Source organism: Budorcas taxicolor, chromosome 2, assembly GCF_023091745.1.
Source record: "Budorcas taxicolor isolate Tak-1 chromosome 2, Takin1.1, whole genome shotgun sequence".
Classification (NCBI taxonomy): domain Eukaryota; kingdom Metazoa; phylum Chordata; class Mammalia; order Artiodactyla; family Bovidae; genus Budorcas; species Budorcas taxicolor.
Genome location: NC_068911.1, coordinates 68762685 through 68880596, shown reverse-complemented (window position 1 = coordinate 68880596; position 117912 = coordinate 68762685). Strand labels below are relative to the sequence as shown.

Here is a 117912-nt window from a genome sequence, read left to right as displayed (position 1 = left end):
ATCCCATATGAATGGACCTTTAGGCCGTTTCTTATCTTCTGCTCTCATAGGCAGTGTTGCAGTGAATGTTCTTGTGTGTACTTCATTTTGTACATGTGGTGGGGGTATATATGCAACATAGTGATGGAATTGCTGAGTGGAAAGGCATGGACATTTTATATATGGAAGATTTTGCATACATTTGAGACAATAGAGAAATCTGAGTATGGACTCTATATTAGATGATACGAGATTTTGTTAATTTTATTAGTTGTGATCGTGGTATTGTGATGAGGTAGGCAAATGTCTTAATTCCTAGAAGTCACATGCAAAACTGTTCAGGACATCTGTAACTGACATTCAAATGGTTCAGAAAAAAAGTACGTGTAAATGGCATACACACACACACAGATATTTGTACATAAATATGACAAAAGTCTTAAATTGAATCTAGGTGGGAGGGATATACAGGTGTTCACCACTGTGATTCTTTCAACCTGTATGTTTTCAAGTTTTGAAAATAAGACTTGGGAAAGATATTGCATATATGAAATAAAAACAATACTATAAAGTAGGAACAATCAGTGAATAAGGAAGAGCTCAGAAATTTAACATGAGTGTGTTACATAATTAAGGCAATGGAAACTTGGGATATAAAGTTGAAGAAATTTCGCAGAACATCAAAAAGAGAAAACAGGAGAGAAAAGAGAAATCAATGTAGGAAATCTGATGGCTGGCTTATTTTCAGAGAGGAAAAGCAAACAAGGACATTATCAAAGAAAGGGGAGATACTTCCTCAGAGTTGCAGACGTGAATCTTCAAATTAGAAGACTTTACTGAAGGCTGAGCAGAATAATCACTAATGTTTATGGAAAGTTGACTATTTGCCAACCACCTGCAACAGTGGAGATCTCAGTTCTCACAATCCTCAGAGGTACACATGGTATGTATCCTCCTTGAGTGAGGACTAGGGAGATTATTTCGCCCAAAGTTACACAGCTGGGAGGTGGCAGACAGGATTTGGGTCCAGGCAGTATAATTCACTTTTGTTTTTAACCACTTATACCACGTACCTAAAAGGATATACATGACACTAAATTATTAAATTTCAAAACATTGAGCATAAAAGTTCTAGATTCCTTCAGAGGGAAAAACACAGGAAACTTGGGAGAGAAGTCAGAATTGAAATAGCACCAGCCTATCAGTTATACTTCATGCTGAAAGACAGTGGAATGATGAATTCAAAGTTCTGACGGAAAGTTATTTTCCATCTAGAATCCTATACCCAAGTGTGAAAGCAAAAGAAAGGGGGTTTTAGAAATCTATGAAACCCGAAAACTTGGTTCATAAACTTTATAATGAAGTTACCAGTTGATCTACTTCAGCGCCACGAAGGTGAAATCAAAGAGCACGTAAGATGGGGAGGACAAGAAACAGTAAGACAAATCTGAGGATGGCAACGGAATCGCGTGCCTACGAAAGTAATTGATCCAAAGTAGGAAGTTATGAACTCCAGAAAAAAGAAATGTAAAGAAAATGAGAGTCTAAATATAATAAAGTATAATTGGCATGGGTCTGAACAGTAACTAGAAAGAAAAACAGTCAAATTGGTTGAGCCGGGTCAGATTGGGAGACAGCAGGATGGGAGACTATTGCTTTTTGTCGTAAACTTTATTATAATTGCATGTTTTTAAAAACCATGTGTTACTCTGATATAACATTTTGTTTAATATTACTATATTGTTCAAATAAAATAGAACTGTAAAGAAATTTTAAAAAATAAGTTTATCTGAAGCAGATAAGTAGCACCTTTAAATAGACTGTGTTCAGGACTTTCACAAAGCAGAAATTGCCAAAAGACAGTGAGGAGGTTTCTTTAAAAAAAAAAATAACTAAATTCTTTTTTTGGAAACTGATGCTAAAAGGAAGCATAGTTTACCACGTACTTTATTTGGCTATTTCAAAAGCAAACCGTCCCCACCTCTGACACACCAGCCCTGTGAATCAACACACACTAAATGTAAAAGCAAAGCTTTGAAATTTTTCATGTCATAATTTGGGGGGGCTTTTCATTACCCTGTGGAGAGATTTAATGCCATAAAAGTATATCACATGAATATCTGAAGAGCTGTTGTGTGTAAAATAGTATAAGAAATACCTTATAAATTTCTTACTAAAAAAAATTTTTTTTAAGACCTCCATTCAGATGTACCCAGGCTGGAGAAGGGACGAATCTTCTTCGACTGAAAGGGCCCCACTAACCTCACCTTAAAACTAGAAGAGGCAGAGTTGGGTTAGGTGATCTGTGAAGCCCTTTCCAGTTCTTCAACTGTATTCTTCCTCTTCCAGCTTCATAAAAGACCAGTTGGAAAATGTGCTTTGGTTAGTCTCTGTTCACCTGGACAGTTCTTTGTAGATTGTTCATGAATTATACTGGCAGGTGAATCTGCACGGAAGTCTCGCGCTGTGCAGTGTGCTTGCCTGGCTCCCTGAATCCCCCTTTGTGAAGGCTGTGGGGCCACCACAGTGAGGCCTGTTTGCTGTCTGCAACCAGAGCAGCTGCCGCCTTTCTTCCTTTATCCTTGCTCCAGCAAAGGAAAACGCGGTGATGTTTGTGTGTGCTTCAGATGAGGAGAATGCTCTCCAGACAGGTTATTCTCTGGCTTAAAGTGGATGGGGGAGCGCAGCTCAGTGGGAAGAGAGGTCGAGGCAGCATCTGCCCCCTTGTTTGTTTCAACAGCTTCCGTCTTGAATACAGAATTTGTTGAGTGAGAGGCGAGCAGAAGTTGAGAAATGCAGTTCAAGCGGTGGTACGTTTCTGCTTAGTTTGTCAGCCGGTGTGGGGGATGGAGGTGGAGGGTGGGAGACAAGAAAGGGACACACAGCTAGTTGTTTCTGTGATTAAATTCCTTGTTATTTCATAATCTCCACTTCGAAGGTTCTTAATGTAGGGTATTCAGTGTGACTGTTGACTAACCAAGGTGTACTGTTTCATGCTTCTAGACAGGAAATACCAAAACTAAATATTTCCAACCTCTGATCTCAGTGGTCCAACTGCTTTCTGTAAGAACTGGTCTCACAAAATCCTACAGGACCATATTTTACCGAAACACACTACAGCAAACAGAATGAGAAAACCAGCAGAAGAATAAGATGAAAAAATATGAGCAGGTAACCAGGAATGTACCATTATTTCAGGAAGGAAAAGGAAAACCAGTAAAAGGAGTAATCATATAGAAGGGTGTAGATATTGGGAGGAGAGAAACAAGGGCAGAGTGAAGGCCAAAGGGAAAAAAGAATGTACAGTAGACAGCAACAAAGACAGGTAATAAATCCTGTGTATTCCTGTCCTCTTGAGTATGGCTTGCCTAGGCTGCTGCCTTTTATTGTATATAGATGTGTGACTGCTGCTGCTAAGTCACTTCAGTCGTGTCTGACTCTGTGCGACCCCATAGACGGCTCCCACCAGGCTCCTCTGTCCCTGGGATTCTCCAGGCAAGAACACTGGAGTGGGTTGCCTAGTCACAGTAAAAATAGATACCTTCCCTTAGAAAGTTCAGCAAATGGTATATGCACAGAAGGCAATCTGGACAAATAGGTGTTTTGCTAAGTTGCTTTCCGTCATGTCCAATTTTTGGTGACCTGATGGGCTATAGCCCACCAGGCTTCTCTGTCCATGGGATCCTCTAGGCAAGAATATTGGAGTGGGTTGCCATGCCCTTCCAGGGGATCTTCCCAACCCAGGGATTGAACTTGCATCTCTTATGTCTCCTGCACTGGCAGACAAGTTCTTTACCAATAGTGCCACCTGGGAAGCCCTCTGGATGAATATACATCAACTCAGTAACAATGGTTACCCAGAGAGAGCTTTTCTGGGGGACTTCTACTTTCTGTATTTTCCATTTCTGTGTTTTTAAAATGTTTTTTAAAGAGCACATGTTACATACATGTGTAAACAAACAAAAAAAAACAGACTTTAAAAAATTCTAACAATGAGATCGAGAGCATTTCCTTTCTCTTCTTTTATAAATGTGGATTCGAGATGCCAAAGGAAGCAGTATTTCGCTTTTACCCTCATCTCTGCAGGAAGGATTTTAAACAGGTGCAAGTTTCCTGAGAATTTATTAGCGTTCAGCATTTTTCTCAGTTCTTGGCAGCCAGGGATAGTGAAAATCTGACTCCTCGCACCTGGTGTTGCTCCTGTAAGGCTTATAGTCTCAAGGTTACTTGCTCTTTCTTTACGGACAATTTTGTGAGCATGTTAGTCTCAGCTTTCCAATTAATTTCCTAAGAACCAAAATAACATCATAATCTCCTTGGAGTTGAGTATGCACTTAAGTATTTATTGATTGGCTGACTGACTGATCACTAAATTCTCTTGGAAACTTTTTGCCTTTCTGCCTTAATCTGCATGGATTCTTCATTCTCCAGAAGCCTGTAAGCAGGTGCAACTTTTCAGAGCTTACTAACTGAGAATAGATAATAGTTGATAATGGTACATGTTTCTATTTAGATAAAACAACTTTCCTTAGAGCCAGTGCCAAGAAATGAGGTCAGGGAAGCCCTGTCAGTTAAGATAGAACTCAGCAGCCACTGTGAAATACATTTTGGAGGCTCCTCAAAAAACTAAGACTACCATGCTGCTGCTGCTGCTGCTAAGTTGCTTCAGTCGTGTCCGACTCTGTGCGACCCCAGAGACACCAGGCTCCCCGGTCCCTGGGATTCTCCAGGCAGCAACACTGGAGTGGGTTGCCATTTCCTTCTCCAATGCATGAAAGTGAAAAGTGAAAGTGAAGTTGCTCAGTCATGTCTGATTCCTAGTGACCCCATGGACTGCAGCCTACCAGGCTCCTCTGTCCATGAGATTTTCCAGGCAAGAGTACTGGAGTGGGGTGCCATTGCCTTCTCCTAGGACTACCATATGACCCAGCAATTCCACTTCCTGGGTTTATATCCAAAGAAAACTCTAACTTGAAAAGATACATGTGCCTCAGTGTTAATACCAGCATTATTTACAATAGCCAATAACTAAGTGTCCATGAACAGGTGAATGAATAAAAAAGATGGCAGTATATATTCATTGGGGCTTCCATGGTAGCTCAGCAGGTAAAGAAGCCACCTGCAAAAGCAGGAGACCCCGGTTTCATCCCTGGGTCAGGCAGATCCCCTGAAGAAGGGACAGGCTACTCACTCCAATATTCCTGGGCTTCCCTGGTGGCTCAGATGGTAAAGGATCTGCCTGCAATGTGGGAGACCTGGGTTCGATCCCTGGGTTGGGAAGATGCCTTGGAGGAGGGCATGGCAGCCCACCCCAGTATCCTTGCCTCGAGAATCCCCATGGACAGAGGAGCCTGGTAGGCTACAGTCCATGGGATTGCCAAGAGTAAGACACAACTGAGCGACTAAGCACATATGTACAGTGGAATACTACTCAGTCATAAAAAATAATGAAATTTTCAACATGTGAAAACAACGAAATGTTGCAACAACATGGGTTGACCTGGAGGGTAGTATGCTTATTGAAATAAGTCAGACAGAGAAAGACACATACGTTATCACTTGTATGTGGATTCTATAAGATAAACTAGTGAGTATAACACAAACTCAGATACAGAGAACAAACTAGTAGTTATTGGTGGGGAGCAGCAAGGGGAGAAGGGCACGAAAGGGGTGGGGGATTAAGAAGGACACAGTGCTATGCATAAAGTAAATAAGCTACAAGGATATATTGTACAATGCAGGGAATTCAGCCAACATTTTATAAAGCTATAAATGGAACACGTGTGGTTGCGTGCGTGCTAAGTTGCTTCAGTCGTGTCCGACTCTTTGTGACGCTATGGACTGTAGCTGCCCCAGGCTCCTCTGTCCATGGGATTCTCCAGGCAAGAATACTGGAGTGGGGTGCCATGCCTCTGCCAGGGGATCTTCCTGACCCAGGGATCGAAACCAAGTTTCTTGCATCTGCTGTACTGGCAGGTGTACCGTTTAGCACTAGCACCACCTGGGAAGCCTGTAAATGGAATATAATCTATAAAATGTTTGAATCATTTTGCAAGTAATGTAATATTGTAAATCAACTATAACTCATTTTAAAAAAAAAGGTAAAACTCAAATGCATCAGTGAGTGAGGTCTGGGACCACCCTCATCCTCATCCTTACAGTCTTCCCATCCCTTCCCTCTCTTGGCCCCTGCCACCATTCCAGGTAGGCTGCTGCCCCAACAATGGATAGGCTGTTATGCTGAAGCACTATTTCTGCTTACAAATCTCTCATATCTTTCAAGCCAAGAGGCTGGACCAGCTTGAAATGAATGCAGGCCAGACTGTGCCTGAGAGCAACTCCCTGGGGACAAAGTTTGGTCTTACCCTGCAGCTAAGTTAGCCCTCTCTGGTCCTATTCTCTGCTTAATCACACTGACAGGCTGCTCAGGAGGGAGCAACATGCTCTTCTCTGAGCCCACTTGGAGGATGCCTATAAATGGCCATATATTCACAAAATCTTCAGAATTTCTATGTAGGAGGGTCACAGGCAATCTTGTTGGAAAGGGGTGGAACATAAAGTTTCACTGGCCCAGGAATTATATGATCCAGAAAATGTCATTATACAAATCAAAAAACAGGAGGGGCAGGAGGGCCACAAACGATTAGAGCGCCCTCCCTGCCTCCTGGTTTTCTCTAGGCATTGCCAGAGACGAGGGAAGCAGGCCACAGCAGCAAGGAGAAACCCCCTTAATTTCCTATAACTGTCTTCCATATAACATTACTTGTCCTCAAAAAAACATGGAGCATTTATACATTTTTCTCTAAGTGTGCCCCTAGATTGGGTGCTAAGTTGCTTCAGTTGTGTCCAGTTCTTTGTGAGCCTGTGGACCACAGCCCATCAGGCTCCTCTGTCCATGGGATTCTCCAGGCAAGAATACTGGAGTCGGTTGCCATATCCTCCTCCAGGGGATCTTCCCGACCCAGGGCTCAAACCCACATCTCTTAGGTCTCCTGTATCGACAGGCAGGTTCTTTACCACTAGCGCCTCCTGGGAAGCCCCAGAGATTACCCAGTAACATGTCTACCATTGTCTCAAGTGGTTCAGGAAACAATATTCTGCCAACAAGTTGGCTAAGAGAGCGCCCTAGCAACTTTCTGCCTGAACATATATAATCATGTGAAGCTGGACCTTAACTTTAGGGGGTCCAGTCAGCTACGGAGACAGGTCCCTGTTAAATATGCAACTTATGCTTATGCAGGACTCCAAGTTCTTGAAAAGAATGTTTATTTGCCTTTTTAAGAAATGTAAATAAATAAAAGCATTTCCTCACACTAAAACTGAACACACTGGAGGGCAGGATGGGAAATATTCTTCCCAAGGCATAGAGTTTCTTAGCCAAATGCTAAGAAACGATCCTGATATAAAACCAAAAGGCTAATTTTTCTGGTTCAGATGGCAAACTGAGAAGTAAGTTCAGGCAGAATGAAGGCTCCTGGGGTTGACAGCCCCACTGAAGCTAGGCAGGTCCCAGGACACCAGTTTCCCCCAGCAGGCCGCTGTAGTGCCCGGTAGAAAACACCACACTGTCTCAGTTAGTCTTATGTGTTTGTATGTAACAAGCTTCTTCTACAGATATATACCTTAGTGTAAGGGCTAAGGGCTTCTACATCTTAGTCTATGTTGCATTATAGGTAATCCTCATAAGTATTTGAAAACCTAGTGAGACAAGTTACAGGATGCTGCCACTGCTAAGTCACTTCAGTCGTGTCTGACTCTGTGCGACCCCATAGACGGCAGCCCACCAGGCTCCCCTGTCCTTGGGATTCTCCAGGCAAAAACACTAGAGTGTGTTGCCATTTCCTTCTCCAATGCATGAGTGAAAAGTGAAAGTGAAGTCACTCAGTCATGTCCGACTCCTAGTGACTCCATGGACTGCAGCCTACCAGGCTCCTCCATCCATGGGATTTTCCAGGCAAGAGTAGCGGAGTGGGGTGCCGTTGCTTTCTCAGGTTACAGGATGATGTCTTTATAAAGCAAAAGTTATTTTTAAAGGGATTTACTTCAGGTAGCAAAATCTCTAGAGCTTTTAAATTGCGAATTTGAATCACAAATTCAGGATCTTCATTATGGAAACCAAAATAATTTCAATTTTACTACAAACTATATACAGTATTTGAAAAAGTTATGTAGTATGTCTGTAATAAAATATTAAGTAGAAGAAGGAGGAAGGAAAAAATGACTTAAAAAAATGAGAATATCAGAATTTATTTCTGATGTATCTCTTTAATAAAAGAAGATTAAAAGATATAAAAAGATGCTAATAGAAAACCTATTAAAAACTGAGGAATGGGACTTGCCTGGTAGTCCAGTGGTTAAAAATCCATCTGCCTTGCAGTGCAAGGGATGTGGGTTCAATCCCTAGTAGGGAAAGGAACTAAGATCCCACATGTCTTGGAGCAACTAAGCCTCTGAGACACAATGAAAAGTCCTGCACGATGCAATGAGGGGCTGGCCTGTGGCAACTAAGACTGGATGCAGCCAAATAAGTAATTAAAAATAACAAGGTAAAAGCCCTACAAAACAATAATTAATCACAATAAAGATATTTTAACATCGCAGAATGAACTTCTGGATGTAGAAACTGAAGGTATTAAGAAGTTACCCTTTATTTCTTGAACTCTGGTTTTGAAAAATTATTCAATATTTTTTTTTCAAGAAAGACAAAATCCGAAAATGGTGGAAGTTCCAATCAGTGAAGTGCCACAACATAACCTTCATTTCATAGGAAAGATGGGCAGAAACAGAGAAGAGAAGTGAGTCAGTAGTAGTTACTCACCTAAATGAAAGCAATCTAATGCCCTTATACCCAGGATCACAGATGTTAGAATTACTAGGGATCTTTTAAAGGTCTTCCCTGATGGCTCAGAGAGTAAAGAATCCACCTACCATGCAGGAGACCTGGGTTCAAATCTCTGAGCTGGGAAGATTCCTCTGGAGAAGGTACTGGCTACCCACTCCAGTATTCTCTCCTAGAGAATTCCATGGACACACGAATGGTCACAAAGAGTTGAACACGACTGTACGACTAACACTTTTACTTAGACGCCCGGAGTCTAGCCCTTTATATGGTCGATCAGTATGCATATATCTTATATAAGTTGATGATTTTGGAGGACACACGCTGGCAGTTCTTAATCTTTCCAATGTCAGAAGCATGCTATGAAAGAAGCTAAATCAAGAATCAGTGGGCAAGTTATTACCTGTGCAAGTTCATATCTGCTTCACTTCTAGCCCGTCCTGGATGTCCACATGCCACACTGAATTTACTGGCGACTTCCTCACTGGATTACAGTATAGTGGTGCCACCTGATTCTCATGTTCCCTTTTCTTTCTAGTTGAAGGGGGATAAACTGTGCATTTGTTTATCAAGGATTGGTGGTTGTTTAGTCGCTCAGTCATGTCTGACTCTGTATTACCCCAAGGACTGTAGAACACCAGGCTCTTCCATCCATGGGATTCTCCAGGCAAGAATACTGGAGTGGGTTGCCATGTCCTTCCCCAGGGGATCTTCCTGACGGGGATATAACCTGAGTCTCCTGCACTGCAGGCAGATTCTTTACTGACGGAACCACCAGGGAAGCCCAAGGTCTGGCTGAGCTGAATCACATAAACATGTGCTCCATTTCAGCTGTGTTTGAAATTGGGCTTAATGCCCTCTGGCATTTCTCTAGGGACTTCTAGGTTTCTTTTTCTGCATACTTCTTGAGACCGGTGCTCTGCTAACTTTCAGGTTCCTTTCCTGCACTCAGGTTGCTGGGTTCAGTTACACCGAGGACAGATTACCACATTAAAAAACTCTCTCCTTGGAACTGATCTGCATTTGAAAAAGTTGGGGCTTGAAGTCACCTGAAAGAGTATTTTTCATTCTCATCCTTGTGCATCTTATCTACCTCAATGGAAAACATTTTTTTCCCCTGTATCTTTCAAGGTGACCCAAAAGCATACAAAACTGGGTCTCCAAGAATTATAGGTGTGTCCTCTAATGAACTACCCAAATTCACTCTCCTTAAAATTATCAGGACTATGGAGGCATTAAAAAGAATGAGCTCTAACTAAGTATTCTAAGGTTTGATGTTTCTGATGAGTGGAAAAGCAATTTTGTAACAGTAAGTATGTGATTCTATTTAAAATATTTACATATATCTGCCTGTAAAAGGCATGGGATGACTGCACACAGTGGCTGACTGAAGAGTGGAATTGTGGTGTGTAGACAGGGTGAGGAAGGGGATTTACACTTTAAAAAAATCATTTCTGAATTGTCTGGGTTTTTCACTGTGTAGTTAAGTTAGATTCTTAAACGTTAATTAGGTGACATCACACACGTTCACCAAGAATCCTTATTAGTCTTCACTGCATTTGGAAACTGTTACATTGTTGGTTTGACTGTTTGATTGCAGAGTTCAATTTCTTCACCAGACATTCCTTCATTCCTTGAATATCAGGTTCTTCGCTGGGTACCAAGATGAATAATACCTGCTCTGCGACAGGAAGGAAATGTGCCCCAGAATGCAGATAAGAGGAATAGTGAATTTGGTAAAAATGGGCACCGTCATCACTAGGGATCCGTCAGCTCCCTCACTTGGTTCATAATTGGCCTTCCGAAGGCTTCATCTTTTGGCAGCACAATTAGCAGACATCATCCTCTCATTCTTAAAAGTCACATTTAGGATTAAGACTCCAGTTAACACCACTGAGCTGGAGGTGTCCTCGGGGAAAGAGAAGTCCCCTGAATATACCCACTGTGGAACCCAGAATAGATTTTGCAGCTGCACATAGATCCTGTCTTGTCTGTTGTCTCTGCTGAGTAATGTAGATTCTGGGACAGCCAAGGGGGCAGGCAGCTGGTGACTTTGAGCCAGATTTTACCTTTCAGCTGAATCCAGGGAAAAATAGGCAACAAAGTGGCAGACGATGCAAAGTGCTATGTTGAACGCTAGATTGTGCTTTATTTTTTTCCTCCCAACTTCACGTTTCCATGCACCAAAATGTTGATGCTACAAATATTGGATACCACGCTTACCTGACAGGCTTCTTCCATCCCACCTGGGCGCGGGGGCTCAGAGAGAGTGCGCGAAACGCTGCTGCAGCCCGCCTCTCGTGGCTGGAGCGGGCTCGGCCGGCCGCGGGATCCCCTACTGGCCCGGGTGCCCGAGCCGCTCCGCCGCCAGGGCTCCCGCAGTCAGCCCCCGGCGCGCACGCGCGCTCCCCGCCGGCGGCCTCGGCGCCTCTGGTTTTTGGCAGGGCGGCGAGTGGAAGGCTCCGAGGGGCGGGGCGGGGCGGGGCGAGGTGCGAGAGTTTGGGGCCACGTGACCGACGCCAACATGGCGGCGCCCAGCGGCTTGCACCTGTTCGTCCGAAGAGGTAAGTTCCTAGAGGTGCGCGAGGGTTCTCATCGTTGCTCACTTGCTACGCAGTCGGGTTCAAAGGGATACACGTCCGCGATCAGACCTCTCGGCGTATCAGATTGTGCTTTCAGTCCTGCGGACATATGCAGGCACACGTTACCACTTGTAACAGAAACAGATCCGCGTGTGTTCGTCACTTGCTTAGATCACGTCACTGCGTGGCATCTATTTGCAGTCCTTCATTGAGATTTATGGGACATTATCTGAAGTTTTCTTCGCCCACGTCAGCTGTGTGATTGGTGCAGCAAACTTATTTATTCCGGCTGCAGAGCGATGAACCTACAGTAACGGAAATGCTCCTCGACACCTAGTTGCCGCAGAGAAAGCAACTTGTATCTATTGGCATTGTCCAACACGTCTTTGGGGCAACTTGAAAAATGTGGTTATTCTCTTCCACTGTCTTAAGAAGAGGAGAAATTATGTCTGGTTAGCTTTAAATAGGTGTCATTCTATTATTCTTGTGTGGTGCTTTAGTCGCTCAGTCATGTCCGACTCTGTGCGACCCCATTGACTTCAGCGCGCCAGGCTCTTCTGTTCAGGGATTCTCCGGGCAAGGACACTGGATTGCGTTGCCATGCCCTTCTCCAGGGGATCTTTCCGATTCAGGGATCGAACCTGGGTCTCCTGCACTGCGGGCGGATACTTTACCGAGTGAGCCCCCAGGGAAGCCCTTGTGTAAGTGGTGAAATTTTAGTGAATGTGCAAATAGTTTTGCAAATGAATCTTTGTTGGATTTGAACTGGTTTCTGAATTTTTGTTGGAAAGAATTGGAAAGTTTTTTCAAAACTGGGGGAGGAAGGGAATTAAAATATTTTGAAGAACACTTTAGGTGTCAGGTATGTAGGGACAACAGTCTTGTGAGGCAAATATTACTTTCATGGCAAATAGCTACCATTTTTAAGTGCCTTTTATGTATTAATACCTGATACCGTGTTAAGCATCTTACATGTGCTAACTACTTTTCTGGGGGGAGGGGGGCGGGGTGCTGCATGTGGTATATTAGTTTCTGGACCTGCGGAGAGGAGGGGAACTCCAGTCCCTGGCATTGGGAGTCTTAACTACTGAACCACCAGGGAAGTCATGCTAATTGCCTTTTAAAACTCAATGAGTTAGGTGTTATTATGTTTGCTGATGAGAAGAGTGAGACAAAGAGGTTAAGTAATAGACCATGATTGCAGACTGTAAGAGGCAAAATGGGCATTTGAATATGACTCTGATTTTTTTTTTAAGGGTTCATTCCTCTGCCCTGCATGGCATGGTTTCTTCACAGAAATTAGTGTGCAAAGTAGAAAATCAGAGACAGGACAAACATGATGAGTGTATGTGAAAAGTAAAGAGAAAGATGTTTTTAGAGAAGAAGGAGGTTGGTAGGAGGATATACCTGTCTTTTTTGTGTGTTAGTGAAGTGAGGAACCGAGGGGAGATTTGAGGTGAGAGATGTGTAAAGGGACGGTGATGTAGGTAGTGGTTTGGACTGGTTGGATGGGAGAGTGGAAACCTATGTGAAAGAACAGCCTTGTGAAAAGAGCACCAATTTATACCTCTTAAGATCTGGGCTCCAATACAAACTCTATTTACTAATCAAGTTACTTTTTGTTTCCTCTTTTGACAAGAACTAATGGTGTCTAGACCTATTTTAGGAACTGCAGGTAATGGTGAAGAGGATCTGGGCAGATAGTCAAGGTAGAGGAAGAGCCAGGACACACACATGCACACGCATGTATTATATCCACACATATATGTATGCATGTGTATAGAATCTTTGCGGATTATAGAAATAAGATATTCATCGTTTTTCTCACTTATGATTTTGACAAATGATGGTTCAGACAATCTTGGAAAAATCTCTTACAGAAAAAGCTGTAGTAATGCTTCCCACTACACCCTAAGAGGGTTATCTTCTGACTCGAAGTGGGGGATCTCCTGATTAGAAGAGGGAGGGAAAATGTGTCATCAGGAAGAAGTCTGGTGATGGGGAAAGGCCCCTTTATGGACTATTCATAACTAGTTTTATATTGCAGACAGGTTGTCCTGTATCATCTACTTTCCACCCCTCAGGGTTGAAAATGAAGGATAAATTTATTGAGTCCTCTCTCCTCTTTCTCCTTTTCACCCCTTTAGATTGATGTAAATTAATCCACTCTAAGTCTTTGTGCCAGAATTTATCATCAGCATCTGTGTGCACATTTCCCTCCTGGAAAATGGGAAGAAAAGACTTTTTAACTGCTGAAGACGGTCATAAGGGCCTCAAGCCCCGAGGCACGGCCATACTTGTTCTCTTCTGTCATGAGCTAAGGGATGGATTAAAACTATGAGTAGTGACATTGGAAAGGGGAAAGGACATATTAGTCTCTTGAAATAGAGAGAGAAGGTAACAAGCCCTTTAGAGATGGAACTTTTCTTAGTATTAACACTGTCAATAAATCCCAGATCACAGTGCAGAATCCCTAACTGGGTCCCAGGAACTTTCTGTTTAATCTCACTCCCACCTCCCACTTATTAGAATCTTTGTTCCAGCTCCCAAAGCTTCGTAAGATTCTTACGTTGCACAGTGAGTATGGGAAGGAAAGTGTGGGGCAGGCAAAGAAGGAGGCATATTCTCTTTTACAGTCATGTTCCTTTTATGAGCCAGTCTCTCCTGGCTTGCCCCTGTTTCTCTGATTTTCCTGGACTTTCACTAGGCTTTTCTTCTACTTCTAGGTTTATAAATAATAGTGTTCTCTAAGATTCTGTTCTAAGCCCTCATCCGTGTTTCCTCTCTTGGTTGTCAGCAATCATGATTACCCACCTCAAATGACTGCCAAATCTATACAATTTTTTTTAAAAAAAAAATCAATGGAATATCCCTAGAACCGAACACCAGGCCTTAATGCCCACTCTGTTAGGCATCTTTTCCTGATGTCTCACAGATCCCTTAAGTTCAACAGGTTCAACATGGAAGTGAGTATTTTTCCCCACGTCTTCTGCTCCTCCATATATATACTCTATCTCCATTAATGGCATCACCATCCAGGCACTACCTAAGTATAAGCATTTAAGTTCTTTTGGTCCTTGCCACCGCCTTCAGCATCTGTGTTCAGTGAGTCAGTAAATCCCATTATTTGGATGCCTCCAGCTTTTTGCATGGTCTGGGTACAAGTCTTTACCATCCCTTGTAATTAGTTTCCACCTTAGTCTGTCTTCTTCCCTACAACTGTCTTTCTAGAATTCAGGTCTGATTATGATGCTTCCCTACTTAAAAAAACAAAAACAAACAGACCCTGAGAGCTCTTCATTGCTAAAGTCTGAATCTCTTAGGATCAAAGGATAACTCCATCTCAGCCTGGCCTCAATTTATCTCTTCAGCCTCATCTCCTGCCAGTTTCCCAAAATCATATCTGCTAAGGTTTGCCATGGTGTACCTCCTTAATTGCTTTGCCTGCAGTGTCCTTTATTCACCCAGCAAATCATTCATCCTTCAAGGCCACACTTAAATGTCATCTCTCCTTTGAAGCTGTCTTTGCTTCTACCCAGGCTGAACTAATCCAGTCTGCTTTAATAGCACTCAGGGCATGCCTTTATCACAACACTTATTACCCTGAATCAGAGTATATACACTTATCTGAAAAGTATTTTATACCTCCATCTCTCCTGCTAGAATGGGAGCTTCTTAGAGACAAGAATCTTATCTTCTTCATCTCTGTCTTCCCAAAATGTGGCATACAATATATGTACATAGTAAGTACTCACTTTCATAACTGAACGAAAGACCTTTCAGAATGCAACCTCCTATAGAAATATTTGTGCACAAAAGTTATTTAGTAGGCCTAAAGAATAATTTATCTCAAAATGTCAGTTTTTGTCATATGACTGGCGTAGATAGTGACTTTGTTCCCTGCCCACCCCTTTTATGTTCCATCTCCCTCCAAGATTATTTTAAGGCAGTTTTACTTTTGTATATCTTTTTGGGCAACTGTGAGAATTTTGTTCCATGGAATTTGAGTTGTGATTCAGACTTATTAGAGATAATTAGAAAAAAGAGGTTGGGAAAGGGGAAGGGAAAACATCTGAAAGAGAAGTGCTTGAGGTGTAAGCAGTGTAGTCAGAGGAGAGATGAAGAAAGCTTATGGAAGTAAACCTGTAGAGCGAACTGAAGCCAGCGAGAGGAGCGGGGACAGACTGTGAGTAAGTCCAGCAGAAAGTCTGAGAAAGGCACAGTTGGTGGGTATGTGAAATAGTTTGGCCTTTCCAGAGGGCTGTGTGGCAATGTGTATCAAGGTGTAAGGTATACATACTTTTTAGCTGACAATTCTGCTTTTAGGAATTTATCTTGAGAGAACAGTAGGATGAGTGTACCAAGATGGATGAATAAGAATGTAACTTTACAATAATAGTGATTGGGAAATATTCGCCGGAATCTGAATCTGAAATGGCTTGGTAAGAGAATGACCACATAAATTATGGTTCATCCATGCAATGGGGTGCTTATGCAGTCATTAAAAAGGATGATGTAGATGTACTGTAGACTGAAGTATTCATGGGTATATATGGAGCAGAAAAACCTGGGTATAGAACAGTAAATCCTACTTACATCACGTTTGTATTTTTGCTTCCTTATGTGTATACATGCCCAAAGAGATACCTAGGATGATGTTCACCCAAGTGTTCATAGCAGGTATTTCCAAATGGTGACATTGGACTGATTTTTACTTTATGCTTGATGTGTTTGAATTTTATACATTGAAAAGATAACATTTTTATTTTCCAAAGCTTTTGTTTAAACTATATAAAAACTGTATAAAAGAAAAAACAAACAAACAAATACAGAAGATAGCAAATGTTTGAATGGGACCAGATTCAAGGGGAAAGTATCTTTTACTGTGCATATTCTCTGTAACAAAGCAAAGTGTCTGTGTAAATTATAATATAGAAAAGGAACACCTTTACAATTTCCATGATCAAAGAATGGTAACTGGAAATTACTTATATATAGTATAGTTTAAGATACATTTAAAGCTATTAGTATTTTATCATTCTTTTTTAAACAACTATGCAAAATAGTTACAAGTGCCTTTGTTTATTTGTGACTCTAAGGCCATAGATTTCTTTCATTGAGAATTTTCTTATGATAGTGGTTTTTCAAAAATTTAGCCTCCAGATAGCAGAGGGGTATTTTACCTCAGAAATTAGGTGCTTTAAACTTTTGTCGACGACCTGAGATCCTTGGGAAACAGTGGAAACAGTGGCTGACTTTATTTTTCTGGGCTCCAAAATCACTGCAGATGGTGATTGCAGCAATGAAATTAAAAGACATTTACTCCTTGGAAGGAAAGTTATGACCAACCTAGACAGCATATTCAAAAGCAGAGACATTACTTTGCCATCAAAGGTCCGTCTAGTCAAGGCTATGGTTTTTCCAGTGGTCATGTATGGATGTGGGAGTTGGACTATAAAGAAAGCTGAGCACCGAAGAATTGATGCTTTTGAACTGTGGTATTGGAGAAGACTCTTGAGAGTTCTTTGGACTGCAAGGAGATCCAACCAGTCCATTCTGAAGGAGATCAGCCCTGAGTGTTCTTTGGAAGGAATGATGCTAAAGCTGAAACTCCAGTACTTTGGCCACCTGATACGAAGAGCTGAGTCATTTGAAAAGACTCTGATGCTGGGAAAGATTGAGGGCAGAAGGAGAAGGGGACAACCGAGGATGAGATGGTTGGATGGCATCACCAACTCAATGGACATGGGTTTGAGTGAACTCCGGGAGTTGGTGATGGACAGGGAGGCCTGGCATGCTGCGGTTCATGGGGCCGTAAAGGGTAGGACACGACTGAGCAACTGAACTGAACTGGATGCAGCCCGTGGGTGATTTGGAAAATACTGTTAATAAGGAGCTTCCTGTGACTTAAACTCTATGTGGATAACTGGAGAATGGAGATGGATTTTTGCCATATGATGTTTTTTAACAAATAGCTTTCAACTCTGTTATGGCTTGTTACTATATAAATTAAAGCATGCTTAATTAACAATCAAATCATGGCCCCAAAGTCCCTAAGGTCAGACTTGTCCCTCAAGTCATATATGCTCTTATGTCTTCCCTCTGCCTGAGATAGCTTTCTTTCACAAAGTTCCTGTCTCCTGTTGAAACTACGAATTAAAATGCACAGTACAGAACATGTCGACTCTCAATGATACTGTGAAGTCATTAACCGGAAAAAAGATGTTGGCCTGTATTGTAGACAATAATGATATTCATAACATATGTTATTTGGAAAATACAAGTTATAGAGTATTTTAATGCAATCTCATTTTGTGAAATCAAATACTGATATTCCCGTGTGTCAAAGTGTGTAACAGAGAGAGAGAGAGGTGGGGTGAGGGAAATGGAATTCACCTAAATAAATATTCACAGTTTTATGAAATGTTCACTTTCCCCAAGCATTGGGAGTCTTTGAAAATGCAGAGTGGATGCTATATACCTCCAGGAATTTGGCAAAGATGGGAGAAGAGTAATATATATGCAGAGTTTCATTTGAACATCATCTTTTCTGCAGTTAAAACAGTTTTTTCTTGTAAAGATTGGTTTTCTTTTTTAGCTTTTGAATGTGCAGAATTTTAAACATACAGAAAAGTAGAAAAAGCCGTACATACCCGTCACCTAGTTACAATAGTCATCAGTTTATAGCAGCTTGTTTCATCTTTTTCCCCAACCACTTCTCTTCCCCAAGCTGGGTTATTTTGAAGCGCATTTCAGATATAAAATTTCATCTGTAGATTCTTCATTATGTAAGTCTAAAAGCCAGGAGCCTTTAAAATTTTCTTTGTATATTGTGCTTAACAGTTCTAGAATTTGCATTTGGTTCTTTGCGTATACATTTCTCTGTTGAGGTTTCCCAGCTGTTTACTCATGTCTATCTTTTCCTTTAAGTACTTGTACATGCATATTTATAATGGCTGTTTTAAAGTCCTTATCTGTCAGTCTGTCATCTGGACAAAATCAGGATCTGTTCTGTTATATTGACTGCTTTTTTTCCTTGGCTGTGGGTCACATTTTTCTATTCTTTGTGTGTTATCTAGTATATAATTATATATATGACATAATGAATAATAACCTTGTGGAGATTATGTTGCTCTTCCAGGCTTGGTTTTCTTCTTTGGTTGAGTGGATCTGTTTTGTTTTCCTCCAAGTTCTAGAGTGTGGCCCTTACTCTAGGACTTTGCAGAGTTCCACAGAGTTTTTCTATAAAGGGCCAGGTAGTAAATATCTTAGACTTTTGTGGACCCTGTGGTCTCTTTTTGCAACAACTCAAGTCTGCTAATATAGTACAAAGGCAGCCTAGACAGTGTGTAAACAAATGAGCATAGCTTATGTTCCATTAAAATTTACTTACAAAAAAAGACAGTGAATTGGGTTGGCTCACAGGTCTTAATTCACTCACATTTGCTCTGCTTCTGCGTGGTTCTTACTCCCGAGGTCTCAGCTGATCTTTCTGGTTCCAGTTGAATGCCTGTGGGCCTTAGTGAGGTCTTCTACTCTGGTTGGACTAAGACTTCAACTTCTTCCAGCCCTGCAACCTCTGGAACCTCTATTCGGCTCTCAGCCTTGCAGCAGCCTTACTGTCTGGTAGACCCTTAGTCTCTCTGTTTTCCAGAACCCTCAGTACCCTGCCTCGCAAATCCCAGCGGCTTCACAACCAACCCTCTGCTCTCTAATGAAACAGCAAGGTGCTGTGCTTGGCTTGGGCTCCATCTCCCAATGAAAAATTTGGGATGGTTTCCCCAGGCAGAACACTGCAACCCAGCTGGACTCACCTTGTGCATTTGCTTACCCTCAAGTTTCTCTGTCTTACATTGATCAACAGCCAGTGCCAAAAAAATAGCTCCTTCACATGTTGTCTAGTTGTTTAAGGCAGGAAGGAATTCTAGCGCCAGTTATGCCACATGGCTTGAAGAGGATGTCAATTTGTTTTATTCAGTAAGTTTATTTTCCCTTGTTTTTTTCAGGAAATTTATTTGTTGAAGCAGCTGGTTCATCTGTGTGCCCTAATGGGGCTTTCCACAGTCTGTATTTTGCTGATTGTAGGAATATATCCAGTAGGGATGTTTAAAATGTTCCTCTAGGGACTTCCCTGGTGGTCCAGTGGCTAAGACTCCACACTCGCAATGCAGAGGGCATTGGTTCAACTCCTGGTCAGGGAACTAAGATCCTGCATGCCTTGCTGTGCAGCCAAAACCAGACTGTTTCACTCAGAGTAAAAGCCACAGTCCTTATAATGTCCTGTAAGGCCCTACTCATACTGCTTAACACTTTCTAACACACTGTATGACTTACTTATTTCTCATGTTATTTTTTGCCTACCTCCTCAACTAGAACATAAGTTCAGTCAAGAGTTTTTGTTTTGAAAAAAAAAAAAAAAAAAAGAGTTTTTGTTTTGTTCTTGGTGTAGCCCAAGTACCTAGAACAATGCCTGGCACATAATAAGCATTCAGGAAAGATTTATTGAATGAATCAGAGAAAAGTGGCTGATTAATAATGATACAATAAAATTATTAATCATGAATCTTTGAGTCAAATAACATGTTAAAATACATAAAGCAAGAGCTGTTAAAATAAAAGGAAAAATAGATAAAAACCACAATCATAATAGGAAGCTTTAACTACTTAAATTTGACAATTTAAGTAGACATAATAAGGTTGGATTTCAGAATGTTATTATTAGTAAATTTGATTTAATATTAAATTTGATACTTTGATTAGGATTCTTTTTACAAATATACATGAAATAGGGCAAAGGATAGTAAGTTATGCCACTAAAAACCTTCACAAGTGCTAGAAAGAAAAATTGTACATTCTGCATTCTCTCATCATGAAGCAGTAACGCACAGACTAACGAAGAAAGAGGAGATTTGCCGCAGGTGTGGAGATAGAGAAGGAGCCTAGATAGCGGGGATATGTCATTTACAGTGTACTGGCCTTGGAATACACAGTTCTTGACCTCCATGAGTTCACAGTCCTTGGTGGAATCAGACATGTAAATAAATTTTGCAACAGAGTAAGAAGGATACACAGATAGAGGTGAGCAAATGGTGCAATGGAGTCATCCAGCAGTGACTAAGGAACCTTCACCTTCTCAGAGGAGGTAAAGACTAGGCTGAGTCCTGCTGTGCCGGGAGGGCCTAGTCAGAGGAAGGAGCCAAGAAACAGGGAGGCGCCTGGTCCCAAGGCAGAGGTGGAGTGAGAGCCTATTTAATTATCTGGGAGCTCTGCTGCTCTAATACAGCAGGCAGGCAAGGTGAGAGCTAATGAGCAGCCAGTTGGAGATGCTCCTTTTGATAGTAGCGTGTACAGGACTGGGGGGCCATCTGAACAGGACAGCTGAGGCATGTGTGTGAAAAGGGAGAGAGAAACCAGACTCTTGCTCCCTTAGTGTTGGAAGGATGATGGATGAACATGTAGATAGATTTTCATCTGGAAGAGGGGACAGAAAGTTGAAGAAGCTCCTTGTCCCTCAATTGCTTTAGTTTCTTTCTGTACATTTTTGCCGAGGTTAGAGATGAAATGAGGTAGGGGACTGGGAAATAGGAGGGAAAAAATGACAAGAGATAATAGAAGGATTGCCCAGCAATGTTGAGATCCAAGTGAAATTAGAGACCGTGTATCTGCAGTGGCCCCATTCATTGTCACTGTGTGATTTTCTTCAAACGGGCATCATCCTGTGTGTATAAAAGAGTGAAAGTAGATAGTTGGATTGATGGAATTTTCCAGATGGATGCACTAGAAGGAGTAGGGAATAACAGAAAAAGAGAATGGGGGATTAGCAAGAGGGGGATTGAATTAGTGAATCCTAGACTCCAGTACTCTTGCCTGGAAAATCTCATAGACGGAGGAGCCTGGTAGGCTGCAGTCCATGGGGTCGTGAAGAGTTGGACACGACTGAGCGACTTCACTTTCACTTTTCACTTTTCACTTTCATGCGTTGGAGAAGGAAATGGCGACCTACTCCAGTGTTCTTGCCTGGAGAATCCCAGGGATGGGGGAGCCTGATGGGCTGCCGTCTCTGGGGTCGCACAGAGTCAGACACTACTGAAGCAACTTAGCAGCAGCAGCAGCAGCAGCGTCTAGTCTAAGCTAGATATTTCCCAAGGGCAAGGACCTTGTCTGTTTTGTTTGTTTTGGGGCTCATTATTATACACTGAATAATCTATAGAGTATAGAAGTAAAAAGGAAAGAGACTGATAACTGGGGGGGGAAAGGAGTTGTCCTAAGATGAGAATTTCTTGCAAGAGCAAGGAACAGATATAATAGGATGAGAAGTGAGGGAAAGAGAAAGTTCAGTGGCAGTGGTCTTCTGAACTGGGTCAGATGGTTTTTGATTTAATTGGAGAAGGAAGCCTAATACGTATGACAACCAAAACAGTATGATAGTTCTATTTTTTCAGTCTTTAAAAAAATTCTCTCAGTGGAAAAGATTTCAGCTCCCTGGAATATTGTAAAGGGCACCTGGAAAAGATTGCTCAAAAAGATAAAAAAATCTAGGGAAGATAGAATTATGAAGTTGCCTATAAAATGGCAGAAGATAGTGGAACAAAACAGTGAATTTGTTGTTCAATGAAGTTCTTGATGAAAACAAAAACAACATACAAACCAATATGTTAATGCTCTGGGAATAAGAGAGAAGAAAGATAATTAAGGGCTGGAATGATCTCTTCACAGAACTGGGCCTTGAAGGATGAGTAAGGTAGTTGGCAGAAAGGTAGAATGGTGGGAGAGGATCATTCCTAAGGGGGTAAGGCAGAGCAGTGATGGAGAAAGCATGTGAATACAGGAAAGTCAAGACCTATTCAGAGGGTTCTGGAATGGAGGGTTTGGCTGGAGCTGAGAATTTGCGTAAGAGAGTTGTAGGAGAGGCCGATTAATAATGAAGTTAGGGCCAGATGATGGAGAGCCTGAAGGCCAGCTTGCTGCTGCTGCTGCTAAGTCGCTTCAGTCGTGTCCAACTCTGTGCGACCCCACAGATGGCAGCCCACCAGGCTCCACCATCCCTGGGATTCTTCAGGCAAGAACACTGGAGTGAGTTGCCATTGCCTTCTCCGTCTGAAGGGCAGCTTAGGGTTTATCTTACAGGCAGCAGAGACTGATGAAAGGTTTTGACAAATAAGTGAAATGGTGTCTCTGTTTTAACCTGACACTGTTTAATCCGGTTTAACACTGTTTAATTTAAACTGACCTGTTTAATTCAGGTGGTGCCCTGAATGCACTGATGAGTGAAAACTATCACATCAGTTGGGAGATATTGGCAGAAACAAAGTGATGGGGCCTGAATTAGTGTGTTGACTGCAGGATGGAAAGGAAGAGATGGATGCCAGGGAAATGGTATAGAGAAGGAGGAATCAGGACCTGGTGGTTGGAAAGGGGACCTGAAGGAGAGGAGCTGTCAAAGCATTAAAGGAGCTGGCGCAGAGAACCTAGTGAGGGAAAAAGGCTCAGGAGCAAATTTCAGGATGATTCAGTAAACGTCAGTGAAATTGACCACTTGGAAGTCATAGTGACTTAGACCAAAATTTTAGCAGTGGAAAGACAGATGAAAAGTGATGGAAGTGGCTGCAGAGAAAGGTGGGGATGCTTGGGTTCTTTTTTAAAATAACATCTTTATCAAGGTATAATTCACAGATTTTGAAATTAAAAGACACTTGCTCCTTGGAAGGAAAGTTATGACCAACCTAGACAGCATATTCAAAAGCAGAGACATTACTTTGCCAACAAAGGTCTGTCTAGTCAAAGCTATGATTCTTCCAGTACTCATGTATAGATGTGAGAGTTGGACTATAAGGAAAGCTGAGCACTGAAGAATTGATGCTTTTGAATTGTATTGTTGGAGAAGACTCTTGAGAGTCCCTTGGACTGCAAGGAGATCCAACCAGTCTATCCTAAGGGAGATCAGTCCTGAATATTCATTGGAAGGACTGATGCTGAAGCTGAAACTCCAATACTCTGGCCACCTGATGCAAAGAACTGACTCATTGGAAAAGACCCTGATGCTGGGAAAGATTGAAGGCAGGAGAAGGGGATGACAGAGGATGAGATGGTTGGATGGCATCACCGACTCAATGGACATGAGTTTGAGTAAACTCTGGGAGTTGATGGTGGACAGGGAGGCTTGGCATGCTGCAGTCCATGGCATGGCAAAGAGTCAGACACGACTAAGCGACTGAACTGAACTGAACTGAATTCACAGATTATACAGTTCACACCTGCTTAAAGTGTACAATTCAGTGGTATTTAGTGTACTCAAAGAGTTGTGCAGCCACTACCACCATCAATTTTACCTTTTCATCACCCCTGAAACAAACCTTTTGCGTGCCTGCTAAGTCGCTTCAGTTGTGTCCAACTCTGTGACCCTGCAGGCTATAGCCCACCAGGCTCCTCTATCTGGGATTCTCCAGGCAAGAATACCAGAGTGGGTTGCCTTGCCCTCCTCCAGGGGATCTTCCTGACCCAAGGGATCCAGGATGTCTCTGACATCTCCTGCATTGGCAGACGAGTTCTTTTCCACTAGCAACCACCCGGAGAGCCATGAAACAAACCTCTTACCCATGAACAGTTACTCCCCAGGCCCCCTGTCTTCACCAGCCCTAGGTAATGACTCATCTGCTTTCTAGCTCTATAGATTTTCTATTCTGGACATTTCAAATAAGTGGAACCACACAATGTATGATCTTCTATGACTGGCTTCTTTCACTTAGGATGATGTTTTCAAGGTTTATCCATGTTAAAGTATGTATCAGTACTTCATCCCTTTTTTATTGCCAAATAATATCCCATTGAGTAGGGTATCACATTTCCTTTACTTGCTGGACATCTGGGTTACATCCATTTTTTGACTCTTGCAAATAATGCTGCTGTGGACATCGGTGTGCAAGTTTTGTGTGGACATACATTTTGTTTTTGACATAGAAGCCCTGGCTATGTTTAGAAGCAGAGGGAAGGGCGGCAAATGGTAAGGAATAAGGACCACTGGAAATCCTGGAGAGCAGGGCGCTTCCTAGAGAGAGAGAGGACCTGAAAGAGGTGGAAAGGAATGGAAAGAAGAGAAGGGGGAAGTGTCCCCTTGGAAGTGGCGAGAGTGTCTCTATTTCCACAACAGGACTGAGGAACACATGGGGAGTGCTTTTTCTAGGAATAAAAAGACTTTGAAAATATACTTTCTGATTATAAAAGTAATACAAAGAAGGCTGTATAAACAGAGGCTAAGAACGTGGGGTGTCAAATCAGGCTCCTTAGGTTCGAATCCTGCTGCTGCTATTTACTAGTTAGCAACCATCTTGGCTACCTACCACACAGTTCTTGATAATAAGCCCTTCATAACTACAGTTGGTTCTTGAACCACACAGATTTGAACTGCACAAGTCCACTTATACATGAATTTTGTTTTTATAGTAGGTGTCACAGAGCTACACAGTCCGCAGATAATATTTATTCATAGATGTTCTCCTGCGAGGAGGATCAGCACCCTTGAAACCAGGTTGTTCAATGGTCAACGGTATTCATAGTGGAAGTATTAAGCTACTATAAAAATATATAAAGAAGAGGGAATTCCCTGGCAGTTCAGTGGTGAGGACTCAGTGTTTTCACCTCAGTGGCCTGGAGTCAATCCCTGGTTGGGGAAAGATCTCACAAGCTATGTGGCATGGCCAAAACCCAAAAAGTATAAAGAAGAAAGTGAAAAGTCAATCCAGTCCACTGTTTAGTTAGAATTGGCATTTCTAAAGTGTTTTTCCCCCCAAAGGAGGGCTACTAGTAATAGAACCATGATTTCTAAAAATTCCTTCCACATCCAAGAGAAAGCTTATTAATTACTGAAATATTAATTTAGGAAAATTAACTTTTGAGGTCCTTTTGTCTCGCACATTTGGATTCTATTTATTACACTTGCTTATCCTTCTGCTCAGCCTTGTGATGATTCTGAATTTGCAGCATCACATACTCCGTCTCTGTCATCAGTAAGATTATGATTTTCCTATAAGACCAAGTAGAAGTAGGTCACGGATGAAAAGAACACCCTCACCGCGCTCCCCGCCAACTGGCTGGTGCATGCAGCTGAAAACCAGCCCCTCTAAGAATTGATGTTACAAAAGGCAGCTCCTCTCTGTCGTCTTCTGCCATTTCTCCCTGACTTTATGCTCTGTGAATAGCAGCTGTTCAGGGCATTGCCAGGCGAGCGCAGGGGTGCTGCAATCAGAAATGCGAGTGAGGGACACAGCAGGAGAAGGCTAGGGCGGAGGGAGGTGCGATCTGCTGATACAGCGAGTAAGTGGGAAACACGACAGACAGACAGCAGTACGATGGCCCATGGGGAAGCATGTGAAGGATGATCAGTTACCTCGATTTAAAAAAAAGGAAGTCTCTTTCACCAGTAGAGAAAAATCACAGCTGCCGAGGAGAGTCTTGTAAAGTCTCTTAGGTGGATTGGTACCTTGTGCTAGCTTCTTTTAGGGTCAGATTAACTTTCTAATATTGTCTTCTTCTTTAATGTTATTGCTTTAATCATTAGACTACCACCAATTCCTTCAGGCAATAGGAAGTGATTGAAGATTTAATGAGATTCATATTGCTTGTCCTTAAATGTTGATGACTTCCTGCATCCATATTAATCATTGCTGACCTTGATCTTCAATTCCTTCCCAGCACAGATTCTCATCAAGCATACCTAGTGGATCCCACAGTGTTCACCAGACACCTGGTTTGTTTCCAAAAGTACGTTAACTCTGATGTTCAGTGTACATCAGATTTTTTCAGTGCCCTTGTCTGCTTTGTCTTCTAATTCTTACTATTAATATGATGATAAATCTGGAAAATTTAGGGGCAGAAAAATCAGCAACTCTGAACAGGGGATTTAGCCTAGTTTAGAAGATTGTTCTGTTCAGCAGACCTTGAACATGCCTTAATTGGTTGTCTAGGTCAGGATGTCCAACTGGCAACTCTCAGACCCCATCCAGGCCACAGAGTGTTTCTGGGTGTCTGAAGTGTGTGTGCTCCGGCTGGCGAGCAGCAGGACCCAGCCTTTGTCCCCTGTTCTGGCGGCCCCAGCCTTTAGTTCAGGCCCACCCCCTCCTGCCACGGGGGCCTGGGAAACCCTGGCTGGCCACCTGGTCTCCTCACGCCCAGCATCCGTGCGTCTGCACCCCCACCCTCGCCCCAATTATCCCCCCAGCCACCTTGGCAGATTTTCTGACCAACAGTCCTTCCCTGAACAAGGACCCAGGACAGGAGCTTGTGAGAGAAGGGAGGGCTGAGGATTCTGGGGAGAGATGCAAGTGAGCAGAGGGGTGTGGGAGAGAGGGAGAGAGGATCAGATCAACCGAACAGAAAGTAAATATGCCAGACCTAGAGCGTGAGGTGGGTCTGTATATGCGACAATGAGCAGAAAGGAGTAGGTAAGAAGGTGAAAGCTTGAGTGTCTCCACGCCAGTCGCTGAGATGAGGAACAAAAGAGGTAAATTTGCGTGTGAAAGAGGCCACCTGTGAGAGGTTGGAAGAGAAAATGGAGAGAGCAAAACAGCTCTGCTCCGTTGAACCTGACCAGCCGCATCACTGGGAAACACAGTCTGACAAAGCATTTTTTTTTCAGCTTTGTGAATATACTTATAACAAAAATACTGTTATAAAAAAGTTAAATCACAAATAGATGGACCCTTAGAAGCTTAGATTACATTGAGGTTCTTATAGGATGTCCCAAATTCTGGCTGTGATGATTGTTTTAAATGTGGCTCACCCCAACCGAGAAGTTGAACAGTATCGATTTTGATGATGTGCTTACCATTTTTTAGAAACAAATAATTGGAGTACTTTTTACATACAAATGTAAGTTTTTCATCTTTTTAAATAATCTACTGTTGATATCATTTAACTGGATAAGTAGGAAGATATCCTTTTTGTGAAGTAGGTTTTCATATTTAATGATCAAAATCCTTATCCCTTAAAAAAACTTGTTAAAAATAATCAGAAATTTTCATACCTATTTTTAAAAATTAAAAAAAGATTAAAAAACATTTTTTTGACTGTGCCATGTAGCACGTGGAATCTTAGTTCCCCGACCAGGGACTAAACCAGAAGCACACGGTCTTAACCACTGGTCCACCAGGGAAGTCCCTCAGATTTCATACCTTTGAACTCAGTTATTCAATTCCACTTTGAGAAGTCTGTATTCAGAAAATAACTAGAGATGTTGGCAAAGATTTTGTTTCAGGGATATCTAGTACGGTGTTAACCTATATTAGCAAAGTACTAGAAATTCCTTAAATGTCTAATAAAATAGATGATTAAATTATACATCCATAAGATGAGAGAGACTATTATATAGTCACTAAATTACTTCTTCCAATTTATCTCCACGCTATACTCAGGTGGCATTTTAAATAGCACATCGCATCAGTTCACTCCCCCTTAAAACCTTTCCTTGGCTTTCCATTGCACTAACCATGAAAATCCTAACCTCCAAGGCTTAGTACCCAACTCTCCAGTCCTTCCACTCCTGTCTACTGGCCTGTCTTTCAGGGACTCTCATTCCCTCAGCCCTTTCCTCCTCAGGACCTTTGCACAGGAACTGCTCCTTCCCAGTTGTTATCTGGCTAAGTCCTGCTTGTACTTGAGGCCTTAGCTTCATCAAAGGGATTTACTGACCCTCTCTACTACCCCTGAGCATGCAGGGACAATAGCCAGGACAGTTCCTCTGTACTGGCCCCCAGGGGAGTTAAGCTGTCACCACCTCCAGCTGCTTCTGGACACTCACAAAGCCAATGCAGGAAGCCAATGGAGGACGCTGCTCAGAAAACCCTAACATTTCTACATCGTGCTCACTAGCCAAAGAAAGAAAGACAGGCTCAGCCGAAATGACGCCTCAGTCCATTCCCTGCTTCACATCTCCCGCGAATGTTTCCAGTTGGTAGGGTGAGATTCAGATGTAGAACCTCCATGCAGGGGAGTCTGGGAAACAGAGTTCTTAGTTCTTGAGTCTCTGCTGTACAGAAGATGAGTGAGGAGGAGGTTGGAATGGATGCTGAGACGGTCACTTTTTCCACAATCACTTACTGTGAGCCGTGGGCTGTTACCTTGGTAATAGTTTTCACACTAACCTTGTCACGTCAGTGGATTACCAAGTCTTCTAAGGCAGGAGTATGAGTAATTCCTATACCCTGCCACAGTAAATACGCAAGATTCTGTAGAGGGTAAGAACTAAATACCTATATGAGTGAAATGTAGTCATCGTGCCAAGAGTAGCATCATTATTTGGATATAAGGGAAAACCTTTTAATCCAAAATGAGACAAGGTAGTAATTAAAAGAAAGTCTTTAAAACTTCAGGGAAAATTTCAGTTTGTTTATGTGAAAAATGGAAGTTTAATTGAGATTGTAGCTACAAATAACTTCTTTTTTCTAATGTTGAAAGGAGCATCTAAATAATGCTAACGTCATTGAATAAGAACAGCCCCATCAGAGAGGTGCAACTGCCATTGATGTTTGAAATGAGAAAACTCAGGGTAGTCGATGGAATTGAGTCCTGTAAACTTGTGTCTGCTTATTAAGAACAGAGATAGATAACTTACTGTAATGATTAAAATAAAAAAGCAGAGAAGTTAAAAAAAAAAGTTACTAGAAAATAGATGCGTCTGGAAAATAAAGAGGACTTTCCTGCCATGGATCACTAAGGTGATCAACTTGACTTCATGGCCATTGACAAGTTAATGAGAAAGTAAGGACTCTAATAAATTGCAGTTGAGATTTGAAGGATAACTTATTCTGTGGGATATAACAAATAAGATAAAACATAATTAGAAATGGTTTCTTTATCTGTGATAAGAGACTTACTTAAGAGATATTTCCGTAAGTAGTACAGAAGTTGAAACAAGACTGAAGGAGGAGTGGTAACTTCAGCTCTGGGTGTAACTTGCCATGTGACCTCAGGCAGGTCCCTTAGTTGGCAGCCTGTGGCTTCAGCTGCCACTCCTTTGCTGACCCATCTATCTATTCATTCTCCAGCGCTAACTGTCCTCTAGAGTTAGATATAGGCTATCCCAGTTCTAAACTGTATTATGCATTTAGAATCACACGTCTTTAATGTCTTCCCACAGTTTTTTACGCTCCTTCTTTTAGAACACAAAACTCTCCGTATTTTGACCCTCAGCCTGCATCTCTGTTCTTGTGATGGGCACTCTTCTTGCAAACCATGACACCTAGAGGTTTTACAAAGACTATTCTCTGTGTGAAATGCATATATCACTGCTAGTTTTCATCAGGTATTATGTTTATGCTCATCTTTTACAACTCGGTGCAAATGCGCTTTGATTGAGAGTGCACCATCTCTTGGTCCCAGCAGCCTGCTTTTGGTACCTCTAAGTGCTCTCTTGTAACTGTGGGTTGCAGGCACGTGTGTGTGCTCAGTTGCTCAGTCGTGCTGGACTCTTTGTGACCGCAGTGGCTCAATGGTAGAGAATCTGCCTGCAATGCAGGAGACTCGGGTTTGGAACCGCATGTTCCATCCCTGGGTCTGGACAGGAAGATCCCCTGGCGAAGGAAATGGCAACCCACTCCAGTGTTCTTGCCCAGAAAATCCCATGGACAGAGGAGCCTGGTGGGCTACAGTCCTTAGGATCTCAAAGAATCTGACACTGAGCAACTAAACAACCACCACCATGGGTTAATGGATTTATCTTTTTTTCCCTTCTGGGCAATAAATTGCCTGAACATTGGGATTCTGTAATAGGTATGGAGCAGGGCCTGGAACTTTGTACGTTCAACAAGCTTCTTGGAGAACTCTGAAGACTCAGACCTCAGTTTTAGTTGGTTTCTAAGATCTTTCAATTCAAATGTCAAGACTTCTCCTCCCTGCATTTTAACTGGCATTGCAGAGGGGGGAAAGGCCTTTGGGTAGTTGATTAAAGACAAAGAAAAGCATTGGCAGTCTTCTTCCATGCCCACCTTTCCTTTGCTTAATCTGTTCAACTTTTTATTAATTCCAAGACTGTTTATTGAGGGCTTGCTATGAACTGCTTTTCTGGTCATTTGAAGCACGTCAATGAACAAAACAAACAAAAATCCCTACACTAAAGGAGCTTACTCTGATAGGCAATAAATATATTAAATAAATTAAAGAGTATTTTAGAAGGTGATAAAAATTGAGGGGATAATGGAACAGAGAGGGTTAAGTTTCTTTTATTTTGTCAAGACTTAATAATAAATTACTGGAAAGAATAGCTTATTTAATTTGAGTTGTTTAAATAAGCCATACTTTAAAAGGCAGAATTTAACCTGCACCTAGTCGGAAGAGAACCTGGGATCTGCAAAATTCAAGTCTGGTTTCCTTTTATAGAATTGACAATAACTGTCTTTCCCATTACGTTATTACATGTTAGTAGAGAAATAATTTAAGGAATTGCTCTCAAGGAGTCCTAGTAAATTATATGATATAAATTTTTTAGCACTATAAAGAAAAAGGAAACAGAATTAAGCCACAAAGCAGTAAAAAGAAGTTTGTGTTTTATACTGATCTGCAAAGGCTGATTTATTAATTTAAAAAAAAAAAAACACTTCATTCCAAAGCCTCTTTCCTTATCTCTCCACTTCCCCCTTTTTAATTTTTAGTTTGGATTTTCATGTTTAGGTAAAAAGTTTGGGTCCTTTTAGAATTTATAAGGAAGCCTCATTGTATGGATGAGAAGCACGGGACTTGAGCTTTACCTCTTTGGGTGCTCAGGAGTAAGCTGGTTTTGTGGAGAAAATCCCGTATCCATCTTTACTTTCAAATAACTTCATCAAAAGATCAAATATTTCACTATAAACAGTCTTAAAAGTCAAACTGATGTTGCCTGCAGAGTCAGCTAAAAGAGTGATGAGTATTGTTTTGCACAGCAGTTGAAATTGTTTTCCAAGTCCTTCCACAATAAGGTAGAAAATGACTTTTCTCGAACTCCTTAAAAAACTACAACTCTGTGGCAGTTCTGATGACTGTCAGTTCCTGTGGGGTATTTACACAAAGATACTTTTAAATGAAGAGTCATTTTTAGAGCAATTAGAGACAGAGGCTAGACAGAGACTAGCCCAGCTCCGGGCCTGGCAGGTCGGGGTTAAGGTTTATTGACAGGACAGGGTCAGGCGTCTGCTCCGCCGCTCCTGCCCCTGGTACCTGCCCTCCGGATACACCCAAGACCTCAGCCAGCCAGCCAGCCGGCCTGGGCTCCCTGCCATAAGCACCCCCCACCCCCACCCCCCAACCCCATACAATGCGGGGAGGAAAGAAGAAAGGAGGAAGAATGGGCGAAGTTCTGCCCAAACAGTACAGGTCAGTCGTGAGATACAAATTTGAAAACATTCGTTTCTGTTTTTTCTGGCAGACATTGTGTCACATTAGGAAGAAAGAAATTTTAAAACATACAAAGAATCATCTGTCCCTTCAGCTTTGTAGTTTGCAGTTATTGCATCCTGCAGAAAGAAATTGCCTGGCCAAAGTAGCCTTTTAATTTCATTTTTCAGTTTTGAGTTACAGGTTTCTGGCAAGCTCTCTGACCACTACTGTTACCTGGTGGTGCCTGTATTTCATTGAATTTAGAAGTACAGACTACCTGGATCCAGGCCCAAAGGAACTGTTTGCGACTGATAAACATGATATGCCCTGCCCCCATGCAGGCTCTTGCTTTTCCCTTTAAGGGAATCTAAGACTGAGTCCCAGGGTCCCCAAGGGAGTTAAAGAAAAATGTGTTCCGGTATTCTGCTCGGGTAGTGAGCTTGCTCTGTGGTTTTCTGTGCTGCATCTCTGCTTGCCCAGAGGCTGGTGAACATCCCAGCCGTGCCTCTGCTTCTCCAGTGTTGGTAATTAATGCAGGGAAAAATTTTTTGTTTTTAATAAAAACAAGCAGAGACATCTATCAGTACCCACAGTCAAGGCAGAATTTGTTTGACATCTTGTGATTGCTGCTTACAAAAAGAATGACAGCAGTTATTAAACAAATAAGAAAAAAGCTGCTGTTTATGGGTCGTTTGCAGATACCCTAAGAATATCCTGGGAACATTACTGCTTTTGCTTGCATGAGTAGAAAATAGTAGAATGAACAGAATCATTAATTTTTGCGATCTGGGTTGTATGAGATTTAGAATAATAATAAAAATTCAAATATTAAGGAAATGTGTTATTTTTAGCTGTGTAATATATGAGGGGCTTTTCCTTTCCTTAGAGTATATTTCAAACATTTGTTTTTATGATTGCAGGGGGAGTATTAGCATTCAATGTAATTAAACGTAATTGCATTTCCTATGTGAATTATTTTTAGTCTCTTTTTAAAATGCATTTATGATTCTTTTCCTCTATACTAACTATTCCTGGAGGTTTGCCCTGATAAAACATTATAGCCAAATTGTCTATTTTCTTGGAAATAGTCAGAAGTCACAAATCAGATTTTAATTCAATTTAGAATTTTTAAAGTGAAATTTGGAGATATAATCAAGTACGAAAAGCATAAAACTCTTCAGGGTTTGAGGGTTTGGTTCTCATGTCATGTTCATGTGATCTGAGAAAAGATTAGCCCTGGGCTGTTATTCTGTTTGAGAAGTGTTGATAATAACTTCAGTCCCTGATCGTGTGGATTTCCATAGGTACTGGGTAGGCGTGGGGTTTGCTGGAAAGAGGAGAGAAAGAGCTTCTACAATGTTGGAGATAGTCTGTATCTTAATAGGTATTTGGTTACACAGGTGTATACATTTGTCAGAACTCATCAAATGATCTACTTAAGATTTGAAGTTTCGTGCATATGTATGCTTTACCTCAAAATCCAGAGAAAAAGGAACTCTAAATACATACTCCAGTTTGATTTTATACATGTTGAAATATGGGGGAGAAGGTGACTGTCTTTGAAACTTTACTTTGAAAGTGGGTAGTGGAATATTTAGAAATATGACAAAGAGCAAATAGAGTGTTCATTGTAGAATCTAGGTAATGTGTTTACTGTAAAATTCTTTGAACATCTTTTGTATGTTTGAAAATGTTCATAAAATGTTGGAGAAAAGATGAAGGTACTGATTATGCTTATTAGAGGATTTGTGTACCTCCATTTTTTATTCTATCCCCTGTTAATTTGAAATTAAGCCACTTGGATTAATATCAGAAGTGGGGAGTAATGTGAATGTGAGCCCTTTGGGTAAGTAGAAAAATGTACCCACCTCATACTCTAGTATCTTTTGAAAGGCCATTACCAAGCATGGAAGCCAAGAGTGTCTTTACAAACAAGAAGAGCTCCAAGAAACCCACATCATGCCCTCAACCAATGACCTCTCTGGGCAGATAAAAGTTGCCTCTACACCCCTACCCATGGAAAAGGACGTGACCCCCTGACACACAATCTTCAGTAATGGTAAGCAGGTAAACTGCCTGCTGTATACCTTACACTAAGGCCCTATCAAATGAAAAGGGGCTTTCAGTTTTCAGCCGTATCTCAGGGGTTTGGCCACAAACACCTCTACTTTTATCAGAATGCCAAGCTATCTCTTATATCCTGATAGAGGTCTCTTTTAAAAGATATATGGGACCCCTGTGGTACTTATGTTGTATGTGTTTTAATCTCCAAGGGTTAAAAGGGTAAACTGCTTGTGGTGGAATTTGAACCAAACTTTTAAAAGCAAATGATAATGTATTTTAAATGAGGCCATGTTGCTCGGAGCTTAAACAATAAACTGAAAAGTCATTTGAAAGCCTCAAAGATCTCAACTCCTTCAGCGTCTCAAAGTGAACTCTGGCTGGTTAATTTATCTCTCTTCCTTGATTTTCTCACTTGGAAAATGAGAAGTGAAGCCTGACACAAAATGACCATCTGACTTTATTGTTTATAAGAATCGTTTCTGTAAGAAACTTCAGTGTGTATAAAAATCATTTAGTTTGTTAAAGTAGAGATCCCAGCTTCCAACACTTGAGTTTTCTGAATTAGTAGGTCTGGGGCAGAGCTCAGAAATCTGCATTTTAATAAATGGCTGGTGTGATATGGATGTAATTATTGGACCACATGAGAACTGGTGTAGGTGTGTTTTGATGGTACTATGTTAACTGATAGATTATTTTAGCTTTTTCTTAGGGAAAATTTTAAACATATACTAATGTAGAGAGAATGGCACAATAGTCATTCCATGGACTATCACCCAACTTGAACAATCTTGGTTCAGTCACCTCTACCCCTGTCTACTCCCTATACCCTTCTTCCACAGATTATTTGCAAAACAAATCTTGGACATATTTAGTATGCAACTTTAAATGTTGAAAGTACTGTAAACAAAATACCATATTAAACATTATAAAATTTGAGCATAATTCCCTAGTATCAAATATATCTTTTTCTAGATTTCTTTGATTCTGTCTCTATTTTCCAAGGTTGATTTGTTGGAATCAGGAACTAAACAGTTTCCACATTGCATTTGATTGATGTATCCCTTTAATCTTTTAATCTAGAGGTTTCCCTTCCCTTCCTTTTTCTTCCCCCCTTGTGATTTATTTGTTGAAGAAACTAGGTCATTTATTCCGTAGGTTTTCTCAGTCTAGATTTTCCGATTTTATCCCCATGATGTCATTTATCATTTTTCTTTCCCCTGTATATCCTATAAATTCCACCACTTCCATCCTGAAGTTTGATCAGATTAAAGTTCAATTTGGGGACTAAAATGCACCATTGGTAATGTCATATCCTTCCATCAGAAGGCACATGTCTGTATATCTCTCTTTATGTCATGTTAGCAGCTGAGAGCTATTCTTACCTAGGGAGAGCCCTGTATTTTGACTTAGTAAGTAGTTCATGGAAGAACTTTCTCCTTCTCATCATGGATTTTTCCTTTTCTAGGTTAGGCTTTTAAAGCTTTCACAGTGAATCCATAGCTGCCTACTTAGACATTGTGTTTGCTACAGAAACCAGAAAAGCTTTCTTGCTTTTATGCTTAGTCTCATTTTCACAATATAGTAATCTGTAAAATTTTTCCTAGTGCCTTCAACATTTTTTTCAATTTCTGAAACATCTGAAGATGAATGAATGACCACACAACTGGGCAGAAATCGGGGGCCCTATAATGAAACCGCAGTTGCAGGCAAAGTGACCTGGCAGAAGTACTAGTGAGTCAGAGCATCCCATCCTGAGGGGAAGATGATGAGTTTTTAATACCTGTATTGATTTATTTTCTCCTAAAAGCAAATAGGCGGTTTCTGAATCGGGGGCAGACAATTCTTACTTATAGCAATAACCGCATTGGTTCTCTAGACCCCAGTTTTCTCCTTCAGTGCTGTTTGAAGGGGTCTAGAAGAATGATGCTGGATATGCCAAGATCGCTCTAGTTACCAGGAATGAATGGGTTCATTTCTTCATTCAACAGCCACATACTGCTGGTTACATGTATGTGGACAGTGAGTCCACACTGGGGAGGATGATAAATACTAGAGTACTCCCAACCTAACACATCAAACCGTGGACCTCTCTGTCTAGAATTAGCCATTGTGTCATCTTATAGGTAATCAAATGTATATGTTTATATATTTATGTGTGTGTATTTGATTTTATACATGTGTGTATAATTTTATATATATGTATAGGCACATATGTGTGTATTTACTTTTATATATGTGTATATAATTTTATACACATATAAGCATATATAGAGGTGTTATTTGATTTTCCCCTCTGATTTACATTGTAATTTCAAAAGTCATTTTCTTAAATTATATGGTAGCTCAACTTGTCTTTAGTTCTCAGCCATTTCTGCTTGAGCTATGAGAGCCACATAATCCAGCCCAGAATCTTTCTAAATTGTGTTCTTAAGTCTTTGTTCTATCCTGAATTGTGTACTACCTGGAATTAAACCAACTCACTTGAAGTTGCAAAAAAAATAATAATTTTCCTCACTTTTAATTTATCTACGAATGTCATTTGCACTGACATTTGTATGAAGTTTTCTCATCTCTAGCTTTTCAGGTAGCAAGTTACTTTATACCCACTGCAGAGTTTGCTCATGTGACTAGTTCTTTTGATAAGAAAGTGAAATCCAAATTGTGAAAATTAGACTCTGAGAAGAAAATTCCAGTGCAGAGTACTAAAGATTTCCCACAGCAGGAGAGGGTAGGTGCTGTGGGTTAGGCCTGGTGGAGCTGGTATCCTGCGAGGGGAGACGAGAAGACACAATTAGACACGATAACTCTGCAATGGGAAAGTGCTTGGAAGGAAATAAACAAAGTTAAGAGGGAGTGAGCAACCGGGGAGACCACTTTAGAGAGAGTGGTCCCAGAAGGCCTCTCTGATGAAGCGACATTTGAGCTGAGGCCTGAAGGATGTGAATGAGCCAGTGACGTGAGGAGCTGGTGAAAGAGCAGATGCAGAGACGAGAAAGGATTTAGTGTGTCTGAGAAGCGGAAAGGGGGCCTGGTGGCTGGCTGGCTGTGAGTGACAGGGAGAGGAGCAGGCAGGGCCAAACCACGCAGGACCTCATCAAGTCTGAGAAACGAATTCTGTTCTAAAAGCAGTTGATGATCCCAAAATAGAAATTTTCAAAAAAAAATACCCCAAAAAAGAAATTTTCAAAATAAAAGCAGTTGATGAACATTGAAGAATTTTAAGCAGGAAAACTTAGTCATTATCTTCACCTAGGCTTTGTTTTTCTATGCATGTGCAAACCTCTATGCATGTGTGTTTCTACTGGTAGCATGCTGTACGTGATCTTCAACTTAGTTTTTCCTTTACTAGTAACATCATTGGCATTATTAAAGGAAGATTTATAAGGAGAAATAAGTTTAATTTGCTATGATCAACATGACAAATATAGATATGTAAGAACTTGAAGCTATGACTAAAAATCAGTTTCTTAGGGGTAATAAATGAAGGACAGTGCTTGTTTTTAGTGTTCATTATAGATATAAATTCACTTAAATAATTTAAGAACATTAGAAACATGTTCTAACTTGGTCCTTGGTTTTCTCATCAGCTTATCATGATTAGTATGCTACTTTAACCATGTATTTATTGTTAAAGCAGCCTTATACTAGTGAAAGTCACTCAGTCGTGTCCAACTCTTTGCAACCTCATGGACTATACAATTCATGGAATTCTCCAGGCCAGAATACTGGAGTGGGTAGCCTTTCCCTTCTTCAGGGAATCTTTCCAACCCAGGGATCGAATCCAGGTCTCCCACATTGCAGGCGGATTCTTTACCAGCTGAGCCACAAGGGAAGACCAACCTTACATTATAGTCTATGTAAATGTTATAGGCTTATAGGCTGTTTTTAGTCTTCTTGATACAACACAATTTGAATAAAGAAGGAAAACAGAAGAATAAGAATTCAGCAAGAAATATGTGGTAAAACCATAACAAACGAAGAAATGATCAATAAACTCTGCAGAGAATGTGTCACCTTTCAAAGTACAGTTTACTTTTGTCAATAATTATAAATGTACTTATTTATTCACTTTTAGAATATCTCATTTTTGTGAAAAATAGACCTAAAACTCCTTGAACTGTAGAAACCCCAGCATTGTTTAGTTCTTGCCCATTTGTAAAAATCTAAGCAAAAGCTTGAATAGAAGAAACTGTCTATATTACAGTGAAGCAAAGACAGGGATTATGTTTCCTGGTCTTCGAGTCCATGGTAGTATGAGCTTTATGGCAAACATTTTCCAAAATAGCAGGTGGATGAACAATTATAGTCTACGAAAGTAACTGCCTCAAACTCATGCAACCTGACTTAGCTCATTTTTAAGCCTACATTACAAAACAAAAAACAGCAAACCATATTGCAGAGGTGGAAATGAACTGAAGCAGGCAAGAAATAAGGGGGCTGAGGATGTGTGATGCAACATTGCTGTCACATTACAGGAGAGATATCCTGGACAGACCTCTGTCTGCATTCTTAACCCATGAACCCTGGCCCCAACCTTCAGTATCTGAAAGTATCTTTTAAAATTCAAAGTCTTGGTATGCTAAAGTCACAAGCAATAGTAATGCAGTCATCTGTTACCTTTCTGCCTTTTATGTCAAGTTGGAGACCCTGGAACAACATCAATTAGTTTCTTAATAAAATCTTTCATGTAATTTTCTTCTCTACTTAAAAATGGAAATATATTTAACTTCTCCAAATATTTAATTGAATGTGATGCATTTTCTAAAAGATGTCTTAATTCTATAATTTAACACTCCTACGTATGTATATATGCATGAATGATACATCAAGAAATATTTCTGTTGCTTAGTTTTAAGAATTTGTTTTATGTAGTAAATACTAAATATAATTTAGAATTATTTCATTGTAAGAGCTTCTCATTTTTAAAAACTCATAATTCAGAGATATTTCACTGTAAAGGGAGGCTAAAGACATTTATAGTTTTTTTCCCCTCACAGCTTCATGTTTATGAAACAGCTTATTAACAATTGTTAACTGAAAACATTGGAAGGGTCTGCTGGCTTCCAAACATCTCCACTCTACAGCCTGTAAAACCAAAACTTTCCAACAGTTAGAATCATTCCTTTGGGTTAAGGGAATATCCACACAAAACCTTTGTTTAATAGGTGTTATCATTCCTGGGTTTGGCTAAGACTGGATTAGAAGAAATGAGTTGGTTTGTTTTTAATAGTCTTAGCGAAGAGGTAGAGAGAAGGATGGGCATTCTTGGAGGGAGAGAAGGGAGATACTCCAGTACCAAGGGCTCCAAAAGAGGCCTTCAGGGTGTGGGAAAGGCAGAGCCTCTACTTGCTAATTATGAAATGACTGCTCATGCTGGAGCTGTGTTTAAAACTGATTGTACTGTACTCATCTGAGTTGTAGAATGGGTATAAGCAGATGGACTGTGTCACTCACAAACGCTTCTGTCTCATTTTTGAGCAGAATGCCACAGGGTGTGCAGAATAACTTGGCACCTTCACTGGCTGGGGGAGAGTCTGGGGGAGAGTCCAGAAAACAGTCTAGTTGAATTCTTAGATGGGCTTTTGGCAAGCACACAAGGTTGCTTTATACAGCCTGTCTCCGATGTTTTTCCCCAAGTGTCTGAAAGAAAAGGGAGGATTTGTGGACCTGATTAAAACAAGGAAGTAACCCAGTGACTTAGAGAGGCACACTGTGGAATTTGAATCCTAAAATACAGCCCTCCCTCGTTGACTTTTCAGCCATGGGAATAACCAGTTGCTTCATTGTGTGTTTTGTCAAAGTGCCTCGGCCATTTGGCCAGCCTGATGGTTACCTGCTGCCTCTTTTTATAGCCTCCGTGTCCTTTGTTGTTGCCTGGCTGGTCAAACATATGTAACGGTGCCCTAGGGCACCAAGTGTGCCCTCGGGGAGCTAAGTGCTGCCAGATGTGGGGAGAAAGGGTTGATTCACATGGCCATAATTTCCAATAGCTAATTTTACCTGTTTTCTTTTGGTTTTGGATTTCTTTCTTAAAGAAAAATCCATTTGGAACTGGGTTCCCCCCTCCTTTAAATTGCAGTCTTGTCTTCTTTTTACCTCTAATCTTCTAGCCCCACCCACCTCCCCCACAAGTGAAAGTGTGAGAAGAAAAGGATGGAGAAGATATATGATATATTAAGCCCAAGTGACTAATGTTTTTACTTTATGATAAAAATTAACGAAATGTTTCTGAGTCTGACCAGTATTTTTACTTCCCAAGTGCAATTAAATTTCACTGATTCAGTCTTTCATATAGAAATCATTTACATAGAAATAAATGATATTTTAGATTAGCATCTTTTAGATACAAGTTTTATCTACTCTCTAATTAGGAACACTAAATTTATTGTTCAAAGCTCTGCGTTTTTAACTAGGTATCCTGAAAACTGGTGAAGTAGGGAGAAAGGATCAAGGCTTTAGCTTGATTCTCTGTATGAACTGAACCTCAGGCCGACCAGACAGTAATCTGGGAAAAGAAAGAATTTCTTTACAGAAATATTCCTGCCATCAATTAAGAAGGACTAATGAAATATTACCACTTGGCAAACCCCTAAGGAATCAATGGATCTAGGCACTGTCAGGGGCTGCTAGTATCTCAATAAGAGAGACAACTGTCAGAGCACCACCACCCCTTAAATATTCTTGCCAATAAAATAAAAGAAAAAGAACTTGAATCAGAACAAGTCACTGGGTTTAATATTAGTCCATAGGAAATATACGGAAAGGAGACACCACTAGATATAACTAGTGAATTCCAGTATAAGGGAGATGCTAAGGACAAAGAAATGCATTTCTTTAACAAATAAATTACATGGAAGAAAAAAGGAGAAGCATTGATTAAACAGGCATAAGAGACATGTCAATCAAATGCAATGTGTAGCTCTTCTTTGGATCCTGTTTTTAAAAACCATTTGTTTAATAAATAATTTATATAATTATATATACAATTGTCATATATATATTTAACAAAAGGAGAGTACCTAAAGACTACAGCTATTTGATATGTTAAGGAGTTAATATTAATTTTTTAGATATAATAAGGTTAGATTGTTTATTCTTTATAAAGTGTCCTTATCTTTTAGATATACATACTGAAATATTTACAGATATGGTGTCTAGGATTGGTTTCCAAATAGTTCGGTGGGAAGGGAAGATGGTTGTAGGTTAAACAAGATCAGCATGAGTGGATAATTGTTAAAGCTAGATGACGGGTACATGGGAGTTTGTTATAGTAATCTGTCTATCCTTGCATATGTTTCTAATTTTCTATTTTTTAAAAGTTAAAAAAAAAAATAGGTTTAGGTTGGAAACTCAGATCTGCCACTTGTAACTTTTGTGATCTTGTGGAAATCCCTTAACCCCCTTGAGTCTCAGGGGTTTTTTGCTTGTAAAACACATGCAGGAATATCTTTGCAGTTTACTTTACACAGGTTGTTGGACCAAATTAAATAATCTGTATGAAACTGTTTTTAAAATTTCTACAAACATGTCAGTTGTTTTACCATAGTTACTATAAAGTTTCTGAAAGAATACAGTTTTCCCGCTAAGAAAGTTTGGTAGCTTTTTCTGCTTCCTCAAGCAATATTGTTGTTCCATGTATATTACAGTAGCCAAAAAGTCCTAGAATAAGAATAGTTACATGGCCATCAAGTATATTTATTAACTAGTTTGTAGTAATAGAGTAATTATGAGAATTCATTTTAATTTTTTTCTAATACAAATTTCTCATAGCTTAGTTGATTAATTATAACATAGATTGTATGAAGGTCCCTCAGTCATGTCCAACTCTTTGCATCCCCATTGACTGTAGCCCGCCAGGCTCCTCTGTCCTTGCAATTCTCCAGGCCAGAATACTGGAGTGGGTAGCTGTTCCCTTCTCCAGGGGATCTTCCCAGCCCAGGGATAGAACCCAGGAATCCCTCATTGCAGGCAGATTCTTTACCATCTGAACCATCAGGGAAGCATAATATAGATAACTATGCTAGTAATATTTTCACTGTATAGTAAGAATTGTGAATTATTTGATTTCCTATTTTCCTTGATTTTTAAAAATTGCTTGAATTTAACATATTAAGAAATATTTTGAATTACTTGCTCATTATAGTACACAGAAACCAAGTTGTTAGACTCTTTCTCATATTGTTTAGGCTTATTTTGTTTTCTAGTTCTGGCTTTATCCCTCCCTCCCTCCTTCTGTCCTTTCTTCTTTTCTTGCCTTCTCTTTCCCTCTAGCACTTTATTGTGATGTATAATATACAAAGAGAACCGGATGCAAAACAAATGAGTAATTTATATTTTTTTTCAAGTGAGTAATTTAATGAGTGATTATAAAACACATATATTGCTACTGTGCCAGTTTAAAAAAAAAATCAGAACATTGCCTGCACCTCAGAAGAGCGCTCATTGTCTTTCCCAGTCTACATGTCTTTATCATCTTCCAGCTAGTCACAGTCTTGACTTTAATAGTATTCACTTTCTTGCTATTGTCTATAGTTTTACTCCCATGTATAGATTCCTAAAGAGTATGATGCAGTTTTGCCTGTTTTTTTTTCTTTTTATAAATAAAATCACAGATTCTCTTTTTCTGTTTCTGACTGATGGTTTTATATTTTGAAGATCCATCCATATTATTGTCTATAGCTACATTTGTTTTTATTCCTGTATCAGTCAGTTAAGTTCAGTCGCTCAGTCGTGTCCAACTCTTTGCGACCCCATGAATCGCAGCACACCAGGCCTCCCTGTTCATCACCAGCTCCCGGAGTTCACTCAAACTCACGTCCATCGAGTCGGTGATGCCATCCAGCCATCTCATCCTCTGTCGTCCCCTTCTCCTCCTGCCCCCAATCCCTCCCAGCATCAGAGTCTTTTCCAATGAGTCAACTCTTCTCATGAGGTGGCCAAAGTACTGGAGTTTTAAGCTTCAGCATCATTCCTTCCAAAGAAATCCCCAGGGCTGATCTCCTTCAGAATGGACTGGTTGGATCTCCTTGCAGTCCAAGGGACCCTCAAGAGTCTTCTCCAACAGCACAGTTCAAAAGCATCAATTCTTCAGCGCTCAGCCTTCTTCACAGTCCAACTCTCACATCCACACATGACTACTGGAAAAACCAGTCTTCCATTTTATGAATTTATCATAATTTACCCATGCTATTGTTGATGGGCATTTGGGTTATTTCCACTGTTTTCTTTTACAGACATTCTTGTAGATGGCTTTTGGTGCTGCTCTGTAACCTCTATGCATGTTTGTTATCTGTATTTCTAGGAGTGAACTAGTGACTTCATCCTGACAATTTTGCAATGTGGTTGAGCCAATCAACACTCTTTCCAGCAGTATCTGAGTGCCAGCTGCCGTGCTCAGCTTCTTGATCTCTGAGTGCCAGGTGCCATACTGATAAGTACTTAATACACATGAACTTATTTTAATCCTCATAATTTTTTTATTTCCCCTTTTTTAACAGATGAAGAAACTGAGGCACAAAATGTTTATGTAACTTGCTGAAGGTTGGTAGCTAGTAAATCTTAGATTCAGAACTGAAGTTAGACGCTCCAGCCTCACTGGCTCCACCTAAGTTATGAATGGACCTCCGGCCTGTACTGGTGAACTCTGGGCAGAGTGACAGGAGTCGGGGAGAACCACCATGTTTCCTGTCCGGGTGGCTGTACTGGGGCTTGAAATGTTCATTCCAGTGCTAAGGGTCGGGGAGGGGGTATTGCTTGAACTTCAAAGCAGACTTGCTTGTTTTTCACTTGTTCTACAAGTTGGAATAAGCGGAAGCAACATGAGGATCCTGCCTCTGGGGCTGGTACAGCTCTTAGGAGAAGGAATGAGACTTGGCTTTCTCTCCTCTGTAGTATTTTCAGGGCCACTCAGCCTGCATCCCCTTTCGAGTGGGAGCTGGAGAGGAAGAGGCCATAGAGTGGACATTCCACTTTCCCTCACTGTCCAGATAGAACATCTTTTCCTCTAGAAACCACACTGCAAACGGGAGCAACATTCCCAGGCTAGCCCAGAAAACCCATAATGTAGCTGAAATATTAGGCGTTTGCAGCTGAATTGTTTCCTAGCTTTTCGTTTTCATTGCAAACATGTAGTATTTTAGTTACATTTTGGGCAAATAGGTTAGCCTAGAACGTAGCCACATTGTTTATGTCGAAAAATGTTTTCCAGCAGCTAAGACCACATATTTATCTTGGTGTAGAACTAACTTTATCTATAGTATGGATCACTGACTACCTGAGTATTCTGCTCCAAGCAAACTGTACAGGATACATTTATTTGATAGTAAGATGAAAAACATCTCTAAGAAGATAGGGAATCATTTTCTGTGGACACACTCTGACAGGGACCGAGCTTTAATTAGCTAAGATATTTAAAATTTTAGCAATACAAAAATCCACCTGCTTTTCATTTGTCATATACGGGCTTTTATTTACCAGTCTACGTGGGACATGGAAACATTGATGTCGCCACCTGAACCACTTATAGATCTTCAGATCTGTGTGGGAAAAGGAACAATAATTATAATCTGCTTCAGGCTAGAATAATTCAAAAGGAAATGTGCATTACTAATATGGCAGAGCTCATAAAATTTCAGTGTCAGTTTGCCACTTGTGGTTGAAAATTGGAGTCAGGCTGGTTGGCTAGAGGCAAAAAGACTAGAGTTACACAATATTTATGAGGTCTGAAGTTAGCAGTCACCAAACCCAAATATTGCCAGCTTTCAGATTGGTCAGTGAGGTCAGTATCATCTAGTCATGGCAATGTAGTTCAGAGCTGAGTAGATTTGGGAATGATGAAACATTACTTCTAAGTATAAATTCTGTCTATGTCAGTCCACCGCTATCTCCTTCATAGGATTTATAGCCTTCCAATTTTATATATTATCCCCAAGATACTTCCCTGAGGGGCCCCATACGTTTGTGCAAAAAATCTGCTTGCTGCCTAAGGTTTTATGACACAAAGGTGGAAGTAGAACCTTCCTCGCTGCAGTATTATTTCTGCAGCACTTCCAGTGTTGAACTTCTGTGAAGACTTCCTGCCTCTCTGTACATCATCAGAGTGGTCAAGGCCCAGCCAGTACCTTATATCATCCTGTGCTCAGAAACAGTTTGATGTCCAAATCTGTTACTTACATGGTATATGTAAGTAACTCATATACTCATAGTATATGTAAGTAAGCAGCTAAAACTCAACCCCAGGATGACTCCCAAGAAGCACATGTCGTTGTGAACCGAAGATTCAAAATGTGTGGATAACTGTACAGTTTCTGCCATCAAGAAGCAATCAGCCCTGGGGCTGTTCCTAACAGGAGCAACTGCAAGTTGATGCTCATTTTAAATGCTTTGTTTTCTCATGTGTAAACAGCATCCTAGATTTAAAGTAATCTTTTGATTTCCTATACTTCTTTGAATTCATAAAAAAAATTATGCTTTTCAGTGCTAAATCAAATGCTCTTTGAATGTTTTATTATTGGAAATTTCAAATGTAGGTAAAAGAGAAAAGGGTGTAAGCCCCCATGCTATTACCTGTGGATAAGATATTTATAATGGAAAAAATTAGTCTTTTTTTTTTCCTGCCAAGAGTATGTCATAGGGATTTCACATACTTGCAGGTGGAGTTGGACTTAGAATTCTAAAATGCATGGAAGAGAATACATCAGGAAGGCATTTGCTCTCCTCAAAAGAGAGGATTTGGCCCCACACACCCTGGCTCCCTTTTTCACAACTTCAAGACATATTTGTCTTCCCAGGGGAAAGTCAAACTGAATACAAAAGGTTCCTGGAAACTAAAGCTATGCAGAGACCTTGTTCAGAAACCTGGCAGATTACTTTAAATTTATTTTTAATTAAAGTTCTGGATCTGCAACTTCCCTGGTGTTCCAGTGGCTAAGACTCCATGCTCCCAATGCCCAGGTCCCTGGTCGGGGAACAAGATCCCACCGCAGCTAAGAGTTTGCATTCCAAAACTAAAGATCCTGTGAGCTGAGGTTACAGCTGCAGAATGCAGAAGGGCTCAATGGAGACAGGAACCCAACCACTGAAAAGATTAGAGTTGTCCCAACCTACCCCAGACACATAACTCAACACAAAAGCAAGACTAAGGTATAAAATTAGGTTCAGTTCAGTTCAGTCGCTCAGTCGTGTCTGATGCTTTGAGACCCCATGAATCGCAGCACACCAGGCCTCCCTGTCCATCACCATCTCCCAGAGTTCACTCAGACTCATGTCCATCGAGTCCGTGATGCCATGCAGCCATCTCATCCTCGGTCGTCCCCTTCTCCTCCAGCCCACAATCCCTCCCAGCATCAGAGTCTTTTCCAATGAGTCAACTCTTCGCATGAGGTGGCCAAAGTACTGGAGTTTCAGCTTTAGCATCATTCCCTCCAAAGAAATCCCAGGGCTGATCTTCAGAATGGACTGGTTGGATCTCCTTGCAGTCCAAGGGACTCTCAAGAGTCTTCTCCAACAGCACAGTTCAAAAGCATCAATTCTTCAGCACTCAGCCTTCTTCACAGTCCAACTCTCACATCCATACATGACCACAGGAAAAACCATAGCCTTGACTAGACAGACCTTAGTCGGCAAAGTAATGTCTCTGCTTTTGAATATGGTATCTAGGTTGGTCATAACTTTTCTTCCAAGGAGTGAGCGTCTTTTAATTTCATGGCTGCAGTCACCATCTGCAGTGATTTTGGATCCCCCCAAAATAAAGTCTGACACTGTTTCCACTGTTTCCCCATCTATTTCCCATTAAGTGATGGGACCGGATGCCATGATCTTAGTTTTCTGAATGTTGAGCTTTAGGGCAACTTTTTCACTCTCCTCTTTCACTTTCATCAAGAGGCTTTTTAGTTCCTCTTCACTTTCTGCCATAAGGGTGGTGTCATCTGCATATCTGAGGTTATTGATATTTCTCCTGGCAATCTTGATTCCAGCTTGTGTTTATCCCAGCCCAGCCTTTCTTATGATGTACTCTGCATAGAAGTTAAATAAGCAGGGTGACAATATACAGCCTTGACGTACTCCTTTTCCTATTTGGAACCAGTCTGTTGTTCCATGTCCAGTTCTAACTGTTGCTTCCTGACCTGCATACAGATTTCTCAAGAGGCAGCTCAGGTGGTCTGGTATTCCCATCTCTTTCAGAATTTTCCACAGTTTATTGTGATCCACACAGTCAAAGGCTTTGGCATAGTCAATAAAGCAGAAATAGATGTTTTTCTGGAACTCTCTTGCTTTTTCCACGATCCAGTGGATGTTGGCAATTTGATCTCTGGTTCCTCTGCCTTTTCTAAAACCAGCTTGAACATCAGGGAGTTCACGGTTCACGTATTGCTGAAGCCTGGCTTGGAGAATTTTGAGCATTACTTTACTAGGATGTGAGATGAGTGCAATTGTGCTATAGTTTGAGCATTCTTTAGCATTGCCTTTCTTTGGGATTGGAATGAAAACTGACCTTTTCCAGTCCTGTGGCCACTGCTGAGTTTTCCAAATTTGCTGGCATATTGAGTGCAGCACTTTCACGGCATAGATAACTGTAGAACAATAATAAGTGTTTAGAAGTTTTAATGTTCCCCCCCCCCAACCCCTCATTATTAGGTCATTGCTTTTGAGGGCTCATAATCTTTTAAAGCATTTTTATTTTTTAAAAATATTCTAATTTATTTAGTGGTCTGATCAGTTTCTATTTGCAGCAGGCAAACTCTTAGTTGTGATGTGTGATCTAGTTCTGTGACCAGGGATCAAACCCAGGCCCCCTGCATTGAGACCACAGAGTCTTAGCCACTGGGCCACCAGGAAAGTCCCAAGGGAAAATATTTTAAATATCAAACCTTTCCAAAAAATCTGTCCTGTTTTGGTGCTTTTAATTTACCGGCACTTTTAGCACCTGTTAAACCTATTGGGTTCAACACTTCATATATGAGAAGAAGGAGGGTAACACTAGGGAAGGACAAGGTAAGGGGGTAAGTTGGCAGTGATGGAAAGCAAAGTCCAATGAACCCCACTCAGCCCCAACACACTCCTTTCCATTGGAAAAAGTATGCGAGTCTGGTATTGAGGCACATAAATGTATGACGCTGGAGTATTAAATCAACTTTTAAACTTAAGGGTTGTTTTTTTTTTTAAGTTATTGTCCTATGTACTGTGCTGTGCTTAGTCACTCAGTCATGACCGACTATTTAGGCAGAAGATATAATGGAAAAATTCCATTTATAATAGCAACCGAAAGTATCAAATATCCTGGAGTAAACAAATAATAAAGAATACACAGGTCTGTGTGAAGACATTAGATGTCTACCGAGATATATTAAAGAAGACTGTAGTAAAGAACCCACCTGCCAGTGTAGGAGATATAAGAGATGTGGGTTCAGTCCCTGGGTTGGGAAGATCCCCTGGAGAGGGACATGGCAACCTACTCCAGTATTTTTGCCCGGAGAATCCCATGGACAGAGGAGCCTGGTGGGCTACATTCCATAGGGTCGCAAAGAGTCGGACATCACTGAAGCAACTTAGCACGCATGCATGCAATAAATACAAGGACAACTCTTAAATAAAACAACTGAATATTTTAGAGAGTCATAGTCTCCCTGAGTGAGTGAAGTGAGTGAGAGAGTAAAGTCATTCAGGCGTGTCCGACTCTTTGCGACCCCATGGACTGTAGCCTAACCAGTTTCCTCTGTTCATGGGATTTTCCAGGCAAGAATACTGGAGTGGGGTGCCATTTCCTTCTCCAGGAGATCTTCCTGACCCAGGGATTGAACCCAGGTCTCCTGCATTGTAGGCAGACGCTTTACCATCTAAGCCACCAGGGAAGATCCATAGTCTCCCTAGATTAATCTATAAATTCAATATAAACCTAGTTGTATGGCTGAACACACTTTAAAATAAGGTTGAAATGCAAATGGAAAACTGAAAAAAAATTGAAACAATATACTACACAAACATTTAATGTTCCTATTTTACAGAGCACACTTAAAAGTAAATCCAGTAAAAATCAACCTATAAGAGGCCTAAATGGGGAATTCATAAAAGTATATCAGTACATAAAGAAATCTTCAATCTCAGGAGTATCTGAAAAAAATAAGTAAAAGCGAGATGCCATTTTTCATTTATCAGACTGACAAAGATTTCATCACTAATAATATTGGTGAGGGTGTAGGGAATTTGACACCTTTGGGAATATAAATTTCTCTTTTGTGGAGAGCAGTTGTGCAGGTGTGTCAGAATTTTGTATATTTTTTAGCTCAAGAATTCTACTTCTGGGAATTTAAGCTAAAGAGAGTAATTACAAATACATATATTTGTATACAGTGTATTTTGCAGGGCAAAAAACAAAAGAGCTCACCTAAATGCTCATCACTGGTTCAATAAAGGGCTATTTTACTCATCCATATAAAGGAATACTGTGAAACCAGTAACCCAAGAGGATAAAAAGTTTCATGTAGACTGAAGCAACTTAACAGACACACACATAGAGAAATGGTCTAAAGTATGTTTGCTGAATGTTGCTGCTGTTGCTGCTAAGTTGCTTCAGTCGTGTCCAACTCTGTGCGACCCCATAGACGGCAGCCCCCCAGGCTCCCCCGTCCCTGGGATTCTCCAGGCAAGAACACTGGAGTGGGTTGCCATTTCCTTCTCCAATGCATGAAAGTGAAAAGTGAAAGTGAAGTCACTGAGTCATGTCCAACTCTCAGCGACCCCATGGACTGCAGCCCACCAGGCTCCTCCGTCCATGGGATTTTCCAGGCAGGAGTACTGGAGTGGGGTGCCACTGCTGAATGTTAACAGTGGTCATTTGAGAAAGCTCTTTACCCTTTTTTTCTTTATATTGTTTATGCTTTCTCAATGTTGTTATGTGCGTGTGCGTGCTAAATCGCTTCAGTCATGACTCTGCGATCCCATGGACTGTAGCCCAATAGGCTCCTCTGTCCATGGGATTTTCCCTGCAATATTACTGGAGTGGGTTGCCATTTCCTCCTCCAGGGGATCTTCCCGATCCAAGGATCAAACTCTCATCTCCTGCATTGCAGTCAGATTATTACCTGCTGAGCCATTGGGAAGCCCCCAGTATTGTCATTAAAGTGTTTAATATCATCCATATACCATTTCATAATCAGGGGGGAAAAAAGCAAGTTTCCTATGAACTCTGGCTCGTTCTGTGTGGTTTCAGGCGAGGACAGAGTGCATCTACTCAGGAAAATGACCCTTGAGAAGTGGATTCACAAAGAAAAAGTTAATGTCAGACACTGGCTTCTTCACAGCTGCCAATGCTCAGGAGTTTCCGGTGGGCAGAAAGCGATGTGTGTGGCATCCATCCATTTATTAGAAAGGGCCTAATTCATGTAGAACAAAGTGGTGGGATGGTTCTGCAGGATCGTCTTCCAGCATGGTGCCCAGCCGTGTAGGCCAGAGCTGCATTTCTTGGTCAGGCTCGGTGCAGAGGTCAGTCATGACGAGGAAGGGAGGAGAAAGGTGGAGTTGCTGTTCAGAGCGTCACATCTGTCGATCTCCATGCTCCTTACCAGATCTTTTTACACAGAGCTGGAGTGAGGTGATTCGTAGCTGTATTTAAAGGCCAGTTCTGCTTTCCCTTGTTCTTCTTCCTTTCACTTCTTGTTGGTAGTGCTTGAAATGTAAATAAGTTCTTCACTGTGTGAGGACATAATGCTGTATCCTCATCGATGGGTGCTGTCGTCTTAGTCATGTCTAACTCTTGGCAGCCTTGTGGACTGTAGCCCACCAGGCTCCTCTGTCCATGGGACTCTCCAGGTGAGAATACTAGAGTGGATTGCCATGCCCTCCTCTACGGAATCTTCCCAACCCGGGATCAAACCCGCGTCTCTTTTGTGTCCTGCATTGGCAGGCGGGTTCTTTTACCACTAGCACAACCTGGGAAGCCTGTGTCCTCATCTATACTGCTGTATATTTGTATAATATGGGTCTGATTGTGTCCTTGGGGCCTCGGCTCCTTTGCAGCTGGCTTCCGCAAATTTTTTTCTTTCTTCTCTAATGCAAAAGTTTTCATAGATTTCCATCTGATGCTTTTTTTTTTTTAAAACTACAGTTTGGTATCTCAGAAATCTGTCCCTGTGGGTGTTCACTTGTATTCTGAAAATAGAGCTAGGGTCTTGAAATGGTTTCTGAACAAATAATGAAACATGTGTTCAAAGTCTGTACCTCTTCCTTCTCCTTAACCACATCCTAGATAACCTGCCATGGTAAGTGTCATTTGTGTGAATAGATTCTCTAGTTTTAGTTTTCAAGGCCTTTTTTTTTTATTCTAGCTGTCTGGATGATTAATGTGACTAGGAAAATACTGTTGACCCATTTAAATCATGTCAAACAACATCTATTGCTCATCTACATAATGAAATACACACTGAACATTACATCTTAAGTGTGGGAACCAGTGAACTACAAAATAATGTTTTACTCCTATAGCTTATGAAATAAAATAAAAGACATTAGGACTAACTGTAGCATTAAATATTAAACCATTCAAATGGTAATTGTCAGTGAAAATCACCTGTAAACTGAAACAGCTAATGCCATTTCTGCTTTAGTAGCTAATTAGAAGAAGTGGGGTGGTTACATGCAACAGGGTGAATTTTAGATAAATCTTTATGTCAAAGCATGTTTTAATATTACTTGACTACTATGGGATTTATTGTATATAGTTGAATTTTTTTCAGTTGTTAATCAGTGGTTGTGAAAATAACAGTTCACTGAAAAATTAGAAAAAATTGTTAGACATTTTTATCATGGTTTCATTAAATTGGTCCCTGAATACCTTTAAAGACAGCTGATTTATAGTTGAAACTATTTTGATCTGTGATCAGTTAACAAGGATAAGCTTTGACTACTTTTGAAATATTTAAATTTTATAAAGACATCAGTTGGCATAGTATTTAAATAAATGCAAATGTTAAAGGCACTCAATTTAGGCTATCAGGTTACCATGGTTACACCTTTCCATGTTATTTTGTGTATCTCGTGTAAATAGCTCTGTGAGTCACTGATAATTATTTGTTTTTTTGTTTGTTCTGTTGGTAATTCTGTGTTTAGCTGAATTTAATACAGTTCACACAGCTTGCTTTGGTTTATGTATATTTTAGTGTTTGTGATTGACAGTGATTGAGCATTTCTTATGGAGTGCTTGCCTTTTTTGTCGTAAATGATGTATGTTGGTAGTGCTTGAAATGTAAATAAGTTCTTCTTGTATTACTGTTTAATAAACAGGAATTTTTATGCAAAGAAGACTTTTTTAGTACATTTAAACAATAAGGTTCAGTGAGCTCTAGAATATTTCTATTAAATAGTCTCACGCCAAAAAAAATATGTTTAAGCTCTTACAGACTTTGAGGTACTAAAGTTACCAAGGACAACGTAACAGCTTACAGGTAAGCAAAACATTGACTAAACATCATTTAGTAACAGACTAAAAATAGCAACATTCTGATATCTCAAAATTATTTGTGATAGGCAACTTTACAGAAAATGTCTTCATAACTGAGTAGAATATTTCTAGAACACAATTTCTTTCAGTCCACCCCTTGCACAAATATAAAGTCTATTCAATATGCTAATGTGTTTGGAAGGATATGATTCTTGAAAAAGCTAGAATCTTTTATGCTTCTAAATGGAAGAAGATATTTTCCTTAGACTTTACTATCAGCTTTCTAGCAAGGCCCCACCAAGAACTCTCAGGAAAACATCAAAATTAGGAAAATTAGGCTGTGCATAATTCATCCTCCTGAGTTTAAGCGTTCTCTTAATATGCTGCAATCAGATGCCGTCCATTTTGTATTTATACATCTGCAGTCTCATTTGATGGTCAGAGTATTCCTGTGATAAAGGCAGGAGAGGACCAGTGCTTTGGGTAGAGTGGTTTTTAACTGGCAGTTCTGGAACCCAACCTAGGATCTCCTGACTGTTTTGTGAGTCACTTACTTTATAGTTATCCAAAACACATTTCAGCATTCAGTCTGGTTTCTGCCTACTGATTAGTTCATTATAGAGTGGCCTTCTCCCACAGCCAGGGAACCAGTGATCATGATGACCTTTTATGTGCTTATCTTGTGCGCCTTCCACACCTTGGGGCATACAGTTGTCAAAGCAACCCTGTGAGGAAGGTGTTACTATTCCTGTTAACATTTGAGCAAACTAAGGCTTAGGAGAACTTGCCGAAGTAAACCAGCTAATGCTTGGAGAAGAGAAACCAACTTAAACAGCGACTCAAGTAAGTATAATTAGGAAGGCACACCTTTGGGGGGGGAAATCTGTGTCGCACTCACAAACAAAATGTAAAGTGTTTGAAATTCCATTGTTTCTTTCTTTTTACCTCCAATTGGACTATATTTTATTGAGGCATTTTGGGGGTTGGTATCTTTTTCTTTTGTAACACTCTCATGGAAATATAGTTCAAAAAATGTTCACATTAGACAATAGCATGCTTCAAATATTGTAACCATCAGATATTTCAGAACTGTGGCTCTATTGAAGACTTTAATCTAAAAATGAGATGACGAGTTTGTCATTCTATCAAGTGTGAATGACCTCTGTCAGCTAAGGTTTTTAAGTAATATTATATTTTCAAATATGAGAGGCAATCTGCTTTATACAGATAAAGAGAACGCATTTGGGTAGTGGTGATGGTTTTCATTTTTAATCTTTCTGTACAGAAAATAATGATTTTATAGCTGAGCATCTATATCTGAAAAAGAAAAAAAAATGAGACAGTTTATAAGGAGTCTTTTAAACGTGTTGTAGTTTAATACATTGTACTTTTTGCATTAATTCTGAAAGCAATGGAGTGGTTATTTAGTCATATGGTCAACTAAAGCTACACAGTTGAATTGAATATAAAGTTATTTGTGGCAACATAACTATATAACTTCAAAAAGCTGCCTTCAGATAATTTGGAACCTTTTCTTTTGCTAAAAGGGTGACTGTGTATTTTCTCTCTCTCTCTCTCTTTTTTTTTTGTGTGAAAAGGACTCCTTGATGAGTGATCTTGGCCTCTATTGTCTTGAATCTGTGCAGTCTCAACTGCAGAAGGCTGGAAATACATTGTTTTCCTAGAGTTTAGCTTTCTCATTTTCAGTTGTGATTATTGACCTACCTACCTAACTACCTACCACTTCTATTGCCTGGTTACAGGGCAGAGACAAAGCTCCCATAATTGTCAAAATACCGCTGTAGTATCTATATTCAAATGGTTTCTTTTTATTTCATGCCTTTCACTTGAGTTGTACATTGAAAACATTCTCAGGAAAATATTAAGATGTAGTTTTATGGGTTTTAGGGGGGGAATGCTACACGCTGAGTCACTCAGTCATGTCCAACTCTTTGTGACCCCGTGGACTGTAGCCTGCCGGGTTCTTCTGTGCATGGGGATTCTCCAGGCAAGAATACTGGAGTGGATTGCCATGCCCTCCTCCAGGGGATCTTCCCAACCCAGGGTTCAAACCCAGGTCTCCTGCACTGCAGGCAGATTCTTTACTGTCTGCACCACCAGGGAAGCTAATGATACTGAAGTCTGGGTGAAAGCTCTGAACTGTTTTATATCAGTTGCTTGCATAAATAACTTTAAAGGGCTCATAGGAAGAAAGAAAGGAAAAGAGGAAAAGAAATGCATCCAACAATATAACTAGATCATGTTGCATGTAGAATTCAGTTGACCTTGTTGTGAGAGACTAAAATTGTACTTTTCAATGCTTTAATACAATTGAAAATATTCATACTAAAGCTGTACTTTTGATCATAAAAGTTCCAGTGTCTTCTGTTACTTGATATTTTTATCCAAATAGCTAATATTTTGAGCAGTATTTTACATGACGGTAGTACTTAAGAACAGTCTTCTTTAAAGAATTAAAGAACTTGCTTAGTATGTGAATTCTTAAGCTGATTATATTTTTATATAGACTTTCTCTAAAATTGAAATCCATGTGTCATTTCTGTGAAATTGCTCTTTCTAATGCTTTCTTGTGTTCTCTAATATAATTTTTTTCTATTTTTTCCTCTGCTTTAACCCAAGTATGTGAGGTAACAGGAATTTTTTTTTTTTGAGAGACGTTGGAAAGTTGAAGCTTGCCAGATGTTCTGTGCTAACCTAGAAGTGTGCATTTTCTGGGTCTCAGGACTGTGTGAAATTCTTTCCTGTTACTTTGACAGAATGAATGTTTGCTTTTGGGTCATTTTGGTGTTGTACTTCTACTCTGATCAGAGCTTGTCTTTTATTCTGTATTTAAATGATATCACGGCATGCAGAAAATCTGGCAAAGAAAATGATATTTTGATGACATTTTTCACAGGGCTCAACTAGAATGAATTATTACATTTTAACCACAGCCCTAATAAACAGCTCCTTTATTTCCCATGAAAGGATACAATATTTCTTTGTCCAAGAAGTTGCCTGAGTATATGTATTGTTGAAGTGTTAAAAAGCTGCTTTTCTCTAAACTTTAGCTGAGACACAATGGGATTTTCTAAGCATATACTATTTCAGTGTGACTCAATGTTTTATGATTATAAAAATGAATTTAAATTCAAATTTTAAACTAAACGTTTTTCACCTTAAATGGAGAAATTTTATATAATAGCCTTAGTTCCTTTTACAGATCAATCATTTCTATGTAACTTCCACTTATCCACTTAAATGATCTGATTTTAGTTTTAGATTTTGTGTTTTACTATAATCTTTGACATTCTTCCCCAGGCTAGAGTTGGGCCAGCCTAAAGGAACTTTTTTCTAGTTTCACAAATATGACTCTACTTTATTAAATAGGTGTACTTATTGATCTGTGTTTCCAGAATAGGTTGGGTTGTTTTTGTGGCCCAAAAAGAGAGGAATGCTTTTTGTTTAAATAACAGATCCCTAGTTGCTGGTGGTGTAAATTAATGAATAATCACATGTTATCCAGTTCGCTCTTGTCAAGAAACAAAAAATATTTTTCCTCTATGCATTTCTGAACTTGTCATTGACATTATACTCTATCAGTTAGTACTGATACATTTTTTAAAAGGAAAAGGTGTGTAGCATGAAGCCAACTTCCTGATGGAGCCTTCGGGAAGGTCACGTTTTGCCTTGACCCAGGCATCTTTCCTGAATGTTTTTATTATTGGTGGAGGGTGGCCCTTAGGCGCTGCCCGTTCCTCTTCCCAGAAGTGCTCTGTGGCTGACTTTCCAGCTCATCTTCTCTAGAACCAGGATTCCCAGGCTTTGGTTTGGGGGCTTGATGATGAGTTCTGACATCCATAGCCTCGTATGTGCGATGAGGACTACTACCTCACCTTCATTTGACTATTTAGTTGGCTTTTTATTACTATTATATTTATTTGTGTATAGCTGCTCTGAGTCTTCGTGGCTGCACAGGCTTTGCTCTAGTTGTGGCCAGCGGGGGCTACTCTTCATTGCAGCATGTGGGCTTCTAATTGCAGTCACCTCTCTTGTTGTGCAGTTTGGGGTCTCGGGTGTGAGGGCTTCAGCAGTTGCAGTACATGGGGTCAGTAGTTGTGGCTCCGGGCTCTAGAGCACAGACTCAATAGTTGTGGTACATGGGCTTAGTTGCTCCCCAGCATGTGGGGTCTTCCTGGGTCAGGGATCGAACCTATGTCTCCTGCATAGACAGGCAGGTTCTTTACCACTGAGCCACCAGGGAAGCCCTGGCTAGTTAGTTTTATTTGTTGTAGTGGCTCAATTCTATTTTAATATGAGAATGATAAAGTCTCATAAAATTTGCAAACTTAGACCTTTAAGCAACTAGGACAAATTTTTATGTTTTAGCATAAAAGTGACTTGTGACTTTTTTTTTCCATCACTTGAAATACTTTGCATATTTCTTTTTTTATTTCCGTGGAATCTTTGTTGCTGTTTTAGCAGTCTTAGCTATAAATAACTTCAAGGACAACACTGTTGGATGTCAAGTAGAACCTTTATTTCAGACAAGTATTTATGCTAGTATACTCTAGACTGTGTGCTTTATTTTGAGCATTAAAGAAAGTGATCTGTTTTCCAGTACCTGCATAACAATTGGCCTGCATCCTCTTGAGAAATGTTGTTTAATAAACACTGGAGCTTTATCGTCCAGAGGCTGTTGCCAAATGCTGTTAATTAAGCAAAAAAAAAAAAAAAGTTTTTTTTACAGGTTTGTGAAACAGATCCACTCTTCTCCTTGTAATGGCATCTTAGGTTGAAATCCAGGAAGTAATGGTGTATGGTGTCCATATCCATGATTTCCTGAGTTGAAGAAAAAGTGTGGAACGCATCTGGGGAAAAGGAGGCTCTTTACCAGCTTGTTTCCTGTAAGCTCAATTGGAAGACCTTGTCTGTGCAAATAGATTTCAAAATAGAGCCTGCCCTTTGACTGTCTCCATAATTACATGGCTTGCTCTGTATTTTATTTGGCAGCCAGAGCAGTTAACCCCTGGAAGGAAGGGGCTGATAGTATGGCCAGCCTAGTTCTCCAGACATGTCCATGGGAATGAATAAAGCACTGTTTGGAGAAGCCCAGGCTAAAAACACACTAGAATGCAACTGAAACTTTTAAAAAACAAGTTTAATAATGTTTGCTATGATTGGGTTAAAACTGTACTTTATCCTTATTGTGTAGATTGTAGAGAGGTATTAATTGTTTTAAAAAAAAATTACGAGTTGGGGGGAGTTCCTTGTTGCTTTGATGTAATCAACATCTGTCAACAGAATGAATTTGCTTTTGTTTAGTTCCAAGGGCCCTTGTCCTTTAGCTTTGCCCAATCAGTATCTGCTTCAGCCTGGGGCATTCCCCTAGCTGTTTGGATTCCCGCTCCCCCCCTCCACCCCGCCACCAGCTTCTTCTTCTTCAACAGATGCACAGGTTATTTCTTGTGAAATGTGAGCTTCTCTCCTCTGTAGTCTCCTTGAAATGGGAAGAAACTTTCAATCTTTCTCATTTACTTTTGAAACATGTACCTCTTAGTACTGGATTATAAAAATCAATGGGAGCTACAGCGAGTGAGACAGACTTTTTAATTTTCCTTTCACGACTTTTGTGCAAGTTATCAAACCCATCAAGTGGACAATCAGTGTTTTAGGTCAGGAAATATGCATGGCTGAGTTCCCCGTGCTATGAGAGCCTGCGCTTCTTCCCTGGGTAATTGGTTGGCGTTCATGAAGTGCGATCTTTCTGTGGTTCTAAATCAGCACCTTGAAAATGTCTTTCTGTGGGACATTCCCTCCTGAGCCTACTGTAGTAACCAATATTTCTGAACAGTTCAAAATATCTCAGATTGCTGTCACAAAGTTGCTTTTTTTTTTTTAACATTAATATATTATTTTAGGAAATAATTTGATTTAAAATTAAAATTATCAGTGAGTGTAAGAGCCATATTTGGAAATGAATTAGTGAAACATTGTTGTTTTTTCTCTTAGTAATCATAAATCATTTAAATCTGGCAGGCATTCCTCCCTCCATCCAAAATAATTGCCTCCATTTGTAAAATCAATTAGATGTTGATATGCTATAAATAATAGTTTTGTTACTAGACTTTGGCATTTGCTCATCATTATGAACAAATACATTCAGCAAGACATTTTACAGGGTGTCTTTTAAATTGCATATTATCTCTGGTTGACATTGTTGGCTAGTGTAAAGTTACACAGGCCACTTTATTGTGTTGTTTTCTGCCCAGATACTTGAAGCCTCTGAAATATCCCATAACTTCGAATTGATGGCACTATGCAGGGTAAAAGTGCTGTCCTGGAAATGTACAATGAAACAGAGGTATTGGTAGCCCACACTTGAGTACAATGTACTTTGTTCAGTTTTACAACCGCTGAAGATAATAAGCATTTTAAATGTCTCTTTGAAAGTTCATTCAGAACGCTCCCTTAAAAATACTTGTTGACCAAAAGAAAACTTGCATTTCCAAGAGTAAAATCGGTTTAATTAAGGGTCATTAGTAGAGGTGCAGATAAAAACCCAGGGCTCAGTGGGTGAAATGGAAGCATTTCATTATGTGGTACAGAATGCATGCGCAGATAACAATTAAAACAGACCCTGAGTAAGAGGCCAGTGAATATAGGGCATGCAGTGTGCAGCAATATTAGTTATTTTGAATGCATTCCTCCCCCATCATACTTGAATTCAACAGTCTCACCTTTCAGACTTAATTGGTAAAGGGAAATAAAATGCAGCTTTTAGAAATTGATGTTATTACTGAACATGAAAATATTTAAAACCATAATGTAGATTTACATTGCAAATGCAAATTTAGGATATGAAATATGTGCCACAGGATCCAAAGGACATACAGCAATTTCAGGAGACATTCAGGCCACACTGTATGCTCCTCTGTGGAGGGAAAGAAGCCTGTTGTTTTCAATGTTCAGCTTAAACTTGGAGCTGATAGAGTTTTTATGACACTGAAAATAAATTCTTACTATTACCTGTGATAACTAAATATTCTAGTATTCATAACAAATAATGTATAGATTTACTGCCTGAGGAAACTATATAGAGTTTCTGTTCCATAATTGATAGTGACAACACTCACTATGATCATGTGTTTTAAGATCAAATTAGTCCAAAGCAGCTCCTTGCTGATCAGGGCTCTCTTCTCCTGCGGTTTCTGATGATTTCCTACTAGCGTGTCCTAAACTTCAGGTTAGTCAATGTGCCTCTTCTTTCCTGAAAATAACTTTTAACAAAAGAGGATTTGCTGTGTGTCTTGAGTGAATGATGGTTTCCAGAAGACCAAGGGGCCAGTGCTGTGGCTGATGGAAACCTACCCTGGTGTCCCTGCCTCTGATGATGGACCTCCATGCATCAAATTGACTGTAACATTGACAGTAGCAAGTTGGAAATTAGATATAGTTATAAAAAGTTCTTCTTATAACTGTATCTGTTCTTCTTATGTTGTATTGTTCTTCCAATATTGTATTATTCTTACATTGCTCTTCTTATAACTGTATTAGCTGTTCTTCTATTTAATTATCTTTTAAAATTGACATATAGCTGACGTGTCTCATATGTATTCATTTTGGATGTACGAAGCAGTGCTTTTACAAAGAAAGGAAATATATAGGAAATTCAACAAACTTTTCTAGAATAATCTCTAATAGATAGTGTAGTTTGTGACCCTGAATGTAATTGGGATAGGAGATTTTAATTTTGGTCACTCTGCATTTAGAAAACTGGCTAATTGCTGTTTATGTATTTTTTTAAATTTATGGCTGCGCTGTATCTTTGTTGCAGTGCGGGGTTTTCTCCAGATGCGGCGAGTGGGGGTTACTCTCTAGTTGTGGCACCAGGGCTTTTCGTCGTGGTGGCTTCCCCTGCAGCAGAGCACAGACTCGAGGGCAAGCAGCTTCAGCAGTTGTGGCCCAAGGGCTTCGTCGCTCCCCGGCCTGTGGGATCTTCCCAGATCAGGGATTGAACCTGTGCCTCCTGCATTGGCAGGTGGATTCTTTACCGCTGAGTCACCAGGGAAGCCCAGTTGCTATTTATTAATTACACTATAATAAGCAAAGTTAAGGATCTCCCCCCCACCTCATTTTTATGCTACATTAATTGGAGAGCCATTGTCTTCTAAAGGCACATATTGATGTAAGACCATTTCTTCATTTCACCTGTAAAAACACTAAATTGGTATTTTTTCTGGTTTGTAATGAATAGTTAGTGGAATAAACACAGTATGGTACCTTATTATCCTGTTACTTTGTGACAACATTTATAGGGTATCTTTTATCAGATTGAAAAGAGATTTTGCTTCCAATAAAAAATATCTTATGAAAGTAAAGTTGCTGAGTACTTTGCAAAACCATAATTGTCAACAGATTGGATATGTTCAGGCTATGTTCCCAATGTTTAAGTCATTTGTGTATGTGTGTGGGGGGGGTACCTGCCTCTTTTTGGCAGCGAGCTCATTATTTAGCAGAACAGGTATGTTGGCAACGCTGTTCATTTTAGAAATGAATGTCTCAAAAGCCTCATTCAGATATCCTAGTAGAGGCCTGATGACTTCATGCCTTCAGTTTAAGGACACAGGAAAGATTCCTCCTATAATGACTGTCTACTTGAACTTGATAATACTGATAAAGGTGCTCTCTCTTTCGTGTTATCACCTGCATTGAAAAAAACCTTCATGAGTCACAAAATTGATCAGATTCCACATCATCCCACGGCCTGGGGTGTAGCATGACAGAAGTCAGTAGCCGCCGAATGAAGGCACGACTGTCAGAGCTGAAAGAGACTGCAAAGATTGTGAAGTTCAGCTCCCTCCCTGTAATGTCTTCTGCGCATGCATGCTCAATGCTCAGTCATGTTCGCCTTTTTGCGACTGTGTGGACTGTAGCCCGCCAGGCTCCTCTATCCATGGGATTTCCCAAGCAAGAGTACTGGAGTGGGTTGCCATTTCTTTCTCCAGGGGATCTTGTCCACCCAGAGATCAAACTGCGTCTCTGATGTCTCCTGCATTGGCAGGCAGATTCTTTACCGATGAGCTATCTGGGAAGCTCGAGTCTTCTGTAGCAGTGGGTAGTGTCTGTGAAGTGCTCAGCACAGAGCTTGGCATGAGTAAGCTCTCACCCAGTGTCCCCTGTGGTTGCTGCTCAAGGTTACACACTTAGTTCCTGGCAGGTCCAGGAGCAGAATCTCTAGCTCCAATGCTGTGTCACTTGGGCCGATTTTTCATCAAGAATATCACCATCTGATACAATTGAACGTCTTGCCTGTGTCTCACCACGGAATGTGAGCACCCAGAGAGGGACACTGTCACTTCGTTTAACCTCATGTCTAAAGCATGACATATAGGAGGAGCTCAGTAGTGAAAGTCGCTTAGTCGTGTCTGACCCTTTGCGACCCCCATGGACTATACAATCCATGGAATTCTCCAGGCCAGAATACTGGAGTGGGAAGCCTTTCCCTTCTTCAGGGGATCTTCCCAACCCAGGGATGGAAGCCAAGTCTCCCTCACTATAGGCAGATTCTTTACCAGCTGAGCCACCAGGGAAGCCCAGGAGAAGCTCAATAAGTAATTGTCAAATAAAAGAATAAACACATTTTGAGGCCCGAGGTAAACATGTTGAGTGTTGAGAGGGGAAAGGAAGAGACATAAACATTTATGGAGCGCCTCCTTTTTTTTTATGGCTTGTGGGATCTCAGTTCCCCGACCACGGGTTGAACCCAGGCCACAGCAGTGAAAGCCTAGAATTCTAACTACTAGATCATCAGGGAATTCCCCCACAGAGCACCTACTTTTTAAAGATGGTTTGAGGATAATGTTATTTCTGCTAATTCTCACAACAGCCTTGTGGTGAGGAAAGCACTACTGTTCCCATTTAGTGGTGAAGAAAGTGAGGCTTAGAAGTTTTGGTAACTCAAGATCTGTCTGACTTCAAAGCTCGTATTATTCTCACTCCTGCAGTGCCTCCCGGTTAGATTAATTCTAAGACTTTTCATGAAAAATACATTCTTTCTGAATGTTGGCTGGTCTCATGATGTTTATTTTTTTCATGATTAAAAAAAATATTTCTTTGAAATTGAATCCCTGAAAAAACACACTTTCTAGCCAAGCATGCCAGCTACTAGAACCTGTGCACACTGTTGAAAGGCAGCTTGGAGCAGCAGAGCCAGCCCTGGATTGGGACTTCCAGGACTCTAGCTGGGGGTGCCAGAGGTGTGTCTTGGTTCCTCATCCATAAAGTAGTGACATCAACAGCTGTCCCCCTCCCTAACAGCACTGGCAAGACCTAGTGTGTGTGGAGCACCCAGCTAAGTCACTTCAGTGGTGTCCGACTCTGTGCGACCCCATAGACAGCAGCCCACCAGGCTCCCCTGTCCCTGGGATTCTCCAGGCAAGAACACTGGAGTGGGTTGCCATTTCCTTCTCAGAACTCTGCTTAATTACAGAAACTGGCTATGAAGTGTTAACCACTATCACTGTTACTATTTTTATTAGTCTTACCACCATTAATAGTTATCATAATACATGCTTTTCTCAGAAGGGAAACATTTGTAAGCTTAACTTTGGTCCTACCTAGGGATGCAGTTAGGGAGCCCAGAATCATGGATCGATTCCACCTGAGCCTTTCCTTGGTGATAGCTGGGATCCAGATTTTCCATTCTGTATCCACAGACTAAAGAGCCTCTTGATGAAAGTGAAAGAAGAGAGTGACAAAAATGGCTTAAAGCTCAACATCAAAAAACAAAGATCATGGCATCTGGTCCCATCACTTCATGGCAAATAGATGGGGAAACAATAGAAATAGTGACAGACTTTGTTTTCTTGGGCTCCAGAATCACTGCAGATGGTGACTGCAGCCATGAAATTAAGATGCTTGCTCCTTGGAAGAAAAGCTATGACCAACCTAGACAGCATATTAAAAAGCAGAGACATTACTTTGCTGGCAAAGATCAGTGTAGTCAAACTATGTTTTTTTCAGTAGTCATGTATTGATGTGAGAGTTGGACCATAAAGAAGGCCGAGTGCTGAAGAACTGATGCTTTTGAACTGTGGTGTCGGAGAAGACTCTTGAGAGTCCATTGGACTGCAAGGAGATCCAACCAGTCAATCCTAAAAGAAATCAACCCTGAATATTCATTAGGAGGACTGATGCTGAAGCTGAAGCTGCAATACTTTGGCCACCTGATGGGAAGAGCTGACTCACTGGAAAAGACCTTGATGGTGGGAAAGATTGAAAGCAGGAGGAGAAGCGGATGACAGAGGATGAGATGGTTGGATGGCATCACTGACTCAATGCACATGAGTTTGAGTAAGTTCTGGGAGATGGCAAAGGACAGGGAAGCCTGGGAGGCTGCAGTCCATGGGGTTGCAAAAGTCGGACATGACGGAGCAATTGAACAACAACAACAGTTCACAGACTGTCCAGCCAAACCTCTGTCAGTCACCTCCCTGCAGCATGTATCTGGTCAACAAAGGGAGTTTGGCTTGAGAAAGACAATGGATTAGACCAACCCATCGCCACTTTTGGAAAAAAAAATAGTAACTTTTAATAGTTTTCAGATGACTTTTACATTTTCAGAGTGTTTCCTTGTGTGTTGTTAGTTCATGTTTCTTATGCGTGGAAGAGGAATATACTTTATGAAGGCAAATTGACCTGGGTCCCCTCAGCTTTGCACTCTGGAGGGAGTTATTTGCCTTTGTGTACCTCCGCATCTTCAACTGTGGAGCGCAGTGATAACAGGTCACAACTTACATGGTTCTCATGAAGGTTAATGAGCTAACATATGTAAAGGGCCTAGTGCAGTAATTGATGCATAAGAAGTTCTCAGTGAAAAAGCTATGACAAACCTAGACGGCATATTAAAAAGCACAGACATCTCTTTGCTCTCAAAGGTCCATCTAGTCAAAGCTATAGTTTTTCCAGTAGTTATGTATGGATGTAAGAATTGGACCATAAAGAAAGCTGAGCACTGAAGAATTGATACTTTTGAACTGTGGTGTTGGAGAAGACTCTTACAGCAAAGAGATCAAGCCAGTCCATCCTAAAGGAAATCAACCCTGAATATTCTTTGGAAAGACTGATAGTGAAGCTGAAGCTCCAATACTTTGGCCACCTGATGTGAAGAGCATTGGAGGGGACCCCAATGCTGGGAATGATTGAGGGCGGAAGCATATGAGGGTGGCAGAGGGTGAGATGGTTGGATGGCATCGCTGACTCAATGGATATGAATCTGAGCCAACGCTGGGAATAGTGAAGTACAGGGAAGCCTGGCATGGTGTGGTTCGTGGGGTCGCAAACACTCATCTCAGACACCACTTAGCAACTGAACAACAACCATTAAGTTCTCAGTACCGGAAGCTATAGTGAAGCCCATAGTATCTTTCTCATTTTGCTTTTTAAGTATTCTTGAAGGAACTATTGTTTTTTGAGCATCTACTAAATGTAAGGCACTTTCACATACTTTATTCCAATTAATTCTCACTTGAGACTGAAAACAAGATTCTTGCTCAAGGCCCACACAGCTGAGAAGTAGTAGAGCTGAGACAAGGCCGGGCTTCTGATTTCTAGCTATCTGCTTTTACTAGGAAACTGCCCTGCCCGCTCTTAGACCAGTTAACACCTCTGGGGATGATGTGGTGTCTTGAGGGAAATATTGTACTCTACAAACTTCAGGGAATATGTATCTGCCTCTATCAAACAAAGGTGATATTCCTGGCAGTATTTTGTCTGGTATTTGGAATTGTTTAAAATATTGTTTAAAATATAATACCTGAAACAGCTCTGTAAGTTTTATTCAACAATATTTTATTCAGCTTTCTGGAAGAACATAATTGAGTGAAACTTACGACACTGACAGTCTTGCCTGGTGGCTCAGATGATGGTAGAGAATCTTCCTGCAATACAGGAGACCTGGGTTCAATCCCTGGGTGGGGAAGACCCCCTAGAGAAGGAAATGGCTACCCATTCCAGTAATCTTCCCTAGAGAACTCCATGGACAGAGGAGCCTGGTGGGCTGCAGTTCAAGGGGTCACAAAAGAGTGAGACATCACTGAGTGACTAACTTTCTACTCTGATACTCAATCAATGACCATTGGAGTCTGTTTGCATCTGTGCCTTTTTTTCCAATTCACTTAGACATCTTGAGTTTTGGGGCCAATACCCACCTGCAATTTGTGTTTCCATTACTCTAGGCCAGTAAGTCTGAAACTTTAGTGTGCATCAGAATCACCCTGGGTGAGGGTTTGTTAAACACAGATTGCTGAATTCATCCCACAGTTTGGGTCAGTAAATTGAGGAGGGGCCCAAGAATTTGCATCTTTTCCCCATGTGATACTCAGATGCTGGTCTGGGTATCACATTTTGAGAACCAGTTCTCTAGATCAGGAGTTGACAAACTTCTTCTCTAAGGGGCAGGTAGTAAATATGTTAGGCTTTGTGAACCACTTGTTCTGTGTCACAGCTATTCAACTCTGCTGCTGTTATGCAAAAGCAGTCATGACTAATTATAAGCGAATGAGTATAACTATGTTCCAATAAATCTTTATTTATGGATTTATGGGCACTGAAGTTTGAATTTTGCATAACTTCATGTTATAAAATGGTCATGTTGTAAAATGGGATTTTTCTTATGATTTTTTTCAACCATTCATAAACATAAAAATCATTGTCAAGTTGTTGGCTCTATGAAAACAGGAAGCAGGCTGGATTCGCCCTTTGGGTTGTAGTTTGCCAGCCCCTGACATGCAATTATGGCATGTAAGGGAGATTTAAACAACTGTTTTAATTATAAAAATAATGCAAGTGAATGTTCCTGAAAGTCTATTGGTTTAGAGAAAATAGAATGAATCAGGAAGTCTTCCTTCCCACCCCAGCCCCAATCAGATGCCCCAGAAATAACCACTATTGATGAATATCAATCTTCAGAAATTTTATAGGCATATACAAACTTATATAAATGCATAAGCTCTTTTTACCTGAATGAGTTTTTCATACGTACTGCTCAGCATTTCCGAGCAATATATTGTGACCTCTTCCCATATCAATATGCAGAGATGAGTTAGCGTTTTCTCTTTAATACCTCTCTACTTTTCTGTCTTCTGTTGTGTAGATTTACCATACTATATTTAACCAGTCCCCTGTGGATGGACATCTGGATTATTGCTCATTTTTTTCTGCCACAAACAGTGCTGCAGTTCATCGCCACACTTCCATCACTGCATACGGCAGAGTCCTAGGAGAGGAGACACGAGTCAGAGGATATGTGCGTTTGAAATTTTGATGGGTACTTTTGGAGCCTACATTCATTTTCTTTCAGGGTTGCACCCTACATTTTTACTATTTAGTCTTTATCTGACTTGAGCATTCATTACAATGAATTTCAGTATAATGCCTCGCTGCACATGAACTTAACACAGAGTAGTAATCCTATCGAGGGCAAAAAAGTGCAGCTGGCAATTTGTCCAGGATTCAGGAAAGGAAAACGACCTTAAAGAATATAAAGCCACCCAAACAGTGCCCTGAATCTAGGGTCATCCTGGACATGGCTGCATTTAAGGTACCACAGCACAAATTGCTCTTTTTATAGACCTGGTGTTTAGCAGATGTTTCTATATGTTTGTTTCCCACTAGGATAGAGTTTTCCATTGTCAAACATTTAAGTAAACATAGCATTAGCTAATAAATATGCTGTACTGCTATTGTAGTAGAACTCAGAATGTCACTGCTTTCCTTCCTGTTTGGAGCTTTTCTGTTTTTGAACCAATAAAGGATTATTATAATGATTTAATAGACAACGATGCAACAACTGAAAATGTAGCACTAAGTAGGTTTCTTTTGTTGTTTTTGACTTAACATACGTCTATTTCTGCTCCCAGGTTGTCATAGGATTTTCTCGTCACCACTCAATCATATCTACTTACACACGCAGTCAACCAGTCAACAAAGAAGAAATTTCTTTTTCCGGAGACAAAGAGAGATTTCCCACAGTATAGTTTTGCCGGCTGCAGTTTCTTCAGCTCATCCAGTCCCTAAGGTACTGCATTGCCTATTATCTGTTGCTTTTTCCAGCCAAGATAAAGGTTAACTGCAGAAGCGAAGGAGTGTTTTTGCACCTTTGATTTCTGAGCCGTCTGAATTATAATTTTTAAACTTGGTCTGTGATATAAAACTGTGATTTGGGAAGTGTTAACATCCTGCAGTTCTATAATATTCACTTTTTAAAATAAGGCACTGAGCTTCTAACTGCTTAATTCTTTAGAATTTAAATTTCTATCATGAAATTTTCCATATTAAATTTCTACCATGAGGATAAGATTCTATGTATGTAGTTTCTTAACTTAAAAAAAATTTTTTTTTGACAACAGTTGGAATCACTTAAGAAAGATTCCTTGAAACCAATACACTAGGCGTTTTTTCCCTAAAGCTTGCTGTTACATTTTCTGTTACTATTAATGCTGTCTTTCAATTGCCCTTTAGAGTAAATTAAATAAAACATCTTGTCTCAAAGCATTCTTGATTTTTTTCAGAGAGTATAATTCTGTGAAAGACAATCTATCCATTTTTCCAGATGCAATGTAAAGGAAGTGTGGGGATCATTTAGGAAGAGCGAGAATAGCTGAAAGAAACAAAGATTTGCCACGAAAATCACCTGCTTTCCCTCTTTCTATGACTCTTTTTGCGGGGTTGCAAATCCACATTAAGTATATCATACTCGCTGAAGGCGAGTGGCCCATTTTTGTGACAAGGGCTGACAAGACAGGCCACCAGAGGCCAGAGTATGTTTCTGGTACTTCCTTAGTGGAAAACAAAAAAGAAGTCTCCAGAGAGGTGAATGTATTGTTTTAGAATTTCAGTGACAAGCCAACAGCCCTTCTGCCTGTGGTTGTAACCTGGCCAGATTGCAAAGCCGGGAGGAGGCGGGGCCGTGGAGACGGGATGCTTCGTGGGCACTGGCCCCAAAGCTGTAGGAGGGAAGATGCTCACTCCACGCTTGGCTGTGGCAGCCCAAGCAGTGGTGTTACCTGTGTCAGAAAGGCCCATCTGAACACAGGAATAAGTGAAGGTCCTTAAAGCCCGTGTGATGCAGTTCACAAAGCACGGTGCCCTAACCCCAGCCCTTCCAGAGTTGCTGTGATGTTCACTGAGTGGTGTTATCTCCCTCAGCTTCCTGTCCCCAAAGTCTGTGTAGCCTTACTGGGTGCTGTTCAGCAAAACTCATGTAGCAGTTGCCATAAATAGTTGGTAAAGAGCTGTGCAAAACCTGGGTCTGAAAGGAGCTCTATGTGTGAGACAGTATTTATTTGCTGAATGCTGCCCATGGATTTAAGTTAGTGGGGGAGAAGGTTCTCCAAGGGTGGTCAGAGTTGAACATTTTGAGTTTCAGAGGAGGGAGGAGTTTGTTTTTGACAAATTATGAAAGTGTCCAAAAGTATTTTTCATGTACTTGGGGGAAAAGGACGGAAAAGGCAAAAGAGCTGTTTTGTTTTGTCCTCTAGTCCCTTCTTAGTTTGGGTACAATGGCAACATGTAGGGGAAGTGTGTATTTGACAGGCATCCATGAACTTGACGGTCTGCCTTTTACATACATTCCTTGGGAGAGGGTGTTGTGGGCTACCCTTTGCATAAATTGTATCTTTGTGTCGAGGAGATGAAAGCACTCTTCATTAACCATTTGGCGGTTGGGGAACTGGGTGCTATTTGTCATCAATAGCAATTCTAACAGGGTTGGAGGAGAAGAAAAGAAAACTCCTGTTTGTTTTGACCAGAAGTCTCCTTCAGTCCAGTGTGACTCAAAGCACCAGTAAGGTTAACAGACCATCCAGAGGCAGCACTAACAGGCCACGTTAAGTTCAAAAGGGCAGGGGAAGGAACCGGGGGCAGCCTGGAGGGTCTGTTGTGCTGGCTTCTGAGGTCGGTGCTCCGGCAGGAAGGGCAGAGCTCCATGAAGCAGGAGGCTGTGTGCGAAAAAATGATCCCATTGTCGTGCGCTGGGTTCTGATCTTCGTTTTCAATCCTTTTTCCTCAAGCACATAAAGAAGCCAGACTATGTGACGACAGGAATTGTACCCGACTGGGGAGACAGCATAGAAGTTAAGAATGAAGATCAGATTCAAGGACTTCGCCAGGCTTGTCAGCTGGCCCGACATGTCCTCCTCTTGGCCGGGAAGAGTTTAAAGGTGGCGTCTCATGAAGCCTCGCAAGACTTGCATAAAGGGCAGCAGACCTTCCCTGCTTTTCCCTATTTCCTCTAACTCTTCTTTTGTACACATCTAATTTGTTAAAAATTAAGTAAAACCTTGGGATAGGGGACAGGAATTGTGTATTTTCTGTTTATTCAAAAGATAATTTAAAATCCAAAGTCAGTGTTAAGTAGCAGAGTTCTGAAGATAGCTTGGGCTCAGTCAGCCTATCCAAGTTGCTCCATGACAGCCAGCTTTGACTTCTGCCCTCTTATTCCTGCCTGTAATTTCTGCTTTTATTCCCCACATTATTTCATGTGCCTGAAGAGTTGCTTTGCCTCGTACTTTGTCTCCTATTTTCTTGCATTGGTTCTGCAAAGAAAGATCAGACCAGACAAACCAAGCTGTAGGTAATTCAGCAATGTAATTGTATGCAACTATCTTACTATAAGATTTAGGTCTTTCAGAATAATCTGAAACTGAATCTGAATCCTGCTATGTAAGGATCATAAAAGAAAATACCGGCCTGTAGTTTCCAAAAGGTGGGCAGCATTTAGTAAATGAGACTCAAATATGAAACACTTAGTGTAACATCTGTGTGATAGACTTGTTATCAATGAACCATAATGTGAATATAAAATAACATAAAGAAAACAGTTGAAGGAATGTTAATTTTCAATAAAAGATCTTGTTTTAGACTTTTACTTATGATATTTGAGTTTATGGAGACAGTCTTTTTGTGCCCACAAAACTTGATTTTAGTTTTCTTTTAGTTTGAGAGCAATTGGATATCTTCTAGTAAGGGAAAAATATTTTTTAAAACACACTGATTTGTTTTGGTATGAAAGAAATCAAGATTAGTGAACCAGAATCTCTATAAAATGTATCAAGCTAATCTTTTCAGATGATGATCCATAACCTCCATGCCATCACTGCAAAACCCACGTAATGTTTTGCTGGGATAAAAAGGCATGGGTTGACCTACTTTTCAAGCTTTGTCACCTGAACTGAAGATCCTTTTGAGAATTCATACGCTTTGATCAGCCGAGGCCACTAACCATTGAGGAAGAGGAAGGAATTGCCTCAGAACGTGTTTTTGAAATCTCCAGGCTAAAAAGGAATCCTGTCATTTAATGATTCACAAATGATTGAAAGGATCTTAGAGTTTAAAATGGCCATTTCCTAATAGCCCCTTATACCACCATATACCCAAACAATTGTCAGAAAGGCACAGTTTAGGATTTTAGTGTTAATCATAATTAATTAAAATGTATCAGGTTTATCACAGTAAATTTGTACAGTCTCATCTGGAAGGGCTGTAGCTATAGGCATAGTCAATAAATACAGGAGATCTCTCCAACTGTCACTTCACAGTCTCTTTATTTAATATTTCAGGTTGACATGACAACTGAAGAGATAGATGCTCTTGTTCATCAGGAAATAATCAGTCATGATGCCTACCCCTCACCTCTAGGCTATGGAGGTTTTCCAAAATCTGTTTGTACCTCTGTAAACAACGTGCTTTGTCATGGTATCCCTGACAGGTATTCATTGCTTAATGACATATTGTTCCTTTGGAAACTGAAACATGAAACTAAGATCTATAATGTATGTTGAAAGACACTATAGTTTAATTGAAACCTGCCTGCAAACTTTTGAAACCGATTATGGTAAAGCAACAACTTTTAAGTATTTTGTTTCTAAATGGACATAATACCACCATTTAATGTTTGTTAAAGCAATATGTAATCTGAAAAAGTGGTTGTACATTAAATATTTCTTTTACCATCTCAAATTTTTAACCATCGACTATTGTTTTGGCTCTTTGCAAAATTAAGGTAACGATAAGTATATTTTGTTGAGAATAAGTAGATTTTTAAACAGTGATGCTGCATGTTATACTATGTATTTCTGGTAAAAATGATATGGCTAATATAAATTAAAGATTAGATACAGGTATTCCACTCAATCCTCCTCCACTCTGAATTAGCATCACTACTCATTGGGCTTCTTATTGCAGTCATTAGGTATTTATTTTTATATTCCTTTTATTGGGATCTATCACCATTTTTTCTTTTTTTCTGTTTATGTTTCAGTCGACCTCTTCAGGATGGAGATATTATCAACATTGATGTCACGGTGAGTAAATCATATAAAAAACAGTCTTTGATCAACTTCAGAATTGCTGGTAGCAACAGGAAGAAGACTGGATTGAAAACGTGAACTGCGCCCATGGAAGCGCTGTTTACTTCTAGACCCAGACGCAAGCAGCTGGTTTCCTTTTTTGTCTTTAACTCTGTGTTTATTCCAAGTAAACCCAGGCCTGACTTGAATTTAGGGCTGGAATCAGATGCACTGAGATCAATGTTGGCCTAAGTGAAATGTCAACCCAATCCTGCTATGTGTCATGTTTTTGAGAAGGTGTAATTGTTATTGATCCACTGTGTAGTTAATGCAGAGCCCTACAGCACTGGGCAGCTGCTGAAGCTAGATATATATGAGATGAGCTAAGGCGAAGAAAGCCAGCATTTTTCCTTCACTCTGCCAAGATTGATCTTCCTCTTCCTGCTGATTTTGAGTGGGGCCTGTCATTATCTTACTCTGTCATTAGGGGCTACATTGGCCTGTGTGTGTCAGTCTATTTGGACAGAAACTCTTTTGCTAGCAGTGTTCCTTAGATTTATTAAAATCCCTGAAGGTAACGTTGTGTTCCATTTCTGGTATAGACAGCCTTGAACTCGAAGCATACACGGAGAGTGCTTTTCTCTCTTGAACTTAAGTTTTCACCAAATGGTTAACAGCCTTTCTTTCAAATAACAGCCCCAGGTAATTTAACACAGGAACTTCAAACTGTACAAGCTCTAACCTTTTCTAATTTTCTTAGCCTTTCACAGTTCTCAGACTTAGGTTATTTGTGCTTTGGCAGTTCGTTTTACTATAAAATTATGTAATGATACCTTAGGATAATGGAGATTGTAAATAAATTCTATACATCTGATGATTAATAAGTATATTCTAAATAAATAAATATAAAGTAAACATCTGCTGAGAACTAGTTGAGACAGACAGCATTCAAGGAGTATTTTCTCTGTTAGTAAGAAAATATTCTTAATAATATGATTTCATATCCAGGTCATGAAACTTGGATGGGAGTGGGAATGTAGTAGAAGTTGGCATCCAGTAGTTTAGTTCAGTCTGATTTTTAGTTGTTTAAATTAATTCAACCTTTTCTCTTCATATCAATTTGTCTTAGTGTATAGCCAAAAATTCTTTTATGGTGGATACTCTATATATCATTTTGTCCTAGTTACTTAGAATACTTGAACATTTGCTCCACATATATTGTTGCTCTCTCTCCAGCTCAGAATATGTAGGAGGTATTTTATAAAGTATACATGAAATAAAGTATTTTTCATTATGCACTTTTCTTTTAGATTATACCTGACTTAGAGGCTATCCATTCATTACCTCACCTAATCATCCCTAATAAAATATTGCTGCTTTCAATGAAATCAGCATGCCCTTCCCACCTGTTTCCACTGTGCCCAGAGAGAATAGTCTCTGCCTTTCCTAAGTTTCCTGAAGACTTTCAGTAAACAATTTCATTTTTAACATTCAAATGATCAAAGTGAAATGTTTTTGAGTGTCTCGAAATGTGAGGACTTTTCACACGGCACAGTGGTAAAGAATCTGCCTGCCAATGCAGGAGACACAAGAGATGGGGGTTCGATCCCGGGTCAGGAAGATCCCCTGGAGAAGGGAGTGACAGCCCACTTCAGTGTTCTTGCCTGGGAAATTCCATGGACAGAGGAGCCTGGCAGGCTACAGTCCATGGGGTGGCAAAGAGCTGGACACAACTAAACACACGCACAGAGCAATGTAAAGGGACCAAGGAAACATACAGGTCAGTAACTGAAATTATATTTCTTATGAAATATTTTATTAAATGAAAGGCTTCATCACTTACCAGAAAATACTCATTACATTTTATAATTGTTTACATCTAGTAAATATCACAAGAAAATAGACGTCCCCTTGAAAGTTGAATGTTTAAAAAAAAAGATGATGTGATATCCCATAATAGTTGCTCAATAAACATTTTAAATGTTATTAAATTATTAATAAATGATAAATGAAGAATTAAATAAATGAAGTATAAAACAAGAATAGTTTGTGGATAAAATCAGTAATTATAGCTAACTGCCACAGACTTTCAAAAGTATTATTTCCATATATATTGAATCTTTCAAGTAGTCATTTTCAGACTAGTGAAAAGTAATATGAAAAGGCAAATAATGATTTTTTAAATACATTTTTACTTAAATAGCAACTATAGAAACAGAGTTACAATTTTGTCTTAATAATTACTCTTATTAATAAATGTTATATTCCCATGTATAAAGTAAAAATTTGTACTCTCTTGGGTTACAAATGGGAATAAATACATAAAACACTGTTGTATTGCAAGGTGACTTGATATAGTAGTAAAAACACTTGATTAGAAGTCAAGAATCCATCATATTGACCTGGATCTGCCTCTTGTTTTCTGCCACTAACTTTAGACAAGTCACTTGTCTGTGCTTCCGTTTCCTGACTTGAAAAGCGAAGATAAAGATTTCTCCTGCCTCCCTTACAGAGCATACAAGAGTATCTTTATTGAAGATGAGTATACAGATTAATTCCATATTAAAACAGAAAGCTCAGATAAACATCTTTTTTATTACAGTTCCTGCATTCTACTTCATGAGAAAGAGAAATGTGAAAAATAATTATATAGGACAAATTTATGCAAAATAGCAAATTCCATGCTATATCAAAGGATCAATATTCAACCAGTCTCCTCTACCTTCTGTATTTATTGCAGTGTTTGCTGATTATTGATTTTTATAGTGAATATGGTGTCTTTCAAGATCCTGCAGGGCCTTCTGAGTCATTGAAGAGAGATAAAATGCTATTTTCTGTAATTTTATTCTTAAACCTGTTTTGTTATATTCTGATTCTTTAAAAATCCATGTATAGTGTTTTCTGTTAACATTCTGCTATCTGGAATATTTGATTAAGATTTCACTTCCAGACAGGATTTTTCTATAACTTACGTCATTCCGATATTGAGCCACTTCAGTTCTTGGAACTGAATTCTTCTTCTGTCTGTTATAACACTGACATATCTATCTTATTTCTTCTTGTCATTATCTATCACTTCCAAGGGTGGGACTGGTAAATAAAAGAGAAGTATCTTTATGACACTTTAGGAAACTCTTCACTGTGTTACATACTTCTGAATTCTCTAACCCTCTTGTAGTAATCATGGGTCAGTGTCTTTGATCACTATTTTCGCATATATAATTTTGCCTCAGAAATAAAATGAGAACTCAAAATGTTAAAGAATGTTGATAATCATAGTGCTGAAAGACCCGTGCTAGTAGTTTATTTATTTAAACTTTTGTAATATCATTGTGTGTCTTTTTCATGTTTCTGTAGGATCATTTCTCCTTTTTTTGTAGGTGAACTTAATAATTCTGGAAGGGTGAAACACATGAATTTGCTAAATATATAAAGGAATGCAATGTAGACTGTAGGAGAATAGATTTTTAAACAAGGACATATTTGTACATTTCTGCCTGTGTTTAGGTTTACTACAATGGCTACCACGGAGACACCTCTGAAACATTTTTGGTGGGCAATGTGGATGAATGTGGTAAAAAGTTAGTGGAGGTTGCCAGGAGGTGTAGAGATGAAGCAATTGCAGCTTGCAGAGCAGGGGCTCCCTTCTCTGTCATTGGAAACACAATCAGGTAAGCCTTGCAGTGACAAATAAAGGGAGGGTTGGCAGATGGTACAAAGGTTATTGGTGGCTTGGAGTAAAGTTGATGACATGTTTTATGATTCAGAACCATCATTTCAGTCTGATATCAGTATGTGAACTGCCAGGGTGCAGTGCTGTTCCCTGAGTTTAAAAAAAAAGAAAACGACTTCAAAAAAGTGAATTATATCAGGTCAACAAAGAAACTTATAGAAGCAGCAGTATAGAAGCAATATTCATATGACTGCTTTAGTTTTAGCTTGACGTGTTGGTCTGTAGTGTTCCTGTATTCAAACTCATACCAAACATGGAAGAGTAGCTAAGAAACGGTGAGTATCTCAAATCTTGAATAGGAGACAGGAGAAAAGCTAGATTTTATAAAGGCATGAAGTGAAATTATTCCTGTGACAGAAAGATAAAAAGCATTAGCTCAAGCAAGGCTTACCTTTCAAATTAGTGGACTAGCAAACAGCCTGAAAGGGTGATCTTGTTTTTTTTTTTTTTTGGTCTGGTTCATTTTTCCCGTAAACCACTGTTTACTTTCCACACAGCCTTCTCTGCTTGCTTTTTGAGAGTATGTGTATTTTCTGAATTCAAGACTTTTCTTTGTAATCTGTTACCTATTTTAGATCTCTTTTTGTTCCCCCTAACTGTTTTGAAGTAGATGTGCAGAATATGTGTTTTCATTTAAAAGTAACATATTTTCTTAAAGATGGTTACATGAGTACCTTTTACAGCACTGCTCTCATTAATATGAACCATCGACTACTTCCCATTTGTCTGAAGGGTGGAAGGCTTAGTCACCTTGAAAAGATGCTGCCTTTTTTCTTCGTAAGCCTTCGAATACTGTAAGAAAAAAGGCAGTAAAATATCAGCTAAATGTATTTATGGCTTTAAAAATATTGTAACAGTGTCTGAATCAAACTTTAGTAAAATCTCTTTGGGTTATATCGGAGAAGCTTTTATTGAAGACTTTGAACAAAATTGTGTTTTTGACAGTTTTAAATTATAGGCTAACTAGCCTGGGAAAAAAGGATAGTGTCTCTCTGTTCTTTCATAGGAAATGTTGAATCAGACCCCTACTGGGAAAAGAAATTTAATGCATATCTCACTATCTTACTGTCCATGAATATAATAGAAATGAGTTCAAAATGCAGTTTTATTTTTGCAAATGGGATGAGTCGATAGATGTACCTCATAGTTTTGAACACCTAGGGTTCAACAAATTTACTGGTGGTGCTCTTGCATTTTAACAAAATTTATTCTTCAGTAGAAGGGGGCAGAGAACACTAGATTCTTATTCAAGCATTCTATCGCGCTCTGCATTCATGGCTGTGTCTAAAGGGCATGTCAGCCTTTGATTCTCTCTGAGAGGTAATTATCCTTTTCCTGTCACGGAACAACAAATGATAGCTAACTACAGAGGCACATTTGCAGTAGTCACATTCATCAACTGCAGAAAAAAAAAATTCAATTTAATTGTGCAACACAGCTGCACATGGGCTTTTGAGCATTTCTGTTGTTCTCCCTGTCTCGCTATTCCTCCCTCCAGATCTATTTTTTAAACTTTTTTTTTCTGGTTTTTTTCCCCCCTTTTTTTGTCTCTTCTTCCATTTTTACTCTCTGTACTTTCTTGTTAAAGTAATTTTCCTTTGTGGCTCTCATTCTTTTTTCCCCATTGAAGGCTATGAATGTAGAAAATTATCACAATTACTCATATAATTGAGCCTCTTTGTAGCAAGTGCAACTCCAGTAGCCTTTCTCCATCATGAAAATGGTTTCATTATAGGGTTTTTCATATTCTCTGACACCATCTACACAGAGGAACAGGCGTGCAGATGAGACGTACTAGGAACAGGCTAGATCAGTAAGGTCACAGTAGGAATAATTAGCTCTGCTATGGAAAGAGCATCTAGGCCTTTTACTGCTACATAAATGTACTGTCCGTGGCTTTTAGTCACAAAAAAACTTACTAACAAATGGAGCTCCCGCCTACTACTTTGAAAAAAAGATTTGTATCAACACTACAATTTTCCATCATTAAGACTAATAACACAGAGCCTAGTATACATCAAGGGGAATAAAAAGAAAAATCTCACATTCAAGTGGCGGCTGGGTGCTGACCTTTGTTCCCTTTTTTTGTGTACGACTTAACTCTTTACAAAAAAGAGCCACACGCCCCACCAACATGCAGGTGAACTCCAGCTAGCACTAGCGAAGCATAGCATTCAGTCGGAAAATCTGATAAATCTCCATGCAGGATAATGCACTTCATTACATATTCACTACATTAATTCTAGCTACATAAAAAAAAAGAAGAAGAGTAAAATTGAAAGTGACATTGAATTTTAGCTATCTGGATGCAAAGGTCAGTTTTCGTAGAGAATGAATTTGCATGTACAAGCTCCTTTGAAAACCAGATCAGTCCCGACAACTGCACTTACAAAACTATGTGAAAAATAACATAGACAATGAACTTTTTCCGTTACTCTACTGCATTTCATTATTTAGATGGTTTGTGTCTGCCTCTGAGGAGGAAACTGGCCCCGAGTCTAACAAATATTTGTTCTGATGTGTTAAGGCAGTGTTTCTGGACATCTGTTATTTCGCCTTTTCCTATTCAGGCAAACCCTCAAGGGAGTAAATAAACAGTCTCCACCTTTAAGCCAGAAGTACTCGGAATCATTATAGACCAAAGGTTTACAAACATCTTTCGACTCAGCCTCGATTAAGATATTCACCATCGTTTGCATAGCCTCTCTCTACTGATACACCATTGAAAGAACATTCAAGCATCTTTCAGTAGGATCATGTTAAAACCTGGTGATCTTTATAGGAAATTTTGAAATTCTCTGAAACCTAAAGAATAGGTTGATATCTCCGAAGAAGTGTTGGCTGAAAGAGTTCTCCCTGTGCCCTTCTTTTTCATGAGGGATGTCTAGTGATCTTTAGGTTACAGCGTTATTATGCTCACTGTACCTCCATTTGCGTTAAAATATTTCTAAATCTGTATTTTTGTAATTATCCTTCGATGAAATGAGCTGTACATATGAGGATACTGTGAATGTGTAGATTCATGCATCACAAATATGTGACAGTTCAATCAAAAATAATTTAAACTTATCCTTGTAAATGTCATGGTGAAAGTATCAATGAATGGTTTTTAATGTTTAATTCATAAGTATATGTTTTGATATTAATTTAGAAGAATATAAAGCAGATTTTTAAAAATAATCTCTTTCTATTAGATTATGCACATTTAAACAATAAGTGGCTCAGGCAAAATAAGTCATTTTAATGTCATCTGTGATGGATTTTTTCTTGACAGCTACTGTAAATTACAATTACACTGCTTCTCTCTGCACATGAAAGTAAGCATTGCAATAAATTATCTTTTATTTCAATCCATCATGTCTGCTTTTCAGAAACAGAAAACCTCAAATAAAAGTTCAGCACTATTGTAAGAAAAATACAGTAATTTGTAATCCAGTTTGAAACAAAAAAAAATGTACTCCTCTTTTGGAAAACAGTTGTTGGCTTTCAAAAATATTACTAATTGTACTTAAACATTCCTTTTCAATTAGAGGGAATCCTTGAATTTGTGCATTCCTGCATCCAAAGACTTGGAGAAGGAAATGGCAACCCACTCCAGTGTTCTTGCCTGGAGAATCCCAGGGACGGGGGAGCCTGGTGGGCTGCCGTCTATGGGGTCGCACAGAGTCGGACACGACTGAAGCGACTTAGCAGCAGCAGCAGCAGCATCCAAAGACTACTGCTTAAAATAAAAATCTGAAAAAAATTAAGTAAATTCCATGACTTAGAAAATCAGGTGCCATTTGAGATCCTTTAATTAGAGATGTGACCATTTGGAAATCAGTTCTGTTGATAGAATTCATGTAGAAATAGTAATAAAACTATTTCCATGTGCATTTTTATTCCTTTAGAAGAGTGTGTACTTAAAAATAGTACTCCTCTGCCCTCTTGGGGAATGTATTCTTAGTTATGAAATCTAGTTTAAATGTATCAAGAATTTTAGTTTATCTAGACAAAACTTTTGTTGGGAAAACTATCTCATGGAAGGGGATTCAATTAAGAGAACAGTCACAGGATGAAATTCCTTAAGAGAGATCTCTCTCTTAACTGTAAACCACACCTGAAACATGAACTATAACACAGAATAATTTTCAAGTAAGTTCACAAACTACTTTTATACATCTCTCTCCTCCTCCCCAAATATTCCATATGAAGGGCTTCAAATCCCAAATGTGCTCAGACTTAAATAAGTGAGCTGCTGTCTTAGAGAGGTTTTAGTTAGAAAAAATCAGACCAGAAGAGCTAATCCTCAGAGAGTTCCTTTTAGCAGATTTCAACAGAAAGAAGGCAGATTTCATCTGTGTAATATCCAAGGCAAGAAGACCTTCATGCTCAGAAATAGGTCACAGCCCGTGATGGCTGGTGTTAAGGAGTAACCGAATGCTTTGTGGGCACCCCTGCCCACTCAACACTTCCACTTTCCGCAGCACACTAGTCAGGAGAAGCCGGCATGCTCCACTTTCCTGTGCCACAACTAGAGTTTCTAGTACTTGATTTCACTTTAGAGCAGACATTTGCTCCTACAGATCACTTGGATTGTCTCCACGAAGTTAGATGTAAATCTTAGAATCACGTAAATTAATCTTGGGCTTCCCTTATATTCCAAAATAGAAGAACAGTACACAGTACAATAGTGGAAGGGACATGCTTTTTGTCAGTAGTTAGAAACATTAATGAGATTTTATTCCATTCAGTCCCAGGAAGTATGTGTTAAAACAGCTAACTACCAATCCAAAAGGAAAAGACCCTAAAAAGCAGACAGGAGGTTTTATTTAGTTCCTGAGAATCAACCACTGAGACAGGTACTCCACCAAGGAACTGAGGGAAATTTGTCCTGATCTTTTCTTCTTTCCACATGGCTGTGAAATCCTCTGACCTTTGCATCCATGACATATACATTCTATGATCTTCCTATAACCAAAAGTTTCAGCAGGATCCAGGCAGTAAATTGTTGTAGAATGCACTCAGATATCTTTAGCCACCTAGTAATTGCACAGCTTCTTTTATGAAGAGGAATGAGAGATATGAGGGGGGAGGGACCCCAAGTGTTTTTTCATAGTGGGCTTTCTTCCTATCCTCTCATCAGAAATTAAAATGAAGATTGCCACATTCACAGTGTAGCTGTGATGCTTGCCCATCAGTTAGAGTCTTTTTTTTTTTTTAAGAAAAGAAAATAGAAGAACAGTTTATAGTGATTCCTCTTAGAATTATTACGGTTTGTTGGGACATAGATAACATAATGGGTAGATGGGTAGAGAAGACCTATTCTTACTTTAAAAAAAAATCTAGATTAGCATATCTTACTGAATAATCTCTCTTCCAGCCTCTGTCTACTCTCCATCCTGAGTTTTTATTCAGGAATTGTGTGGTACAAATAGAAGCAACTTGGAAAAGTTGTTATACCTCCTGTCCAGAGTGAAAAGACACACAGAAATAAGTATAACCATAAAGAACAAATTAAGAGAGAAAAGCATTCACTTACCGTTCCTCTCCTCAACACATGTATAGCTCACCTATTTCTGTTACATGGAAATTAAATCTGAATGAGAGACTGCCCATCTGATATTTATGGTGACATCCTGGCCTAAGTGAAGACATTTTACAGGTTTGGAGATGAAGGTTAAAAATGTCTAGAGAAAAGTATTTTGACAGGAATGCTCATAAAGATGCTGGCTAAATGCCTTTGAGTTGGTGGTAAACCAAACCAAAGGGCTGCTGAAAACTAGCTTGGGATTCAAGAACTTTGGTTTGGTTAAGAATTTAAATAGTCCTATAAATCCCAATCCATTATTATGGTTAGGGTTAAGGCACTTTGCTCTTCATCCGCATGAAAATATAAATTGTTCATGGTATGTATCCACCTGATTTCAAAAACAACTCCTAAAAAAAAACAATAACAACAAAACCTCCTTAATCTTGTAGGTGAAGATTTTAGGGTTGGATTCTAAGATTTCACGTCTATGGAATAAATGGAATGCAAAAGATTTGCATGTAGAAGTAACTAATGTAGCATTAAGAATTAAGAATCACAATACTAGCTTCTCTTAAGCATCATAGCAATTAAAAAGCATATTTTATGAATTCTGTTAATGGTATAGGTCTTGAGTAGAAATCTCAAATAATCACAAAGTTTTGAAGTGCTTCAAGAATATGGACAAAGCAGATGTGACCTTTTGTATAAATGTGTCTATAAAATGTTTGATGTTCTGAAATAGACCAGAATAAGCAATTATAGAAGTCACATTTCGGATTGTAATTTTTTGTTGTTTGGTTCCCAAGTCAGTAATAATTTGTATGGTCTTTTAGTGAAACTCCATACAAATCGGGCAGGTTTGTGTGACCTCCATTAGCTGAACATATATCTTGGTTATATTGCACTGTATATATGTGCATAGACAGGTCTAAAAGTGACCTTGTTTGAATGCTGTACTAAAGTAATTGAAGCAAACTATTGTGTTAGCTACATATCTTTTTTCTTCATGTATCCAAAGGGAGTTGTTGCAAGCTGTGACAAAATATAAAATTTTTCCAGAATAATGAAAACAAATTGTTACCATATGACTCTAAATAGAACTGATTTTTTTTTTTCTTTTTCAGAGAATACTTTGAAGGGACTTTGTCTTACCTATATATGCACTTAAAATGATCCAATTTAATTCAGTATTTTGTTTGGTCACTTTTAAAGCCAGATAACTCATCAGAATGGTTTGCAAGTCTGTCCACACTTTGTGGGACATGGGATAGGATCTTACTTTCATGGACATCCAGAAATTTGGCATCATGGTAAGAAAGTTAGTTTGGGAGCTGCTTATTGAAAGGAATCAAGATAAAGCAGTTTTGCTCCTGAATCTCTTGCTGCAATGTGGAATTCACATTGTCATCCTTCCCTATGAGGGTGTGTGTGTATGTGGGGAGGGGATCCTATTTAATCCTTACCAGCATGTTACTATGTTACTGAATTAGAGCCCAGCCATTTCAATCCCCAAATAAGCTTTGTTTTGCTGTTTGTCTTCTCCTGAAGGGTGATGGCTGGAAGGCACAAGGGATATTTGTCTAGAAAAAGTTACTGAAAACAAAACACCACTGCATCAATGTCCCAGCAGCATGCACATAGGACTGTTTTCTGTTTTTCTTTTTCTACTCCCTTCTCTAACTGCTGACTGTTGTGGTTAAACTTCATTACGTCTTACACAGCGTTGACAGCTAATGTATTTAGCAGCATGTACTCTTCAGTGATTCCTAGATTATACCCAGAGTCTCCTGTTTTTCACTGCCTGGATGTTCTCCCTACGATGGGAAGGCAAGGGTGGGCCAGAAGGGGTGGGGGATTTGGGTTAGACTATGAAGTAGTTCTGTGGAGTGTCCCCAAGAGGCAGCATACCTGGACAAGCACCAAAGGAAAGTTGATCCTGGGGCTTTGACCTGTGTGCTTGGGGGTGGGAACAGCCCCATAGAGGAGCTACTAGCTGGAATCCACCCCCTGAAAGATCCTAGACACTCAGCAGGTCAGAACTTCCTTTAGGCCAAAGAACTTCATCTGAGGCAGCTGTAAGAGGCCCAGGCTGGAGTGCAGAAAGGGCCTCTCAGGTGAGTGCCCACCCAGTGCCAAACCCTGGAAATATTTCAGGTCACCCCTGTTCTTCCCTCCTACCAACCCGCCTTCCCTTTGTCTCAGTTCCCAAGATGTCTTCCCCTTTCCCTTGGGAGGTGGAAGCCAGCAAACCTCAGAGCAAGTGGCCAGAGCAAGGGGACAATAGAGAGGGGACCCCAAAAAGTGTCTCAAGTACCTGGGCTGCTCAGCCTTGGTGCACCCTTCCTAGGAGCCCTGACCTCAAGCTCAGAAAATGCAAAGGCTGAGGGCCCAGGAGCCCTGTGCTTAACCCCTAGGTAGCCACCACTCAAGATTCTAGCAACCTCTTCCTAAAAGAAAAATAAAATGACCACTTTTTTTGTGCAGCCTAACCCTTCTAATCCATTTCTCTCTGTTCTCGCCATATCCCATCCCCACACCCCACACTCGTATTTTTGTCTTACAGCGAATGACAGCGATCTACTCATGGAGGAGGGCATGGCGTTCACCATAGGTTAGTGCTAAGTTCCTCTTCAGAGAGCAGGGGCTCCCTGGCTTGGCGCAGCAGCGCTGGCCTAGGCCAGGCAGTCCGGTAAAGGACTAATAAAGCCAATCAGTATAATGAAATAATTCAGATGCATAGTAAACCTGATTAAATAATATCCTCGAGCCCCATCTTCCTAAATCAGATACTTACCGACACATTTAGGAGACGGCAGCCGTCCAACCTTTAATTCTGTTACCAACATAATGTGGTGTTTGGTTTTTTGTGTTGCTTTTTTGTGGGTTTTTTTTTTCTTCTTTCATTAACACCTTCTTCTTCTTTTCATTAACTAGAGGCGATTAAGTCCCTTGCTCCCTGTCAGCAAGTGGCATATACTCTCTGTCGACCCATTCCTGGCTGATCATGTGATTGGTGTCACCACCAAATTCCAATCACCTAAAGCCCCGAAGGCATCATATTTCTGACTGTGGGGCTTAATGGAGAAGCAATTAGAGTGAAATAAGAAAATTGTTATTTGCTGATTAATGAACATTTTGAGCATGTTTTAAAAATTCAAATATTTAAAAAAACCGACTGATATTTATAAGAGGGACTGGTGTTTGGGTGGTTATTATCCACAGGGTCCTAATTAAGTCTTGATTAAAATGCCCTTTTTTCTCTAAAAAAATTACGAAGTAGGCAACTTCATACATTTTTGAATGCCATAGCGTTTCCTCTTCCTACTGTTTAGTTTGTAGCATACTATGTAAGCAGCATCAATTAGGGCTTGCGAGATGACAACATGAACTCGTGGGGGGAAGCACTGGGAGGGAGGGGGGAGAACCTTCTTATTCTTTTTTTTTTTTTTAATAATCAGTTGAAACAATGTTTGACAAGAATTTGATTAGATCACTGCAGTAAATATTTTCCTTCTTACAGAGCCAATTGTAACCGAGGGATCCCCTGAATTTAAAGTGCTGGAGGACTCGTGGACTGTGGTCTCCTTGGACAATCAAAGGTGTTTGCTTTCTGCCCGGTTGCTTTTAAATTGTATTGAAAAGGCAGGTTCGTCCCACGACGCGGGCGAGCTGCTGATCCCTGCCCCGCCGGCGCTTGAGCTCGCTGATCCCTGTCTTGTGTTTTTTAGGTCTGCCCAGTTCGAGCACACAGTTCTCATCACGTCCAGGGGCGCGCAGATCCTGACCAAACTGCCCCACGAGGCCTGAGGAGCAATACGAAGGTCGCAAGAGACCTTTTTCTTAAATTGCTGAAATCCAGCTGGAGAACTTTTAGAAGAAATTGGCTAACGGCAGGTCCCAGAGTAACCTACCTAGCACCTAGCAGCGCCGGCTAGGGAAAATGCGGTAGGGCTTGGGAGCCGTTCTGAACACAAATCTGAAGCCCCGAAGTGGCCGTGCGCATTCGGAGAGACGGATCCTGGCGCGTCTGTTTCCCAACGCGGGAAATGCATCTGGAAAGGAACGGGGACGCCCTCATTTGGAAGACTAGGAAGTCTTAGAAATGCATACTTTTCTCTTTCCCTAGCCTTGACTCTGCCCGAATAGAAAGCTTTCACTCCTTAAAACCACAGTGTCTTGCGGTTAATTTTTGAGTCTCTGAACTTTTCACTCGCGCGCGCGCAGGGAGAAAACCCGAGCCTAGCTATTACGATTTTGTTGTTGTTGTTGTCTCTTTTTCCACCCCCTTTGTGGGTTCCACATTGGCTGGCCCCGAGGGCGCTGGCCGGGCCAGTTGCCCCTCAGCCCTTCCGGTTCTTTCCCCTTCATAGCTGCTTTGCGATGAAAAGATTAGCCGGCGAATGGAGGAGCTAGTTACAAACATTTCCTTGCCTCTAGACCCTGGGCCTGGGGTTATCAGTCCAAAAATTTGCCTTTTCTGGTCCCCTGTGGTTCCTTCTCCCCGCCCTCAAACTGCTCCGCGGGGCCATCCCAAAGGTTACTTCTGAGAGACCCTCTCACCAACATACAGATGCAAGCTAAGGATTTTTCTGCTCTGGGAGTTGGAGGATCAGTCCCACCTGCCCAGATGTGAGCAGTGTCAGGCGGGTATCCTCCCTAAATCGATCTCTCCCAACACTGGCTTTCTTCAGATCCGCACTAATGCACTGGAGACCCAGCACATCCCTGACAGAGGAGACACGGGTATTTTTTAGGGCAAGGGACTAATTAGTCAGGATTGGAGGTGACGAGTTTAATTCAGCCTGCCAGCAGCTCCTCCTGCTTTAGAAGCGGGAAATCCAAGGGTCCACACTGTGAGTCTCCCAAGGCTCATCCCCACCCTGGTACTCTGTCTTCCCTTACCTGAGCTCCTGGGGACCTCTTCACACCTGGGCTCAGAGGTGGAGAGGGTTGGATTCCTAGCAAGCCACGTACAAAGTAGTGACCCCCTGGCCATGATTTTGGGGTGTTCCACCAGTCAGTGGTTGCCAACTCTTGTTTCTACTGAAACGGGTTATACAAAGCTGCCGTCCACTAAATAGAGATTGGGCTCAGCTCCAGAGCACCAAGGGAATGTGGCCACCTGCTGCTGCCATGACAGGTGGCCTCTGTGATAGGCCTGGAGAGCCAGTCCATCTTTGTGACCCTCAGAGTGTGGGGAAAGTCATAGGAAACTGAGGCCAAAAAACGAACTTGGAAAAGTGACTAGTTTGAGCCTTTCCCTGAATTCGGAATTCTCTTGGGCTTTCTTCCTCTCATTCAGGCAGAACTTGGACAGAGGTAATTCCAATTCTAGCAGATCTGAGAGCTGGAAAAGATGAGGGAGGGGTTGCAAATTTACAAGATTCACGGAAAAACTTTAGGGGTGCTGAAGATTTGGCCAAGTAAAGGCCTAGAGACTGAGGCTGCTGTCCCCAGTACAACCGGAATTTTCTAGAGAGGAACAAGGCCCAGATCACCTTAGGAGTTTTGCCAGAGATTGATTTCACTTCTTTCCTAGATTAGGCAGATTGCAATGAGTAGCCAATATCTTATCCACAGGTCCGTTTACCCCAAGATTCCCCAAGAATAATTTCATTAGGGATACAGAATTTTACCAGCCACTGGGATAACTCGCTGCTTATGCAGTAATTTTTCCCAGGTGGAGGTATTTGTGAGACGGATCTATAATCCTACTTATTAAAGAGTAAAGTTTAAATATATATGCATATATACTAGCACCAGCCAATAGTCAGCAGCTCTGTAGGAAACAAACTTGAATTAGATCGAATTCCATTAAACACGCTTTGAAGTTGAAGTTAAGAAACAGATTTTAGAATATCTTGTCCAAGCCCCCAACCTCAACTCGGACAACTGAACTGGCCCCAAACGTCACCCCTGGTTGCGGGGTTTCCAGCCATGCGTGACTACTGCTAACACCACCAGGCGCCCGGTCCGTGGAGTCTCCAATAGGTTCTACTCGGAATCTGGGGCGCTCAGGATAAATGGGAGAGTTTTGTTTCCTCTCTGACATGGGACAGGCGAAGATCTAAGCAAACCGGCGTTTCAGAACAGGTGTCGCCTTAGAGGTGGGGGTTGGAAGGGAGGCACCCTGGGCTCTTAGGCGTAAGATCACACACTGAGAAGCTAGTCAAGGCCGGGCGTCTCGGAGCCCGAGGGCCCGAGTTCAGCCACCCTTCCCCGAACCTGCTTCTCTGGGGCTAAGAAATAATTCCGGAGTGTAGACACTCCTTCGCCCAGATATAATCGATTTTTAAAAATAAGCCAGGCTCTGAAGCCGTTTCCCGTGCGGGTCCTATGTTCCCCGGATCCAACCCGGTCCCCTGCGCTGCGACACTTGGATCTCTCCTCCAGATGTGAACCAGAGAGCCCTAGAGACCGTCGCAACCTGCGGCCGCCTCTCTCCCCTTCCCCCACCCTTCAGTTCTCTGGAAGAAGCTGGCCCGAGTCAGACCAGCCGTCGGGTTTCCTCGCCGGTTGCCCAGAGTACCCGGAATCGCAAGCCCTGCTTCCCTCCGTCCCAATCCCCACCTCGCGCCAGCCGCGGAGATCACTTACGTGGGCAGGGCCCGCGAGGCGCGCGGGAGACAAGGGGCCAGGGCGGGATCCGCTGCTGTGCAGGGCGTACCTTACTCCACACCCCAAAACAGGCACTAGGAAAGAGCAATTAAAATCACAAGTGCAACACGGAAATCAAGAGGAGTGTAACTGCTCCGGGAGTTGTCTGGTGGCGGAGTCATTAGCTGGTTGTTGCTACAAAGCCTCGCCGTGTGCTTCGATGATTAAGGGAGAAAAAAAAAAGGGGGGGGTGGAGAAAGTAAGAAAGAAAAAGAAAGAAAGAAAAATCTTTTTAAACGCTGGCAAACCCGTTTATTGGTTTGGAGGATTGGTTGTTTTGTTTTGCTTGAGTTTTGTTTTTCTTTTTGCTCCAACCACGCTGCCTGAAATATCTCTACCCCCAACATCGCACCCTTAAACCAAAGGGGAGGAATTCCTCGGGCAGCAGCTGCTACTACAGAAGTTAAAAAAGAGAAGCCCCTTCCGCTAATATCTGTAACGACAGCACCGATGTAATTTGTTTTGAATGTTCATTTTTATTGGTGTTCCCTCTGCCAAAATGTGCTTGATTACAGAGGTTTGTCCTGTGATCATTGCGCACTCTAGACAGGGGAAGGTGCATCGGCGAAGGTTCAGCTCAGGCCAGATCAAATCCCGGGCTGTTTAACGCTGAAAGGCTGCATGTTGCTATTAGTGTTAAATATATGGCTAATTATGCGTATGAAAATTAAACATCAGTGTTATGCTAATGGGGCGCCTTCAGCTGCGGATCCGAGCACTTGAGACTACCATTTAATCAAATGAATCAGTAACTAATACATCTGCACGTGTGAACTTTCACAAGATCATTTCCCCGTTCCCGTCACACCGCTAAATTATGAAAGAAATAATTATCAACACTTTCTAATTACCTAACAAAGTAATTTGGGATTCACCGTAGGGTTGGCGGGATAGGAAACCAACAGCCGCTTCGCAGCCAGCGTGGTGCGCGCCACGCCTCACGGGGGGTGGTGGCTGCCAGGGGGGTGGGGGGGAGCTTTTGTGCGCTTTTCTGTACCTAGCGCTCCAGAAGATAGAAGGCGCCTTGGCAGCTTTTGCCCCCACTAGCCCTGCCCTGGGCTCGGTGGCGCCCGCTTTGACCCTGGCGATGAGAATCCTGGGCGAACATGAGAGACGTGTCCACAGAGAGACACGCGAGCCTGCGACTGGCTTGGTTTTGCCGCGGGTTTTGGTGTCCCTCAGGACTCCTGCACCTCGGGTACTATCGCCGGGCCCCAGGAGGCCGGAAAAGGACCACCTAGCACCCGCGGCTCAAGCCGAACGGAGCCCGCCAGCTCCTAGGCTTCACTCTGTGCCGCGCCCTTGGGGCGAATGAGCCGGGGCGCTCCGCGCAGAGGGAATGGAGAGGGGAGGGGGAGGCGGAGGAAGGTTGGGAGGGAAAGAGGAGGTGGGTGTTGGGGGAAGGGGGGCGGTGCGGCAGCCTTTCCTGGGAGGAGAAGCGCGGGTTCCTGGCTCTCTGCTCGCACTGTTTTAATCAGACCGGTGCAGCCTCGAGCTGGAGTGGCCAGCTTGGCCTGGAGCAATGCGAGCGGGCCCCAGAGAGCGGCGGCGGCGCGGCGGCCGAGTGAGTGAGTTCGCCCGGAGAGCCCCAAACCCGCCCCCAGGGATGTGGCAGAGGGGACCCAGGCCAGGGAGGCGCGGCCAGGAGAGCGCTGCGTTAGGCACAAGACTCTCTGGAGGATAGCGCTCGGTTGCCCTCCTCCAGCGCCCGGATTGCGCGACTCAGCGTACGGGAGGCCGTGGCCGGGCTCCAGAGCCGCCCTAGTTCTGCACCGGACGAGTAGCGATGGTTAGAAGAGGTGCCCTGGGCCCCGGTGTTGTGGGCGGGCGGAGGGTGGGAACTGTAGGAGGTGGTGGGCGGCGGTGCCAACCCGCTAGTTAGTTTCTGGGAAGCAAAGCGCGCCGGAGAGACGGGAGGCTGAAGAGCCGCGGGCCGCGGAGGGCCCGGCGCGGGCGCCGCAGCCCATTGTGCGCCTCACGCTGCGCGCTCTGTTGCAGAGGAGACACGGCCTAGAAGCGTGGATGCGTCTCTCCGGAGGCCCGGCAGCCTCGCCCGCTCTAGTCCAGCGGAGCCGGAGCGCCTCGGACCAATCCCCGGTGATTATGCAAGACAGCGGACCAATCAGCTCCGCCAGCTCATGAATATTTATGACCTTGGCTGAGTCAAAGCTTTGAAGCGAGTTTGGGGAGCTCGGCAGCATCATGCTTAGACTTTTCAAAGAGACAAACTCCATTTTCTTATGAATGGAAAGTGAAAACCCCTGTTCCGCTTAAATTGGGTTCCTTCTTGTCCTGAGAAACACAGAGACCCCTAAAAGGGAGGCAGAGGAGAGAGAGAGACCCACACCCAGACCCCGCGAGAAGAGATGACCATGACCACCATGCCAGAAAGTCTCAACAGCCCCGTGTCGGGCAAGGCGGTGTTCATGGAGTTTGGGCCGCCCAACCAGCAAATGTCTCCTTCTCCCATGTCCCACGGGCACTACTCCATGCACTGTTTACACTCGGCGGGCCATTCGCAGCCCGACGGCGCTTACAGCTCGGCCTCGTCCTTCTCCCGACCGCTGGGCTACCCCTACGTCAACTCGGTCAGCAGCCACGCGTCCAGCCCCTACATCAGTTCGGTGCAGTCCTACCCGGGCAGCGCCAGCCTCACCCAGAGCCGCCTGGAGGACCCAGGTACGTGCGCCTGCCAGGGAAAGGAAGAGGTACGGAGGGAGGGAGAGAGGGAGGGGGAGAGACAGAAAGGAGGGAGACGAGAGGAGGAGAGAGAGGTGGGATGGGGGTGGGGAGGGCGCCGGAGCAGTGAAAGGTTTCGGGTATCAATCTCTGCATCCCTGTCATAGGAAAGAAATTAAAAAAAAATATATCCACCCAATTTGCAACTATCCAGCAAAGGATAAATCCAAGAGCGTCCCCTGGCATTGGCTGGGCCTCTGGGCGGCTCCGTGCGCCAAGCACACAATGCCCTGCTGGAAAACAGAAACCCACATGTGCACGTATTAGTCTCGGTAATTATTTATTGCGTAGCGCTATAAACAATGTATGCAATTAAGGGTAATTAAACCTCAACTACCGCCTGCAAAAATAGCAAACTTTCCCTGCAAAGGCAGGAGCGCGCGCCTGCAAACTGCCCCAGTCCGCCTGCAGCTCCCGGGGTCGGGCCCTTTGGACTTGGCCGGACCCTTCCCGGCTTTCGGAGTTTCTTGAGTGATCTCCCTCGCTCCTGCTCCTTCCTCTGCCACCCCTCTGTGGTTACTTGCTCTCGGCTCCCTACACTCAAGGCAGTCCTTCGCCTTAACAACGGCCCTCACTTCTGCTGTCCCTCCAGGGGCTGACTCGGAGAAGAGCACGGTGGTGGAAGGCGGTGAAGTGCGCTTCAATGGCAAGGGGAAAAAGATTCGCAAACCCAGGACGATTTATTCCAGTTTGCAGTTGCAGGCTTTGAACCGGAGGTTCCAGCAAACTCAGTACCTAGCTCTGCCCGAGAGGGCGGAGCTCGCGGCCTCTTTGGGACTCACGCAGACGCAGGTACCTCGCCGCTGCCCCACCGTGGCGCCGTGCAGGCTTCCCGCGGCCCACTTGCCCCCAGGAGCTTCATTTCTTGCTCTCTGGGCCTCGGGGGTCGGTATGCGTGTGTGTTTGTGTGTCCTATCCCTCGCTCTCACAACATCTCTCCTTCCTCCGTAGTTTCCTCTGCCCTGGCTCTGTCGCTGCACTCTATACTCCGGGCTGCCAGCCGCGCGGCCCTCCGTCCCTGGACAATATGATTAGGGGCGCAAGAAGGATTTCCCTAGGCGTTTTGTTTGGGGACTCTGAGGTCACACGTGCCCGAACAACTGGAACAATAGACTCGGGGGTTAATCCCTTCTTTGCCTTTAAAGTGTATGACTAATCACTCGGGGCCTGGGCCCAAGCCTCTATCTCCCTCCTCCTTCTCACTGAGTTTGGTTGGGGTTGGGGGGATATCCTTCCCTCCGTCCTCTCACCTCCCAAGTCCCAGAGCCTGGAGGAGAAACGGACCCTTCCTTCCCTGTTTTCTCTAAGATTCTGGGGACCCCTTGGACGTTCTGATCACGACTGCCGCGGGTTTCCAACGTCGAGGCCGGGATTAGGAGCAGAACTGGGAGATGCTAACTAAGGAAAGGTTGATTTGAGTCCAAACGAAAAGTTTAACAAAACCCGGTGGTCTCCTCAGCTCACTCAAGGGCAGAGATGATGGAGCAAAGAGAAGGCGGGTAACATTGCAAATAAATTTCCTCCACTTCTTTTCTCCACTCTTTTATTGATGTTCACACTGGAATTGAAGGCTCGGTGTTTCGTGGGCTATGTGTCTTACCCAGACGATTGCCGGCCTCGGGCTGAAGGCCTGGATCCCGGCGCTGCTCACCACCACGCCCCCTGGCTCTCAGAGAGCGGCTCCAGCCGGCCTCCGGGGAGGGCGATGAGGCCTCCCAGCCTTTGGTTCTTAGGCGGGAAGGACGACGCGTATGCTTCTCCAAGCAGGGAGCCGCCGGGTTCCGCAGAGCAGGGGGCCGGTGTGTGAGTGTGGGGGGTGGTATCCGCGTATCCTCTCACGCTGTCCCAGGGCTCCCTTATCTCCCCAGGACCAAGGTAGGCGCAGTGGACCTAGACCGAATCACCTTGTTGTCCGCTCTTGCAGGTCAAGATCTGGTTCCAGAACAAGCGCTCCAAGTTCAAGAAGCTGATGAAGCAGGGCGGGGCGGCTCTGGAGGGTAGTGCGCTGGCCAACGGCCGGGCGCTGTCTGCCGGTTCCCCGCCGGTGCCGCCCGGCTGGAACCCCAACTCCTCTTCGGGCAAGGGCTCGGGCGGCAGCGCGGGCTCCTACATCCCCAGTTACACGTCGTGGTACCCCTCGGCGCACCAAGAAGCTCTGCAGCAACCCCAACTCATGTGAGGTTGCGCGCCCGCACCCGCCCGCCTCTTTCCCTTCTCCCACGGCCCGGGCCCCTCCCGCCTCCAGGTCCATCCACCCCGTCCGCGTGCCCTGGGTCTGGAGAAGAAGGGCCCAGTGGGGAAGAAGGAACAATGAAGGCAGGACGCCCGCCGCCTCCTCCGAGTCTCGCGCGCTCTGGCCCGGCGACTTCCCCAGTGCCCACGCCCGACCTCGGCCGCGCAGTGACAGCAGAAAGCGGCCTGGAAGCGCAGGTACAGCGGTCCGAGCCAGCGGGCCAGGCAGACAGAGCCCGCCGGACCCGACCGCCGACCCTCAGCTGTATGGGACTATCAGGAAAACAAAACCATGTAGAAAAAGCAAAAGCTCTTTTCTGTCCTGTCCGTCTCTTGTCTCCTTTCGCTCTGTATCTGTGCTCTGACGAAGTCGAGGTTCTCGTTCGTCCGCTGTCTAGTTCTTCGGCCTCTGAAAAAAGTCATCAGGTCGGAGGAGGCTTGGTCCACCGGGCCACCCAGTTCCGGATACTGGATCGTTTTGTCTTTTCGGACCTTTTCCTGGACCTGCCTAACCATCGACGTGGCTCGTTCGGGGATTGGGGGAAACGAGGGAGGGGGTTTTTATTTATTGAGAAATGGACTTCTCCTGAGGCTGAAGGAAGGTTCGGCCCATTCGCGATTTTGCGGGGCGCAAGGAGAGCAGGGTCCAAACGTACTCATTCCTTTAAACGCACTCGGAAAAACGAATAAGGAGGACCTGGTGATTTTTAACTTATACAGTAACTTTTGTACTTCGCTGGTATGGAGAGGTTGGAGCCGAATGGTTTGCATTTTTTACATGTCCCGTATTATTTTAAAAAAAGAAGAAAATAGAGAAATGAAGCCAACAAAGTTTCCTTATCTCCGGAAAACGCTTGATCACTTTGCCTGGTTAAGAAGAAAGATCCTAATTCTTTCCTTGTGGGGAGAGAGCTAGTGAACTGAGGGGCAGGGTGAGAAAAAAATTAGGCAAAAATGCCCCAATGCCAGGGGTAAATAAGACGAAAGCAGCTTTACAACAATCCCCAGAGGCTCGGCCACAGAGCACCACCTTGAATGCACAGTCTCTGGTGCAGGATCTATTTGCTGTACATATTGTTATTATTATTGTTCTGTAAACATGTTGCACAAACTTAGCTTTTTTCCGTTCTGTTGTGTGTGGCTGTAAAACCCAATGCTTTGTGAAATGAGAATCTTGACATTTTACCTGTGAAATTTGGAAAATGTGATCAATTGAAATCAACCGTGTTTTGTGTTCTCTATGTCAAAGTTTAGTTTTATATTGAGAATGTTAACTTATTGCTTTGTATGGGGGGGGAAGAACTTTGTAAATAAGTTATAAAGTTTCTTTGAGACAGTAAAATTATGGTTTCAAGAAAGAGTTGGCTGTCTGGTGTGCTGTGTGAGGGGGTGCTGGGGCTGCACCAGCAGGCTCCCACCTCTGGGGAGAAAGGAGACAGGGGCAGCCCCTCCTGGCTCCAGACATAGCAGGATAAGAGTGGAGGCCTGTGAAGCCCCTGCTAGGACCGTTCCTCAAGCTGAGCTCCTGCCCATCAAGAGTCTGATCCCTGTCTGAGTGAGAGGGTAGTGGCAAGGGTCCCTGGGAAGGGGAATCAGGAAGAGGTGCGGCCTCCCAGAGCCAGGGCTCAGGAACCAAAGGGACTGTGAAGGCCGTCTGAGGTGAGATGGAAGCGGAGCTCACAGGTAGCCACCCTGTGAGTCGTGTGTGTCCCCTGTGCCCAGCCACCCCGTGAGGCCTGGAAGCCTGAAAGTGGAGACACCCGACTTTGCCCCTTGCCTCTGCCGGGATCTGACCTCCCAGCTTTTTCAGGCCCGCAGGGCACTGGATCTCGACCAGACGCCGGAAAGGGGCCGGAAGGACACGTCTGTCATGCTACCCCCCAATCAATCAGCGAGCTCTGGGGGACAGTCCCAAGGCGCCACTGGGCCCCTCCAGAGCCACTCCCACCCACCCAGGCCCATCCATAACGAGAGGCCCCTGCCTGTCTAATGACCCTGGGCTTTTCTCTTAGGCTAGGAGATGCTGAGGTGCCGAGGGAGGGGCAGGTGGGCCCCGGTGACTCGTTGGAACCTGAGAGCTTGTCAAGTGAAACCCTTATCCCACCACCATCCCCAAAGTCCCAAGGCCAGGCCATTAACGGGCACCTCCAGTGGACCATTTTGACCAGTTCACTCCTGAAGAAGGTGGGCTCTGAGCCTCTAGTATCAGTCTAGCACCCTCCTCCTGGGCCTCAGACCAACCTCAGCCCCAGACTCCACAGCAACCTGAAAGAGCTCGGGAAAGCTGCGGGGCCCCGACGGGCTGCTTTGAACGATTCCCGCTTCCCTCAAACTCGCCTTTCAACATTGCTTCCCGCGGGGGCTGGCCCTCTGCCTTTGGGGGGCCTTTTGCAGTGCGCGGTGGGGAGCAGAGAGAGGAAGGCAGTGATCTGTGTTGTGACAAGCACCCATTTTTCAATTGGTGCTGGTGAAAGATCAGATGCGCCAGGGTTTTCCGACGCCCTTTAGGAGAGGGAGGGGAAGTTGGGGGGTGGTTAGTGATGGAGGGAGCAGGGAGGTAGTAGGGGATGGAGCCCGTTACCTCGAGGCTCCTTCAGGGCCTGAGATTGGAGCTTTTCCTCTTCTACAGGCCCCCAGAACCTGGAGCACTAATGGCAGTGATGGGACCTCGGAGACCTGGATGCTGGCTGGGCAGTCGATGGCAGAAGCTAAGGAGAGAGAACTGGTTTCCCCGGGTGGGATCCCGTGGGGAGGCAGGGACCTTCCTAGATTTGGTTTCCCTTGCAAGATGTGACTTTGCTAGAGGGGAGGTTTTGGCAGATTTCCCCCATGCATCCAACTCTGGTGCCTCAGACAACAGACAGGGCCCAACGCCTGAAGCCACAGACAAAATCTGTTTGGTCAAGCGGATTTTAATACTTTGAGATATTAGCTTATACTAATTTAATAATCTCTTGCTAACAGTTCAAATAGAGAAATTATTAGTTTTAGCTCAACGAAGGCGGTCTTTAGTTAGGCTCTATTATAATTATAAGCGGTTGTACTTTTAAAAAATGTTAATCTCAATATAGGCCTAATTAATGCTGCCTTGTTACTGACAAGCAGTTCATCAAATATCTGATTCAAAGATTTTCATAATGAGTACATTAATTAAACTATGAATAATCTAAAGGTGGTTATATTTAAACAATACCTCATTATAATGATTAAATACTGATTTTGAATATTATGTCTTAACAATTGTCACTTAGAAAACACAACCTTTCCTTATGTATGAGTCTGTAATGGCAAAATGCAATTTTGGGATTTTTTTTCCCCTTGTTAAAAAAATGTGAACCTCATTTTAAAACACTTCTGAAATAGGTTACACACAGCTTAATGATTATCAAAATGACTCTTTTCTGCAAAAAAAGACCCCAAAGTGCGAGTACAGCTGCAAACCCAAGAGGGTCAGCATCATTTCACTGTATTCTCTTCTTGATTACAAGCCGGGCCCATCAAACACAACATAATTACAGTAATTTCAGGTTTATTTATTCTAATGCAGTTTCCCCATCTCTCTGGTAATTATGAGCAATTTTTTCGCCCAGGGAATCTTTTTGCATTAACAAAAGAGATAACGCACTGAAAGCCAAATTTGCTGTGCATTGAGAAAAGGGGAAAAAAAAAAAATCAAATAGGTGCGAGCTGCCATCTCTGCAATTCTCCGGTACCAGAGCCGGCAAATTGCTTGCAGGTGTATGGAACAAGCTTGTCAATGGCCGGGCCTCCAAATTAGCAAATGCACAGCATTGAAGTAATGAAGACAGACTTAGCAAAATTGCCAAACAACAGATACCTCTTTAATATCTTCTCTCACACACTCTCTCTAAAATGGGTAAGGGTAGGGGTAGAGGGGCAGAAGCAACAATCTCCAGCCCCCTCCTCACTGGTCTTGGGTTCCATAAGCCTGGGACTTTGTGGTCCCGCAAGTTGTGGTCTAATTGTGGAAGAACTATTCTCCTAAATCTAGGCAATATAATACAAGATTGGAAATATGTTTATAATTCACAACTTTCCTTCCTTGCTTATTGTGTTTTATTTTTCTCTCTTTGTTTCTTTTTGAGCCCTGCAGCAGACTGGGTCAGCTGGCGCTCCAGCGTTCCCTATCCTGCAGTAGTTTTAAGAGCCACAAAAAAGTTTTAGAATCCCCCCACCTGCATGCACAGAAGTATGAGTTTATTCTTAGAGTCACTTGATGTAGAAATAACCAGATCTCTCCCCTTGAAGAAATCATCCATTTCTGTCACCTAAGGAAAGGTAGATCTGGGAGCTGGATGTAAAACCTGAGATACGCGATCCCAAGAAAAAGTGGGAGGAAAGAAGCAACCCCGGCCCCTCGTTATATATTTTTATCTTGCTACCCATGACTTGCATTCTGGATCTTAAAAAAAAAAAAAAAAGATTTCAAAATTCTCCAGCTTTTGTCATCTCACTGCCTGGGTTAAACATCCTTAAATCAGAGGCTAAAGCGAACTTTTCTGCTCCTCATCCCTCATGGCCATAGAAATCTCTATCAAATACAGAGAGTAAGGGTCTCTCCCTCCCATGGCTCGAAGAAACCCTTGTTCCGTCCCAGCTCCACAACAAACCCCAATTCCGTGTTGGCTGGCAAACGGTTCTAAAGGGTATTTTACCCAGGCTCAAGAAACTGTCACCCCCACCCACTCCTTTCCTTACCCCCGCCCTCATTCCCCAACCTTCAGGGATTAACACTTCCTGAAACATCAAGTGTTTTTATAAAAAGGAAAAAAAATAATCCTGACATAGCTGACAAGAAGTTTTGATGGAAGAATTAGCTGGTGCATACATAATCACTCCCCCACCCTCCTACTCCCGGAGCGGGAGCCGCTGCGGCGGGTGCAGCTCAGCCTTCCAACCCTCTGAAAAATGAAACCGGTTTCCACCCTTACCTTCTTCAGTGTCAATTTCAGACAATCTGGACACAATCTTTGCTACATCAAATCAAAAGGGTCGAAGGCGGCTTTTGGCTGGGAGAATGACAGGAAAGAAAAGGCAAAAAAGAAAAAAAAAAAAAAACAAAGAAAAATAGGAAATACAAAACCGACCAAAGCGAGCAAAACAAAACCAGAAAACCAAAAAGAATCCCCCAGCCCCATCCTCCTATCCTGAGGTAAAGAGTGGAAAGAGGTCCCCAGGACCAGGAGCCTGCGAGCGCCGGAGGCTTTTTGCAGCGCTGCGCTTGCAGAATAGGACTGAAAATTTCGGCTATATAGCCTCTGTCTTTATAGCTGATGAAAAAAATTGCAGATTATTAGCATAAATGTTTACTCTTCATTACGCTGATGACATTGTGCACTCGAGATCTTGGTAATCTTTGGGAAAATTATGAGTAATTTTTAAAAATTTTAAAGCAGCAGCAGTTACCATGCAATTCAGGCTAATTCTGCGTAGGCTCCGAACGGATATAATTATCGAGGAGTCAAGATGTTATGCTAAAAACTATGCATTGATATTCCCATTTATTATGTACATACAACTTTGACAATGTTGATGCTTGAAATAGCAGGAAATTGTCTTGCGCAAAAATTACAGTCCATATTAGGACATCTGAAATTGCGAAGAATTATATAGTAATTGCAGGCTTTCAGATGGGAGAGCCAGAATGCTCAAACTAGTGCAAATGTGGATAAAATTACAGATCAGAGCAAAAATTAGGGAAAAAGGGGGTCTGGGATTTTTCAGGTTGGCTATAGGATTCCGGAAGTGTCTAATGCCACATGATTGCTGCAGCTTTAGGGGAAACATTCATGCCTCAAATAGCGCGTTGGCCAGGGTGGCTTTAATTGAATTTCTTGGGCTTTTTCTTTTAATAGGGGCAAATGAGAAAATTGGCCACCCAAGGCAAAATTTCACTCTTCTCCCCTGAACGTGTCGGGAAGAGAATCCCTTTTCCCGCGTGCCTGCTGGCCCTAGCTGAGATACCCGTGAGGCCGGGGCCCCTGACCCTAAATGTGGTAACTGGGCAAGAAAGCGCCTGAGCCGGATGCCCACCTCCTCCCACCACGTATTCTTTTTTTTTTTTCTTTCCAGTTCTCTCTTCTTTCCTTAGGCCCCTTTCCCAGATTCTTGCAAATCCCCCCAGAGCGCAGCCAGGTAGGGCCCTGGCAATCTGCAGGCCGAGTCCAGGGGGCGGAAGGTGGGGTGCGGGGGTAGCTGGCTGAGGAACTGATGTGAGGCGATCATCACACCAGGACAGAGTGCCTCTAGGTGCCGGCGGGCACGAGCCTGTTTGGGAAGCTCTGGGACAGGGCAAGGGAAGGATCTGAAGATCCCCGGGGCCCGCCCCGCGACCTCCTCGGCGTTCCTTTGATCTCCACCGCGGAGAGATAGACCCCCCCACCCCCACCCCCACACTCATTCCCGCTCGGGCGGCGCTCCTCTGGGGCACTGAGACGGCCTGCGACTTTAAGAAGCCAAGGGCAGCGCTGCCAGGAGACGGGGCGGGGCGGGGGCGGGGGTTGCGGCGGCTCCCGGCGGGAGAGAGGCCACCCGGGAGCCCGGACGCCGCTCGGAGCAGCCCGGGCTCCGTCGGGTTCCGGGGCCAGAAATCGCCATTGTTCCTTGAGCGACGATTTCATGTCTCGGGTATCTGAGCCTCCTGGACGACAAAAGGAGGGTAGGAGCGCGAGTAGGCAAAGCCCGCCATGTTTGTTCCGTGCGGGCCCCAGTCGGCCCGCTGCGATCCCCCGGGCGCGCTCCGACTTCACTCCCGCCCTCTCCCTCGCCTTTTCTGCTTCCCGGGAGTTCTAACCCTTTGGCCCGCAGCCCTGGCCCGCCACGGGGAGCCTTTCTCCACCTTCTCGGGCTCCGCGCCCAGCCTTCAATCCCCCTGCTTCCGCCCTCCAGCTCTCAGCGCTGGCGGAACCCGACCCGGGACGCAGACAGTGGCACCGGGACTCCTGAGGATTCCCCACCCCCCCCCCCCACCTCCAAAAAAAAAAAAAAGGCCTCGGGAGACTCCTGGGAGCGCTGCGCAGCCCGCCCACCGCTAAGATGCTGCAGTGTTGGCGGTCTGGCCCGACCCGGAGGACGGAGAGGCGTCCAGGCGGCCGGGGAAAGAAAGGTCTATTGAGAGATTCTGCCTGCGTTCTCACGTGCAGGCGGAGTGGCTGCTGCTCCAAGACCTGCCTGCCTGCTCCTTTCTTTTCGAGAAACACAGCTTCTCCCCCGCCCCGCCCGGGCCCAGGCCCCGGGGTGGAATGTAATATCTTGTAATGTGGCAATCACTGCCAAACCCGTCCCCTCCAGGGGAACTCCCGGCAGGGGGGCCTTGGAGAGTTGTGGGGCCTCTGCATCCGCCCGCGCAGTTGAGTTTGCGGGGGGCGGATGGGAGGCTGGGCAGCGGGTTAGGCTTGTGTGGGGGCGGCGGGGGCAGATCCCAGAAGGGGAAGGAGGCTTCCCTGGGGCGGTTTTGGGTATCTCGACCCTGTGAGAGCCACAGGCTCGGGCGATCCTGGTCAGACCCCGCCAGGGGCCCGAGTAATCAAGACCGCAGTATCGGGCTTCCTTGCTGGTTCAGTGGCTAAGACTCCCGGCTCCGAACGCAGGGGGCCGGGTTCGACCCCTGGTCAGGGACTGCAATGAAGAGTTAATTAAAAACAAAAAAAAGTCTGCAGGATCGCATCCCACCCACCGGCTTACCGGGACACCAAAGTCAAATGCAAAGGGACCACCATTTAAGGAAGAAAAACCTGTGGTTTCATGCTTGAAGAGGTCTCTGACCCCAAACAGGCTCGAGGCACTGGTGGTCGCTGTCCCCTAACGGGAAAAGACCCGGCGTGTGAAGCTTTTCAGGGAGTGCGTGGGACGGGGACAGGGAAGGGGGTGTTTTGAGGAGGGCTGAGTTGTTTCTGGGTTTTACATAAGGCCGTCAGTGAGGACGTCTCTGTGAGGGGGCTTTCTGCTCCTGGACATCATTCTCCTTCCCGGGACCTTTTAACTGGGGAAACCATCGGACCACTTCCTAACTCCTTTCTTTACCCCTTCTTTTCCGCCGGCTCCCCTTCTACCAAAGAACTGTTGGTAAACAAAACTCCGGTCTTCCAGCACTCTCTCCGCCCCCGCCAAACCTGATACTTCCCCCAAACTCGCCCCACAAGTCTCGGAAATCCTTACACAGGACGGATATTCATAATTTTCACAAGTAATCCTGAAAGAAGGCGGAGGGGAAGCCTCCTAAACGATGCCACATTGCAGCCGCGCTGATTAGGCCTGGGATCCGTTCCCTTTCTCTCTTCCCCCTCCCACCCCCCAACACCAGCATGGGAGCGGCGGGAATTTGGGGCAGCGGGTGGGGTGTGTGTCTACACCCGAGAAACACCCAGGGCAGGGTGGCCCGCGGCGGGGCGCGTGCAGGGCACGGGTTGGGGGAGGGTGTTGGCGGAGGTGGCGGGGGGATGCGCGGAGCAGGGGGCTCAGGAGCTCCCGGAGTGCCTGAAGTGGGAGTTGGAATTCAGTGCTCTGCCGGAGTTCCAAGCGACCCTGCCGGGTGTCTGTGTGTAGCGGAAGGCGTCGGGCACCCCTCACTCTTCGGCTTCCCTCCCCCTGCTTCCCAGCGCTTGTCATATCCTGTCTCTCGCCTGATATTTCACGAGAGCAAATGGAAGGGGATTACAATGAAGATTTATGTGTGTTTCGAGCGGGGCTGGTTTCCCAGTATAGGGAGCCGGGATCGCCGCTTCCCATTTCCATTTTTCATTCGCGCTTTGGGGAGCGCAGTCTGGCGCGGGGGGGAGCCTGTCTGCGCGGCGGCGGGCTGATCACAGGGCTCCGCGTCTCCCGGCGGGCTGCGAGACTGGGAGAAGGCCTCGCCAGCGCGTCGCCCCCGGCGGGGCTGGAGCGGGCTTCCACCTCCCCCAACCCGGCTTTGTTTCTCCCTCCGCTCACCCCTCCCCCGCCCCGCCCCCTTACTTCTGGGACCCCCATGCATCCTTTGCCTTCCTTTCTCTTTGCCCTTCTCCTGGTCTGCGGAAACGCCCCCCTTCCTCTGGCCCTTGCACCCTTCTGCTCTCTGCTTCAAGGGCTTCCCGGGGAAAGGCACGCCGTGGCCCGGCCCGACCCCGCCGCCGCCAGGTGCCAGGTTCGGTGACTCCGGCGAGTCTGCGGAGCCGCGGCCCACCCCGGAGCTGGGGCCGCCCGCCCTCCCGGCTCCCAGGCTCGCTCATGCCAAGGCCTGTTGCGTGATTCCAACTTGGGCTGACATTCCCTGCCCCGGGCGCTCCGGCGTAGGCCTCTTAATCATCTTGTCTGCTGCAGATCCTCGACACCAGCCAATTTACTGCCCCGTCTCTCCTCGCTGGTTTCAGGAGGGGGAGGGGAGTGCGCTCAAAGGAGCGGAGGGCATAGTCAACCGCAGAAAGAAGGCTGGCACCAGCTACTGGCACTCAAAGAAAACCACAGAATGTGGCGGTGGGAGGCGGGGGGAGGAAGGGTAGCAGGAATGGGGGTCTGCTAGGCGCCGACTGCTTAGGGAAGTCAGAATCGTGGGGTCAATGAGCTTCATCCCAGGCCTTCCCAGCCCGGAAAAACAATGCAGGAATGCAAACGGACACTTGACTGAGCAGCCTGCCCGCCTTCCCCAGAGCCCCAGCTCCGTGGACCATGCTCTGTTGTAAATCAGATTCGATCCAGGCCTCAAATCAATCTGGTCAGAAAAGTCAAGATTCTTCTCAAGGATGCCTAGAAGGTCACCCTTGTCCCACGTCTGTTTTTTGGCAGGGATTAGTTGAGGACACACAGCAAGATGGCCTGGCAGAGAGGAGGCCTGAATCTGGCAAGGAGGGCTGTCTGACCTGCCCCCAGCCTCCTCGCCGGTTGACACTGACCACTTCAGAGGGGATGGCTAAGGTTCAGGTTCTCATATAGGAAGGGGCCAGAGCTCTTGCAGCCCTAGAATGCTGTTCTCCCACACAAGGTGAAGTTGGAAAGGACTCGGTAAAACTCTGGACCTCATAACTGCACCTCACGATTTGGAGGCATTGGAGTAACACTATGCTGTGCTGTGCTAAGTCGGTTCAGCCGTGTCCGACTCTGTGCAACCCTATAGGACTGTAGCCTGCCAGGCTCCTCTCTCCATGGGATTCTCCAGGCAAGAATACTGGAGTGGGTTGCCATGCCCTCCTCCAGGGGATCTTCCCAACCCAGGGATTGAACTGACCTCTCTTAAGTCTCCTGCAATGGCAGGTGGATTCTTTACCACTGGTGCCACCTGGGAAGCCCATATACTACTATACTGCTAAGCAAAATTTTATTGAGCATTGACCATGTGCCACACACTGGGTTACATTATTGCCTGGTTAAATGCTCACAACTCTGACATAGCTATTATTATCTATTCCATCTTTTAGGTCTGCAAAAAGCACAGAAAGTTTAAGTAAGTAGCCTAAAGTCACCCAGTGATTGAAGTCAAGAAGTTTCCAAGTGTAGGCCTTAGTGCTTTCAAGGAAAAACAAAACAAACTTTTAGTTCTGCAGACTTTTAGGTCTGCATTACACACCTACCCCAGGCCTTTGAAGGAAATGCCAGAAATTAGGGTCACTTCCAAAGCTGGACACTAGCTGTGTGGGACCCAAGGTAGAAAGCAGAGCTGAATCGTTTGGACCTTTCCCCACGGAGATGGTGAGGTGGAGCATCTGTGGATGGTGCTGATGCCGCAGCAATCTGCATCGGCCTCCGTGGGAACGCTCATGAATTTGTGTCAGTGTGATTCGTATGTGATAGTATGGATGTGCTTGTGAGAGTCACAGTGACTGCGAGTGCTGCGTGTGTGCTAGTGCAGCCCTGTGTGCCCGTGGTGGCCCCGCATTCCCAGTCTCCTGAGAGCCTGGGTGACTCACTGAGCTCTCCACTCGGTCAGCCCCAGAAGAGCTGCAGGGCAAACGGAGGGGAGGGTCTGAGGTAGGGGTCTGACCCGGCTTCGGCAGGTTCCCCGCGGCGGCGGCCTGAGTGTACTGCCCGGCCAGCACCGCGGGCGCGGGGGCGGCTGAGACCGCCCGGACGCGGGGCTGTGGCGCTGGCGCCGGCGCCGGAGGGGCCGGGAGGGTGGAGGCTGGAGCCACCCGGCGCTGAGTGACTCACCGCGTCGAGCGCTGGCGAACCTCGAGCCGGGACTCGCATGCGGGCAGAGCGGGAACCCTCGCGGCGGCTCTGCGCTGAGTGCGCCTGTCCTCGCCTCGCCGCACCTCACCGCAGCTCGCAGCCTGTCACTCTTGACAGGCCCAGGTCCCCCCTGGGCAGCAGGTCGAGCTTCCAGGTTGTGACACCAAGGAAAAAGTGCACACATCCAATGAAAACAATAATTTATTTAAATAATCTCTTCATATTGTAAAATCAACATTAAGAGCATGTTGTTTTCATAATAAATAACCCCAAAATACCTTTCATTTCAAGAACAAAGACTTTAGGAATAAGATAAATCCAAATCAGTAGCTTAAACTGAGAAAATCTTTCAAGGGAAAAAGAAAACGGAGGGGTGCTGAGGTCACTGCTAAACCGCAGTTTTCATAAGTGGGGGTTTACAAAAAAAATGTCTGAAAAGATGAGTATGTTTATACAAATAAATCAGTGGGAAAATCTGCACAGACACGTTTATTTACAAACGCTATGTCCAAGTCCAGGCTAATAATCCTGAATAAGTTTTAAAAAAGATAATTTAAACGCATTTTTTTTTTGCAGTGTCCACATATTAAAAAATCGTTTTCCCCCAACATCAAAATGAGGTCATCCGCAAAGGCACCTAAACTTTTAAAAAAATAAAAATAAAAAAACTCCACTGGTGAAGGATGAGGAGAGAGCTAAGGAAGGGAGGGGAGCGTTCCTGTGAGGAGAGCTAAGTCGGGGGAGGGACGCGGGCTCCAAGTGTTGGCAACAGCCGGGCAGAAAAAAAAGCGGCGAGCCGTCGGGGTCAAGGGGGCGTGTGGGGGGGTTGGGCAGGCAGGCAGGACCCGGGAGGTCAATAACCCCAGAGGACAGGAGCTGAGCCTGGGGGCGGGCGAGGAGAAAGGAGCCTCAGAGGGCCCGGGCAGCCTCTCGGGCGGGGGAGGCGTCCCTCTCCGGGACTCAGCTCGCGGCCCGCGGCGAAAACGGCGCCGGGCTGCCTCGCCGGGCGGGGAGGGGAGGGGAAGCTAGTCTGAGGCGGGGCTCGGGTCGGCAAGGCCGCCGTGGCAGGGTTTCTCCCGCGGATGCCGGGTGTCTCGGAGAGGAGCCCGGCGCGCGAGAACACGCCTTCCAGTCCCCGAGGGTAGCAGGGCCTGGGGGCAGGCCATCTCGGGCGGCCACCTCCGCGAGCGGCGGGTGGCATCCTCGGGCCGGACGGAGGGACCCTCTGGCTCTGGGGACGAGCAGTGAGGATAACTGGCCTCTGCTCTCTAAGTCTCTGGCGCGGTCTCCGGGGGTTAGAAGATCGTCCCGGCGCTCACTGGGGCGCCCCCGCCGCCACCGTGGTGGTGGTGATGGTGGTGGTGCGGCTGCGGGGTTTGCGTCGGGTGCAGCAGCGGCGCGGCGGCCTGCAGGTGCGAAGCGGAGCCGGAGGCCTGGTGGTACCACGGGTAGTTGCCCAGGAACGCCGAGGCCGCGCTGCTTGGGCTGGAGCCGGAGCTGCCCGCCCCGCTGCCGCCGCTGCCCGGGCCGCCGCCGCCGCCCCCCATCCTCTGCGGCGCGCCGAAGTCCCAGGAGGCCGGCGCCGAGGCTGGCGGCGAAGCACAAGGTGGCGAGGCGCTGGCCCCCGGGTGCTGCTCCGAAGGGATCTCACCGCTTTTCCACATCTTCTTGAACTTGGATCGGCGGTTCTGGAACCAGATTTTGACCTTTGTGGAAAAGGGACCTGAGCATTAGTGGAGGAAACGGCCTGGGATAGGGGAAGGGAGGAAACTTAGGAAGACCGCCGCTAAGGGGCGCGGGTGGGAGTGGGGTGGGTTGTCAGCCTGGGCAGGTAACCGGATCACGTGCTGCGGCCTTGGAGGCTGTGTCTGTTCCTAGGAGCGGTATTCTCAAAACAACAACAGTAACAACAAACCGAGACGGCTATGCTGTGTGTGCACCGAGACTGATGGTGACCGCGGAGGGGGTCAGGAGGGCCAACTGTTGTACCCGCTTAATCGGCAGTGCGCAGAAGGATTGGCACGGGATTTCTGCCCACACTGGCACTTCCCTTCCATCACATCACCTGGGGGATGTCAGCTTCGGGCGCAAAAGGTTCAAGGCGCGGCCTCGAAATCCTTAAAATTACTTAAGAAAAACACAGTCCTCAACCTGCCTGCTTTCCGGCCATCCCAGGCCAGTGCCCTCCTCATGCCTCCCAGGCCGTGAACCCTCACCTGAGTCTGGGTGAGGCCCAGAGACGCCGCCAGCTCAGCTCGCTCGGGAAGTGCCAGGTATTGAGTCTTTTGGAAACGCCGCTGAAGAGCCGCCAGCTGGAAACTGGAGTAGATGGTTCGAGGTTTCCGGACTTTCTTTGGCTTCCCGTTTACTATCCGGATTTCAGGCTCGAGGTCTTCCTTCTCTGCAATGAAATGGAATCGTGAGAAACACGCAACCGTGGGAGCCCACGAGTGCCCGCCCGCAGGGAGGGTAAAGTGGAACTTTGCCTAAGCTGGGAGGCGGGTTATTGGAGACGCTGCTTTGCTCTCTGGCTCAACTTTGCAACGCGCCGACCCATGCCGCCAACGAACCCGGGAGCTGGTCCCTCCTGGGAAGGGGAAGACCGGCGCAAACCTTGGAGAGAGGAGCAGCAGGAGGTAGGGAAATGAGGCTACCGTGAGGCATGTACCTCGGCTGACGAGGCCGCCTGGTGCCACCACCTGAGGTCCCACCACCTGAGGGATATCCGGTGACCCTCGGCCGATTGAAGATTTAGGAGGGTAAAGGGCGCGAGGCGAGCAGGGAGTAAGCAATGTGAAAGGCCAGGGCTCCAGATAGATCCCGCCCCAAACAATTTTATCCGCCCCCCACCTCCCAGTAACTAGACCCGATTTGGCACCCGTGGTGCCAACTTTAAGCATACCAGGTTCGTTGTTGGCCGGGGACGAACTGGTCCCGTAGGGCGCGTAAGAGGTGTAGGCGGCGGTGTAGCCCAGATCGTAGCCGCTCTTGGCTGAATACGGGACGTTGTTGAGGCCGCTGGCGTGGTACTGGTAGGAACCCATGTGCGCGTAGGGCGAGCCGCCGCCGCCGCCGCCAGCCGGGTGTTGCTGGTTGGTGTAGTAGCTGCTGTCGGTAGCTGTGGACACCGGGAGAGTGGGCGACTCCTGAGGCTTGTGGAGGCTGCTGCCGTTGCTGCCGCCGGGGCCAGCGCCGCCGCCGCTCGGGGGCTGCTGGTGCTGGTGGTACGTGCTGGAGGCCGTGATCTGGGTCGAGTGCATATCAGCCACCAGACTGTCAAAGACTCCAGTCATCCTGGCCCGGGACGGGAAAGAGCAGGGGTGGCGGGCGCGAGGTGGGTAGCGAGGCGCCTCCTCCGTCTCTCGCTGTCCCCTCCAGCAGCCAATGTAATTACAGAGGGGGTGGGGGGAGGAAAACAAGAAATGTAGCAACGGTCTAGGCAACTCCTCCTCCGGGGGAAGCGATCACGGTGCACTGCTCGGGACAGCTGCCGCCGGCCGCATCCTCTCTCCGCCTCTCGGGCTGCTCGGCTCCTTGCCCAGCGCGGGCTCGGGCGAGGGGCGGAAAGCGGAGGGGTCAGGGGTGGCGGGGCCTGGCCTGGGCTCCCGGAGGAGGTGGGAGCAGGTGAGCAGCCCTGAGCGGCTTTACGATAGTCTGTGGGGCGGGCTCCTGCAGGGTGGGCATTTAACACTCATCACGTGAGCTCAGGCGACGTCACCTAGCAACGGCCAATCCGAGGCTCCCGGCCACACAGCTCCTGGCGCCCTGGAACGCCGGACCGGGGCGGGGGGTGGGGGCGCGGTGGCATGGGGCGGGCGCTGCGGCTGCTGCGGTCGTGGGTGCAGACAGGCTGCTGCCTAATGTGAGCCGAGAGGCTGGAGGGCGGGGGACGGTGGGGAGTCAAGGTGGCCGATGGCAGGAAAACAGAAGGCGTGAAGACGGGGGCGATCATTTCGCCTCTGAGGAAGAAGAAATGGGGTCTTCCATCCCATTCTGTGTACAAGCGTCTACCGATGCCAATGATTCCTACTTTCATGTCCGAGTTCAGCATTCAGATATTAATCGAAATAAAGCGATCCCGAGACCGCGGCCAGTTCCAGCTCCGCTTTTCCTGGAAGGGTCTGACATTTGCGGTTGTCAGCCCCTAGACACTTTGACGTAGCCAACTGATTTAAATTAACCATAATACCTGCTTCCTAACCAACCCAGAGGGATATTAAAACAATTAATACGGTAATATATAAACTATTTTCTTTGTTCCTTGAGAGAAGAGCTATATAAATTCAAAGACATTCTTGCTAATGGTATATTTGAAACCATTTTCCCTTTATACTTTGAGACTCTGAGTAATTGCGTGTATTTGATACCTAATTGACAACCAGAACATGATCCCGGTGATTTCCTCTCTAGGTTGGAAAGTTAGACCAGACTGATCACATGGCCTTTCAAGTTCATTCTAACTCTAAATTCCATATTTTTACGAAAAAAGAAATGGGATAATACTTTGGTGAGAGTGTTGTCTTGATATTACAAATCTTGGTAAACTTACAGAAGCAAATAGAAAAGTTTTATCTCATGTACTTGAGACTTTTTAGAGTTATTTTCATCTCAGGATCCTATTTGACTCTATCGCTGCAATTTATTTTTCTTTTAAATCTGGTAGCGACTTCTGTATCTGTTTCCTCGCGGTTGGAACCATGGCCCGCTGCTGAGGGACACTCGCCTGTACTGGACTCTGCAGTTCCTGCCTTGTGGCGCCACCTGGTGGAGGTGTTCGTGATTGCGGTGGGCCCAGTAGACAGTCTAATGACGCCGAGGCGCCAGCCTCTGAAACCCCCCAAAAGAACAAAATAGTAATTAAAAGCCACAAAATTGTGCTAGTGCGTGCCATCTGAAGCACCCCGTCCTAAAGACAGAACAGGTCGCTGAAAGAACTTGTTACAACAACTGCCTAATGGAAAACAAGTTGATACTTTGAAAAATATCTTTGGTTTTCTTGCTCAGAAAGAGCAAGTGTGTAATTAAAACTCCAGCATCCACAGAGCTCACTCTCCGTGGAATAGTGAGGAAGGTACTCCGCCTTCAAATCTGCCTGGATTTAATTCCCAGCCGTCCTTTTGGTTACAAAAGGCCCCTAGATGGAGAAGGATGAGCAGGTTTAGAAAGCCTTGGGAGGTGGGGCTCAGCACTGGGGTGCAGCTTGCTGCTTTGGGGGCTCCAGTCACAAACTTAACCTCTTGATAAGTAACGAAGATTGCTTTTTGGTGTCTTCACACCACATCTTTCTGTCATCACAGTGGTAGCTGTTTTGACCTAAGGTAGAAACTTGTTTTCCTATTGAAAATGAAACATAAAAGATCCAATTTCCATAGTCTTGACTCTCTCTGTTCCTTTGTTCCCACCAGACTTTTTCATGGTGGCAAGTGTGTTGAATTTTATTAACCGTGAGAACCTGCATTAATGGCATGAAGTCTAGGTCAGCTGAGATCTGGAAAATGACATCTTCCTGGAAGGAAATATGACCCCAGTTCCCCTTTAACTGGAAAACAAGGGACTTGTGTGTGTGGGAGAAAAGACCAGAGGCAATGAGCAAAGAGAGAGAGGGAGAGTGACGCAGAATTTAAAACTGCATTTGGAGACTCAAGTAAAGACCTGAGATGTTGATTCTGATAATCCAGGCACAAATCTGGGTTTACCTAAATTATCTGATCGCTGCATCACAATGTCCAGATGATTTCCTCCCTTTGGTCTAAAGTCAAGGAGGCAGTACTGTAGAGAACTGATAGTCTCTGCAGCAGTTCAGAGTAGGGGCACGCCTCTCTCCATAATGACTGGAGAGGAGTTTAGCGGGGCTCAGACCGGGTTTGGGGTAATTAGACATGTCTTCTTGCGGCCAAAATTCCTCCTCCACCTCAAGGCACCCTCCTTCCCGTTTTCTGCTTTCAGTTTTCTAGAGAAGGATGGGGGAAGGAGGGGGCTCAGTTTCTGTGCTCTCGTCTTGTACGTTCCACATCATCGCGGAGACCTTCCTGCTTTGGATTCCAGGCCCACCAGGGTGTCCCCACGGCACTTTATCTGGTCGAGGAGCCTCACCGTCTCCTTCCTTGGGAGCCTTGCGACAACCCTTGCAGACAAGGGCGTAATCATCGTTCCCACTGTGCACAGGAACACTGAGGCTCCGGGGTAGAAACGACTTCCTTTGAGTTAAGTACGCCTCCTTTCTCTGTTGCCATAGTGTAAACCGCATGGTATTTACTGTAAGCCTCGGTTGAACAGCTGCCGATCTCCGGAAGACAGCGAGCGGCTCTTTGAACAGGTCTGCTGCGCCTAGCTTTCAGTTCCTGCCCCACCGCTGGCCTGGGTCGGGAGTCCAGGGCGTCCTCTGGCTGCGCGCATCGCGTCTGCGGGACCACTGGGCGTCCTCCATTACACGGAAAGCCAACTCCGAGGGGTGCCCTGGGGGAGAGGATGCCCCCTGCCGGCAGAGGGTGGGCGCCCGCACAGCCAGACAGTCTCATTCTCATTCACCTACTTCGCTCGGTTGCTAGACCTACACGCGCTGTTGCTAGACTGCCCTCTGTCCCCACTCTGCCGTCGAGGGTCCCAGGGACACGGATTTCCGGGCCATTGGTCCGAGAGGCGTTCTTTCGTGTTTTTGTCCCCAAAGTATTACCTCTAGGGTCTTGCAATTTCAGGTCTTTTGGGAATTCGTTCTAGAAGTCACAGACCTCGGGAGAGGGTTTGGTTTATGCTGCTGCTGCTGCTAAGTCACTTCAGTCGCGTCCGACTCTGAGTGACCCCATAGACGGCAGCCCACCAGGCTCCCTCGTCCCTGGGATTGTCCAGGCAAGAACACTAGAGTGGGTTGCCATTTCCTTTTCCAATGCAGAAAAGTGAAAGGGATGTTGCTCAGTCGTGTCCGACTCTTCGCGACCTCATGGACTGCAGCCCACCAGGCTCCTCCGTCCGCGGGATTTTCCAGGCAAGAGCACTAGAGTGGGGGTGCCTTCTCTTGGTTTATGGGAACCTCTCATCTCCATCTTTCCAGGAGCAGCCTGGCCGTGCACTGGCCGTGGCATCTTCTGGGGCCCAACTCGCGCTCAGTCTTTTCGCTGAGAAAAGTGTCCTCAACCTGGTTCCACCCCCCACCCCCGCCCCCAGCCCGTAAAGAGGCCTCGAGGGACTCGTGGTGTGGCCAGCCCCTCCCAGCCCCTCTGGTCTGTAGGCAGCTGGGATCAATGTTCTTGAATCCCACACATTTTTCGTCTCCCTTGCGTGGACTCGAGGAGAGGACACAGTAGACACACTCTGACTGGAAGGAAAAAACCCTCTGGAAAATTCTTCGGGGACTGCGCCTGGGGCCCAGGGTCCGTGCAGAGAGTAGATGGCCTTAGGGTCGCCTGCCCTGTGCAGCCCTGGCGTCCCCCAGCCGCATCCTCACCTCACCTCTCCAGTCTTGACTCACAGACTCTGGCGTTTCCACACCTTTGGCGGCCCCTCGCCTCATCTCTCCTCCCCCGGCCTTCCCCATGAGCTTGAGTGTCTCAGCCAGCCAGTGCCGCTGACAGCTTGCCATGCCGGGTACCTTGCCAGCTATTGGGGGTGCCTGTCTCCCGGTACCTTACAGTCTCGTGGAAAAAAAACACGTATTGCCATGACTAATAGTGATGGCCAGCATTTATTTCTTGAGCGTTTCAGGATCGCCAGGAGTTCTGCCAAGGACTGAGCCCTGGGAACCGTCTTATGTGGTCGGGACACAATTATCCACATCGCAGAAACCAAGGCTTAGAGAGACTTATTTCCTTTTTTTTTTTTTTGCTTCAGGAAACGTAGCGGCGTCGGGAACTGCAGGTCCGGGCCACAGAGTCGAGGCCGCTGTCACCCGAGGCCGAGTTTCAGGCCTGGAGGCCCGGGCAGGGGCTCCGAGGCAGCGGTGCCAGGGGTGGACTGGACGGAGCTTCTCCGGGAGACTAGCCTGCGCCGGCCCTGCCCGGAGGGGCCCCAGCGGACTAGGGAGACCCCCGGAACACAATCGAGGGTCCCTGTAGGGGGCGCGAGGGGAAGGCGGGCGCACCCTGCCGCCTCGCCCGCGAGCCCCAGCTCCTTGACCCGCGTTCTGTCCCCGCCGAGTTTGCAAACCGGAGCCCCCTGCTCTAGTGGGTAAACCCGGAGGGCCTGGCGAGAGCGAGCGGACGGTCGGCGTGCAGGGCCGCGACCCGCTGCGTCCTGGCGCTGGGTGCTCAGTTCAGCGTGCTTCTTTCTAGAACTTTCAGACCAATTTCCTGGACTACCTTCTAGGTCTTCCTGAACCAGATCCAAGTCCCTGTCGCTTTATCGCCTAGTCCGCGGTTAAAGCAAAGAGAGAGAAAGCGGGGTTTCCTGACCCGACCAGGGCGCCCACAATGGGCGGAGGGTTCCCCGGGCTCGGGGGCGCTGCCAGGGGCGGACACTCGACAAGGCGGGCAAATGTCAGTGGGCGAGAGGGACGCCTCCTCCTTCCGCGGCCACAAGCTTCAGATCTCACGCTGCCGGGCCGTGCGCGCTGATGGAGTAAGTTACCCCCTCATCCCGACCCCCCTCGCCAACTCCGATCCCCAGCTCAGAACACTGGGACCTTCACTTTCAGCTGCAGCCGCGTGGCATAAGACCTGTGCAAACAGATGGCCGTCAACAAGGTTTATTCTTGAAGCTGAAAGGAAAACAGTCTCTGACATGCCCTGCCCTCTGCCCGGGGCTCGGTACCGCGGACGCCTTAGGGAATGTTAGAGGCGGGCGAGCTCAGGTGCGGGCGCTCGCGGGCTGCATGCGGGGCTGGCCGGGGAGAGCTACTTTCATTCTAGAACTTTCTGCCCTCTGCGGTGCCCAGCCACGGCTGGCTGCTGCCCGTCTGGTTGAAAGGGCAACTCTTCCCATAAGAGGGGCGGAAGTGAACCCCGCCCTATGCGCGCGCCCAAACTCGACGGTCACCCCCCGAAGCTCATGCGGGGGTTGTCAGTTATAGCTTGCTTCAGAAACTTTCAGAGCCAATTTCGCCTTCTGCCTTTCTGATCTTAGACTTTAATTCAGGTTCGATTCACTTTATTGTCTATTCAGTGGTTAAGGCGTCCCCTTCTTCCCCCACCAGCACCAAACAGGAAAACAACTTGGAAGGGACCTTTGAAACTTAAAGTATCCTTTCGGGTACTCGGATTCCTTTTTCTCCACCCCCGCCCACGCCCACCGCTCATGGCACACTCAAAGATGATCCATCTCCTGCAGACGCAAAGAGGATGTGCTTGCAGACTCCTTGCCTCTGGAGCCAGACTTTGTTGGGCTGAACCGCTGCTGTTACTGTGTGACCTTGGGGCAAGGACTTCATTTTTCTGTGCTTCACTGTTTGCATCTGTGGAATGCGAGTAATAATGCCTTCCGAGGGTGAGGGGCAAAACAGGTGAAGAGGGTTAAGTGGTATAAAATAAGTTACAGGGATATAATGTATAGCACAGGGAATACAGCCAATATTTTATAATAAGTATATAGGGAATATAATCTATAAAAATGCTGAGTCATTTGTTGTAAACCTGAAACTGACATAATATTGTAAGTCAACTATACTTAAATAAAAAAAGCAAACAAAAAACCCAATACCTTCCTCCTAGGATTATTGCCTGGGAATAACACATGTTTTCTTGTCTGCTGCCCGTGCATCTGAAGAACTGGGCATTCTCTGGTCTAGGCACTGCAGGTTCTAAGAGGCCAATGCAAGGGTGTTGCCTGGTTTTCTTCTCCAGTGCATAAGGACTCCTTCTCCAGGCAGAGGGCTGAGAGCAGAGGAAGCCTGCTGACTCCAGTGGACCAGAGCAGTCTGGGGATACAGGCATGCGCCTCCCAATCCGCAGTGCATGGCCCGTGTGTCTTAAGGAGCGGTCAGGAGCGCAGGGCTGCCTGCAGCACCGAATTTAGGAGAGGCTCTGAAGGCTGTTCCTAACCCATGTGGCATTGCACTACCCTTATTCAGTCCCCTGGGCAGAGCCCGACCGTGCAGAGCCTTAAGTACTTTCCATGTGTGGCATACCCAGGCTGCTTCTACACCTCTTGGAAGCTAAAGAGGGGGATGAAGAGGAGCCTTGCAATTTGTTCATAAGAAGCCCTCTATAGCTATGCCCAGCTCCTTGCATCCTTTTGAAATAAGAGGAAACGTTGTTTAAAAAATTACAAAGTAATTTGTAAGAGAAGCAAACAGTGTTAGAGTGTTAGAGTGTTGGAGTGGTTTAAAGTATAGACTCTGGGCTCCATTTCTTTCTTTTTTTTAAAGACCATATCCCCGGCCTATCTTTCTTTCTTTTAAAAAATTTTTTTTCTTTATTTGGCTGCTCTGGGTCTTAGTTGTGGCATATGGGATCTAGTTCCCTGACCAGGGATAGGATTCAGGTCTCCTGCATTGGAACCTCAGAATCTCAGCCGCTGGACCACTAAGGAAGTCCCCTGGGCTCAGTTTCTAACTGGGCCATTTGTTAGTCATGTGACCTTGGGAAAATTGCTTAACTACGCTGTGCCTCAATTTAGTGTTTAATCAGAATAAAACCTCATCATTTGGGATAGTGATGGAAAATTGTGGAATAGACCAAGTGCTGTCTCCCCAGATCTGACTTTTTTGGGGAACACAGCTAGACCACCATTTCCACACGACCCTTGCAGTCAGATTAAAGATATAATTCAATTCTAGGCAATCGATGGACCAGAGTCACGTGTGCCCCTCCTAGGATGCGACACTGAAGACAGAGTTGAAACTCTGCCCTGCTCCTCTTCTACTGGTTGGAACCAGCATCAGCGATGCAGATGACATGGCCCTAGAGTAATCACTCAGAGGAATCTCTCCTAAGGAATCTTCAATACTTGCCTTAAATGGTTACCTGGCCAAGAAATAAACTTCTCATATTTTAAGCTACTGACTTTTGGGATTTAAAAAATATATTTATAGCAGCCTAACCACTGTAACTAGTATGACCTTGGAGTCAGGATAGGATGACTTGGTCAGCAAGTTACAGAAAGAAAAAAAAAAACAAACCCAGAACATATTTTATCTGTGAAAGCTAGAGATGGAATTAGAAGCTAAGTGTAGAACTCAAACCATTTGATTCCGCTGTGTATTCAGTCCATGAATAGAAATAGGTCAGCGCAGCTCGTTGTTCTCATTAGGAACTTAAGTCTTAAGATGATCGTTGTTGAGGTTCTGGCAAGTCTAAGTCTAAATCATAGGTGTTTCTTTTTAAAGGTGACAGGTTGCAGAAGTTTTTTCACCCTGCTATTCGTGGCCCTCCTCTTCATGTCATTGTCAGTCTTGCTTTCAGCACATGCTTATTACTCTTAGGAGTTGTCATGAAGCAATAAGCCCACTTCCTATTGCAGTCTATTTTGGACCCACAGTATTGCATTCTCTTGTCAGAATTCAGTTAGCCTTTGCCCTGCTTCATTTTGTCTCCAAGGCCAAATTTGCCTGTTACTCCAGGTATCTCTTGGCTTCCTACTTTTGCATTCCAATACCCAGCGATGAATAGAACATCTTTTTTTTTTTTTTTTTGGTGTTAGTTCTAGGAGGTCTCCTAGGTCTTTGTAGAACTGATCAACTTCAGCACCTTGGGCATAGATGATAGGGATATAGACTTGGATTACTGTGATGTTGAATGGGTTGCCTTGGAAATGAACTGAGATCATTCTGTCATTTTTGAGGTTGTGCAGAGTACTGCCTTTTGGACTCTTTTGTTGATTATGAGGGTTATTCCATTTCATCTATGGGATTCTTGCCCACAGTAGTAGATATAATGGTCATCTGAATTAAATTCGCCCATTCTGGTCCATTTAGTTCACTGATTCCTGAGATGTCGATGTTTATTCTTACCATCTCCTGCTTGACCACATCCAGTTTACTTTGATTCATGGACCTAAGATTCCAGGTTCTTGTGCAAAACTGTTCTTTGCAGCATCAGATTTTACTTTCATCACCAGACACATCCACAACTGAGCATCGCTTCCACTTTGGCCCAGCCGCTCCATTCTCTCTGAGGCTATTAGTAGTTCTCCCCCGCTCTTCCCTAGTAGCATATTGGACACCTTCAGACCTGGGGGACTCATCTTTCAGTGTCGTATCTTTTTGTCCTTGTATGCAGTTCCTGAGGTCTCACGACAAGTATACTGAGGTGGTTTGCCATTTCCTCCACCAGTGAATCCCATTTTGCCAGAACTCCCTGCTGTGACCCATCTGTCTTGGGTCATACACAACAGCACAGCATGGCTATGTAGCTACATGGCTCATAGCTTCATGGAGTTATGCAAGTCCCTTCACCACAGTTAGGCAGTGATCTGTGAAGCTAATGGGATGGGTCTAAGCTAATGGGATGGGCCAGAATAAAGGCAGTACAAGGGCAAGAGGTACTGATAATGAAATAACTTAAAATAGGAAACTCATGTTGATGCATGGCAAAACCCACCACATATTGTAAAGTAATTATCCTCCAATTAAATATATATATAAATAAATTTTAAAAAAGAAAGGAAGCATGGCAGGAAATGTCCCACTAAAAGGGCCCTAAAGGCTTTCCTTTAAGGAGAGTATATACAAACCTAAGTGAAAGGACTTTGAGATGTTTTAGACCATTTCAAGATAGTAGTTTTGCTTATTGCCTGGTTCTCAGTAGTGTTCTCCTTGCCTATGTCAAACTACATAGTTAAGTTTTAGATGGAGAATATGCTTTGATTCCATCCAGAACTGAGCAAAATTTATTTCCTCCAGAAAAGTTTGACCACTAAGGAGTCACATGGACTGCTGCCGCACCTAAGACTTTGATGACACCCAGAGATCATTTAACATAGTGTTTTCCTCTACATCAGCCCAATTAGTAATAGAACCAACAAACTGTATGTTTTACTATAAGGAAAGTGCTGTTTGCTTTTTTTTAAAAAAACAAAAAAAAACAAAATGTAATCATTTACCCATAACATCAGTAACCCCCCAGACTCTTCACATCTTGTGAAGGAAGTGGCAGCTGAACTTTGCAGCCCCAATTGTGGGGCATGTAGGATCTTAGTTCTCTGACCAGGGATGAAACCCGTGGCCCCTGCAAAGTCCTAACCATTGGACCACCAGGGAAGACCCAAGCCCTGACTCTTGCACCCTAATAGTTTCTCCTTGGGTGTGTCTCACTATATGGAGGATTCCATAACACTCTTTTTCCATTACACCTTTGATACTCTGACCGTCTGGCCTTCTTATCCTAATCCAAAGCATAGCTCAGGGAATCCTGAGATGTTTAAACAAGATTTTACTTAAGTCTTGGGATAATAGGGGAAAATAAACACCAAAAGATCCTGGACCCAGATGGCCAAATGCTGTAAACTCTTTGTTGGTTTGGACCATCTGTGTCTTATATGCAGGATCCCATCACCTCGTGAGTGACTGAATGAGAAAAGTGTCTCATCAGAGACCTGAAGGGTAAATTAGACTTAGCAAGGTAAAAAGTTGAGAAGGAGATTATAGGAAGAAAGAATAACATGTGCAAATTTCAGAGTCTTAAAGGGATATTTGCAGACACGGAAGAAGATCAGTTAGGTTGGACCACGGAGCCTGAGAAGAGTGTGCAAGAAGAAGCTGGTGAGGTAGGAAGGAGCTCGATCATATAGGACCTAATAGATTTTTGACCTAGGAACAATGGGAAAGCTAAAGGTTCAATGGACTTAAAAAATTAAACTTATTTTGATTTAATTATAGATTCCCATGCAGTTGTAAGAAATAATAGACATCTTTTGTACTCTTTACTCAGTTTTCTTCCAATGGCAAGGTCTTACACGGTTATAGTATAAATCACAACCACTCCCACCTGCTTCTTGACCCCTCATAATGACTAAATCTATTCTCCATTGCTATAATCTTTGTCATTTCAATAATGTTGTATAAATGGAATCATATGAAAGCTTTGGGTTTGGCTTTTTTTTATCAGCATAATTCTCTGGAGAGAATTCATCCAGACTGTATGTATCAATATTTTATAATTTTAAAAACTTGTTTAGTAAATTGGTGTACTACTAGTTTAACCATTCACCCCCTTTAAGACACCTGATTGTTTTCAGATTTGGTTATTATGAATGAAGCTGCTATGAATATGTGTGTATATGTTTTTGTGTTAACAAGGTCTTTGGTCCTCTGATATATATGGTCAGGGGTACTAATCCAATATGATTGTGTCTTTGTGAAAAGAAGAGATTAGGACACAGACACACACACAGAGGGAAGGCCATGTGAAGACACAGGGAGAGGACA

General features: G+C 43.7%; 3 protein-coding genes across 5 annotated transcripts; 2 read left to right on the top strand and 1 right to left on the bottom strand.

Moving 5' to 3' along the window:
- The first annotated feature begins 11335 nt into the window (after positions 1 to 11335).
- Positions 11336 to 84991, top strand: METAP1D (methionyl aminopeptidase type 1D, mitochondrial). 3 transcript variants are annotated; one of them, XM_052635424.1, is made up of 11 exons: positions 11336 to 11382; positions 66393 to 66566; positions 67159 to 67316; positions 69310 to 69459; positions 70858 to 71006; positions 71559 to 71601; positions 75094 to 75257; positions 82044 to 82141; positions 83395 to 83442; positions 84352 to 84430; positions 84560 to 84991. In XM_052635424.1, the coding sequence occupies exons 2-11, from the start codon at positions 66563 to 66565 to the stop codon at positions 84636 to 84638; spliced, it is 972 nt and encodes a 323-aa protein (XP_052491384.1). In that variant the 5' UTR covers positions 11336 to 11382; positions 66393 to 66562; the 3' UTR covers positions 84639 to 84991. The 3 variants fall into 3 exon arrangements, with proteins under 3 accessions (XP_052491384.1, XP_052491383.1, XP_052491386.1); XM_052635426.1 differs by lacking the exon at positions 11336 to 11382 and adding an exon at positions 43112 to 43223; XM_052635423.1 differs by lacking the exon at positions 66393 to 66566 and having other exon boundaries at positions 11339 to 11382.
- Positions 84992 to 89854: 4863 nt separating this feature from the next.
- Positions 89855 to 92406, top strand: DLX1 (distal-less homeobox 1). The gene is made up of 3 exons (XM_052636050.1): positions 89855 to 90167; positions 90820 to 91019; positions 92152 to 92406. Exons 1-3 carry the CDS (start codon positions 89855 to 89857, stop codon positions 92404 to 92406), a joined length of 768 nt encoding a protein of 255 aa, XP_052492010.1.
- Positions 92407 to 104914: 12508 nt separating this feature from the next.
- Positions 104915 to 106912, bottom strand: DLX2 (distal-less homeobox 2). Its single transcript, XM_052636289.1, has 3 exons — positions 106522 to 106912; positions 105836 to 106020; positions 104915 to 105325 (listed from the first exon to the last, which is right to left on the bottom strand). Exons 1-3 carry the CDS (start codon positions 106910 to 106912, stop codon positions 104915 to 104917), a joined length of 987 nt encoding a protein of 328 aa, XP_052492249.1.
- Positions 106913 to 117912: the final 11000 nt, after the last annotated feature.

Excerpts from the sequence above, each read along its gene's own strand:
- METAP1D (XM_052635423.1), top strand. The coding sequence starts at position 11,343 with ATGGCGGCGCCCAGCGGCTTGCACCTGTTCGTCCGAAGAG. Across the intron at positions 69,460-70,857 it reads TGGCCGGGAAGAGTTTAAAG|GTTGACATGACAACTGAAGA; the intron begins GTGGCGTCTCAT and ends TTAATATTTCAG. Across the intron at positions 71,602-75,093 it reads TTATCAACATTGATGTCACG|GTTTACTACAATGGCTACCA; the intron begins GTGAGTAAATCA and ends GCCTGTGTTTAG.
- DLX1 (XM_052636050.1), top strand. The coding sequence starts at position 89,855 with ATGACCATGACCACCATGCCAGAAAGTCTCAACAGCCCCGTGTCGGGC. Across the intron at positions 90,168-90,819 it reads GAGCCGCCTGGAGGACCCAG|GGGCTGACTCGGAGAAGAGC; the intron begins GTACGTGCGCCT and ends CTGTCCCTCCAG. Across the intron at positions 91,020-92,151 it reads TGGGACTCACGCAGACGCAG|GTCAAGATCTGGTTCCAGAA; the intron begins GTACCTCGCCGC and ends CCGCTCTTGCAG.
- DLX2 (XM_052636289.1), bottom strand. The coding sequence starts at position 106,912 with ATGACTGGAGTCTTTGACAGTCTGGTGGCTGATATGCACTCGACCCAG. Across the intron at positions 106,021-106,521 it reads CCCGGCCAACAACGAACCTG|AGAAGGAAGACCTCGAGCCT; the intron begins GTATGCTTAAAG and ends ATTTCATTGCAG. Across the intron at positions 105,326-105,835 it reads TGGGCCTCACCCAGACTCAG|GTCAAAATCTGGTTCCAGAA; the intron begins GTGAGGGTTCAC and ends TTTTCCACAAAG.